The 137,202-nt window shown below is 51.0% G+C and overlaps 9 protein-coding genes and 1 pseudogene across 18 annotated transcripts in view; 3 read left to right on the top strand and 7 right to left on the bottom strand.

The window, feature by feature from the left end:
* Positions 1-12,841, bottom strand: part of PACS1 (phosphofurin acidic cluster sorting protein 1) — a 145,016-nt gene extending 132,175 nt beyond the window's left edge. For both annotated transcript variants that reach the window (XM_032357478.1, XM_032357479.1), the window contains exon 1: positions 12,271-12,841. In XM_032357478.1, coding sequence (XP_032213369.1) covers positions 12,271-12,620 — 350 coding nt within the window. In that variant the 5' untranslated portion in view covers positions 12,621-12,841. The remainder of the gene's footprint in view (positions 1-12,270) is intronic.
* A 1,442-nt stretch (positions 12,842-14,283) lies between these two features.
* Positions 14,284-28,713, bottom strand: SF3B2 (splicing factor 3b subunit 2). 4 transcript variants are annotated; one of them, XM_032357480.1, is made up of 22 exons: positions 28,542-28,713; positions 28,333-28,382; positions 27,956-28,033; positions 26,975-27,223; positions 26,504-26,554; positions 25,427-25,544; positions 25,033-25,133; positions 24,608-24,704; positions 24,317-24,408; positions 23,719-23,934; positions 23,428-23,565; positions 23,180-23,260; positions 22,735-22,962; positions 21,550-21,699; positions 20,783-20,872; positions 20,564-20,671; positions 19,707-19,814; positions 19,289-19,431; positions 19,104-19,205; positions 15,149-15,248; positions 14,873-15,058; positions 14,284-14,530 (listed from the first exon to the last, which is right to left on the bottom strand). In XM_032357480.1, the coding sequence occupies exons 1-22, from the start codon at positions 28,672-28,674 to the stop codon at positions 14,459-14,461; spliced, it is 2,691 nt and encodes an 896-aa protein (XP_032213371.1). In that variant the 5' UTR covers positions 28,675-28,713; the 3' UTR covers positions 14,284-14,458. The 4 variants fall into 4 exon arrangements, with proteins under 4 accessions (XP_032213371.1, XP_032213374.1, XP_032213373.1 ...); XM_032357483.1 differs by having other exon boundaries at positions 26,504-26,551; XM_032357482.1 differs by having other exon boundaries at positions 28,333-28,379.
* Positions 28,714-31,581: 2,868 nt separating this feature from the next.
* Positions 31,582-39,531, top strand: GAL3ST3 (galactose-3-O-sulfotransferase 3). Its single transcript, XM_032359632.1, has 3 exons — positions 31,582-31,782; positions 35,265-35,501; positions 37,804-39,531. The coding sequence occupies exons 2-3, from the start codon at positions 35,377-35,379 to the stop codon at positions 38,972-38,974; spliced, it is 1,296 nt and encodes a 431-aa protein (XP_032215523.1). The 5' UTR covers positions 31,582-31,782; positions 35,265-35,376; the 3' UTR covers positions 38,975-39,531.
* Positions 39,532-61,634: 22,103 nt separating this feature from the next.
* On the top strand, positions 61,635-71,185 carry CATSPER1 (cation channel sperm associated 1). The gene is made up of 12 exons (XM_032358689.1): positions 61,635-63,100; positions 64,085-64,297; positions 65,727-65,840; positions 66,005-66,155; positions 66,445-66,536; positions 66,649-66,792; positions 66,958-67,021; positions 67,178-67,250; positions 67,416-67,476; positions 68,638-68,713; positions 70,754-70,868; positions 71,024-71,185. Exons 1-12 carry the CDS (start codon positions 61,690-61,692, stop codon positions 71,048-71,050), a joined length of 2,541 nt encoding a protein of 846 aa, XP_032214580.1. The 5' UTR covers positions 61,635-61,689; the 3' UTR covers positions 71,051-71,185.
* Positions 71,186-73,199: 2,014 nt separating this feature from the next.
* Positions 73,200-74,662, bottom strand: CST6 (cystatin E/M). The gene is made up of 3 exons (XM_032358230.1): positions 74,364-74,662; positions 73,727-73,852; positions 73,200-73,390 (listed from the first exon to the last, which is right to left on the bottom strand). The coding sequence occupies exons 1-3, from the start codon at positions 74,607-74,609 to the stop codon at positions 73,307-73,309; spliced, it is 456 nt and encodes a 151-aa protein (XP_032214121.1). The 5' UTR covers positions 74,610-74,662; the 3' UTR covers positions 73,200-73,306.
* A 5,912-nt stretch (positions 74,663-80,574) lies between these two features.
* BANF1 (BAF nuclear assembly factor 1) lies at positions 80,575-82,210 on the bottom strand. 2 transcript variants are annotated; one of them, XM_032358233.1, is made up of 3 exons: positions 81,793-81,896; positions 81,335-81,472; positions 80,575-81,086 (listed from the first exon to the last, which is right to left on the bottom strand). In XM_032358233.1, the coding sequence occupies exons 2-3, from the start codon at positions 81,455-81,457 to the stop codon at positions 80,940-80,942; spliced, it is 270 nt and encodes an 89-aa protein (XP_032214124.1). In that variant the 5' UTR covers positions 81,458-81,472; positions 81,793-81,896; the 3' UTR covers positions 80,575-80,939. The 2 variants fall into 2 exon arrangements, with proteins under 2 accessions (XP_032214124.1, XP_032214123.1); XM_032358232.1 differs by lacking the exon at positions 81,793-81,896 and adding an exon at positions 82,096-82,210 and having other exon boundaries at positions 80,577-81,086.
* A 154-nt stretch (positions 82,211-82,364) lies between these two features.
* On the top strand, positions 82,365-87,234 carry EIF1AD (eukaryotic translation initiation factor 1A domain containing). Of its 4 annotated transcripts, none has more exons than XM_032358228.1 (7): positions 82,365-82,763; positions 83,674-83,738; positions 83,910-84,004; positions 84,151-84,259; positions 84,360-84,468; positions 84,640-84,687; positions 85,192-87,234. In XM_032358228.1, the coding sequence occupies exons 3-7, from the start codon at positions 83,918-83,920 to the stop codon at positions 85,334-85,336; spliced, it is 498 nt and encodes a 165-aa protein (XP_032214119.1). In that variant the 5' UTR covers positions 82,365-82,763; positions 83,674-83,738; positions 83,910-83,917; the 3' UTR covers positions 85,337-87,234. The 4 variants fall into 4 exon arrangements, with proteins under 4 accessions (XP_032214119.1, XP_032214118.1, XP_032214120.1 ...); XM_032358227.1 differs by having other exon boundaries at positions 83,827-84,004; XM_032358229.1 differs by lacking the exon at positions 83,674-83,738.
* Positions 87,235-101,965: 14,731 nt separating this feature from the next.
* LOC116600436 lies at positions 101,966-102,083 on the bottom strand (annotated as a pseudogene).
* Positions 102,084-109,320: 7,237 nt separating this feature from the next.
* SART1 (spliceosome associated factor 1, recruiter of U4/U6.U5 tri-snRNP) lies at positions 109,321-124,820 on the bottom strand. Its single transcript, XM_032358332.1, has 20 exons — positions 124,428-124,820; positions 122,555-122,612; positions 122,110-122,165; positions 121,408-121,534; positions 121,183-121,288; positions 120,845-120,922; positions 120,636-120,735; positions 120,402-120,544; positions 120,115-120,321; positions 119,070-119,194; positions 118,855-118,988; positions 118,623-118,756; positions 111,779-111,952; positions 111,460-111,570; positions 111,091-111,178; positions 110,680-110,770; positions 110,422-110,557; positions 109,738-109,827; positions 109,509-109,630; positions 109,321-109,405 (listed from the first exon to the last, which is right to left on the bottom strand). The coding sequence occupies exons 1-20, from the start codon at positions 124,738-124,740 to the stop codon at positions 109,387-109,389; spliced, it is 2,412 nt and encodes an 803-aa protein (XP_032214223.1). The 5' UTR covers positions 124,741-124,820; the 3' UTR covers positions 109,321-109,386.
* Positions 124,821-125,923: 1,103 nt separating this feature from the next.
* On the bottom strand, positions 125,924-134,514 carry TSGA10IP (testis specific 10 interacting protein). Of its 2 annotated transcripts, XM_032358333.1 has the most exons (8): positions 134,338-134,514; positions 133,466-133,599; positions 132,644-133,365; positions 132,336-132,483; positions 129,756-129,926; positions 127,117-127,216; positions 126,782-126,906; positions 125,924-126,091 (listed from the first exon to the last, which is right to left on the bottom strand). In XM_032358333.1, exons 1-8 carry the CDS (start codon positions 134,464-134,466, stop codon positions 125,968-125,970), a joined length of 1,653 nt encoding a protein of 550 aa, XP_032214224.1. In that variant the 5' UTR covers positions 134,467-134,514; the 3' UTR covers positions 125,924-125,967. The 2 variants fall into 2 exon arrangements, with proteins under 2 accessions (XP_032214224.1, XP_032214225.1); XM_032358334.1 differs by lacking the exon at positions 129,756-129,926.
* Between the last annotated feature and the right edge of the window lie 2,688 nt (positions 134,515-137,202).

Below are 137,202 nucleotides of genomic sequence, written 5' to 3'. Positions count from 1 at the left end.
TTCTAAGGTCAAAACATTTTTGGCACATGGTTTTAAAGAGATTATAGCCATTTGCTGACTTTTTTCCTGCAGATATATTATAAGAATAGGAGGAAATACCTGAACAAGCATCAAACAAAACAAAGCAAAACAAAACAAAACCTAAATAGAGCCATCATTCCAAACAGTCATTTTTCTTAAAAAAAAATGTTCTCTTAAATGGACCCAAATAAGATGAAACTTCACCAACTGAGACATGGCATTCATTCATCAGTAAGGCTGCCTGAGAACCCGGCCCTTCCCAAACATAAGTAAACTTACCACTTGGTCTAAGCCCAAAGCATGCCAAACTAATTTTATGCCAAATCTTAGTTTAAGAAACCATATCCCGTTTCTAGCCCAAATTCATTTCCCAATGAAAGGATATTTTCCTTTTTCTCCATGGAGAGAAAAGCTGACTGAAAAGATTAAGGAGTAATATTTATATTATAGATATCCTCTTTTATGTTTTTTTTTAAGGAAAGATAAAGGGGATTATCTACAAGTAATAAAAACAAAGTGATAATGACATTACATATACTTAATGAAAAATTCTCCCAATTAAAGGCAAGGGTATAAACAATTTATTGCACATTTTGGTGGCAGAGAGGAAATACAATTAAATCCATTAATAGCTACAAGAGTTTTTATGTTCCCAGAGGACCTTGGTTTCCAGAGTTGCTTATTCATTTTTATCCACAGCAAAAAATGGTGCATGGCAGAGATGGCAAATGTTGTAGACTACTTTCCATGTATTTTAGTTTTGAGGAGACAGTTTTATTAAACAATAGACTTAAGATAGATTACACTGCCACATTCCATTGGATATGAGCTAAAAGTGCCAAACAAAAGCCTACTTGTGAAGACAATGTAAATGATGACTAATGTAAATCAGGTCTATCATGGGTCAACAAATATTATACCATCAAATTCACAGCTTCACTGACATTACCCAGAGATGTTATGGTAATGATTTCTATGAATATAGATGCTCAAACATTTTACATTGTTTCTCTCCATAACAAATCAGAAAGGCAAAAAAAAGGTGTACTCACTTAAAAAAAATTTTTTTTAATTTTTTTTTAAAGATTCTTATTTATTTATTTGACCGAGGAGAGAGATCACAAGCAGGCAGAGAGGCAGGCAGAAAGAGAGGGGTAAGCAGGCTCCCTGCAGCACAGAGCCCCCAGGGTGGGGCTCAATCTGAGGACCCTGAGATCATGACCTGAGCCGAAGGCAGAGGCTTAAACACTGAGACACCCAAAGTGCCCCTGTAGTCACTTTTTAAAAACAGGAAAATAGTGATTTGCCTACCGGTAATCAAAACAAATCTAACCAAACAGTAAATATAGGCTTTATTTACTGATCCACAATTCTCCAAACCAAATGCAAAATTTGACTTGTATCTCTAACTCCATCTTCAATAGGGTTTTTGACTCCCTAAGATTTTGGAAGATTAAACCCCTACCCAAACTCACCAACAATCCCAAGCAAACCAAGAAGTATGTAAAATGTTCCTTCCTAGTTCCAGAACACCACAGCTGTGAATTTTATGTATTCTGATGATACTATCCATTACTCACTCTCAGCCGTCATTTCCAGAGTCCATTCATTCTTACCATATTTGATTACCTGGGTTTTTTTAGCCCATGGTCTATTTAAAGCAATAAAGCAGAAAGAAGGCATATTGATAGCAATAGGGAGAAATAAAGACAAAAAAAAGCAAACACATGAATTTAAAGTATGTAACACATACCAGTCTATACTCTTCATTTTAAGCCCTGATGTTCACCATGAAGATACCACTCATCATGATAATCCACACTTGAGAAGTTAATCTGTGTTTTACATATTCTTAAAGAAGAACCGGAAACATTTAAACGTATTTGTAGATTTCCAACTAAAATGGGGCAGGGGCATCTGTGTGGCTCAGTCAGTTAAGCATCCAACTCTTGATTTCGGCTCACGTCATGATCTGAGAGTTGTGAAATTGAGCCCCACAGTGGGCTCTGTGCTCAGCTGAGAGTCTGCTTGGGATTCTCTCTCTCCCTCTCCCTCTGCCCCTATTCCCCACTTTCTCTCCCTCTCTAAAAATAATAATAATAAAATAAAATGGGACAGTGAAGTCTTGGTGTTAATTAAAGGAGAAAATTAACATACACACACACACACACACACACACACACACACACACACACACACACACATTCAAATGTTTCATGATAGGCCTTAAATGTATTATCAGGTTTCTCTTATAAAAATAAAATAGGATTTTTTCATGGTTCGAGACATAAAAAGGAAAGCTTAAGGAGAGAAGAGAAAAATATCAATTCCATTTAAACCCTCATTTTCTTAGGAGTCACTTAGCTTTTATTAGTAATAAATGGCTAGCTGTAAACCAGTTTAGTTGCTCTTCTGGCTGCCAAACCAGAGCTAAAGAAGTCAGCAGGTAGAATAGGGAAGCTGTCAAGTCAAATTGGCTCAAAACAAAGTTGTGGTTTGCAGGCGGAGCCTGACCCATGTCTTCCGTTCATATAAGCTGGCAGGATGTAGAAACAGGATCCCGATCCAGCCACTGCTTCAGAAAACCAAAATACTTTACTCTGACTTTAAGCTTGGCGTTTGGCAGGATCTGTGTCTAAAGTGAACCCAAGACCTTAGGAAGGTCCCACTGAGCAAATTATATATCAACCAAGTTGCCCTGACTCCAGAAAGCAAGCAGTGTTTAGAGGGGTGTCAGCGAGAGACAGAGAAGCTGGACTGGCAGTAAACACAGCAAAAGAACAGTAGTAACAACTATTATTTTGAAGTGTTTTCTGTGTACCACGTAAGCATTTACTTGTATTAGTCTCATTTAATCCTCATAATTAATGAGAGGTAGGGATAGTTAGGCCCGTTTTGCAGATGAGAAAATTAAAACATTAGAGAAGTTAAATAATTTGCCCAAATCACTAAATGGTAAACGACAGATTCGGGATTCAAATCCTGGCTAATGGGCTCCAGAACGGGCAGTTATAGCCATTCTGATGTTAAGTTTCTTGGTATCTATAATTTGGTAATAGAGCAGCATTCTATAATTCCAGTGTGACAAAGCATAAACATTAAAGATTATTTGTCAACTACGAGAACCAGCCAGGGCTTGAGGACCATCAAGTTTAAAGAGAGAAATCGTTCTGGTGTCAGAAAATCATGAGTCATGAGACAAATCCCAACTCTACCTACCTCTAAACACACAGTTTTTAAGGCTACATAGCCTTAAAAAAGTGCATTCATCTCACTCGGCCTTGATTTCCCTTTCTAGGAAAGGGGTCTCAGTACTTGCCTCTGAAGGTTACTGTGACACACAGTAAATGCTCAATTAGTCTGGCTCACTTCATTCAGGTATCAGCTCAAATGTCACTCCCCCAGAGACCTTCTCTGCCTCCCCCACCCCCCGTCCAGAAGAGCCCTTCCACCAACTTTCTCAGTTCCCTCATTACGCTTTATTTTTCATCATGGCATTCACTCATCACCCCTTTATTTATACTGTAAACATATAAAATAAATACCTATTTATTTATACTTATATTACCTAACTATAACTATTTGTTTATTATCTGTCTCCCTCTACCTGAACATACACTCTAGGAGAGAATGAATTTTGTCAACTTGTTTGCCACCGTTCCCCCAGCACCTACAGCAGTGCTTGGCACACAGAAATAGTCAATAAGTATTTGCTGAATGTAAGAACTGTGTATAACAAATACTCATTCAACAAGCATTATAAATAAAAAAGGTACTATTCCTTTAATAAACATATTCATTGAGTACCTGTAAGGTAACTAGTAAATGAACAGGACTATTTCAGATGACAGTAACAAATTGCGAAGATTTATAAACTCCTAGAATGTAATAGGCAGGGAAGGGTAGCTTTCCAAGGTGGTAGATTAACTGAGACCTGAATGATACTCACAAGCCAGCCACATGATGATGTGGGGGCAAAGCACCATTCCAGGTGCAAGTGCCAAAGCCCGAAGGCAGAGGTGACCACGTCTAGGCTCAGCTTCCCAGAACCAAGCAACCACCGTGGAGAATGACAGAAGATAAGGTCAAAGACAAAGGAAGGGGTCACATCTTGAAGTCTTTCCTAAAGCATGAAAGGGGTTTTATTTTATTCTATGTATGATGAAAAGTTATTTGACAGTGTCATTTATCTTCACCCATTAGAATATATACTTAGGAGTTCAAGGAGACCAGCTGGTCTACAAACATTTGCTAAATGAATGAACTGGGAAGATTATGAAGAAGGGAGTGAAATAATCTGATTTTCTTTTGAAACATCACCCTGACCTGCTACTAGTGGTTACACTCCAGGAGGAAACTAGGGTGGCAAAAGATGGGCAGAATTACAAACAGTAGAATGCAATGTGGTTTGAGAGGTACTGTAATACAAAGAAACGGAAGGATAAAGCTGCTCGGTAAACCTTGAAGCCGTTTGGTGATTTTAAACAGGAGACAGGAAAAGGTCAGTGAGGAGGAACAAATAAATGACAACTAATATCCTAAACCTTTTGTGTTTTCTATACTATTTTTGAAAAAAATTGGTACAAAGATTCTCTACCTCACCTATGAAAAAAGGAACAAAAGGAAAACTCGAGAGAGACACACATACATACGCAGAAACAAAATGTTTTGGAGAACAACTATAAGGAAAAAACACCTTTCTATGTCTAAGCACAACAATCAGTCTAAATTTCCCCAGGGACAATTCATAAGTCAGTTACATCCACAGTGTGACCTGGTGGAAATCTTGCTCACAGGAAGATTCTGAGAGGCAAGCTGTCATTTGGGAGAGTTACACAGTCCACAAAGAGAGGAACAGGGATATTCCTCTAGTAGGAATCAAGTTTTAAAACATTCCCTTCATATCTACCTTTATCTGTATTGAGTCACTAAAAAACACATAAATTACAGCATAATTTCTAAGATACTCATCACAGTTCTAAAATTTTTTTTTTGCAAAAATATACTACGGATATTACCTAGTGTCATGTTCACAGAACTAGAAGTACTGTAAATGCTGAACGGATTTATCTGGGAGTTGGCAAGGACCATTGACCCCAAAGAGAAAAAAGGAAGGCCAGTATTCAGGGTCAGAAAAATATGTGAAGCTACAGCTAAACTCAGAGATTCTTACCTTGAGTGTATCTTAAAACACTTTACTATCTAAAAGAATCTATGTAAATATTAAACAAATAAATAAATAAATATGCCATTTTCAATACTACTTTGTCACCCACCTACCACAAGGGAAACAGTGTCTAGAACATTCCCCACTCACCACATTTACTATCAATAAAAAGGAACAAGCAATTCTAGAACCAAGAAAGGAAAGTAATGAGTGGATTAAAACTTTAGTTCCCCCAGGTCTTCATCCATTCAATATGTACTTTTTTTTACAGCCTTATTGCAATATAAAAATTGTAAAGTTCACTCCTTCAAGTACAATTAAGTAGAGTAGATATGTGTTTTTAAATATATATATATATATTTTTTTAAGATTTTATTTATTTATTTGACAGAGATCACAAGTAGGCAGAGAGGCAGGCAGAGAGAGAGAGAGGGGGAAGCAGGCTCCCTGCTGAGCAGAGAGCCCAGATGCAGGGCTCGATCCCAGGACCCTGGGATCATGACCTGAGCTGAAGGCAGAGGCTGTAACCCACTGAGCCACCCAGGTGCCCCTTAAATATATATTTTTAAAACAACATTCACCGGTCTGTTCTGCAATGCATATTTATTATATAAAGTTGGAAATCATCACAAAAAAATAAGGACCAAAATTAATACCACATATAATCTAAACATCTAAAGTCATTTTGTTTTTTTTTAACATTTTTATTTATTTGAGAGTGAGAGTGACAGCAAGAGAGAGAGAGAGAACAAGTCAGAGGGAGGGGTAAAGGGAAAGGGAGAAGCAGACTCACCACTGAGCAGGAAGCCCGACAGGGGGCTGGATCCCAGGACCCCAGGATCATGACCTGAGCCAAAGGCAGACGCTTAAGCGACTGAGCCACCCAGGCGCCCCTAAAAGCCATTTTAGAATTAATGTCTCCAGACAGTTTTCTCAATAGGTATTGACTAAGACCTAAAACTGTGGGAAACAAATGGTAGGCAAGCACCAGGAAACAAATTCCCTACCTAAGAAGTAAGCAGATTAAAAGGTAAAAACATTTAAAGGGGAACAACTAACAGAAAAAAACTAAGAGGTCCTTGAAATAGTGAAAAAAGAGACATTTAAAAATAATCTGGGGGCGCCTGGGTGGCTCAGTGGGTTAAAGCCTCTGCCTTCAGATCGGGTCATGGTCCCAGGGTGCTGGGATTGAGCCCCGCATCGGGCTCTCTGCTTATCAGGGAGCATGCTTCCCCCTCTCTCTCTGCCTGCCTCTCTGTCTACTTGCGATCTCTGTCAAATAAATAAATAAAATCTTTAAAAAAAAATCTGGAAGTGGACAAAAGTATTCAACTTAATTAAATAAATAAAGAGAAACCACAGATATTAATACGAGAAATATCATGGTTAGGCAATTTTCTCTTTAGTGTTATCTAGGGATGCCTCAGTGGTTCAGTTGGTTAAGTGTCGGCCTTCAGCTCAGGTCACAATGCCGGGGTCCTGGAATCAAGTCCTGTATCGGGCTACCCACAGACCCTGCTTCTCCCTCTGCCTGCCACTCTCCTTGCTTGTGTGTTCTCTCTCTCTGACCAACAAACAAATAAATAAATAAATAATAGTGTTATCTAAAAGAACTTTCTGTGGTCCTGAATGTTCTAGATCTGCCTTGTCTAATACGGAAGCCACTAATCACACGAGACTAGTATGACACGAAATGTGGCTAATACAACTAAGAAAGAGAATTTTTAATTTTATTCAATTTTAATGAATCTTAAATAGCCACACACAACTAGTGGTTACTGTATTAGATAGCACAGCTTTAAAGATAAAACAGCTTACGATGTCAAGATTTAACTGGATGTCAAATGGAATGCTTTCACAAACTGTTTTCTGGAAGATATATAAGCTAAGTAACAATTTATCTTCATTTCCTGGCCTTCTCTACTGCTCTTCTACTCTATTTCTCTACCCAAGGTAGAGGTCACATACAGGTCTGTCTAAGCAGCTCCCTGAGCTGTGACTGTAGCTCTTCTCTGGTTTATAAGGTAAAAGAGAATGCATCAGGGTTTCTAACCAGACAACAGCCCTGTGAATGGCAGGAAGAGGAAAACACTCTAGAGTTGGTGTCTAGGCATTAACATCTTGATTCTCTAAAACCATCCGAAGCTATGCTGCTTACTCTTCCAACTAGGCCTGGAGAAGGGTGAATTCTGCCTGCACGTGCCAATCTAAAACCAAACCATCTCACTCAATCCAGCCCAAGGGGCCGCTGAAAGACATTCTAAGACCAACTTCAAACTCTTTTCTCAAGAGCCCTAATACCACTCTGAACCCACACTGGAAAAAGACCAATTCTTATGAGCACTGCCACAGCTACCTTGGACGCCTAAAGTACTCCCAGAATGTGATGCCACAGATGCAAGCCAAACCAATTTCAAATTTCAGAGGACGCACTAAACCCTCAAGTCCAGGCCAAAACAAAAGAAGCTTCCTGGGTTGAAGCAGGGAGAAGACACAGCCCATATTCTTACTTGTACCTCCCTCAGGCACACTGAGGCAAACACGCACAGTAACAGTAGCAGCTCATTGGCTCAGCTAAGAAATTGGAAAACTAGTTTAAAAAGAAATCACATAACCACTAAGGTACCCAAAAGATCTGTAAATCAATACATGTAAAACAGACTCTGTGAAAGTCATTCTCTTTCTGACTTAAGGAATCTGAGCTTCCGCAGGGACAATGGATAATATTACCCTGATAGAGAGGATATTCTATTACAACACTCACAATGTGAAACTCAAATCTTCTAAGATACGAATATGCTTTTAAGACTTTTAATGCTAGGATGGGGCGCCTGGGTGGCTCAGTGGGTTAAGCCTCTGCCTTCAGCTCAGGTCATGATCTCAGGGTCCTGGGATCGAGCCCCGCATCGGGCTTTCTGCTTGGCAGGAAGCCTGCTTCTGCCTCTCTCTCTCTCTGCCTGTCTCTCTGCCTATTTGTGATCTCTCTCTCTGCCAAATAAATAAAAAATAAATATTAAAAAAAAAAAAGACTTTTAATGCTAGGGAAATAGCAGAAATTTCACCATGTCTCTCGTATTTGATCAATTTCATTTACTTCCTATCTACATTTAAGAAGTACTTCCTCCCACAGACCTATATGTTCTATTTCGTATTTATTTCAGCCACATTTTAGAATGAATGGTAAGTAGAAGTATTCCCAATCAATGGATTAAAAAACCAAGGTCTGGAAGAGGTTGTCTTGGCATATAATAAGAATAGAAGGATAATATATCCTGGCTTGCCTACTGCTTTTGTGGTTAGAGGGGCAACTCTCCCTAAGTGTCCTGATGAAAGTAACACTTCTGCTGCAGACTAATCATGTCAACCTAGCCATGGCCACCTCCTTTGGTTCTAATAGTTTTATTGAATAAGGCTTAACTTTGGAATCCAATTAAAAAAAAAAATGTGATCTAAGGAGAAATGTGACTGACAACTCCTGAACTCCTTTCCTAAGTGCTCACACAGGTAAGGACATGCAAATGTACTTTGTACTCAAAGACAAATGTGATACGGTTTGTAAGTGATACAGCAGAACACATTTTATCTCCCAATAATTGGTTTTATGCTACTGAGGAAATTTTGTACACCTGTGAAATTTAATAATTTTTCTGCCTCCCCTACTGAAGTAGCTCAAAAAAAGAAAAGAACTCTCTTTTCTCAAAAAGAGAAAAGAACATCAGGGAAAACGTCACCATACAAGGACCAAAGAGAAGGGTTCAACAATCAAACTCTAAAGCTCTTCCCTTAACATCAAGCAACATGCCACCTGTTTATAATGTCACCACACCACTAGCCAATCCATGGGCCATAGTAGAGGAAGAACTACTTAGTATGGAGAGAAAACAATGCCAACTTCCAAAGCTGTGAATTTCATGAACAGTAATAGACCTATACCGGCTTGAAACAGAATCTTAAAAGCCAACTGTATTTCCCAGTGATTACCTCTGGAGAGCGAAAACAGAGACAAGGCTGGGGGCTTTTTCCTTTAAAATGTCCATCTTTTGGGTGCCTGGGTGGCTTAGTTGGTTAAGCAACTGCCTTCCATTCAGGTCATGATCCCAGAGTCCTGGGATCGAGTCCCGCATCAGGCTCTCAGCTCCATGGAGAGTCTGCTTCTCCTTCTGACCTTCTCCCCTCTCATGCTCTCTCTCACTCTCTCTCAAATAAATAAATAAAATCTTTAAAAAAAATAAAATGTCCATCTTTCTGTACTTCTTGAATTTCTAATCATGGACATGTATTAATCTTTTAATTTAAAAAAATGCTGGTAAAAATGTCAATGAATCAAACAATTTAGTTATTTTAAAGCCAACTGTAAGTTAAAAAAAAATATATATATATATAAAGCCTTAAATCCACAATCATGTTTACATTTCTTAAGTGCACATATGTTACATGCTTGTGTCTCATTTAAGTTACAAGAGACAAGAATGTTAATCCTAGGCTATATACTGAATGCTGCATACAGAGTACACATTGCCAATATATTCTAAACAACATGAACAAGCAAATAAGGAGATCTCAAATTAACCAGATGACTCTAGTAATTGGAAGGGCCAATAGCAGGATATTTTCTCCCCACAGGGTGTTATTTTCCATCCTGCAGATAAAACAGCATGCTCCAAAGAGCACAAGTGTTCCACAAGGGGCTGGGAGGCACAAGGGTGATAGCTGAAAAACAAAGTTAGCAGGACAGCTGACAATCTCAAGGATTGGTTAGTAGACATGACATAACCGCATGATCCCAGGAGGTCGAAAACAACAAGCAACCTAAAGCCTCTCACACCAAGTTAGTGTAATAATTACCCATTTACTCAGGATGGTAGGCTGTTTCTTGGGCTAGTAATTTATTACATGGACTTTTTAGTGACCAATAGGTGTGGGAAAAAAAAATCAATGTCAATCAGTGATTTTATTTATCTCCCTCTGTTGCACAGCAGCTTCTTCCCTGTTGGCTCAACGCCTTGTCAATCTAACAAGCTAGAAAAGGCAGTTGTCCAACTGTCACCAGTCAAACACAGCGACAGATATGAAGGAAGCATGTATTACTAACACTGAACCAATGCAGGAAGGGGTACAGTGTTTTTATGTTTGAAAGAGGTAGATTAAAATACTTGGACTATAGATGGACCTACCTAGAAAGAGAGAAGCCTGCTAAGGACCGTTACATACTAAACTCCCACTTGAGTTTGGTGTTGTGCTGGGCACTGGCCAAAGCAAACTAAGCTAATGTGGCTTCTGATTACCCTAAAGGAAAGACAAAAGAAAAAAAAAGTGTAAGTCAGTGAAGTGAATGCTGAAACAAAAAGTAAGAGGGGTAGAGCATGAATGGAAGACAATTAGCATTATCTTAAAATAGTTTCAGATGTATACTCTGCAAACAGCAATTCCATCCCTACATATAAAGAAACCAAAAGAAACTTTTGCAAGGCACCAGGAGTCCTGGACAAAAATATTTAAAGCATTACTATTCCCGTTAACAAACAAAAAAACAACATAAATATTCACCAAAAGGAGAATTATGATGTATTCATACAATGAAATTCTATCCATTAGTGAAAATATTTAAAGTAGAGCCACTATATTCCACAGACGAGTCTCACAAGCTGAATGCTGTCAAAACCCACGAACACAACTGAGTTAATCCACAGAACACACAGTGTGACGGCACTTACATAAACTTCAAAAACACTCAAAACTAAAACATACTGTTTAGAGGTGCAATCATGCATTAAAAATATTTTTAAAAGACAAGGGAAATAATAAACACACAATTCAGGATAGTGTTTGCCTAGGGGAAGTTGGGAGTATGGTCAGGACGGGGCACCCTGAGGCCTTCAACATAATTTATAATGCTCAATTTTTTAAGGTGAGTCAAGTAAAGACATGTACTTTTCATCATTTTTGTAAAATACCCTATCTAGGAGGGGTGTGTGTGTGTGTGTGTGTATGTAATTTTGTAAGCAAGAAATGATTCAAAATAAAGGGAGGGGGAGATAAACAGCCAAGCCTGGAACTAGACGTTAGTTCCTAACCCCCACTTAAACCTCCATCTACCCAAGCCTGGGCTAACAATAAGGAGCGAGTCCAAAACTCCAAGGCAACAGAATGGGTTCAGTTTAGAGGTGACAAAAAGATCACCTCCAGGCACTTTCCTGGGCTTACTAGGTGAAACCAGCTCCACAGTGTCTGTTCACGGGGTAAACTGTAAAACACTGCGCACTGTCCCCAAAGAGTTGGAAAAAGAAAGACTGCTTTCCCAATACAGAAAGAGAGAACATCACAAACTCACGCATATTTTACCAATGAAAGGAAAGTCCCCAGATGGTTCCAACAGACAGGGGAATGGACTGAATTTAAGTAACAAGGCAGTAATTATATGTAGTCCTCCAGGGCTAGGAGAATTTGTGACTAGCTACTGGGGAGGAAGGAGGGGATGAAAAATACACTTAAAGACACACTCAACAGGACTTTTACAAGAGCACAGAGGCCAGGACAGAATGTGTGTAATCTGAAGCCCAAATGAACGTGTGCGTATTGAAGACTAGAAGCCTCAAGGATTACTCTATGGGCTTTACCTGGCAGAAGGTGACAATGAGTCTGGCACACGCTTAGTATATTGGGAAATAATAATATCAAAAGACATCTATACCGCATCGATGTAACATATGTACAGCCCACGGGCACCAACGAGCCAGGGAAAAGAGTCTGTGACAATCGCAGGGAAACTGACCGTCAGGAAGGCAGGATTCGGTCAGATCGACGAAGAGAAGGCCCCGGGGCTGCGAGTCCAGAAGGCCCCAATCGGGGAGGGGAAAAGGGTGGTCCCGGGCCAAGGCAGAAGGTGGGGCTGCCAGGAGAGGGCGGGGTCCCCGCAGGAGGCGTCCCGGGAGGCCCGGCAGGAGCCAGGCCCGGCAGCCAGAGGGTATCCAGGGAGGGGGCGCTCCCTTAGGCGCTGGGACGGGGAGGAATGAGAAGCCGGGGGCCTGTCACAGACCCGGCCCTGCGGCCCCGAGGGCCCGGTCCCCCCGCCCGCCGCTCACCTGGGCACGCAGCTGGACGAGCTCCGGTCCACCTCCCAGGTGGCGTACAGGTTCATCTGCACTGGGGCGGGGGTGCGGCCTGGCCCCGGGCCGCCGGGAGGCGCGGAGCCCGAGGCCACCGCGACGGCCATGGAGGTGGAGGTGGACGAGGACGAGGAGGAGGCGGCCGCCGCCGAGGTGGACGAGGACGACGAGGTGGCCTGGGCCAGCTTGGGGGGCGTCGGCTGCTGAGGCGTCGGCTGCTGCGGCGGCTGCTGCTGTTGCGGGGACTGGGCGACCCCAGAGCCCCGCTGGCCGCTGCCGCCCCCGGCGCCTCCGGGACCACCGCCCGCCCCTCCGCGTTCAGCCATGGCCCGGCCGGAGGTGGGGGGCGCGGGGGTTACGGGGATCCGGGCGACGCCGAGAGGACGCCCAGCCTTCTCCTACCGCGGCGGCGAGGGATCCACTCGTCTCCTCAGCCCGCCCGCCCGAGCGCGCGAGCGAGCGAGCGAGCGAGAGGCTGCACGCACGCGCGGGGCCTCTCGGCGCGCGGTCCTCGCGCTCGCCCGCCGCTGCCTGTTGCGGCTCGCGCCGCCTAGACACTGGGTGGGCGTGTTCGGGGGGGCGGGGAGCTCGGGCTGGCGCCGGCCCCACCCAGCGCCGAGGGGCGGGGCCCGGGCTCGCGCTCGCGCCCCTGGCGAGCTTGTGGGCGCGCTCCCCTCGTTCCCCTCGCTCCGTAGCTGCCCCCGCTCCCCCCGCTCCCGAACCCGGCCAGACCTGCCCTCAAATCCGCGGCGCGGGCGGCAGTCAGCCGGCCCGGCACTCCCCTCCCCCTCTCGACTGCAACAGCCAGGCCAGCGGAAACTCCGCTTTTCCGGGGCGCGGCCCCGGCCAGAAGGGGGCTGCCGCGGGAGCGCGCCTTGGGCCCTTTGGATCCCCGGAGCCGAGGCAAAAGCGGCCGCCGGCCAAAGCCCGCGTCACGCCAGCCCACCTGGCCCCCACCCCGCTGTGCTGCCCCAGGGTTTCTTCACGACCTACGAAAGGGAGCCGTGGCGACCCCAGGGGACGGCCCGCTCGCCTGGGCCGTGAAGTTTCCTTCCCTGCCTTTCTCCACCATAGACGTATGGGCTCACGGACCTACAGTCCAAAAGGCCCTGGCAAGGGTGAGATCTAAAGCTAAGCCCTGGCCCATCCGGAGCCACCCTTCCTCCTTTTCTGACCTACAGCTCCCCTCCCCTAAAGCAGCATTCTGGAGTTCCAAGGCCCCCCATCCCTGCCCTCAATTTCTTTCACCTGTAATGTTTCCCCTGCTTCACTGTTTAATCTCTAACATCCTACTCCTCCCAAGACCTAGCTCAGTCAACGCCCTCCCACACTACCACCCCCCCCATCCATCACCTCCAAAAACCATCTTGAAGCCTCCTGACATCTGCACCTTGGTTGGTGCACTTAGGACAACAGCAGTAGGTCTTCTCAGCACCCAGCAAATGCCCGTTGGGCCCCTGAAGTCCAACCTTGTCTCACCTGTTGGGCCGACTTCTGGGGACCAGAGGACTTACACAGAGAAAGCAAGCCTACCTCCACACACCCACCCACACCTAGATACTGGGTGACTGAAAGCACTCAGTTCATGTGAGCGCAAAACAATCTCGATTTTGATTTGTGTTCTCTCCCAGGTATGGACTCAGGACTCTTCAGGCCACAGGTCTATTAGGAAGGCCTGACCTGGCCTACTTCCCAAGCCCACTGAACTTCCTCAGCCCAGCCAGGGTGTTAAGCTGGCTATTTTTAGTCCCCAAGGACAAAGTAGTAAGGTCAAACCAGACCTAAAGGTACTTCCCAGGGAGCCCTTTTACAAAAGCAAGCCGTGGTAACACACAATTTCAGCATGGCCTTGAATTTATCACCGGTCTCAACTGCTACGTCTGATCCAGGTGCATGCCCCAGGTCACTGAGGCAGCCCTGAAGTTGCAGAAAAAGCCTGTTTTAGTCCTTTTGACGAGGGGATTAAAAGACGAAGGAGGATCAGAAGTGTTACATATGCATCTCTTTCCTTGGGAAACAGCTTTATTTACAAAACAGGTCTAAAATAAGAACATGAAATGACAAGCCCTTGGGAATTGTGGGAGAGCTGGCTCTTGGGGACCATGTGTGAAGCCCAAACATCCAGACAGAGGGCCTAAAGGAGGACCAGGTGTGTGAGGGGGACCTAAAATTTGAACTCCTTGTATTTTTTACTTCCCCCGCGGCTATCCTGGGGCTGAGCTTTCCGTTTCTTTTGCTGAAGGAGAGAAAGAGAAACTGGTTACAACGGATGAAACAACCCACTAATCCCCAAGACAAGGGTGGGCAGCCTGACTCAGACACATAGGTCTGTGGAAAAAGTGCTAAAACTGGATTCTCTGACTTGGATGAGTTCCCCTCCTTGTGCCTTAGTTTCATCATCCTTAAAGAGGGCAGCCCACCGGAGGATTTCTAAGGTTTTCAGGACCGGGGACGCTCAGGGCAGCAGACCTGAGTGCACCCCCATTCTCATATTAGAGGACAACATGCCACTGAAAAAGGAGGCCCTGGTACCTCGTCCCTGGCTCACACCCGGCTGGGTTCCCCTGTGACCTCCTACCTTTTGTTTGGCAGCATGCTCGGCCACCATGTCACTGAAGTCTTCCTTCTCCACCTGTGCCTGCTGCTCCCGCACATGCTCCTCATACTTCTGGGTCATGGCCATGGGATCCAGCTCCAACTCTTCAGGTGCCAGGGCCACTTCCACACCCTGTAGCTCGGGAGCCGGGCCCTTCCGGCTCATCACCTGGAAAAGGGATCAGAGTCTTGTCATCTACAGAGAGGCTTACAAGACTTCGTTTCTGCCCCCTTTCCCAGCCCCCAAAAGAGTGCTCACTGTGGACATGTCATAGATGTGGGTTGATCCCATCATGGCTCCCCCAACAGTGGCCGTTCTCTTCTCTGGTAACACAGTGAACAGCTGAGGTGTCTCACTTCTGCAAAGGACAATGCAGTCAGGCCCAAAAAGGAAGGGACAAAAGGGTCTCCAGTAGGGGAAGAAAAGAGAACACAAGCAGCACCTCCGCCCAGCTCCCAAAGAGACTGCCAGTCACCCAGAGGAAAAACAATGCCTAGGCTGCCTCTGCAGGCAGTAGAGACCCAGAAGAGGAAACAACTTGGTTGGTGGGGAGTGGGGTGGAACAGTGCTGATTCTGGGAAAAATAGCCTTGAAGGAATATAGGGACTGAGTTAAAGGATCCCCTGAACCAAGTTTAGGGGATCAAAGACCAAGATTCCCACATGTGAAGAAGGGCTAAGGGTCGGGCTAAAAGTTCCCCAAGAACTCTGGTACAGAGAAGATGACAGGAGAAAAGAGACAACAGCTCCTGCTCAAAGCTGTACCTGGAGTTCTAACATAGAGAACTCAAACTTCCAGTACTTCCTATAGCACAAGAACTAGCCGAGCCAGTCTTGCCATGTACCTCAATGATTCCACTCAAAACACAAAAGCAAATCTAGCAATATCAACCTGGACCTCCCCTCACCTCTCCCTCTGGAGAAGTAACCATCTATTCTTTTTTTGTTTTTGTTTCTTCGCAATTTATTTGACAGACAGAGATCACATGTAGGAAGAGAGGCAGGCAGAGAGACAGGGGAAGAAGCAGGCTCCCCGCTGAGCAGAGAGCCCGATGCAGGGCTTGATCCCAGGACCCCGGGATCACGACCTGAGCTGAAGGCAAAAGCTTTATTAACCCACTGAGCCCCCCAGGCGCTCCAGTAACCATCTACTCTCACACAACAGCCAGTTACCACCTTAGAACAGTTTAGATCCGGTCATTCCTTTGCTCAAAAACCTCTGAGCCTTGCTTATTTGAATAAACCCAACCTCCCTACGTGATCTAAAGGGTTCATAATCTGGTCCCTGTTCACTATGCTCCAACCACAAGACCCTTCTTTCTTTTCTTCCTTGTGTATATATGCCAAGCTTGAGCCTTCTGCAGAAGGAGTAATGGACAAGATTTACCCTCCCACCTGAAACAATAAAAAAAATTAAAAAGTGGGCAAAACACATGAAGCAAAGATTTCAGGTCACTGGACAGGGGTAACAAAGCAGAATAACTTGTGAGACAGGAAACAAATGAGGCGTGTCCTTCAGTGACACTGCCTACTGCACTGAGACAGTCTGCAGGCCACACAAGGAGGGGGAAGCCATGTAGAGCCCAGAGGACTCTAGCTGACTGAGTTGAAGGGATGAAACTGAAAGGCCACAGAGATCAAGGCGGCTAGAGGTCACAGGGCAGAGTCCTAGAGAAGAGAGAGCAGCACAGAAACTTGAGAGCTCCAGAGACCGACAGAGGGTCCTCCTCAGTGTTGATGTGAGTGAACTGCCAGAGCCGGGGACAGAACCACCCAAAGGCACTGGTGGTAACCGTGTCTGCTTCCCACATGGGCCAGGGAATAGCACCTAACACACTAGCCTGATTAAAAATCCTCCTGATTCACAGGGCATTGGGTGAAATGTACAGAACGTCTGTGCCTGGTGGCAGAGAGGACCGCACACCGCTTCAGTCCTGCCTCAGGAGCCTGAAATGCAAGACCTGAGAATCAAACTGTTTCCAAGTACCTTAACTATGTGCCTAGACAAACCCGAGCAAGGCTTGCAGGAATACAAAGAACCCAGAACCCCGCACCCAATGAGGTAAATTTCACCAAGTCTGGCTTTCAGTCCAAAATTAACAAGCATGTGGGGTGCCTGGGTGGCACAGTCGGGTAAGTGTCCAACTCTTGTTTTTGGCTCAGGTCATGATCTCAGGGCTAGATCAAGGCCCCCATTAAGATCTGCGCTCAGCACGGAGTCTGCTTGGGATTCTCTCTCTCTGTCCCTCTGCTCCTCCTGCTTGTGCTCGCTCTCTCTCTCAAATAAATAAATAAATAAATCTTAAAAAAAAAAAAAAGGTAAATACAAAGAGAAAAGAGATTTTCAAAAGGAACAGAGCATCAGGGAGCAGGAGGGCAGCTTTGAGAGATCTAATACATACATAATTGGAGTTACAAAGGAGAAGAAGAGAAAGCAAAGGTACCAGAAGATGTATTTGGAGAGGGGCACCTGGGTGGCTCAGTTGGTTAAGCACCCAACTCTTGATTCTGGCTCAGAGTTTTGAGAGCAAGCCCCATGCTGGGCCTGGAGCCTCCCTCATGGACCCCGCTAGGGATTCTCTCCCTTTGCCTCACCCCCGCTCCAAAATAAAGTACTGAAAGTAAACTACTGCCAACCTAGAATCCTATCCCCGATCAAAATCAAAAATCTTTCAAAAGGACATTTAAATAAAACCAAAAAATTTTAAAATAAAATAAATCTTTCAAAAGGACAAACGAAGAAACTTTCAGGCTGCCAATACTGGAAGAATTTATGACCATAAGATCCACAACAAGAAATGCTGAAGGATGCCTTTCAGGTGGCAGGAAAATGCCACCAGATGGAAACCTGGATGTACATAAAGAAATGAAAGTTCACTGAGAATCGTATTTATATGAGTTAATATAGGACAAATTATTTAAATCACTCTAAAAGATTAAAAAAAAAAAAAAAAAAAAGGACAACTAATCATTTAAACAAAAATAACCACATAAGGGGCGCCTGGGTGGCTGAGTGGGTAAAGCCTCTGCCTTCGGCTCAGGTCATGATCTCAGAGTCCTGGGATCGAGCCCCGCATCGGGCTCTCTGCTCAGCACGGAGCCTGCTTCCTCCTCTCTCTCTGCCTGCCTCTCTGCCTGCTTGTGTTCTCACTCTGTCAAATAAATAAATAATATCTTTAAAAATAAATAAATAAATAAAATAACCACATAACGTAGGATTCACAAACGTAAAAGTAAAAAGCATGATGACCACACAAAGTCTGGGAAGAGGAAAACGGAGTACACTGCTGTTAGGTACTCACTTCCCTCTGCAAGCGGCATGATCACTTGGAAGGTAGATTGTGATAAAGACCCGTACTATAAACCCTACAGCAACCACTAAAAATAACAAAACAAGGGTGCCTGGGTGGCTCAGTCACTAAGCGTCTGCCTTTGGCTCAGGTCATGATCTCAGGGTCCTCAGGGACTGAGCTCCACATCGGGCTCCCTGCTTGGCAGTAAGCCTGCTTCTCCCTCTCCCACTCCCCATGCTTGGGTTCCCTCTCTTGCTGTCTCTCTCTGTCAAATAAATAAATTAAATCTTTAGGAAAATAAAGTAAAATAAAATTTTAAAAAAACAAAACAAAACAGAACTTTACAGTTAATAAGTCAACAAAGGAGATAAAATGGAATCATAAAAAAAAAGTTCAATTAATCTAAAATGTACCAAATAGGAAAACGGAACACAATCCAGAATGGGCAAAGAAATAGCCTCAGGACAAAGGAGTCAATTCATCAAGAAGCCTTAACAATCCTACACAGTTACATACCTAGTAAGGGAGTTTCCATTGCAAGACTTGGAGAAACCCCTTTCTGTCTTAGGCACTTCCGGTTCCTTCTGCCTCAGATTACCTTGCGGTTAGATCTTTCCTAACATTCAGCTCTCGGCTCCAATACCTCAGTGAGACCTTCCCAAAGACCTCCCCGCCACCCAGTTCCCTCCACATCCCATTACCTGGTTGAGTTTGCGTCACCTTCCTACCCCTATCTGAAATCACCTTGTTCTCTGAGGATCTGCTTACCTGGTGTTTTTCAGTGCCTAAAGCCGTGCCTAGCAGAGTCCATAACTGGTTCACAAGGTGGGGAAAGCGGGGCACAAGTCAGCTGGCCAACCCAGAGGCTGAAGGGAAGAAAAAGACCTTCCCTCTCAGCTGTGCTGTGCCTGGTTCTCTCACCCATCCATCGCTTCCTCAATCTTCTTCTTCCTCAGCTCAATGAGCTCAGGGGTCTCCATTCCAGCCGGCACCGACGAGAACCCTCCAGGAGTGATGAGGCCACTGCGAAGAGAGAAACAAGCTCTGGAGTCATGAGAAAGCCCCCAGCAACAGGCCACTTTAGCGGCAGACTCTGCTCGCCCCACCTGTCCGCAGGGGTAATAAAACCGGTCTCATCTGGTTTGTCCTCATCACTTTCTTCTTCTTCCTCTTCTTCTGAAGACTCTTCATCAGACGGCTCCAGCTCCCCCCAAGGGGTCCTATCAATCTCCTCTTCCTCAGTCTTGGTCTGAAAGAGATCATTCATTCATTCATTCAGCAAATGTTTACGATGTACCCACGATGCGTCAAGTTGTTGCGAACTGAAGGGATATAAAAGTAAACAGACAATAATCTCTGCCCAGAGAGAGCTCACATTCTACTGGGGAACTTACTGCAGTCACATCTAGGGAAAATGCATGCCCTTTTTCAGACTCTGAAACTTCCAAACACCTGGCTCCCTGACAATGACTATAAACTACCTCCACACTTCACAACCTGAAGTAAGACAGCCATGGCCTATACCTGAAATTCAGCAGCATTGGTTCCAAACACGTCCCCGTAGAGTGGTTTCCCGGTCTCATCTACTGGGGGTTTGCCCCAGCCACCAGCATGGTACCCAAAGGAACAGCTCTGCAAGAGACCGAACACAAGTCAGTTCCACTGCTAAGCGCCAGAGCAAACGCTGGAGCCCTGGAGAGATGTCACGCTACACAGTACAGAACTAGCGCTTGGTAACTCTGAAAATTATAATTTCAGGGAAGAATTAAATGTTATAAAGCATTACAGAACAAAAGTAGTAAGCGAGAAAAATCCAGAGGCAACAGGATGGGGAAATGGGAGGCAGAGAGTTGACTAATAAACCTCGGCCTTCACGGTAGATTCCACGTTGCCTGAAGGTCAAAAACACGACTCTTACCGATTTTTCCTAACTTTAAGAAGCTTTTAAAATCTATTTCTCTAAAGGGACAGAAATTTTTACCTGAAGTTTAACAATTACTTCTTTTTTACCGTAAAGACTTTGCTATCAAAGTTTTTTTTAAATCAATGCTTCATATTTCAAAATAAAAGCGTAATGCCATTCTTGAGATAAAATTATTTCTATCTGTCCAGCCGCGTATAAAGCAAAGAGATATCTGGAAACACATTCACCAAATTTTAAATCTGGTTATTTCTGAGTGGTGAAATGATAGGCCATTTGTTTTCATCTCTGGACTCATCAATTCTCATTGACTGTTTTATAACAAACAAAAACTTATTTTTTGGAAAAAAAAAAAAAAAGAGAGAGAGACATGGTAGGATGGGATAAGAGAAGGAGAAAAAAAAAAAATCATCCTCTAGTCAAAAAGCAGAGGCAACTAAGAATGAAAGCCAGTACTCACCTCGGGGATGGGCGAGTTCAGCCCAGGAATTTTCAGGTTGGGGTACGACGGGGGTGGTCCGTATCGCTGCATGGCAATCAGCCACGGGGGAGGGACCTTGTGAGCATTCTGCCGGAAAAAGAGAACAGGATACCATTTGCCTAACCTTGTCCTTTGTCTCTCTTCTGCCCCAATTCCCATTCTCTTCTTGGCCTCCCCAGTCAGGTAGCTGGCACTCACTGGTCCGACTGGCATCCCCAAAGAAATCCTTAGCTCATCAGACAGATCTCCTGGCTTCTTCTCCTTCAGTCGTGTCTCAAACTCCTTCCCCTGAGGAAAAAGCAGAGCACACTGTATTATGAATGCCAGACACACACTGGGAATTCAATGGCAAGAGGCTAGGCTTGGAACAAAGATGAGAAGTCTCAATCCACTCCAGACACAAAATCCCACTGAGAGCTGCCCTAGTGCCTGTTGATTCTCATCACTCCTTTCCCCGGCTGGAGTAGGAAAAGGAATAAAGGCCAGAAAGGAGGAGAGAAGCAGGACTCCCAGTGCCGACGTTAACCCACCAGAAGAACACGGCCAGATTCAGGACCTGCTTTCTCATCTGTGAAATGAGGACACTTGACAGGATGATCGCCAAGATCCTTCCACCCCCACAATTTCCTGATATTCCGGTGACGGCCATTTCAAGGATCAGGAGGAAAAAATAAAAACTTTTCTCCCACCCTCAGTATTAACTGTTTTCCTAAAAGCATCTACCACTTGGTGCCTCTGCCTCTTATCCAGTCATCCAGTCATCATTTTAAAGACACGGACTGAACTCCTCCTCAAAAAAAAACCTACCTCATTTTAGGATTTCAAATTCCACTCCCTCCAAGGAGAGTTAAGAGCTAAGGCTGAGGAGAGGAGCCACTGTACCATCTTGGAAAGCTTTTCCAACTAAGTGTTACACAGCTATGACTGAAGGCCCAGTCTCTCCTTCCCAGCCCGTACACCCAAACCTCATAGTACAGGTCCCCGTGGATGGTCAGCTTTGGCTTGGTCTGCCACTTGAAGAAAGCATCGTGCAGTTTCTGGTAGTCAATGTCGATCTTCCCCATCTTTGGCCGAACCTTCTCTCGCATTTTGGACTTCATGGTCTTCTGTTCTTCCTGTGAAAAATGCCAGAAGACAGATTATAAAAAATATTCACCAAGTTCGGCTCTTTAAAGATCTGGCTCCCTACTGCCAAAAGAAATACAGGAAGGGGCGCCTGAGTGGTTTAGTTAGTTAAGCACCTGCCTTCGGCTCACATCATGATCCCAGAGTCCTGGGATCAAGCCCCGCACTGGGCTCTGCTCAGCGGGGTGTCCGGTTCTCCCTCTCCCTCTAGCCCGTCCCCCTCCACACACGCTCTCTCTCATTTTCTCACTCCCAAATAAGTATTTAAAAAATAAAAAAAGGAAAGGGAAACCTCATTTATCTCATTCCAGAAGTCACCAAAATCCTTCCCGCTCAAACCCTTCAAAATTACATAATCCCAGTTGAACAAAATACATGTGTCATATAAAATCATCTTCAGCTACGGACACCGATGGTTTCTCAAACCATCTGATCAAGAGACTGACCTCATCAGCTGCCTCTGGACAGAACTGGGTGACTGGAGTCTAACTGAGAGACAGTTTTCATCATGTATTTTTGTACCTCCTGAATTTTCTGCAGTATACACAAGTATTCTCTACTCAAGGTATTTCACTTAAAAATTTAAATCTAAGAAGTTACACAACCACCCTGAATCTCCAGCCACAAAGTGCATCAGGCTCACATTGGGAACAGGGAACTGCACACACAGCTAAAAGCCACCTGCAGGAAAAGGAGTCACCGTGTGCAGTTCAAAGAATTGGCCTAGTGCAGGCAGAGGAAGGAGGAGGAGACGAGGGGGACACGGAGCCATGTGGAATCAGAAATCTCAGCATGGGGCAGGAGAGCCAGCTCTGAACACCGAGGGCGGGTCCGCCTTTCATGAGCTGCCGTCTTCCCCCCGCCCCTCCCGCTCTCCGTCACAGGCAGTGGTGACTTCTGGAGAGCGGATAATTAGACAATTAACAAGAATGTAGACTCTGGGAACCACATTCCCGATTTTGAAACAGACGACTATTAAAGCCGGGGAGCTGCCGGGCGGATCTGGGCCCTGGCTGGTCCCCTACCTTCTCCTGCAGGGCTTCCCGCATCTCCTGGATGCCTGTGCGTTTGATGAAGTCTGGCAGCTCAAACGGGGGCTTCTCGATGCCTCGTTTGCCCTGTAGGTACTTGCGCTTAAAACACCAGTGGCGTGGTACAGGCACAGAATTCCGAGTGGCCTTGAGGTGAACCAAGAGCTTGGGGTCCTGTGCAGTGACATCGTGCATCTCCACGACATCGGGCCGAGCCACCAGCTGGAAAACACAGCAACGTGCCACTAGAAAGCCCTAACCTCTCAGATCTGAGACTCTCTCTCTTTCATTCCTCAGAGAACATGTGCCTACGTCACCCAGGCCTCCTTCAAAGCCCTCCTCCCTACCCCACAAAACAAAACCCTTGTGCCTCTCTAGGAGCTTTTCATGCGGTCTCCCAGCCAGGCTCTAGGATCTGCTAGATCCATTCCAAGCTCACCTGCTTGAGTTCAGCCACAGTGAAACGATTCATTCGGCGCAACTTCTTCTTGGACAACTTGGGGGCCTCGGGCTTCTTTTCCTAGAACAAAACCATCATTTCTTTTCAGCAAGCCTATAAGGTGTGAATCACGCTGCCCGGCTCACCCCAAAGGCATTCTCCTCTGCAGGAGCTCACCACGGCCCCTTGCCCGCTGCACCTCAGCCACCCATCCCAAGCCCCTCCCCGCAGGAGCTTGCGGGCCTCACCTGTTCATCGTCACTGCTGTCGTCATCGCTGTCCTTGTGCTCCTCCTCAAAGCCCTTCTTCTTGGGGGCTGTGGAGTTCTCCAGTTTGTCGAGTTTCTCTGGCTCCTTCTCCTTCTCCTTCTTCACGTCGTCGGTGAGCTGGGAAGGCAGACGACGTGGAAACCCAAGCCCTGGGTCCCTCCCTAGTTCTGAACCCCGCACCAAAGGGACGCCCTCCCTTACTCTGTCTTTCCCCATCCCTGCCCGTTCCCTGCTCAGCTGTGCCCCTTCCCCATGTGCTGCTCCTTGTACCTTGAAAGCCTCAAAAATCCTCTTGAAGAAGATGAAGTTGGGCTCATAAATTTCCGGTTCTTCAGTCACATACTCAATTTCAACATCAGCTGCCGGGGAGTCAGAGCCGCGGGACCGGGTTGACTCTTTCTCTCGGTCCCCAGAGCTCTCAGAAGACGCCCCCCGAACCCGCTGGGGCTTTTTCTTCTTCTTTCGGTTCCGCCGCTTCCGGTTTTTCTTGCGAGAGAAGGAAAACCAACTGGGTCAGAGAATCCAAGCATCATGCCCGCCCCTAATCTCCTCATCCTGTTTCCCCAAGTGACAGAGGAAAGAGGCCTTGAAGTCAGACTCCAAAGTTCTGCTCCTCTCAAGCTGTGTGCCTATCAGTAAATTCCTGCACCTCTCAGAACCTAAATGTCTGCAGCTGTAAAACGCTGGCATACACAGTACTCTGAACTCCAAAGACTTATGATAATTAAACATGAAATATCTGTAAGATACTTGGGACAAGAACTGGCACAAATAGCAGCTATTACTTACTGAACACCTTGCGCTAGTATGACTTTAGTGCCCAAATACCGTGTCCTAACATTCCTTCCAGACTCTGCTCCATCCCTACCTCTTTCTTGGATACAGACACGGTGTCCTCCTCAGTCTCTGACGCTGACTGGCCCAGGGATGAGCGAGTGTCTGTTTCCATTTCCTCTTCCTCTGTAAGGGAGAAAGGTGGCCATCAGGCTCCTCACACTAGTACCACACCACTCGCCCGCAGGAACTCCTTTTTTTTTTTTATACCAAGGGCCAGTTTCCCTCTCAAAGGATGGGACAGAGGGAAGGCATGGAGGAGTGCAGACTCAGCCTCAGCCTCTCCAGGTTCTGCCCTGCAGCCCTCGGGCCCCAACACACTCACCGTGCTGAGAGTTCATCTCTTCCTGGCGGCTCTCCTTCAGCTGCAGGATCTTTTCCAAAGCCTGGGGGATCTTGGGTCCCACAGAGGGGTCATCCATCTGCCAGAGGCGACCCAGACAGAGAAGTTAATCTCAGATTTCAACCTCTTGTACAAGAAAGACTGCCAGGTAGGTGATGTAAACAGCAGAGAGCAACAGTACGAAAGGGACACAATCATCCCTCAGCCCCCTTCAGAGTGAACCTCAGAACCCTGCCCTGGAAACGTCTCCTAAACCCTACTTCCTGCTCTACCTAAATACGCTTTAACTAGATATGGCTCTCCCCTGCCCCCCATCCCTGGAAGTCCTCCTATCTTCTCTCAGAATCCTTCTCCAGAAAGTTCTTCTCCACACTCTCCAGTTCCTAGAAAGAAATCACCAATCTCACCTCTCTATTCTCATCTCCAGGGGGTGGTGGGGGACCACGAGGCCGGGGAACCGGGGCTCCCATGGGCAAAACAGTGGGAGTGGGGCCCACTGGAGCAGCAACTGTGAGAAGAAAGAAATTCAAAGTCAGAAGAGACAAAACACGCATCTTAAAAATTACCTTTCTTGCTAAAGATCACTGTGACGGTCACCCTTAGGGAGAGGGGGTGGCTAGAAGGGAGCCCGGGAGAGATTCTGAGGTACTAGTATCATTCTGGTTCTTGGTCCTCGTGCTGGTTGTATGAGTTACTCAGTTTACGACAGTTCACTGAACTTACGCACTCCACAGGACATGTACTTATGAGTAGGATTTTTCAAACAGTCTTTCCCCTTCCCTTCCATTTCTAGGGTCTTACCTCGAGGACCCAAAGGAGTGCGAACGCCAATCTGGCCCATGTCTTGTGGGGGCCGAGGGACTGGGGTGCCCATCTTGGCAATCTCCTGCTGCCGTTCCTGCTCCAGGAGCACGGCTGCCTGTAAGAGAGACGTGGGAGTGAAGACACAGCTTGGAAATCCACTGGGCAGGCAGCCTCTGGCAAACACAGGCTTTTAGCCAATAGGCCCAAGAAGAACAATCAGGTACCACCAGAGTTCGGACATCCTCATCAGCCCCCACCCTTTCAGGCTACTGATCCAAGCGCAGGAGGCCTCTCATCACAAAAGAAAACCCCTGGAAATAACACCAAAAAAATCCCAGGGAACTCCTGGTTTCTAACAGGGAATTTAACATTTAGCTACACAAAGCCTTCTATTTTTTTAACAAGAGTTTTCTTCCCCAAGAGATTAAGTTATTTCTAAGGAACAATGAATTCTTTTCTTATTCCTGCTCTTCAAGATCTAGCACAATCTAGGCAAAAACAGCACTTCATAAATAATTTCGTGTCTATTCCTGTTAATGTTTACTTTCTAATATTCCCAATAACACACTAGGGAACAACTGACAAAATGCCCCTCTGGGACTGAATGCCTTCTGTATCATTCTCTAACTACATCTACCATGTTTAGTCTAAATCCAATACAACAACTAAATAAATCCAGGCTCTCCTCGTGGGTACCTAAAACAATTATCAAGTAAGACTAACAGGAGTCACCAAACTTCTTCTGTAATGGGCTAAACAATAAACATCTTAAACTTTATGGGTCATTGCAAAGGCCATAGTATGTTCTGGTTTGCTTTTTTTTTTTTTTCCTTAACAATCCTTTAAAGATAGAAACACCATTCTTAACTTGCAGGCCATGCTAAATCAGGTCACAGTCTGTAGTTTACCAATCCCAGGGCTCCAGAGAAGATGGGATTATTTGGAAGATACTGGAACTTAAGGATGAGGTAACCTCCATGGAAAATTTGCAAGGCACATCTTGTTCTGGACACTAAGCACTAGGAATAAGAGTCCATGGACTGGACCATAAGGCCAAAGGCTAGGGGGCATTACCCGCTTCTGCTGCTCCAAGAGCTCGTGTTCCTTCAGTGAATGATCTCCCTGCTTAAAAAAGAAAACAAGTTCCCATCAGCACCACCACCCCTGAGGCCAGGCTGTCATAACTCTGCTTCCTGGGGTCCTCTCCCATTTGAGGGCCTATGTTCTAGTCTTGGGTCCAGACCTTCCCAGAAAGCTCGGCCCCAGGGTGCCTGGGTGGCTCAGTTGGTTAAGCGTCTGCCTTCGGCTCAGGTCATGATCCCAGGGTCCAGGGATCAAGTCCCACACCAGGCTCCCTGCTCAGCAGGGAGTCTGCTTCTCCTTCTCCCTCTGCCTCTGCCTTCCCCTCCTGCTCATGCTAATAAATAAAATATTAAAAAAAAAAAAAAAGAGGAAGAGGAGGAGCCTTAGCCTCAGCCTCTCTGAAGCTCCACTGCCCCTTTAGCACCCTGTTGAGACCCACACCGAAGCTGCCATCTGCCCCACCTGCTTAGCACGTTCCTCTTGCTGCATCAGCAAAGCCGCCTGCTGCTGCGCCAGCTTCAGCCGCTCCTCCTCTGACAAAGCCACAGGCTCACCCACCCGGAGAGGAGGTGGTGGCCCCAAGTTTGGTGGGCGGGGTCCAACTGCCATAGGAAAGCCAAGGCCAAGGCCTGGTGGAGGTGGTGGGGGCGGTGGAGGAGGTTGCAGCGGGGGGAGTCCCATGGGTGGTGGCGGCATGGGAATCCCAGAAAGCTGTGGAAAAAAAATGTGAACATAAACTAGGAAACGTTTACCTACTGCAGACATTTGCTGAAGATCAACTATGAGCCAGTCGCTAGGATTCAAAGTCAAATGACATATAATTCTCACATGTAAGAAAAAAATACTCTATAACAATACCGAAAGAAGAGGATGCTAATTTGGGGGAACCAACCAAGGAAACTATCGACTTTCTCCCCAGAAAAATGTGAACACAGATTTTGCATACAATTTCAGGAAATTCGAGGACACCTCTAAAGGCCACCTGGGAACTCCTCGTCCCACACAGAGAAGTCAATAGTTCCCAGGTCAGAGCCATTGTCTTAGAGAAAAATTCAAATCCTGGCTCAGAAAGGACACGAAAGTTGAAAAGACTTAAGTAAACTGGAGCCAGTGTGTCCGAATGACTCACTAAATGTAAAAGCTATGAAATCAAACCAGGGAATGAGCCTTAATGTCTAACTGAACAAAACGGGAACTGTGCCCTGGGAAGGCAAAAAAGAGTTCTTCCCAGCTGAAGGAGAATCAAGTCAGGCTTCCAGATTATGTAAGCTGCACCTTAAACGACAGGTAGAATTTGGAAAAGCAGACACTGGGAAACGTGATTAAGGACCAGGACCAAAGGAGAACTGAAGAGCTGCCATTTCTCCCTGTCCAATCTGTTAGTTGCATCTCCAATACACTGAAGGTGAGAGATCATCTTATAAAGTAGAACCACCCCCTTACCTGTGCAGACATGGGAGGGGGAGCAGCCTTGTCCCCATCTTCACCTCTCAGAACTGGCCGATTCAGCACGATGCCAGTCTGCAAAACAGAAAGGACTCCAGGTCAGTCCAAGAGGAGCTGTTCCACCAAACGACATTCACTCCCATTCATTCAACAAAATTTACCCAGTGCCTGTCTGCCAGAGCTTGAGCTACTGGAGAGGACCGACGCAGACAGAAACGATTACAACTGGTCAGATAATGACAAAAGCAAGCGGGAACAGCAAACCCCTGCTTGCTGCGTAGAGCTACATAAAGAACCAAGACCGAGCAGTGAGGGGCCATGAAGGCCGCCTCTAAAAACTCGGCCTACCCCGACGTCCCGCCACCAACACGTACCTGGCGGGTGTAGGTCTGCAGCCTCTCCACCAGCTCCTCGCGACTCCCTGCTGGGCAAAGCACAAGATCAACAGGGTCCGTCAGGATCAAGTCAGGCCTCAGCGATCCGCCTCCGCCCCTCCCCCCGCCGCCGGGTCTCCGGGGTAACCAGGCTCCGCTTCTCCCTCAGGCCTGCGCTGCCCCGGCTCTTCACCTCTCGAGGTTCTCACCTTGGATCGGAGCTCCGATCTCTGCCAATTTGGCTTGCAGCTCCTGGGCAGCCCAAGCGCCATAGTGCCCAGGGGGTGGCGGCGGCGGCAGCTGCAACTCTCCTTTGGGAGGCTCGGGATGCTCGGCCGCCATCTTAGCCGCAGGAAGGCGCGCGACCAACCCGGAAGTTCGAGCCAGACTTGGGGCCCACTTCCCGGAACTTCCGGCAGCGCAGCACGCCACGTCCGCTGGAGGATTGGCAGGCCATACACACTGAGGCCCAGCCCCTGCAGAGCTCCAAGGGTTCCCAGGGGACCTGGCCGCGAGGCCTTCTGGGACTTGTAGTACGCAGGTCCCCTGCTCTGGCGGTCCGACTCTGGGAGGACTGTACCGGGCTCAAGCACCGGGAACACTGGGGGCTGGAGCGGGGGCGGGGCTGCGGAGAACGATGGTCCCGCCCGAAAGGCGTGCTCTCCGCATCTGACCCGCCGGAGCGCAGAGCTCCAGCCTTCCGACCCGACTTCCAGCTCAGGCGTGAGAGGTCCGGGCGCTTACGTTCCTCAGGGAGTCCTGAAGGACTCATTCCGCCGGCGGCCGCGCGTTACGGGCGCCAAGCGGGAGGTTGCAGCCGATGCCTGTGATAAAACAGTATCTGATTGTCTGCGCGCCCACCCCCGGCCCACGCATGGATGAATGGGCTGAAAGAGGATCGGAGCCGAAGAGAAGCGGGCTGAGCTCCAGCTGCCGACCTGGGGGAAGGGCCACACTAAAGCCCCTTTTTCCACCTATCAGGCCGGCTCAAATGTCTCCGCTAGCCTTCTCCCGCTTTCCTTTCCTTCTTTGGAGCTCCCATAACACGTACAAACATCTACCGTTTGTTTTAAAGCCTTTCTTGCTCCTTTGCCCCCACCTCCTCCCCAAGAACGTGAGCAGAGACCTGGGCTTTTTACTGTCTGGCAGCACCTGGCTCTCAAGAGGAGCTCAGTAATGATTCATGGGGGCGGGGGAGGAGGGGACAAACGAAACGGCCATTCGGGCCACAGGCTTTGCATCCTTTTTAGTCCCGAAAATGAACTCAGGACCTTTTCTTCCCTTGTCCCCACCAGACTACTGGCGGCGTGGACGCTGCCTCCCTTGCCCCACCACTGCCGCCACCACTACCAGCAGCGGCCTGTGCGCCGAGGGAGGGATGAGAAGCCCCCCGTCTGTCCAGCTTCCACCTCGCCCTATCCTGACCCGTCAGTTCTGTTTCTCTCGGCACCTCTGCCACTAGCTCTGAGATCCCCCTCCCATTCTAGCCCTGTCCTTTGACTGACAGGCACACTGCCTGTGCGAGTGTGTGTGTGTGTGTGTGTGTGTTTGGGGTGAGAGAGCTGGGAAACTCAAGTAAAGCCTCATTTTCCCCCACACACCCACACCCTTCCTATCCTCTTTCTAGCATGCTCCATTTCACTGACTGCCCCCCCACCAAGAGAAGTAGCCAAGAGCAGGGAAAAAAGATGGGGTGCCAGGTCTACGATAGGTGGGTTTAGGAGAAACAGAGAAGGACTGTGCCAGGAAGGTTTGCTCACATCCTAGCCCTAGCTAGAAAATTTCCTTCCCTCCTGCCCAAGCCTCAATCCTTCCTCTTCCCCTCACCACCACCATCCCAGTCTCCAGATACTCCCAAAGGAGAAGCCAAACCCAGAGAGGACAGAAGAAATAGCAGTGCTGCCCTCCCCTCCAGCTTGTCGGCACGCTCAGAAAAAACCATTCCTGACCCAGAAGAAGCATCTTTCTGCTCTGTGTAACTGGAGAGCTGCTGGCAGGTCATCTGTCGATGCAGGGCCCTAGGCAGGTGTATACGCTGGGGAAGGTGATAGGGGTCGCTGAGGCAAGATAAACTAAAGTCTGATGGGTGAAGAGGTAATGTAGTTGCGGCCAGAAAGGGACAGTGGGGCCTTATCATAACAGCCCTGGGACGCAGGCAGGACAGGACCTCCCATTGTGCAGAGGGGAAAGAGGGGCAGAGAGAAGCTGACATTCCCAAGAGGCCAAACTGGGACCACAGGCATTTCTCCTGACTGCAAGAGCCCCCATTCCCTTCTACCTCTTAACAAGGACCCTCATACAATAGCTACCTGTGTGGGACTGGAATGGAATCCAATCCTTTCCAGTCCTGGTTTGGGCTGCTATCCCAGCTCCAGCATCCTTGCCATACTCAGCTAAGAGGGGAGGAGAACGTGAGAACCAATGAATTACATGTGGGGCCGCTGGTGTCTGGCATTATTTTGGGAGGTACTGCTGCCCATCTCCCAGGGGGTAGGAACTAAGGCCTAAGAAGGCAGAAAATTCAGGAGCACCCCCCCCCAAACACACACACACCCCCATGGGAATTTACACAGAACCTTCACATGTATCATCTCTGCAAATCCAAGAACACCTCTCTATTGGAGAGCTGAAAGTATTCAGGCCCAGGGACTGGCTCTTGACTCTGGGACTTAATTAAGTTCAACAAGGGCTGAACTTGGGTTCTTTAATTTCCCAAAACAAAGTGCTAAAGCTCTGGTCAGGAGTGAGTGGGTCCGGAGTCCTGCTGGAGAGAAGGAGTAGGTCAGCAGCAGGGGACTGCCTCAGGAGCTGGAAGGAAAGTGTCCCCAGGAATGCCAGGGCAGAATGGGACCAGCCCCCAGCTGGAGCTGTGCTTCTCTACTGGAGGTGGGCAGAGGAGAAGGAGGGAGGCAGGGAGCATGTGGGTGCTTGTAGAAGCACCTGTGTCTCTAACTCCCCCAGGACCCACCAGCCCAAGGTCAGCCTGTGCAGCCAGGAATGTCCATCAATGTCAGAGTATCCAGAGACCTTCTGGGCCTCAGTTTCCCCTTCTGTAGAGTGAGGGCAAGGAGCTGACCACATGGGTGTCCAGTCTCTGTAAGGTTGCCAGCTGATACCCGCATCCAAAAAGGTCACACGGAGATTGTTCCTGGGCAGTCCACGAGTCAGAGCTGCCCCCTCCCCTTCCCGCTTCCCTTCCCTTCCCCCTCCGCTCTCGGCTGCCGGGCCCCCGCCCCCGCCCCGCCTCCGGTGTGCGATGGGGGGCGGGCGGCGGGCAGAGCGGAGAAGAGCGGAGCCGCCACCTGATCCCATCCAGGCGCGGAGAGGCGAGCGAACCGGCACTCGGTGCTCAGGGCCCCCGGCGCGCTCCGATTCGCATTGGATTTCGGGACAAGGTTTGGGAGATAGCGGCGACCACCCCCCACCCGGGTCGGAGGCAGAGCCCGCGGCGTGAGTACTGCAGTGGCCTGCGTGGGGCTGGGGGACGGAGGTGGACCGGATCAGGACAGAGATCGGAGCTCGAGGGTGGGCGGGAGAGTGTCGTGGGGGCCTAGTGCCCGGAGTGCATGGGGGGGGGCGGGGGCGCGTGCTCTGCCCCCTGGAGAGCGAGGGAGGCCCCGGGGTGAGAGGGGGAATCTGGCCTATCCCCTATGGTGACCAGATCCTGGTGACGGGATCTCTGGAGTAGGTGGGGGATGAAATTGAGGGGAGGGGGGCTGGAGGGGCCATAGTGATGGAGAGAGGGGGATGAGGGGAATTCGGAGACAGGGATGACGTGGGAGTGGGCGGCAGGGAGAGGGGGCTAGGGGGACCTGGCAGCGGGCTGGGAGGAAAAAGGAAGGAAAAGAGAGAGAGGTGGAAAGATAATATGATCTCCTGGGCCACTTACATGCAACCCCCTGAGTCCTTGGCCCCTTCCTTTCTAGTGCCCTGGACTGTTTCCCTCCCTACTCACTGGGCTGTGCCATCCTTAAGGAAGGATGGAGTCTCCAGGTCATCCAACGGTCAGGTCTGGTGGTCCAGGCCAGGACACCCTCCTCCTCTAAAAGCACCCATATTGGCCCTAGGGCTGGGATGGAGAGAGAAAAGGGCTCATTTGGGAGTGGGTGGGTGTCCAGGCCAGTTTTCAAAGCTCTGGCTAGCTAGACCATTTTTTCCCCCTTTGGTTCCCTGGAGAAAGGAAAGCAATTTGCAAAACCAGGCAGCAGCCTGAGGTAAATTTTTCTGACTAAAATTAGCACTGATATTCTGATGAGGCTGGGCATCCTGACCTGTCTGGGACGGCTGGGGAAAACTCTGCATGGAGAAGACACAGGGGATGCAGAGGGAGTCGTTTGAAGCATGCAATGGGCTGGAGCCAGGACCGCAGGAGACCACCACCCACCCCGTGCCAGCCTGGAGATTACAGAGGTTAAATCCAGCCCCAACCAGTCCCCTTCCCTGGATGCCAGTGCTCAGACTCCAGCTCCATAGGCGGCATCATGGAGAGAACTTGCCAAGGGAAGGGAGGCCTCCTCCAGTGTCCAAGCAGCACCCTCTCTCAGGACCTGGAATGTTTAGCCTGGCCGAGTGCCCACCCAGAGGAGACAAGGTTACTGCTTTCAAATACCTGAAGGTCTGTCATGGAGAAAAATGACCCGTGTGGTCTAGGAGGGCAGCACTAGCAATTGTGAGGAGTGAAAGGCAGAAGAGGCAAGCTGAGGAGGGCATTAACGGTGGTGGGCTGACCTCGCTGTCCCAGAAGCAACTTTGGGACAGCCGAGGCTGCTCAGAAACGGACCAGGCTGTATCTGAAGGTGGTGAGCATCCTGTCCCTGATGGTGGCCAAGCAGAAACTGGTGCCTACCCTGGGGGGCTGGTGTCCAGGGAGTGCTGATGATTCCCTATTCCAAGCGGGACCTCAGCCTGGAGTCTGGCTGGCTGGGTCCCCAGGGCTAAGCCATGGATGGGAGTGGGATGGAGAGGACCACCTGGCACTCTGTCCTCCTCCTCTGTGTGGCCTGGTTGAAGCATTCCCCAGGGAAAGTCCCAATGTAGCTCCCTCCAGGCTTGACCTCCTTGGGTGACCCAGTGAGTCCACTGAAAACAGGGTAGTTTTAGTGAGTGTAGCACAGATGAGAATAGGTTGACACCCCCCCCCCAACTCTGCCTCCTCGAGAAACTCCCACCTTGTCACCAAATCCTCAAGGCAGGATGAGTGGCAGAGGCTATCGGCTCTGACTTGCTCTTGCGGGCTTCCTTACTCAGGCAAAGCCAGCCCTCCTCTGCCCCCAGCAATCCTTGAAAACACAGCAGGCCGTGAGGCTTTCTCTGCTCTGCCCTTGATTGGCCCTCTGTGGCTGTACCCTTCACCTCCCTTGGCTCCAGGCAGATTAAGTCTGTCTGCAGGCTGGTGGAGCAAACAAGGTGATGGGGCCTGGAAAAAAAAGAAAGGCATAACCAGGACATCTTTCTACCCAAACAGGTTTAAATGTAATCCAGGATTAATGAGGGGCCGGGGGGAGGTAGCGGTAAAGAAGAGGGACTGGAAACCAAGCTCCAAGCCCCAGGGGAAAGTGATGGTCAAAAGTTTTTACATTACCTCATCCCTCCTGGGACCCAGGTGTCCTAGTTCCATATACGTGCAAATGCCCGTAGAGTTCCCGGCTCATTCTCCCCTTTCAAGAGGTGTGTATGTGAGGCTGAACCTGAACCCAGACCTGGAGACCAAGGCCCCTGAGATAGAGACCCTACCCTAGTGGGGGGGACAGGCATTGTTGCCGAAGCTGACTTTCCACTAGCGCTGCCAAGGCATTCATGTGGGGACAGGTGCCTGGCGGGAAACCAGGCCCTCACTCTCACTTCTGCCTCTCACTCCTGCCACTCACCTGGGATAAGCCCACCTTCTCCTGGAGAGTCTCTGCAGGACAACAAGCAGGACTGCCTCTGTATTCCCCACACTCCCACCCCTCTCCTAGGCTGCCATGTCATGGCCTTGGCCAGGCACCTCTCCCTGCAGAGTCAGCGGATGGGTGGCCAGGGTTTCGGGTGTCTGGGGATGAAATCCAGATAAGGTTCTGGGATTTCAAGTCCTTCCTTTCTCTCCCTCATGGATTTATTGGTCTTGGGTCCTCAGGACAGGTGCCCAGCGAGGAAGGCTCAGGGCTCAAAAGCAGGCAGAACTGCCAGAGTCTAGAACAGGGATGAGGAAATCAGTTCTCTGTGGAAGCAGCACACATAACACCAAGGGGGATGGGCTTTGAAACCAGAAAGAGCAGGTCTGAATCCTGATTCTGCCAACACCTGTGTAACCATGGGACAAGTAGCACCATCACTTAGAGACTCAGTTTCCTTGTCTGCAAAATGGGGAATCACACCTATGTTAGAGGGTGGTGGGGATTAAATGGAAGTAGGTATGTAAGAGTGTAGTACATGTTGTAAGCCCGCAGTAGTAATCCCTTGCCCGTGTCAAGAGACTCAAGAAACTACAGGTCTAGTCAGTGTCTTCTGAGTTCAGGCTCTGGGGAGTCAAGACGAGCTCTTGGCTGAAGCAGTCAGGCAAGGAGCCCTGGAGGAGGGAAACCTTGAATCGAGACTTCTGTGCTTTAACCCAAGCCCTGGTGCTAAGGTAAGCCTACTAGGGAGATAGATACAAATGACCACAAGACAAAGACGAATTAGGGCCCAGGCAGGGAAGCCAAGCCCGGGCTCAAGGGAGGAGGGGCTACAGCTTGAAGGGCTGGCCACACCCCCGAGCCTGTAATTCCACCCAAGACTCAGTTATCTGGAGCAGGGTGGAGATAGGGTCTTGGTAATGGGAGGTAGGAATCCGATCTTCTCCGGCTTCTCCGTTCACCCCACCCTCTGGAGCTCTTCTTTGCAGCAGTCCTGCTGGGGCGCACAGCCCATCTCCTCTGCCTGCCGCAAACCTGTTTGCCTCCTTCTTCTGCCAGGCCTCTCAGGAATACTGGCCCTGCTACCAGAGCCCCAGGAGCCCCCATGAGTGCCGGCGAAGGGAGTCCTGGATAGCGAGGCCCTGGCTGGTCCAGGGGTGGGTACCCCATCATGCCCCCCATCCTCCAGCACGTGCAGCAGGCCACCAAGATGATGAGCCGAAGGAAAATCCTGCTGCTGGTGCTAGGGTGCAGCACCGTAAGCCTCCTCATCCACCAGGGGGCACAGCTCAGCTGGTAAGGGGGTGGGGCCTGGGCATGCAGGCGGGACCCAGGCAAGTTGCATTCTCGCCTGGTTGGCAACAGAATTGGGACCTTTCCTTCCCATTCCTTCTATCTGCCAAAAGAGTCTGTCTTCTGCTGGACTTTGCTCCTTCACTCTATTCTAAAAGTGCTTTCTATACATTCTCTTTATTTTTATTTGTTTTAAAGATTTTATTTATTTATTTGACAGAGAGAGAGAGAGATCATAAGTAGGCAGAGGCAGGCAGAAAGAGAGGAGGAAGCAGGCTCCTTGCTGAGCAGAGAGCCTGATGCGGTGCTCGTTCCCAGAACCCTGGGATCATGACCTGAGCCGAAGGCAGAGGCTTTAACCCACTGAGCCACCCAGGCACCCTCTATACGTTCTCTTTAGATCCACACAACCTCCCTGGGCAGGCACTGGTCTTCACTGAAAGGTTGCTTGAAAGCACAGAGTTAGTCAGTGACTAAACTGGGATTCTGATCCAGTCCAAGTCCTTCCCACGGCATCATAGTCTGAGTGCCTCCCCCAAAGGACTGCAGACAAGTTCTCATTGTTTCTGCTGTGCTGGGCAAATCCCCTTGTTTCTCTGAGCCTGTTTCCTCGTCTATAGAATGGGAATGAAGACATGGGCGACCCAGTCAGCCATCCTGATACAGGATACCATGTGACAACGAATAGGACCCCTTGCCCTACTCCTGGCTCTGTGAACCCGGCAAATCCCTGCACTCTTCAGGGCCTCAACTTTCCCATTTCCTACATGATCTGCCCTTGAGAAAGGTGTGATTGGGCTCAGTTCTCCTTGTTGGAGGATTTGCTGGTCTTCAAGTGGGGCATCTGGGTAGATATTACCCTGAGCCCAAACCGACCACAGATAGGAAATCTCAGTGGTGTTCTCAAGGGTGCTTAGAGTAGTCCTCATTACACGATGGCGAGGCTAGAAAAGAAATGAGAGTAACTCAGAGTCTGAAGGGAACTTACAGGCCATCTGTAATCCCCAACACCTTTGTTGCAGGAATAAGGAAATAGAAATGAAAGCTTCATGAAGGCTAAGAGTATTCTCCGTTTTTCATACTAGCAAAATTCCTGAGCCTAGAATAGTGCCTGGCACATAACAGATGCTCAAAAGAAAATTTGTTGGCTGAATGAACGAGGCTCCAGGGAACACAACAGAATCATATAGCAAATAGGTTGTCTCAAAGCCCATGCTGTGGGGACTCTTCCTCCATGAGGAGCCAGAGAAAGAGTAAAAGTGAAAAAGAAGACAGAGAACAAGAGAATATAGTGACTTTATCTGAGTTGCCAGAAAACGTAAATGAATTTTCTTCTGGTCCTCAGTTTCTTCGTGTGTAGAGTAGACTTTCTCAAGGATCTCCAGGGGCCTCTGTCCTTATATTCGTTATCTTATTTCTGTGTAGCCAAATTACCTCAAAACTTAGGTTTTCAACACATCAAACATTTACTATCTTGCTCCTATGGGTCAGGCATCCACGTGTGGCTTAGCTGGGGATCTCTGGCTCAGGGTCACCGGGAGTTGCAATCAAGCTGGCTGCTGAGGATGCAGTCTCATCTGAAGGTCTGACCGGAAGTGCTCCCCTTCCCATCGCCCTCATGTGGTTGCTGGCAGCATTGAGTTCTTCAAGCAGGCTGACAGACTGAGGGCCCAGTACCTCCTGGACTGTTGCCACCTGGTACCTCCACACAGGGCTGCTCACAGAACGGCAGCTTGCTTCTCCCTGCCTGAGTTATCCCAGAGAGAGAGGAGAGACACCAAGATAGAAGCCATAGTCTTTATTATTTTTTAAAGATTTTATTTATTTATTTGACAGAGATCAAAGTAGGCAGAGAAGCAGGCAGAAAAGGGAGACGGGGAAGCGGACTCCCTGCTGAGCAGAGAGCCCAATGCGGGGCTCGATCCCAGGACCCTGGCTGGGATCATGACCTCTGCCGAATGCAGAAGTTTAATCCACTGAGCCACCCAGGCGCCCCATAGAAGCCATAGTCTTTCTAATGTAACCTCACGAGTGACATTTCTACCTTCATTTCTACCTATTCTGTTCCCTAGTGGCAACAGTAAATCCTGCTCACACTCAGGGGGAGGGAAATGCACAAGAGAGTGAATACCAGAGGCCAGCAGGGATCACTGGGAGTCATCTTAGAGGCTGCCTGCCACACCCTCTACTGGTCCGTGCATGTGGCCCATCTTACCGTCCTGGGGGAGGGGCAGGGGTCGAGACGCGCCCCTCACACACTTCCTCCCCCCCTCCCCGCACACTTCCCCCACCCCGGACTTGACAGGTACCCCAAGCTGTTTCCTCTGAGCTGCCCGCCTCTGCGGGAATCACCGCCCCGCCCCAAGCACATGACCGTGGCCTTCCTCAAGACGCACAAGACTGCAGGCACCACCGTCCAGAACATCCTGTTCCGCTTCGCCGAGCGCCACAACCTGACGGTGGCCCTGCCGCACCCGAGCTGCGAGCACCAGTTCTGCTACCCGCGCAACTTCTCGGCACACTTCGTGCACCCAGCCACGCGGCCACCGCACGTGCTAGCCAGCCACCTGCGCTTCGACCGCGCGGAGCTCGAGCGCCTCATGCCGCCCGGCACCGTCTACGTCACCATCCTGCGCGAGCCGGCCGCCATGTTCGAGTCGCTCTTCAGCTACTACAACCAGTACTGCCCGGCCTTCCGGCGCGTGCCCAACGCGTCGCTCGAGGCCTTCCTGCGCGCGCCCGAGGCCTACTACCGCGCGGGCGAGCACTTCGCCATGTTCGCGCACAACACGTTGGCCTACGACCTGGGCGGCGACAACGAGCGCAGCCCGCGCGACGACGCCGCCTACCTGGCGGGCCTCATCCGTCAGGTGGAAGAGGTCTTCTCGCTCGTCATGATCGCCGAGTACTTCGACGAGTCGCTGGTGCTGCTGCGGCGGCTCCTGGCCTGGGACCTGGACGACGTGCTCTACGCCAAGCTGAACGCGCGCGCCGCCAGCTCGCGCCTCGCCGCCATCCCCGCGGCGCTCGCGCGGGCCGCGCGCGCCTGGAACGCGCTCGACGCGGGCCTCTACGACCACTTCAACGCCACGTTCTGGCGCCGCGTGGCGAGCGCCGGCCGAGCCTGCGTGGAGCGCGAGGCGCGGGAGCTGCGCGAGGCCCGGGAGCGCCTGCTGCGGCGCTGCTTCGGCGAGGAGCCCGTGCTGCGGCCCGCCGCGCAGATCCGCACCAAGCAGCTGCAGCCGTGGCAGCCCAGCCGCAAGGTGGACATCATGGGCTACGACCTGCCCAGCGGCGGCGCCGGGCCGGCCACCGAGGCCTGCCTCAAGCTGGCCATGCCCGAGGTGCAGTACTCGAGCTACCTGCTGCGCAAGCAGAAGCGCCGGGGCGGCGTGCGGGCCCGGCCCGAACCGGTCCTGGACAATCCTCCGCCCCGGCCCATCCGGGCGCTACCCCGCGGCCCCCCTGGCCACTGAGCTCTCCAGTGTCTCCGTCCTACCCTGTCCACGGGGAGTCCTGCCTGGCACTGCCCGCAGCTCCTGCCTCGTCAGGGCCCCTACTGCTCAGTCCTTGAGGCAGCATCTCTCAATCTGAGCCTGCCTCCCCAGGGTGACTTGAACCCCGCCTTCGTGGAGGGTGCTGATAGGCCTGATCGAGCCCCGGGCCACCCTTTTCTCCTTCCTGACCGGCTGGTGACTTTAACCAGAGGTTTGGGACCTGTCCGGAACTGCCCACCCTGCCTTTTTCTGTGGGTTGAGCCCTCCGCCCCGACCAGTCTTTTCTAAGTGGGTGAGCCCAGGCCTCACGCAGAGGGGGGCTGAGCCCTGGGAAGGGCTGCTTGGCCTGTCAGCTTCCCGGGGCTCCTGCTCTTCCTCCCCGGGGATCAGAGACCCGCACACCATCTGTCTTCCAGGTTCCACCTTCCCCACAGACCTAAGCTGCTCCCAGACTCCAGAACCAAGAGTTCTTGGGTTGGGCTTTTTGTTTGGTTGATTTTCCTTTTTTTTTTTTTTTTTTAATAAAATATCTTTAAAAGGCACAGGTTGTATGTCAGTCATTGAAAGCCAGATATCCCACGTTTGAGAACGAGGCCGATGCCCCAAAATAGCTGCTGTGCCTGTCACCACGAGGAACAGGGCCCAGCCCCAATCAGCCTCCTCCACTGCCCTTCCCAGGGGCTCACAACTCTCTTAGCACCCCCTTGACTGACTGGGCTTCCCCACGCAGACTGGCCCCCTCAGCTCCACTCTTTCCCTTTGAGAAAATCTAAATCGTCCCTTTTCATTCAATTCAGCCCCATTTATGGAGCATTATCTCCAACATGGGTGAACAAGGCAGATAGGGTTCATGGAGCTCGTGGGGTGCACAGTGAGACGTTGGAATTGGAGCAGGACCTGAACACTGAAGGAAGGACCAGAGCTGGGGGGAGGGAAACCAGCTCCGGCTGAGCAGGGAGAGGCTGGATGGACAATCAAATCCGATAAGGAGGTGCTCAATTCCCCGGCCCCTTTCTGAGTCGCCAGCTTCACCTCTGGCCTTTCCCACAAGGAGAAGACACCCTGACTCCGATGAGGACCATTCCCTGACCCCCAGTTTTCTTGAGCACAGCAGGACACCCAGCACTTGCAAATGAAACTCTCAAAACTAGCAGAGAATCAGGACTGTTTGTTACTTTATTCAGAGCTATGTTGACATATCTGGAGAAGTAATAAAAATAACAACTAACAGAGTCTGCTGTGTACCAGCCACTGTTTAAGGGCTTTACATACATTAAATTAGGAGATGGGCACCATCTAGGGGTGATGGAACTGAAACTTGGACAGATGAAGTGACACTCGGGGTCACACAGCCAGGACTTTAATTCAGACTGTAGCTTCTGAGTCACACTGCTGTTTGAATAAAGAAGTTCCCATGCCTTAGGCTAGGCTGATTTCCAGGACCTTGCCCTAAAAGAATGTAAAGTGAAGAAACCACAGCATCACTGTCAGCTTCTCTTTATTTTATTTTTAACAGAAACCTGTTTCTACGATGAAGATTGCAATGGTTAGTTGACAGCTTGGATGACAGTCTCTGGGCTGGAAGAGAGGCTATTTTTATAGCACCCCACTTTTTACCAGTAGAGGTCTGGAAAAGGCAAAAGGCATAATTAGAGAACCACAGAGTCATAATTAGGTTTCTGGTGTTAAGCGGCAGTAAAGAATTGTACTAGACTCAAAGTCATCTATCCAAAGAAAAGCAAGTGCTGGCCCCCCTGGCCAAGATGTCTGTCTGCCACTGCCCTCCTCCAGGCCTAGCCTCTAGTCATACCTTGGCCAAGAACATCCTTCACCTTGTCCTGGGTCCTCCTGGAAACCTCAGACTTGCCTTTAAGTTCTGCCTTGATAGGGGTGACTGAGTGACTCAGTTGGTTAGGCGTCTGGCTTCGGCTCAGATCATGATCCCAGGGTCCTGAGATTGAGCCTCACATCAGGCTCCTTGCTCAGTGGGGAGCCTGCTGCTCCCTCTGCTTGTGCTCTCTCTCTCTGTTAAATAAATAAGTAGAATCTTTAAGGAAAAAAGATAGATCTGCCTTGATAGGCCTCTCCTGCTTTCCTAGCTCCCCCGGCTGGTAGGTCTTCTTTTATAAACTTTGCCCCACTTCAGCAGAGAGCACAATTCTGGACTCAGAAAAATCTGGATTCAAGAATTAACTGGAATCTTCTGGAATCATTAGGGCCTGGGACAGGGTTTCTCTGCAGAAGCAAAGACAGACCCTAAGTAGGCACCAAACCAAATATTAGCCTTCAGTGACTAAGAGGCAGGGGGGGGGGGGATGGGGAGTGGGCTCTGGGGCTCCTTGGTTCAAATACCTCCAGCTTCAGCTACAGGGAAACAGACTCCAGCTTCTGAGTCGCCAGTGCCTTGCAAAGAGGCTTCTTCCAACACGCATGTGTTGCTGTCCACTCTGTGCCCACTCTATACCTTTCCAGAGCTGGGCAGTGGGTGGAGTGTGGTCGCTGCCTCAAGGAGCTCACAATAAAGTCTGGGACAGATGTGGAAGCAGTTACCTGGGTGACAATGACTTAATGAAAGCAATTACTTGCTTCCATGCTTTGGAGTTCAAATCATGACTCTGCCACCTACTGGTTACATGACCTTGGTCTTAGCCTTTGAGTCTCACTTTTCTCACCTGTGAAAAAGAACCATTCAGGGGCACCTGGGTGGCTCAGTGGGTTAAGCCTCTGTCTTTGGCTCAGGTCATGATCTCAGGGTCCTGGGATTGAGCCCCGCATCAGGCTCTCTGGTCACTGGGGAGCCTGCTTCCCCCTCTCTCTCTGCCTGCTGCCCTGCCTGCTTGTGATCTCTCTCTCTCTGTCCAATAAATAAATAAAATCTTTAAAAAAAAAAAAAAGAAAAGAAAAGAAAATGAACCATTCCCAAAACAAACATAACAAAAAAGGAATCATTTCTGTCCTGAACTCTGTGACAGTATTGGAGATAAGGCACTGGGCACAGTGCCTAGTGTGTGGAAATGTTCCCAAAGTAGCAGGTCTGGTGTCATCAGGGCTCCACCAGGACAGACACCCTCCGTGTTGTAAGTGTTACAGGTCAGCACATCTATTCCAAAGGTTTACTGGCAGATAGAAGAAAACCATTTTGAGGTAAGGGTGCTTTTTCCTTCCTTGCCCAAAGGCACTGTATGGGCAAGCAGCAGCCTGGCTGGTTATGATTATAGAAAGATGGCCAAAATGACTCCGAGGGCATCTGGAGAGGCTCCCTGGGGAAGAGAGGTCCCAGCTGAGAACAGGTACAGGGGAGAGTGCTCCAGACGGACAGAACCACACATGCCTCCCAGGTGAGAAAGCTGGGGCCTCTGGCAGCCCCGGATTGCTGGGCTACCTGGATGAGAAAAGCACATCGGGGGCGCCAGCTGAGAAAGGCCCTGAATGTCCCGCTTGGAAGTTGAGATCATCCTGTGTGGGATGCTGGAGTGAACGGAAGGGCTGTGATGACTGTCAGGGGAGGCCGGGCTGTCCTCACAGCGGGTCTCTCACCGTCTGTAGCCCCTTCCTTGCCGGCGCGTCTGCACACCAGGTGGGGACTCTGTTGTAAATGAAGCGGAGTCACTGAGGCAGGCAGGGGAAAGGTCTCCAGTTGCAAAGGCTCCTGGGAGAAGCCACATGGATAAGAACAGGGACACCAGCTAACGTCTCCTGAGCACTTACGATGGGCTGGGGGGCCTTTCTCTGTGCCTGTGTATTTTCACTCACCTGACTCTTCCACTGCCCCTGTGAAGGAGGTATTACTCTTTAACTCCTTTCCACAGAAGAGGAAACTGAGATACAAAAAAGTGTGGTGCCCAGGCTCACCGGGCCAGGAGAGGCTGAATCAGGACAGAACCCAGAGCGCTCAGACTCCCAAGCCCCAGTCCCTGTCATTGGAATCCATTGTCCCACCCCATCAAACTCAGGAGTCTGAGTAGGGTCTGTTCAAGCACCTCCTTGTAGAAGCCTCCAGAGAGCAGGCTTGAGTGGGAGAGAGAGGTAGAGAGCCTGAGCACTTTGGGCGCCTGAGGTGAAGCTGGCGATCTGCCAACATGATTGGGCAGCTTCTCAGGCTGTGTCAGAGGAGCAGGGAGGGACTGGCAGGGCAGGAGCCCCTGAGGAGCGGGGGCAGCCCCTGGGGACATCCAGCTGAGGGGAAGTAAGGAACAAGGGGTGATAATGAGGGGAGGTGAGAATGGCAGCCCCTTTCTCAATCTCGGAGACCTGAGATTGGCTCCTCTGACCCAGAAGTGCTGCAGGAATCTGAGGACCCCCGCTGCCCATGCCCTCTCCCCTCCAACAGTTCCCCCTGCACCCTCCAGTGGGCAAAAGACAGGACAAAACCAGCCTCCTCGTCCTGCTCTCCCTCCCATAAAACCTCATAGGCTTTTCACAACACTCAGGCAAGAGGGGAAAAGGACTCAGAGTCTAGTACCCCTTTACAGATAGGAAGACTGAGTCCCAGAGAGGGGATGTGGCTTCCAGCGTGGCCTAGAGCCAGGGTGGAGACAGGAGTGGGTACTCTCCCATGAGCTGGAGCCACAAGAGGCAGGATCCTGGGTCCTCTATCCCAACTTTGTTTCCAGCCTAGACCTCCCCTCCTGGATGTTCCCCAAACTCATCAAACCCTTTAAGTTCAAAAACAGACATCTCACCTTTTTCTCAAACTAGCTTCTCCAATATTCTCAGTTTCAGGAACTGGCAGCCCATTCAAGCAGATGCTCAAGCATCTTGGTGTCTCCTTAAGGTCTCCCTCGCCCTTTCCCCAGCACCTCCTGTCACTATATCCTGTAGACTCTGACTTCTGACTAGTTGGCATCTACCCACATCTCCTTCCCTGCAACACCTGGGTCGGTCCAAGCTATCACATCAGTTTCTTTACATCAGTTTTTCTATGGTTACATCCATGACCATACTTAACTGATCTACTTGCCTTGGACTCTCCATGGCAAACACAGTCTCCTCTCTGTGTCCAGGGTATTCCTTCTTAAAGCAGCCTGATCTTATCATTCCCCCGTTTGAAACACCGCCCCCTCCTTACCAGCCCACAAGACCTGGCCTAATCTGATCCTCATCCCCCACCAAACAACTTTTCAGCTACATCTCCAATTGCTTCTCTACCCCCATCATGTTCCAGCCACACTAGATTTTATACACCATTCCCTGAATGCAATAGTATGGCAAGTTTGGCTCTTACTGGCTCTTGAACGGTGAATTTTGCCAGCCAGTTGTTGAACACAATACAATCATATTAAAAATTAAAATTAAAATTAAAATATTTATTCTGTAGACTTATCAAATATATTCTATTAAGAGCAAAGTTAATAAATACAACTCATTACTTTCCAATCAGTTTACGAGATTTTATCATAGTTTACGCTCTTAAGGTTATTTATGTCTCTTCTATCTGCCTGATGGAAATCCTGTAGAATGATGTGCTGCTTTACTGTACATTTCTTCCAAGTGTTACATTAGGAGCATGAAATCATCCATGGTGGGAATAATTGCACCACAAATCAACAAACCCTATACATCAAATCAATGTATTGTTTTTTTGATCGTCTAGACCAGGGTTCAACAAACTGCAAGCCAAATCTGGCCCACCACCTGATTTTGTAAACCGAGTCTTATTAGAACACAGCTGAATTCATTCATTCAGCTATTATTCTGTGGTTGATTCTGCACAATAGCAGAGTTGTGTAGTGCCTATAGAGACTGTATGGCCCCCAAAGGCTAAGATGCTTACTCCTTTGTCCTTCATGGAAAAAGTTTGTTACTCATTAACGAAGGCGAAAATATACAGCCAATGTTCACGTCAGAACTACTCATGAAGAGATGGTATTAAACATTTACCGCACGCTGCTGCCTAAAGCAGGGGCCATTCATACCTCCATTCTTTGCACATGATCTTCCCTTTGCCCACAATGCCTTTTCTCCTTTGATCCACATGGAAAGTTCCTACCCATTCTTTAATGTCCCTTTTCTGTGCTCCTGCATCAGTTAGCAATGTGCTCTGTAACAAACCACCCCCAAACATAAAGGCTTTAAAAAATGATTCTCATCAGATTATTGGTCCTCAGGGTGGTTCTGTGGATCTGGGCTGGGCTTGATTGTTCACTCACAGTCCACGGTCAGCTGGCAGGGTGGCTGGGATCTGGTTAGTCTAGGATGACCTCAACCAAGATGACTCAGCTGTGTCTTATTTGGTCTCTCTTATCTTTAGTAGATGAATTTGGGCTTGTTCTCACTGCCCATGTGTGAGTTCAAGAGTGCGAAGGAAAACAGCCAAACTCTCTTGAGGCTTTCAAGAGATGCTCCATCACTTCTGCCACATTTTATTGGCCAAAGGAAGTCACCAGACCCATCCAGATTCAAGAGGCAGGGGAATAGATGCTGCAGAGTCCCATTTCAAGGGGCATTATGGATAGAAGGAGGGGACTATTTTTACATTCAATCTATCACCACCTTCCCCTCTTTCCTCAAGCAAAGGAGCTGCTCTTGATTCTGTGTTCACACAGCACTGCTAGGAAGCAAAACAAAACAAAGCCTGTCATAAGCACTTTGTGAAGATAAGGTATCTACAGAGACATTGATTTATTTACCTTTGGTAACAAAAGGACAAGAGACATGGACTGAACTCTGAGTTTCTTCTAACAAAGAAAATGGCAGTTTGTGTATCTTTTGAAGTTACAGTTTAAAAGTTACTTCTGTGAAAGTGATACTTTTATTGAAGTATCAGCCAGGATTTTATCAGAGAAACAAAATTACCGGGAGTGGTTATATGCGATAAAGATGTGTGGTAGGGATAAGACTACATAATTGTGAGAGCTGATTATGGAAGACTGTTGTCTTTTTGTCTGGTGCTGGAGCCCGCCTGGACAGCAGGCAGGCAGTTGACATGACTGCAAAGTGGGGAAAGTGAGAACCAACTGGCATTTATGAAGGCAAGCTAGACCTTACAGGGTGGACCGGAACTCACATCTGTCCCCCTCTGCACGTAAGCTTCCAACTTCGATGATGCAGATCACCTACAGGAGAAGCTGGCACAGTGTCAGGAAGGCAAACATGCACCAGAACAGGAGTGATGGAAGTTGAAGAAGGATCTGGCATCAGCTGGAGGAGCTACAGACCCAGATGCTGTCCCAGGACAGCAAGGCGAGTCCCCAAACAACGGTCCCTGTGAATAAGTCACAGCTATGTCTGGTGCCCCCAGACCAACCTTCCTAATGGAACAAGGAGGGTTTTCCCACTCAGGTTGTAAGTCTTTCATAGGACTCCTGTTTCACGTCTGCGCTTTCCAAATCTTACACAAAATGTCACTGTGGCCCACAAGAAGTCAGGACTATGCAGGGAAGAGAGGTCTGAGAAATGCAGTTCCAGCTTCACTAAAATGACTCTGTACAAATGCATTGTCCTTTCAGATGTTAATTTGATTATTACGCATGGAGACCAATTAACACTGGTGGCCTTTAGAGATTCCAGGTCACATTCCTGAGGCCCTCTGATCTGTGCTGTTTATTGTGATATTAATATTCAGTAGTTGGCAGAATTTCTCATTGGTTTCCTGCTGCTCTACTGCAGGCTATAATGCTAAAAAAAAAAAAAAAAAAAAAAAAAAAAAAAAAAAAAAAGGCGGGGGGCAAGTAGAAACCCCTGGAGTTGTCTTCCCGGTTATAAGTTATAAACCAAAAATAATACCAAAACTCTGGAGAAAGTGCAGAGATTAATACCACCATTTGGGATTTCAGAAGGGCATATCCTCTTATGACTTAACCTGTTTGATAGCAGAAAAGCAAAGTAATGATGTGACAATGCCAATCACAGCTCCTAGTCTAGATTTGAGATCCTTGGTGCAGAAAATCAATATAAACACCAGCAACTGGCTATGGCTATTGAACTAGTAAGTGCTTTCTCTTACATTCCCAGGAGTATGGGAAATGACATTGTTTGAGTTTACATAGTAAGGATCACAGTATTTTGTTGTATAAGTATCTGTTGCAACAGTATCTTACTGTCTTGACCCTGGATTATGACATCCCCCTGCAAACCCCAAAGTCCAGAGGACTTTGACAGTCTCGACAACACAGAGAACACCATGCTGATACCCTCAGCAGAAGCCATTATGTTAACTGGGTGCTGTAAGTGGGGCAGAGCAAACACCTTGATGCCTTAGACATACCTGAAAGTGTGTAAGGGTCCAGAGGTCTGGGACATGTTGGGCATCTCTTCTAAAGTGAGAGACGAGGGGCTGTCCCTTCCACCATACACCAAGAAGAGAGTGGAGCGATGTCTGGTATGCCTTTTGAATTTTGGAGCCCACATATATCATATTTGGGCAAGCTGCTTTGACTCATTTACCGGGTAACCTATACGTCTGATGATGTTATGTTTGGCTTGAAGAAAGGCTCTTTGGTGTCAGCTAAAGATGCCACACAGAGCTTCTGGCAAGACCCAGGAGGGCATCACAGTGAAGACCCTTGGAATTTGGGCCATGCTATGCTCTGCTAATGACTATTCTACATTCTGAAAAGTAGCTTCTGGCTTGCTACTGGGACTTTGTAGAGTTTGAATGCCTGATTTATGGGACACCAAGTTATTATTGAACCCAGATGTTCCGCAGGTGTTATCTGACCCACAGAATCATGAAACTGTATTTTCACAGTTGTATCCTATTAGAAATTGAAGTGTTATATGGGGTGCCTGGGTGGTTCTGTCAGTTAAGCGCCTGCCTTCCGCTCAGACCATGATCTCCAGGTCTTGAGATCGGGCCCTGCATTGGACTCCCTGCTCCTGGAGCGACTCTGCTTCTCCCTCTTCTTCTGCCCCTACCCTTGCTTGTTTGTGCTCTCTCTCAAATAAATAAATAATTCTAAAAAATCTTTAAAAAGAAAAGTACAAACCTGGTTTACGGAAGACTCTGCACAGTAGGCCAGCAACAGCCAGATGAAGACAGCTGCTGCACGACACCACCATTCACAGGTGGCCCTGAAGGGCAGTGGTGAAGGAAAATCCCAATAGGCAGAACGTTGGGCAGCGCAGCTGTTATCCACTGTGTGTGAAAGGAAAAAGAGCCTAAGGTGCAGATATATATGAACTCATGGGTGATATCTGAGGGGCTGGTTGCTTGCAGAGACTTGGAGAGAACACAGCTAGGAACTTGATCACATTATGGGTCTAGGAGACAGGTCTACGGGTGGCTTCTTAAAATGCTTACAGATTGAGAAGATATTCGTGTCCCATGTCAATTCCTATCAGAAGGAGATCAGTGGAGGAGTCCTCACCAGTTAGATAAGATGACCCATCCTGTAGATTGGGTCAGCATCTTTCCCCAGCCCAACTGATGCTTTCCCAATGGACCATGTACAGAGTGTGAAGCCACCAGATACCTATACATGGCAGGAGATTTCTGTGCTCTTTGTCCCAGTTCTTGTAGGTTTTAAAATTTTTTTTACTGTGGTAAAATATACGTAACAAAATTTACCATTTAAACCATTTTTAAGGGGTATCTGGGTGGCTCAGTCATTTAGTGTCTTGCTTTGGCTCAGGTCATGATCCCAGGGTCCAGGGATCGAGCTCTGCATCAGCCTCCCTGCTCCGTGGGAAGCCTGCTTCTCCCTCTCCCACTCCCCCTACTTGTATTCCCTCACTTGCTGAATCTCTCTCTCTCTCTGTCAAATAAATAAAATCTTTTTTTAAGATTTTATTTATTCATTTGACAGACAGAGATCACAAGTAGGCAGAGAAGCAGGCAGAGAGAGGAGGAAGCAGGCTTCCTGCTGAGCAGAGAGCCCAATGTGAGGCTTGATCCCAGGACTCTGGGATCATGACCTGAGCCGAAGGCAAAGGCTTTAACCCACTGAGCCACCCAGGCACCCAAATAAATGAAATCTTTAAAAAAATATTTCTAGGTGCATGATTTAGGGACATCGAGTGCACTCACCATGTTGTGTAACCATCACCCCTATTCATCGGCAGAACCTTTTCATCTTCCTAAACTGAAACTCTCTCCATTTAACAACAGCTCCCCATTAGCCCCTCCCCATAGCTCCTGACAACCACTCTTCAAACTTCTGTCTCTGAATTTGCCTAATCTGGGTACCTCCTTTCAGTGGAAGTGTACAATACCCATTCTTTTGTGTCTGGCTTATTTCACTTAGCTCAGTGTCTTCTGGGTTCATCCAGATTTTAGCAGGTGTCCACATTTCCTTCCTCTTTAAGGCTGAGTACCATCCCATGCCATGTACGTATCATACTTTGTGTATCCACTCAGCTGTCCATGCACATTTGTGCTGTTTCCACCTTTGGCTGTCATGAATAATACTGCTGTGACCAGGGGTGTACGGGCATCTGTTCAAGTCCCTACTCTCAATTCTTTGGGTACACACACAGAAGTAGAATTCCAGATTGTAGCGCATAGTGTTTTTAAACACTCTCAAGTAAACCAGTCTTGGTTTAATAAAGTGAACCATTTTACAACATGATGGTTTCTTCATCTCCAAGAGTTTTTGACACTAGCACCTCTCTCTGAAGAAAGCAGCGTGTGTGACAACATCAAGGTTTTGCTTGTTGGGTTTTAGTTGTTTTCTGTTTTGTTTTGTTTTTTAGGATTTTGTTTTTTTTATTTGTCAGAGAGAGAGGGAGAGGGAGAGAGAGAGAGAGCGCACAAGCAGGAAGAGCAGCAGAGGGAGAGGGAGAAGCAGGCGCCCCACTGAGCAAGGAATCTGATGCCGGGCTCAGTCCCCTGACCCTGCGATCATGACCTGAGCGAAGGCAGCCGCTCAACCAACGAAGACACCCAGGTGCTCTCTTTGTTTATTTTAAACAAAAGCAGTGGAAAATCTTGTGGAGCAAACTCTTGATGGGAATACCATCAGTTCAAATGCCAAGGCAGTTCTTCCAAGAAAGACCTCTTGAGTGTAGAAGTGAAGAAACCACTAAATATAGTTTGGCTGTTTGTTTCTCTGTGTGTCAAAAGCTGTTTGCAGCAGAGAACATTTTCTTGCTTATCACCCTCACTTACACATCTTTCCACATGCGTGGCGTTTATAAATGAAATACATTTACTTTTCAGCCTGGACCAAAAATCTGCTGTTTTTTTGTTCTTTTTTTTTAAGTGTTATTTATTTACTTATTTATTTATTTGAGAGAGAGAGAGTGAGAGCACAAGCAGGGGGAGCAGCAGAGGGAGGGGTTGGCTCCCTGCTGAGCAGGGAGCCCTTTGTAGGACTCCATCCCAAAACCCTGAGATTATGACCAAGCTGAAGGCAGATGCTTAACCGACTGAGCCACCCAAGTGCCCCTAGAATCTGCTGCTTTTTTTTTGTTTATTAACAAACTGGCAGCTTCTCAGCCTCATGTGACCTCATCAATACATCAACTTACTGCTTTCTCTGAGAGTAGAACCTCTCCACTTCTTCATCTGGTATCACCCGCTACCATTTCACTCACTCTAATTTCACCTGCCAGGATTATTAGGATCTCTTGTCTAGACAGTGAGTTCTGCTGCCAAATCACTCACTCTTTGAGCCTTTTTGCCGAAGGGGACCTTTAAAATAAAAGCCTTAATCTGTTTGCTTCGAGATAACGGTTGATACCAATTAGCTCATCTACTTTTCAAACGGCTGTAATTTGTAGTTAAATTCTTTTCAATATTGCTGAAGCCATTGCTGCCTTTGTAAACTGTAATTCTTTACTACTGACCCTACCAGATCTGTCCACAGTCCTGCCTCTCTCTTTCTCGTTTCACACCTCATAATGAAAAATCACCGTACTGGGCCATTAGACGCATTTATAAAACACAAATGCTAGTAAGACATAAAATAGAAGGGCATAATAAATAACTAAACAAAAAAGTGCAAAAATATGAAATTCTAGACCAGCATTCACTTCTAACTGGCATAATTCGTGTTTTATAGTGTGTATGTCAACAGCAAAGCAGCAGGGAAGCCACTGAGTCATAATGTGTAAAAATTATTTATTTGGAAGGAAAATTGCATCTGATTTTCCATCACACCAGGAAGCTGGTCTGCTCCCATCAGACAGTCGTCAGGGCATAAGGGGATTTGGGGGAAGGTCATTCAGGAGGGGGAGGCTGATGTCATCAGTCTTCCCCTCCTCCTGTCCAGGCAACGCAGTACTCACAAATGATCAACCGACTTCCTGAGCTCACCTTGAAAACTGAGCTTTGGATGAACAGTTTCACTGTGGATGAACAGTGAACGGATGTTCATGGACGGGCAGATGAGCATGGATGAACACAGTTTCACTGCGCAGTGCCGGACAGGGCTGCATGACCTCTAGTGGTTTCTGAGGCTGCTTAAAGCCTGGGCATCACAGGGCACAATAACACTCCTTTTTCTTTTCTTTTTTTTCTTAATCACAGTACAGAACCCCTGGCCTGGAAACATCTCGAGGCCAATTCTATGGTTCTGCAGAACCTTGGTTGAAAACTCTGCTCTAGAATATCGATCCTAGGGGCGCCTGGGTGGCTCAGTGGGTTAAAGCCTCTGCCTTCGGCTTAGGTCGTGATCCCAGGGTCCTGGGATCGAGCCCCACATTGGGCTCTCTGCTCATTGGGGAGCCTGCTTCTGCACCCCCCACCCCGCCCCACCTGCCTCTCTGCCTACTTGTGATCTCTCCCTGTCAAGTAAATATATAAAATCTTAAAAAAAAAAATTAGAGTGATGCCTGGGTGACTCAGTTGGTTAAGTGGCTGCCTTCTGCTCAGGTCATGATCCCAGTGTCCTGGGATCGAGCCCCACATCAGGCTCCTTGCTCGGCAGGGAGCCTGCTTCTCCCTCTGCCTCTGCCTGCCACTCTGCCTGTGCTTGCTCACTCTCTCTCTCTGACAAATAAATAAAATCTTTTAAAAAATTAGAGGACCGATCCTCTTTGCCTCTTGTATCCACACTCTGGCCCACAGGAAGGAGGAAAACAGACGTCCCTATGCCCAGCCCTTTAAATCCAAGACTGGGATGTTCTCACATTGTCTCTGCCCTCTTTAGCCACCCCTAGATGCAAAGGTTACTAGGAAATGTAATCTCTAACTGGGAGGCCATATACGTAGGAAGAAGAGGAGAATGGAGTTGGGAGTACGGAAGCAGTCCTTCCACAAAGTCTTTTCCTTGTCTGCTGCTGGGAACAGACACTGAGCTCCTTTTGGGCAGGGACATGTCTCTTTCATTACTGGGAACCTGGCGTTCAATGCCACTGTGGACCTGGCTGTGTCCAAACACTCAGCAAGCAGCTATAGTCAAAGAAGTGACCTTGAGCTTCTAGAAGACCTGCTCTGGGGAGAATGAATTCAGGGCACGGGAACAGTTTTGCAGTGAATTTCAGCAGAAAGACAGGATAGCATGGTGGTAAGGGGAAAGACTTCGGAGTTAGTACTGACTTTGGGAACTCACTTATACTCTCTGAGTCACAGCACCTTCCTCTGTAAAATGTAATAATATCCATTGTGTGGGATGATTGTGAATATCAAATTAAGGGTACATAAAGTAGATCCTCAATAAATTAGGTCTGGTAATTTTATGTTAGTAATAATGTTAGGTGTTTGTTGGACAGTTAGGTAGTCAGGACCAGGGTCCCCAATAAGAAAATATGGAATTAGGACAGCGAAAGTAAAACCTTAGATAAGGACTTCACTAACATTCTGCTTTGCAGCCTTTGCAGAAATGACTTCTGCAAAATGTCCTAAAATAAGACAATTAACCACAAAGCACTTGTCAATATCATGGGCATGGGGCAGTTAAGACATAAGCCCCCAGGGGTCAGCAAAAAAAAAAACCACAAACCATCAGCATGGAGACATTAGCCTATTAGGTGGACAGATACGTGACCAAAGTCCTGACTGGCACCACTCAGCACATCACGAACGCTTAAGAAAGTTCTGCAGAAGCCCTCACAAAAGCCCCTAAACTTAGAAACTCCAGGGGCAACCCTCGTGGGCCCCCTCCCTCCCCAGGAGCTTTATACTATCGCTCAATAAACTTTGCTTTGCTGCCCACCAGTCTTCATCCAGTCTATCTCTTCATTCTTTGAAGCGGCGTGACCAAGATCCATGGGCACCAAAAACCGAGAAATCCTGCAACAATAATCCAAGAAGGAGGTTTCCATCATCGTTAATGATGGAGAGAGCGCTAATACCAATTAACATTTACTGTGCTTTATACAACTGCACTTTTTTGATCCAATGAGATGGGTGTTACTATCTCCATTTTACAGAAGAAACGGAGGCATAGAAATGTTAAGCAACTAGCGGCACCTGGGTGGCTCAGTGGGTTAAAGTCTCTGCCTTGGGCTCAGGTCATGATCTCAGGGTCCTGGGATCGAGCCCTGCATGGGGCTCTCTGCTCAGCAGGGAGCCTGCTTCCCTCTCTCTCTCTGCCTGCCTCTCTGCCTACTTGGGATCTCTTGTCTATCAAATACATAAATAAAATCTTTTTTAAAAAAAAGGAATATTAAGCAACTAGCCCAAGATCTCGTACCTACTTATGCTAAGCTAGGCAGTTTGAACCCCAGAGCCAGCTGGTATCTAGGTAGGACTGTGGACTGGACCGCATGGCCCCTTAAAGTTCTTTCCACCAAAAAGCTAAAGCGACTGCTGGGGCATGTGGTGTCACCCTGGACGTCTTTGTCCAGCTTTGCCAATCTGGGTCAACTTAGACCAACCCCTCCCCCACCACACTTTTTTTTACTTTAATTTTTTTTCTTCGTGATAAGTGCCCTCTTTAATCCCCATTACCAATTTCACCCATCCCCCACCCACATCGCCGCGGGTAACCATCAGTTTGTTCTCTACAGTTAAGAGTCTGTTTCCTGGTTTGTCTCTCTTTCTCTCTCTCTCTTTTTCTTTTGCTCATTTGTTTTGTTTCTTAAATTCTACATATGAGATCATATGGTATTTGTTTTACTCTGACGGACTTATTTCACTTAGCAGTATACTCTCTAGTTCTATCCATGTTCTTCCAAATGGCAAGGTTTCATTCTCTTTTATGAATGAATAATATTCTACTTCTATACATGCCATACACTGTGTATACACCACATCTTCTTTATCCATTAATCTATCAATGGACACTTGGGGTGCTTCCATAGTTTGGCTATTGTAAATGTTGTAAATAATGCCACAATAAACAATGCAGCATATATCCCTTTGAATTAGTGTTCTTGTATTTTGGGGGTAAATGCCCAGTCATGCAATTACTGGGTCTCAGGCTCGTTCTATTTTTAATTTCTGGAGCAACCTCCACACTGTTTTCCACAGTGGCTACACCAGTTTGCATTCCCACCAACAGTGCAAGAGGGTTCTGTTTTCTCCACATCCTTACCAACAGCTGTTATTATTTGCTTATTTGAGCCATTCCTCTAACCCAAGAGCATGGAATGTCTAACCCAAGAGCATGGAAGGTATAAGGTTTTGATTTGTATTTCCCTGATGATGAGTGATATTGAGCATCATTTCATCTGTCTGTTGGCTATCTGTAGGTCTTCTTTGAAGAAATGTCTGTGTCTTCTGTCCATTTTTAATTGGATTATTTGTTTTGGGGGTGTTGAGTTGTAACAGTTCTTTATATATTTTGGATACGAACACTTCATTGATGTAATTTGCAAATATCTTCTCCCCTGTAGTGGGTTGCTTTTTAGTTTTCTTATTTGTTTCCTTTACTATGCAGAAATTTTTTATTCTGATATAGTCCAAATAGGTTTTTTTTTTTAATTTATTTGACAAAGAGAGACACAGTGACAGAGGGAACACAGCAGGGGAAGTGGGAGTGGGAGGCAGAGAAGCAGGCTTCCCACTGAGCAGGGAGCCCGATGCAGGGCTTGATCCCAGGACCCCGGGATCATGACATGAGCTGAAGGCAGACGCTTAAGGACTGAGCCACCCAGGCAACCCCCAAAAGTTTATTTTTACTTTTATTTATTTCCCTTGCCTCAGGAGACATATCGAGAAAAATATTGCTATGGCCGATGGTTATGGTTACTGTCTGTGCTCTTTTCAAGGATTTTATGGTTTCAGGTGTTACATTTAGGTCCTTAATTCATTTTGAATTTATTTTTGTATATGGCGAAAGAAAGTGTTCCAGTTCCATTTTCTGAATGTTGTTGTTCACGTTTCCCAACACCATTTGTTGAAAAGATCGTCTTTTTCCATTGTATATTCATTCCTCCCTGGTCAAAGAATAATTGACCATATAACTGTGGGTTTATTTCTGGGTTTTCTATCCTATTCCATTCATCTATATCCATTTAATGCCAGTACCATAGTTTTAATAGTTTTAATTACTATGGCTTTGTAATACAACTTGAAATGTGGAGTGTGATACCTTCAGTTTTGTTTTTGTTTCTCAAGATTTCTTTGCCTATTTGGGTCTTTTATGGTTCTATACAAAATTTAGGATCATTTGTTCTAGTTCTGTGAAAAATGGTATTGACATTTTGATAGGGTTTGCATTAAATCTGTAGATTGCTGTGGGTAGTATAGACATTTTAACAATATTTTAACAGTATTTGTTCCTCTAACCCAAGAGCATGGAATGTCTTTCCATGAGTGGAAAGATCAACAAAATGTCTTTCCATGAGTGGAAAGACATTCTTTCATCAGCATTTTTCAGTCTTCAGAGTACATGTCTTTCACCTATTTGGTTAAGCTTAAGCCAAGATATTTTTTTGTCTTCAGTGCAATTATAAATGAGATTGTTTTCTTGATTTTATTTTCTGCTGCTTCACTATTAGTGTATAGGAATGCAACAAATTTCTGTACATTGATTTTGTAACCTGTGACTTTACTGAATTCATTTATTAGTTCTAGTAATTTTTTGATGGAGTCTTTAGGATTTCTATATGTAGTATCATGTCATCTGCAAATAGAGTATTCCTTCTTCCTTACCAACTTGGATGCCTTTTGTTTCTTTTTCTTGTCTTATTGCTGTGGCTAGGACTTCCAGTACTATGTTGAATAAAAATGGTGAGAGTGGGCATCCTTGTCTTGTTCCAGACCTTAGAGGAAAAGTTCTCAGTTTTTCACCATTGAGTATGATGTTGGCTGTGGGTTTTTCACGTAAGGCCTTGATTATGTTGAAGTATGTTCCCTCTAGATCTACTTTGCAGAAAGTATCATGAATGGGTGTTGTCCTTGTCAAATGCTTTTCCTGCATCTATTGAAATGATAACATGGTTTTTAATTCTCTTATTGATGTGACATGTCACATTGACCATTCTACAAATACTGAATTGAATCACCTTTGTATTCTGGGAATAAATCCCACTTGATTATTGTGTATGGTGTGTTTTTTTTTTTAAGATTTTTTTTAATTTGACAGACAGATATCACAAGTAGGCAGAGAGGCAGGCAGAGAGAGAGGGGGGAAGCAGGCTCCCCACAGAACAGAGAGCCCAATTCGGGGCTTGATCCCAACACCCTGACACCATGACCTGAGCAGAAGGCAGAAGCTCAACCTACTGAGCCACGCAGTATGGTTTTCTTAAATAAATTTTTGGATTTGGCTTACTAATATTGTGTTGAGGATATGTGCATCTATACTCATCAGAGATATTGGCCTGTGGTTCTTGTCTGTGTGTGTGCGTGTGCACACGCGCGCGTGTGTGTGTGTGTGTGTATGTGTGTGAGATATCTTTTTCTGGTTTTGGTATCAGGGTGATACCTCATAGAATGAATTTGAAAATTTTCCTTCTTACTCTATTTTTTGGAGTTTAAGAAGAATAGGTATTAATTCTTTTTTAAATCTTTGGTAGAATTCGCCTATGGAGCCACCTGATTCTGGATTTTTGTTTGTTGGGAGGTTTTTGATTAGATTCAATTTCATTGCTGGTAATTGGTCCATTCCAATTTTCTATTTGTTCCTGGTTCAGTTATTGGGAGGTTATATGTTTCTAGGAGTTTAACCATTTCTTCTCAGTTGTCCCGTTTGTTGGCATATAGGTTTTCATAATATTCGGTTATAATTGTATTTCTGTAGGTTGGTTTCTATTGCTCCTCTTCCATTAAAGATTTTGTTTATTTGGGTCCTCTCTCTCTCTTTAATGAGTCTGGTTAGAGGTTTATCAATTTTGTTGTTCTTTTCAAAGAACGAGTTTCTGGTTTCATTGATCTACTGTTTTTGTTTGTTTGTTTGTTTGTTTGTTTTTAAGTTTCTATATCATTTATTATTTCCTTCCTTATGCTGGGTTTGGGTTTTGTTTTTTCTTTTTTAAAAATATTTTATTTATTTATTTGACAGAGAGAGAGAGAGATCACAAGTAGGCAGAGAGGCAGGCAGAGAGAGAGGGGGAAGCAGGATCCCTGCTGAGCATAGAGCCTGATGCGGGGCTCCATCCAAGGACCCTGAGATCGTGACCTGAGCCCAAGGCAGAGGCTTAACCCACTGAGCCACCCAAATGCCCCAAGGGTTTTGTTTTTTCTTCTTTATCTAGCTCCTTTAGATACAAGGTTGGATTGTTTGAGTTTTTTCTTGCTTCTTGAAGTAAGCCTGTGTTGCTATAAACTTCTCTCTTACAAGTACTTTTGCCATATCCCAAAGATTTTGGACCAGTCTGTTTTCATTTTCATTTGTTTCCATGTAATATATTAAGTGCCCTTTTTTCTTAGTAATCTCTACACCCAAAGTGTGGCTTGAACTCATGACTCCAAGATCAAGAGTCTCATAGTCTTCCAACTGAACAAATCAGGCACGCTTCTGTGTAATTTTTTTATTTCCTTTTTCATTTCTTGGTTGATACATTTGTTGTTTAGTAGCATGTTATTTAACCTCCATGTATTTGTACTTTTTCCAGATTTTTTCTTGTTGATTTCTAGTTTTAGAGTGTTGTGGTCAGAAAAGATGCATGCTATGTCTTCAATTTTTTGAATTTGTTGAGACTTGTTTGTGCCCTAATATGTGATCTATTCTGGGAAATGTTCCATGTGCACTTGAAAAGAATGGGTATTCTGCTGTTTTAGGAAGAAATGTTCTGAATATGGCTATGAAATCCATCTGGTCCAGTGTGTCATTCAAAGCCACTCTTTCCTTGTTGATTTTCTGTTTGAATGATCTTCCCATCAACATAAATGTGGTGTTATGGTCCCCTACCATTATTGTATTATTATCTATTATTTCCTTTATGTTTGTTATTAACTGTTTATGTATTTAGGTGCTCCCATGTTGAGCACACAAACATTTACAATTGTTATATCCTCTTGTTGGATTGTCCCCTTTATTATTATATAATGTCCTTCTTTGTCTCTTGTCATAGTCTTTACTTTAAAGGCTATTTTTTCCAATATAAGTATTGCTACCCCAGCTCTCTGTTGATATCCATTTACATGATAAATGTTTCTCCACTCCCTTATTTTCTTTCTTTTATTTTTAAAGATTTTCTTTTATTTTAATTTTTTAAAATATCCTACAACCAACATCATTCTTAAAAGAAAAAAAAAAAGATTCATTTATTTTGGAGAGAGAGAGAGTGCACATGCAAGCTCACATGTGGGTGGAGGGGCAGAAGGAAAGGAGAAAGAGAATCCTAAGCAGCCTCCAGGCTGAGCATGGAGCCTGATGCAGGGCTTGATCCCACAACCCAGAGACCAGGACCTGATCTGAAACCATGAGTTGAATGCTTAACTGACTATGCCACACAGGCACCCTTTTAATTTTTTTTTTTAAGTGGTCTCCAGGCCCAGCATGGAACCCAATGCAGGGCTTGAACTCATAACCCTGAGATCAAGAGCCAGGTGCTTAACCAGCTGAGCTACCCAGGCGCCCCTAAAGATTTTATGAAGTAAGTAAGGCTCGAACTCACAACTCCAAGATCAAGAGTCGCATGCTCTTCCAACTGAGCCAGCCAGGCACTCCTCCATCCCCTCAATCAGCAAGTGTCTTTTGGTCTGAAATTAACCTCTTGTAGGCAGCACATAGATGGATCCTGTTTTTTATCCACACTATCACCCTATGTCTTCTGGTTGGAGTATTTAATCCACTTATATTCAAAGTTATTATTGATAGGCACATACTTTTTGTTACCTGTTTTATGGTTGTTTCTACAGATTTCTCTGATCCTTTCTTCTCTTGTTTTCTTTCACAGTTTATTGGCTTTCTTTAATGATATACTTGGATTCCTTTTTCTTCATCCTTTGCATATCTGTTACTGGGCTTTGATTTGTTGTTATCATTCAGCATATAACATTTTATATACATAGCAGTTTGTTTTAAGTTGATGGTCACTTAAGTTTGAACCCATCCTTTACTCTTCTACCTACCACATTTTAGGCATATAGTGTCATATTTTACATCCTCCCCCTTTTTATTTACTGAATCCTTTGACTAATTTTTACAGAAATACTTATTTTTACTGTTTATGTTTTTTACTTTTCTTACCTATTTATGGTCTTTCCTTTCCACTTAAAATGTTCCCTTTAATATTTCTTGTAGGGCTGGTTTAGTGGTCATGAATTCCTTTAGTTTTTGTCTGAGAAACTCTCCTTTTGTTCTGTTTGAGAGCCTTGCTGGATAGAGTATTCTTGGTTGCAGATTTTTCCCTTTCAGCACTTTTAACATATCATGCCACTTTCTTCTAGCCTGAAAAGTTTCTGCTGAAACATCCACTGTTAGCCTGATGAGGTTTCCCTTGTATATAACTGTCTTTTCTCTTGTTGCTTTTACGCTTTTTTTCTTTATCACTACTTTTACCATTTTAATTATTTTGTGCCTTGTTTGAATTTGGTGTGGACTGGGGGCGGGGCGATTTCTGTGCCTTCCAGATCTGAATATCTATTCCCTTCCCCAGATTAGGGAAAATTTCAGCTATTATTCCTTCAAATAAACTTTCTGCCCTCTTTCTTCTCTCTTCTTATGAGATCCCTATAAAGCAAATGCTGGAGTCACTGAGTTCTCTAAGGCTATTCTCAATTTGCATAATTTTTTTTCCTTTTCTCTCCTAAGCCTGATAGCTAGTGTAGTGCCCTGCAGTGCAGTGTCCCCTGGTCCCCAGGGCTTGGAAATTCAGGTAGTATTTCCTATGTGTGTTGTGTGTACTCTGCCATTGAGTTCTGACCTCCTTTTCCTTCAGTTCCATTGTATACAGAGGTTTTCTTTGCCTATTGTGGGGGTGTTTGGTCCCCAACAGGGGTGGAGCACATTTTATCAAGGTGTATGGTGGTCTGATTGCCAAATGAGACCTGCCCCTGCTGCCACCAGACCTGAGGTCCCACAGAATGCATAGGTAGGGAGATGAGGTGTTGGCAGGGTTTGCAATGGTCTCCTGGAGGAGGGGACATGCAGAAGTGAGATTGAAACCAGTGTGGCTGGGAAGGGCAGATGTGTCAAAGCATGAAGGGGAGGGTCTTCATGTAAGCAAGTTTAGTAAGTAGGGGTGCCTGGGTGGCTCAGTCATTAAGTGTCCGCCTTCGCCTTGGGTCATGATTTCAGGGTCCTGGGATTGACCCCTGCATTGGGCTCCCTGCTTGGTGGGAAGCCTGCTTCTCCCTCTGCTTGTGTTCCCTCTCTCACTGTATCTCTCTCTGTCAAATAAATAAATAAAATGTTTTTTAAAAAATGTTAAGTAGTAAGTACTGAGGGTTGGCTGCACTGGTTCTCACAGGTGTCTGTTGTTTATGCTAGGGAGGGGGAGAGGGAAATAGTACCTGCTAGCTTCTTTGTTCCTGGAGAGGCTTTCTCATGATTCCTGTCTCTCCAGGTCATTCTCTAAGATTAGGAAGTTGCTTTTCCTCCCATCCACCCCTGGCATTTTTCAAAACTTCTATATCTGAATGGCTGTGCTCTCTCTTTAAGTACAGAGAATCCACTTCCTAATGTCCTCCAGGCCCTCCCAGAGCAGAGACTGATGATTTTTTAAATTCCAGGCTTTAAGTCAGGCTGGTTGTAAGAACTTATGAAATTTGGCCCCTCTTACTTTCATAGGCAAATGTGTGGGGGGGATTCACCCTCCCTGTTCATGGGCTCCCTGGTGTGAAAGTCTCTTTTTTCACCCTTCTCTACACCACTGGCTCCCTTCCCACTGTGGACAGGTATGGTCTATTTTGCTCTTAAACCATGTCTCCATCCTCCCATACTTCTTTGATGTGGCCTCTTCTCTACCTTTAGCTGTGAGTTTGTTCTGCCAGTCTTCATATTGGGCTCACCACAGTGAGTCCCACCATCATGGCATATCCCACCATCATGGTATATTTCACCACCTTGGTGAATTCCAAGACTTTCATGACAATGCCTCCTCTCTCCATTCCCCTCACTCCCACCACCCTCACCATCATAGTAGAGCCCAGAACATCACATCCCTTGCCGTGGGTTATTTATACTGAAGTGTTATCTAGTTGTATCTATGGGATGAAGTGAGCTTAGGGTCCTCCTACTTTGCCTTCTTCCCAGCTGACCCTTGAGAAATAATCCCTTTTATTGACTTCAGTTTCCTTGTTTTACAATGGAGAGGTTAGACACAATGATCCTAGATTCTGAACTATACCCCAGAAGGAGGCATTTTGAAATCAGACCTGGGAAGGGGTCTCCTGGTGGCATCATAAAGGGAGAATTCCGTGAGAAGACTCAGGTTTTCCTAGAAGGGCTAGTGTCACAGGTTGGAAGGACAATTCACAAGGAGACTGTTGGGCCTGTATTTTGAGCTCTCCTCATTCCAGTGTTCCCAGCATAGTCATGGATCAACCTTCATTGGCTGAAAAGGCTCACAATGAGGCAGACACCAACAATTTGGATGTGTTATCTCACCCTGATTCACCAACCTCATATCACAGGCCAAGGCATAGCAGAGTCCACCACCATCACGGTGCGTCCCACCACCATGGTGGGTCCCACCATCACAGTGAGTCCCACCATCATGGTGGGTCCCACCATCATAGCACATCCCGTTACCACAGTGAGTCCGACCATCATGGCATATCCCACCATCATGGTAGATCTCACCACCCTGGTAAATTCCAAGACTTTCATGACAATACCCCCTCCCACCATTCCCCTCACTCCCACCATTCCCACCACTCCCATCACTCTCACCACCACGGTGAAGCCCACCATCATGGCAGAGCCTACCACCACACATCCCTTGCACTGACTCCTTCTCAAAGCACTATCTACTCCCATCATTCCCTCGGTGAGGGTCCCTTTGATGGTGAGTACCACCATGGTAGCAGAAGACATCATGGTAGGCCCCACCACCATGGTGAGCCCCACCACCATGGAGGGTCTTACCCCCACGGGGGGTCCCACCGCCACAGTGAGCCCCACCACCAAGGGGGGTCCCACTACCACAGGGGGTCCTACCACCATGGTGAGCCCTACTACCATGGAAGGTCCCACCACCGTGGTGAGCCCTACCACCATGGTGGCTCCCACCACCGTGGTGAGTCCTACCACCATGGTGGGTCTCACCACCATAGGGAACCACACCACCATGCTAGGCCCCACCACCACAGTGAGGTTTCTCACCATAGTGGACTCCATTACCAAGGTGAGCCTTACTACCATAAAGATTCCTACTTGTATGGTGGCTCTCACCGTCATGGTGAGTCCTATCACCATGACAGGCACCATCACCATGAAGCCCACCACCACAGAGGGCCTCTTCATCGTGGAGAGACCTTTTCCCACCATCCCTATGTGGACTCCTATCATGATCGGTTGATACCTCACTACTCTGACGAATACAGGCACCACCACCGTGGCCACCATGGTGAACGGCACCATGGCCACCATGGCCACCACGGTGAACATCATCAGAGGGAGTATCACCATAGTGTGCATCGTTATGATGATCTCCATGGAGATCACCGCTACAGGGAGTACTATCATGGAAGCTCCCACAGCTTGGGCCCATACAAGTCTCGCAGTGTGACCAGAGCTGTCCTTGGCCCTTCCCACTCTCATTCAATAACTCTCCGACCTAGCACGGCACGGATACAGCACTCAGCCTTTAGCTTGACTCGTTCTCACAGTGCTGTGCACTCACATGCATCCCAGACATCCAACAAAGTCCATCCTCAGGATTCCTCCAGTAAAACTTCCTCAGAAAGCTGGACAGAAGAAGATGAGCAATTTCAGAAGCGCAAAAGTGAGTCTCTGCTCCCCGGATTCCCAACTCCCAGTGCCTGGCCCAGACTCCAGGCCCAACCTTCCACCCATCATGAGGCATGGACCTTTTCTGCATGTATATTCTATCGCCTGTCCACTCACCTGACTGCTCATCATCCCGTCTTCTATTCCTTAAACAATACATGTCTTCAGTCCACTGGTTTTTTTGTTCATCCAGTCACTGCTGTATATATATGCATTCATTTCTCAAACATTTCTTCTTGTCTTCTATGGGTCCCTGGCCTGCCTGGGCCCTGGAAGCACAGAGAAAACAAATCCTGCCCTTGAGGGGCTCCAAGATGGGGGAGTGGTCACTTACCCAGTTCTAGACCACCCAGTGATAGTGGCCTATCCTCCATACTAGGACAGTTACCTCTGTCGATTGTGTTTGTCCACATTTCCCCCACTAAGCTGTGAGCATCTTGACAGACATCCAGGGTCTGAAAGAGGGTCTTGTTTAAGGGGAGGGAAGGACCTCTGCAATTAACGCACAATCCCCCAAGCTTGGCCCCAAGTGGTTCAGTAAACAGAGTAGCAGTCTCACAAACAAGCAGAGAGGGAAAGGTACCTAATTGGATGGGAGTAGGGAAGGCAGCCAAAAGGAGATGTTTCAGCAGAATTTCAGAGGGAGAGGGAGAGTTCACCAAGAGGATGGGGTAATGTGGAAAATGGGACTTCCCACGCATAAGTTATCACATGAGTAGAGAAAGGCCTTGAGGTGTAGAATCGTGAGCCCGAAAGATGCGCTTGAGCAGACCACAAATCCCAAACAAGCTGGCATCTGCCATGGAAGGGGTCAAGGCTGTGGCCCCAGGATTGACATAAGATTGCGTAGAGACACTTCGGTGAGTGAATGGTAGGCAAGCAGGCAGGCATGAAGATGAACCCCAACTTAGTCTGGGAGGATGCCTGGGATTCCCATGCTGCCTCTCACACAGGCTTGACCCTCTTTCCCCCCCTACAGCTGCCAGAGCTCAGCGGGCCCACAAGAGGCTGCACACCATGGACCTCTTCACCAGGTTGTGGGAAAATATAAGCTACCTCATTCAGGACTTCCGGAGAATGCTTAGGAACCTGACTCAGTCCCTGCCCTTTGAAGCCTTCATCTTCCTTGTTGTCTGCCTCAACACTATCATGCTTGTGGCCCAGACCTTTGCTGAAGTCGAGATCCGGGGCGGTAAGAGCTGGGGAGACCCTTTCTCCTCTTTCTTTTCTTTCTTTTTTTTTTTTTTTTAAAGTATTTTCTTTATTTATTCATGAGAAACAGAGAAAGAGGCAGAGGCAGAGAGAGGGGGAGAAGCAGGGAGCCTGTTTTGGGACTCCATCCTAGGATCCTGGGATCATGACCTGCGCCCAAGGCAGCTGCTCAACCCACTGAGTCACCTAGGCACCACTTTCACATGGGGAGCCACTTTCACATGGGGAAAGCCAAAGATCTTGCTTCAGGTCCCTTGTGGGCCTGATCCAGTGCCAGGTGGTTCATGTAACTTAGCTCATTTCATCCTTACCCCTGGGAAGTAGACAGCATTGACCAGGATTAAAGATGAGGCTCAGAGACCTTGTTGAGGTCGACCAGCCAGCCAGCCAGACACAAAGGCCTACCGAACTGGAGGATATGCTGTTTGTGATACAGCCACCAGGTGGCGCATCGACCCTAAACACGTCTCTGTGGGGTGGCCAGAGGAACACAGACCACCTAGAAAGGCCAGAAGGCCCTGAGAAGGTGGCTGTGGAGGGGTGAGAGTAGAAAACTGGGGAATGCAGCCCCTGAGACCCTTGGCAGCAGGGTGAAAGAGAGGCCTGCCGCCTCGTGAATAAACTAAGCAGAGAAGCAGAGAATACGGCATTCTTATTCGGTGTTAAGTGAAGCCCAAGTTCATGAAAACACTCTCAGGCTGACTGGTACGGTTCCCGGGCCAAAATGGGTCTGCTGTTTGGGGACTTCTGGCCAGACTACCCCCGGTGGAGTTGCCTCACAAGGCCATCTTTGTACAAATAAGGAGATGCAGGGGAGTAATTTCTAAAGCTGTGATCTCCTAACGCTGGAAAAGAGGCTCCTTCCAGCCCGGCTTGGGATGGATATTCAGTGCAGGGGTTTTTTGTTTTTGTTTTTAAGATTTTATTTATTTATTCGACAGAGGGAGATCACAGGTAGAGAGGCAGGCAGAGAGAGAGGAGGAAGCAGGCTCCCCGCTGAGCAGAGAGCCCAATACAGGATCCTGGGATCAAGACCTGAGCCAAAGGCAGAGGCTTTAACCCCCTCAGCTGCCCCTCAGAGCGCGGTTTTAAATGACAATGAGGCCAAGGCACTCTCCGATTTGAGCGGGTCCTCAAACGTTCCTTTTTCTGAAATGGTAAGATTGACAGGTAGGCAGAAGCTGCCGGGAGTTCCCTGAGGTCAGGAGGTCAGGCCAAGCGACAGGATGACAGGATGATCACCGTTTCACGGACAAGAAAACCGAGGCACGGAGCAGTTAAGACCCACAGCCATTTATAGGGCAGAGCCAGGCCCTCCCCAGAAGCGACTGTGTGTGAGGTCCAGGGGGAAGAAGAGATGGGCCAGGGCTACCGGGGAGGGCCCTGGGTGAGCCCCTTGTGTCCTGCAGAGTGGTACTTCATGGCCTTCGACTCCATCTTCCTCTGCGTCTACGTGGTGGAAGCTGCCCTCAAGATCGCTGCTCTGGGCTTCGAGTATTTTTCTGACCCCTGGAACAACCTGGGTGCGCATGCGCGTGTCTGTGTGCATGCGTGCGTGTGTGTGGACGGAGCCAGTGGGCTGCTAGTGGAGGCTGAGGACAAAAGGGGATTGGCAGGGCGGGACTGGGGGTCTGGGCGAGGCACTTGGACAGGAGCCCGTGACCCCCAGCGCCCCCTGTGCCCTCAGACTTCTTCATCATGATCATGGCCATGCTGGACTTCCTGCTCTTTCAGTACAACTCCTTCTCCTTCGTCTACCACCAAAGCGTCTTCCGGATCTTCAAGGTTTTCAAGAGCTTGCGAGCCCTGAGGGCCATCCGGGTCCTGCGGAGGCTCAGGTCAGCGGGACCAGGGCTGCCCACCCCTATGTGGGGACCCCGTGGGAAGGGGCACATGGGCCTGGGCTCCCAGGGAATCTGATGGGGGACGAAGAGGCTGTGGACACCAGCGCCCTTCCGAGAAGCCTCCTGCCATCTGCTGCGATCCGTCATCTTCCAAAGGGGGCCGAGCTCCCCCAGACCACTGGGAAAGCTGGGCCCGGCTGTCGGGGTGTCAGTTCCAGCTGCCGGGCACGGATTCCCACCCGCCCTGGTTCTTTTCAGCCTCCCTCTCGCCTTCTGCCCACAGCTTCTTGACCAGCCTCCAGGAAGTGACCGGGACTCTGGTGCGGTCCCTGCCATCCATCACGGCCATCCTGATCCTCATGTTCACCTGCCTCTGTATCCTGGGCCGTGGGGGCTGGGGTGGGAGCCTGAGGTGCTGCGACGGGCGGGTTTGTGGCAGCCGGAGCGGTTGGGACCCTGTGAGCCTGCTTTGGCCCTGAACAGCCAGTCCTCTTCTCTGTGGTCCTCCGGGCTCTGTTCCGTCACTCCGACCCCAAGCGCTTCCGGAGCATTCTCTCTACCATCTTCACGCTCTTCACCATGCTCACCCTGGACGACTGGTCCCTCATCTACCTGGACAGCCGCGCCCAGGGTGGGACAGACCCCGGGTGGGGTGGAGGGCGGGGTCTTGGCTGGGTAGGCAGACCCAGAGGGCTCAGTTACCCCATCTGCAAAGTGGGGTGTCTGATGCTTGCTGGCCGGGGTGTTGTGAGGGTGAGCAGGGAACTCAGAGCCCAGACGACCGCCTCTCTCCCAGGTGCCTGGTACATCATCCCCATTCTCATGATTTACATCATCATCCAGTACTTCATCTTCCTCAAGTGAGGACCCCACCCCCCACCTTGGCTCCCCAGCTTCACCGCCACCCCTGCCTAACCTTGGGGCACCCCTCTCCAGCTCTGTCCCCTGGGTCATGCAGGGCTGCTCCTACAGCCTCCTCCTGGAGAGTACTCCACTATCCATCCCCCCATCCCCAGCCTGGTGATTGCGGTCCTGGTGGATAACTTCCAGATGGCTCTGCTTCAGGGCCTGGAGAAACTGAAGCAGGAGGTATGGCGGGGGAGGGGGGTGGGCAGGTGGACCTGGGGGTGCGGTGGGGCGGGGGGGGGGGTGATGGGCAGGGACCCCATGAAGGGGTGGCCACAGAGGGTGGGGGAAAGGCAGGAGGGTCCTCCAGGAGTGGACTCGGGCAGGACAAAGGCCTCTTCTTCCCAGAGGGCTGCCTGGATCCGTGAGAAGATCCTGGACGACTCACTGACAGAACTCAGCAGATCAGGTGCCGGCCCTCCTTCCACAGTCACACACACCATTCCAGCTTCAGTGGCAGACTTTGAAAATCTAAGACTTAGGAGGACTTTCAGAGCTTAGAACTGAGGGTCCAAAAGAACTCCAAGACAATCTTCCAAAAAGCGATGAAACTGATCGCCAATTCTTGAAAGCCCCATTTGTGAAATGACTACCCAAATTATGATTCACTGAATACTCCTTTTTTCTAATAACTTATAAAGTTTATAGCACTCGGTTTTACCTGGGATGGTTTCGACTGCCATGGAGGGTTTTGTCAAGGTGTGCACATTGGTCCAGAGTCACACAAAGTGGTTGAGATTCATTAAAAATCAAGTTCCCTGGACACGTTCATTTTTATAAAGCCGACTTTCTGAGTGAATTGATTTTGAGACAGTTGATCTGCTTCCTGCTTTTAAAGATCCTCAGAACTTTAGATAATCTGAGCTCTCAGGATCCCACTCTTGGGCTCCTCACCAGGCCCCTCACCTGTCCCTTCCATCAGGGATAGATGCTCAGTGCAAAAAAGCTGAGGCAAAAAGAGGAATTAATTGGCAGAAATTACTTAGCAAATTGCAAGTGTGTAGGCTTTCAGGAACGGTTGGATCCAGGACTTGAATACTAGTCAGGATTTGGTCTCTCCTCTGTGGTCCTCTGCATGGTTTTGTGCTTAGGGTGGCTCGTCCCTTGCAGTAGGAATGGCCACCTGCCACTCTAGTCCCAAATCCTCACAGGTTAGCCATTCCTATCATGCCCTGCAGAGACTTCCTCTTCTTCCTGCAGTTACAGCAAAGTCCCGGAAATAAGACTTCTTTGCTTTGATCACCTGACTATTTGGAACCAATCACTCTAGCCAAAAGAATAGGCTGCTCTGATTGGCCAGGCCTGAGTCACATGTTGTTGGAGGTGGGAGGTGGGGGTCAATCCCTGCTAGACAAGGTGGACCCAAAAGGCCCAGTAGTGGGAAAATGGGGGGGGGGATTTTTACCACAAATCTGATACGCACTCCACACCCAGAGAACCCATCTCTTTGGGGGCATCTTGAGCAAAAAACGCTTTTAGCCCCATCTGAATACCTCTGTGACACCTGGAGTGTCTTCTACCTCCTCTCAATCCGGGCATCTTCTTGACTGTCCCCCTTTTTTACATCCAGACCCTGAAGAGGTGATTAGTGAACACACCAGACAGAAGCAGCTCATCGAGAAAAAATTTGGGACCATGACTGAGAAGTAAGGAGATGCCAAGGGAGGGGAGGCCCTTTGTCGAAGGGGAGAGGTCTGGTGTCTGGCCCAGTCTGGCAGGGCAAGGGACATTGCTCACCTCTCTGGGAGGCGGTGGGGCGCCAAGGCCCATGGAGAGCCTCTGGGTGGGACGTGGAGACCACGAGTGGCTTCTGTTCACCCAAAGCTATCTTGTGCCACCAAGAGAGTCCCCCCTGGCAGTGTCTACAGGGCCATGAGAGCCGCTGTGAGGCTGAGGGCAAAGGCAGGGCAGCAGCGAGTCTGCCTGTCTGTTTACGCAGGAAGCAGACCTGAGCCTTGCTCTGGGTCAGGCCCGGTAAGTTCTCTAGGACACAGACTAGCCCGTGCCCAGGAGAGCCTACTGCCAAGAACCAGTGCCGGGCCCTGAGGGTGCTAGACTTGGGCTAAGTGGAGGGGTGAAGAGGACGGGTCAAGGAGGGGTGAAGAGGACGGGTCAAGGAATAGCTTGCGTCAAGGCCTGGGAGGCAGATGGTCAACATCCCATTCCCATGGAATCAATTGGCCAGCTGGGGACTTACGGCTGTGCTTGTGGCTGGGGGACCTCGGCACAGACTCCTGCTTCCTGGCTCGCAGGCCTGGCTCCACAGAGACCCGTCCCTCTGAAAGCTGGGCCCCACTGCACCTCATCTGGACTGGCTCCAAGCCAGCCTGACTACTGGCAGCCTCCAGGCCCTCCTTACCCGACATCCAAGTTCAAGTCCCAAAGGCCTTCTGTGACCCAGCCTTTGCCAACCTCCCTCGGTTCCCTGGTTCCTTCCTTGCTGTCCCTGCACTGTCTCCCAAGCATAGCACATACTTCTCCACCTCCAGGCCTTTGTCCACCCTGTTTTCTCTGTCTGGAATATTCTCTGGCTGCCAGTGCTGGGCTCAAGTGAACAAGAGTTGGGAGAGTTGAGTTCCAATCCTGCTCGCTTCACCTCCTGGCCCTGCTCTCCTCCACTCCATGTTCCAGCAACTTGGCTACTGGCTCAGCGCACCCTTGGCACCTCTATAGCACTTTCTATGGGGGTTTCTGGGCCCCCAGACTCTTCCCACTGGCCCACCTCCTCTAAGCGTGCCCTTTGTTTTTGTTAGTTGTTTGTTTTAATCTTTCTTTTATTCTTTTTATTTATTTATAGTGCAGTCTTTGTTAAAAGCAGTTTAGGCTTTTCCTTCCTTGTCAGACTTTACATCTCCAACTCACCCACTCTCTACGGCCTCCTTCCCTGAAGCCTGCCCTGGCCCCCAGTATACTCCAGTCCTTCTGGGCTAGCAGACCAGGAACCTTGCTGAAGCCTGGCAGAGCCCCAGGTGTCTTTCAACCTCCATTCTCTGGCACTTGCTCTGGAAGCCTTCTCCGATCCCCAGCACTGGATGAGCTTTTCCTCCTCGGGGACCCTCAGCAGTCTGGTTTACTCATGCCAAGTGTAAACTCTTGGTTTGCTTTCCTGGCACTGCCACAGACTGAGCTTCTTAAGGGCGAGGAGTGTTTCTTCTTAACATCTGGGTCCTCCATTGATTTCACAATGGACCCTGCCAGGTGCTCCGAGGACCCAGACGATGGATTTATAAAATGGGCAGGTGAAAAGGGAGTTAATAGATGGTTGCGCGGGGCGGTTAGGCGGAGGACTGGCTGTACCACATGCTGGAGGGGTGGGTCCAGGGCAGAGCAGGTAGAGGGAGGTGTCGGGGCGGTCAGATGCGTGAGTGAAAGGCTAGGGAGGTGGGCCGATGCACGGGTAGGTGGCAAGTGGCTGCGCAGAGAGGTGTGGGGTAGCCGGAGGGGCCAGCGGTTTGGGGGACGGACGGAGGGAGGGCCTGCTAAAGGGGAGGGAAACCACTGGCACAAAAGGAGGCTCTTGGTTTGGGGGAAAAGGAAATTCGCCACGAAAGCTCTGACTCAGAAAAGCTGTAATGTGGGACTGGCGGGAGGCAGGCGAGAGGAGCTTTCCGGGGGGCTCTGGCAGCCCCGTAGACCCTGGCGCACAGGTCAACTCCGGCTTGTCCCCGTCCCCCGCCCCACCCCAGGCAGCAGGAGCTCCTGTTCCACTTCCTGCAGCTGGTGGCTGGGGTCGAGCATCATCAACAGAAATTCCGCTCCCAGGCGTCCGTTCTTGATGAGATCGTGGACACTGCGTTCGAGGTGCGCCAGGCAGGACCAGAGGAGGAGAGGGGCCCGAGTGGGAGGACCCCAGAGGGCCAGGCATGAGAGCCCAGAGGGCCCCGAATAGTCACACGGGCCTGTGGGAAGGCGGAGGCCAGCACAGGCCTAGTTACCCGCCCATCCCACCCCTGCAGGCTGGAGAAGAGGACTTCAGGAAGTGACTCCTGGACGGAGAGAGACACTGGATGTGGATTTTAGCCTCCAGCAAGCTGCCCACTGCCTTGGGTCCAGACAAGTCCCCTGCTCTGCTAGAATGATCGTCGGGCTTGCAGGGCTGGGTCCTAACAGAGTTTTTAAAACCCCGAGTGGCTCTATGTCCTCCCTGGCTAAGCCAAGGCACAGGGCAGAGGAACAGTGCACGTGCATGGGTGTGCAATGTGTGTGTGTGTGCGTGTGTGTGTGTGTGTGTGTTTTGGGGGGATGGATGAGTCTCTGTTAGAGGAAAGCAGGGAATAAGCCTAATGGTCGCTCCCCACCCTGCCTGGCCTAGGGCTTAGGTGAGTTCCCCTACTTTCAGCCTGAACCTGGGCGAAATGCCCAGAGCCCCTGGCCCCGCGGTGTAGGTGGAGGAGAGGCTACGGCTCGGATCCCCAAGTGCCTGGGCCCGGGCGGGGTGCTGGAGACCTGGGGCTCCAGACTGGAGTGGGGTGTCCCACTGCCTCCGGCAGCCACCTCCTCTCTGGCCAAGGGAAACCAGGCTACAGCAGAGGCCGGAGGGGGTCCGGAGCAGGACTCCAGAGTGGGGCCCGCGGGGCGGCAGTCGTGCCGGTCTTCCTTCCCTGCAGGCTGGACCAGGCAGGGGTGAAGACACCAGGCCCCAGCGCAGAAGGGGCACGTCCCTCCCTGGCCAGAACCTGGGGAGAGAAGGTGCTGGGGAAATGGCTTCTGGGATCAGGGCACAGATCTGGGGGTGGAGAAGCCACCTGGTGGGTATCTGCGGGTCACCACCGCAGGCATTCATTCACCAAGCATTTCCTGCCACTTCCCTGTGCTGTTCCAGGCTGGAAGCTCCTGCCTGGTGGCTCACAGGAGCCCTGGGCCAGCTGAGCTGCCGCCTCTGATGGGCTAGGGCAGAAGAGGGCTGTATCTTCCCCTGCGCCCCGAGCTCCTGTCCAACGCAGCCCACTCGCTCCCCTGACTTCCTCGTGCCCGTCGCATCTCTACTGTCCGCCCCTCCCCATCCCTACCCCAGTAGGCCTCTGAGAGCACAGGGCAGGGCCTGGACTGGGGGCTGTTCTCCAGTAGGTCACAGCATTGGGCAGGGGACTGAAGGCAGACACAGTGGGGGAGGTGAGGCCCGCCAGGAGGGGCGGGAGACAGAGGCTGGGCGCCTTCTCCACCCCCACACCACCGCACTTGACTGCCCGCACCTCCTGCTCCCAAGGGATCCGGTTCCTGACTTTCCTTCTCCAGGCATGGGTGTGCGGAGGTCTGGCCGCATCTCCGGGTTGTCTGGGGTGGAGGGTGTTGCCTTGGTGCTTCTGTGCTGTTCTGGATATGTATGTGGTGTCGGGGAGCCTCCAAGTGTGTGCTATGGTTTCAGTGTACATGTGTGGCGTTGAGTTCCGTGTGTGTGTGTGTGTGTGTGTGTATAGTGAGTAGGATCTGCAGCCACAAATGCAGCGGTACAAAAAATGCTGCAGTTCTGCTTTCTTTAAATGATGTCACATCACACCTGTCCCCTCATCCCTCCTGTGGCCAGTAGATTTGACCTTGGTCCCCTTTGGGTTTCCTGTCCAGCCCCTTCCAGGGGTCTTTCCTGGGGCAAAGCACTGGGGACGCCTCTGGCCTATGGCCCACAGCGTGTCCTTGAAAGCCACCGTCCCAACCCTCATGGCCTCTTGGCCGGTGGGGGCTCTGGTACCACTGGCCCGCAGGCAGGTAGGGGAACCTCGCAGGTGGGGAGCTCAGCGTCCTGGGGCCTGGCTGCCTGGACCCGGCCTGTGCTACCCTGAGTCATCCTGGGAACCGAGAGGGAGCAGAGCTCAGGCCTGCCTCAGACAATTCACAGACTCCGGCCCCTGTTGGCTCTTGGGGCGTCCTTCTCCTGAGACTTGGTCTCCCACCCCTTCACTCTGAGAATCCTGAGTGCTTAGAGGTCTGATTCTCTGGGTCTGCGATGCTGGGGTGCTTGGAGAACCACACATTTGGGGCCTGAACCCTGCGCCGTCAGCACTGTATGGGCTGAGACAACAGCTCAACAGAGGGTGGGAGGTGCTGTCTTTGGCCTGGGAAGGGGGTGCTGCCACGAGTGGGCTTGGGAGAAGGGGGGGCCGGGGGGGGAGGGGTGAAGCACTCCGGAGAGGCCAATGCAAGAAGCAGCGCCAGCAATTTATTGTGATAGGTACATCCCTGGACCTGAAGTGCCTTCCCGCCTCAGCCCCGCTGCCCCCGGCCCCCATGCCCTGAGGGGTCTACTATATGGTCACGCAGTTGTGCTTCAGAAGCTGGGAGGAATTCTGCCAGGGGACCACTAGGATCTCGAAGTCACAGCGCAGCTTCTGCAGGGAGAGAAGGAGGGGTGAGTCTGGGTCCCAGGTCCGACTGCCTGCAATTGCCACCCTCAGCCCGCGACGCTCCACTCTGCGACAGAAACAATCACTGAGCCAAACGGACAGTGAGTCAAATGGGCAGGACTAGATCCCAGATCCTTCTAGCCCAGTCCAGGGAGGGAGAAGTCCCAGTGTCCTCCTCTCCGCACCCCACCCTGGCCTGGGTGCTGAATCATCCAGGAGACAGGGACAGGTTCAGCCAGGTATCAGCCAGGCCAGCCAGACCGGTTCAGGCCGGACAACCCCTGGCTGTGGGTGCCGGGAAGTGGGGTGCAGGCCTATTACCTCCTCCTGCACTCCTGTGGCAAAGGGGCAGGTGGCGATATCCACGCCGTCTCCGGTGGCCATGTTCTTGCGACAGGCTGTGCTCCCCATCTCAACAGTCAGGTAGTACTTGATGCCGGCCACCAACTGGGGACGGAAGGGACGGAAGGCATGAGCTGGTTAGGAGTGCCTAGGAGTGCTGACAGACCACCCAGACTACCCTTGACGGAGACCTTGCACCTCTCTCCACGTTGCGCACGCTGGCCTGTGCCTCGGGATTCAGACCCTGGAGCAGTGAGTTCCGGTGTGGGTCCCCATGGAATGGAACAGAGGCCTGGGCCACACAGGACACTGAGAGCCGGGTGTGCACAGGCCCTGAAGCCCCATCCCTCACTCCCCTCTCCCCAATCCAACCCCCAGGGCGGTGGCTAGTGGGAGGCTAGAGAGTCCCTGCTTAATTAAGTCGGGGCTAGATCCAGTCTGTTGAAATCTAGAGAGGTTGTTCATAACAAATTTTTGGCATCATTCAATTTACAAAATACATTGTATTAAAATGTCCTGAATGCTCTCCTGGCATCCCCTTAACCTGGCGCCAGCTGGGACGCCTCCCTGGCCGGGTCCCAGCCTGGCCCCCAGCCGCCCCTCTGCCTGGCCGCACCTGGCTCTGTGCCTTGAGGATGTTGGTGTCCCGGAAGTAGTAGAGGCTGTTGCTGCCCATGTTGTAGCTGGCCACCGCCGCCTGGGCCGCCTTCTGCACCTGCGGGTCGCTGGGAGACAGGTCCCTGCGGCCACCTATGAGACCCTCCCCGGAGCGGGGGCGGGCACAGGCATTGTGGAGGAACGCCAGAAGGCAGAGCGCGAGCAGGCCCAGGCCCAGGGCCCGAGGGAGGCTCGGAGTTGCCATGGCCGGCAATGCCAGGTCCCCCTGCGCGCCCCGCTTTTTACCTGCGCAAATGCCCCGCCCACCCCGCGCCCCCGCGGCGGGGCAGGGGAGGGATCACAGAGCCTGGGCGGGTCTGAGAGGCCGCCTCCCTTCTGCCCAAGGGGGCAGTGGAGACCTCCCCCACCTGCGTCCAGCGATGCTGCCTTACCCTCCAGGGACTCGGCCGCCCCCCTGTGAGGAAAAGCACAGGGGCAGTCCCCAGCAGGTGCTCACCGTTCAGACGGTTCGTGGAAGGCCCACCCAGTAGGAAACATCAACAACTATAAGCGAACTGTAACTATTGCCACCATTTACTAGCTGTGTAACCTGGGAGAAACTACTTACCGGCTCGCTGCCTCCGTTTCCCTCTCTGCAAAATGGGTTGCTGTGAGGACCCAACAGGTCAAGTGCTTAGAGAAGGCTCGGTCCTGCAGGAAAGGAGACTAGTATGCTGAGCCGGGCAGTGTTTGACCCTCATAGCCAGGAATGGAAGTTAGTCACGTTTCCACTCCATGAAGAAAGAGGAAGAAAACAGGACACAGAACAGATTTACCCACGGATGCAGAGAGGAAATAGTAAATGATGCCACTGGCTTTTGAGCCCAAGCAGTCGAACCCAAATCTGTGCTCTCAAACCAGACTGAGCCCACAGGATGCGGGTGGCCAGAAAGAGGGGCGTGTGTGGAACCGGGCTCTGCCATTTACTGACCAGTGAATTGGACGCCTCCCTTGGCCTCCCAAGGTCTCACTGTCATCCCTCTGAGGAAAGGGGACAACCCCTACCTGCTAAGGTTATTCTGATGTTAATGCCTGGGGACTGTCCCCCCCCCACCCCTCCATAAACAGTGGAGGCAGGAGGTGGCAGGAACTAGGGCGCTGTGAGTTTTTTAGGAAAATCTGGTTTAATGAACAGCAAGGAAGTAACTCCCACAAGGAGTCTGAATCTTGATGGACTTCCTTATCCACGTTTTAGGGTTCAGGGTAGCTTGTACTTTTCATCACCTCTTACTGAGGGGAGGTGGGGCTTTCTGCCCTGGGGACCTTGGGGACACAGAGGTCCCGTCAGCGCTGAGGGCCTCCAAGGATCTCGCTTGGGGCTTGGAAGACGTGGTGCTTTACTGCACCTGACAGCCCGTTGGCAGCTGGTATGGTGACGAATATTCTAAGCAGGCAGAATTCTCGACCTCTCAGAACCCCAGGGCCGGGAAGGGCAGTGATTTCCTCTCAAGGAGACCCGGAGCAACTGCTCCCCACCCCCTCCGCCCAGCTGTGAAAGCCAATTTGGGATTCCGAGGAAGAGTCACAAGTTGCAGGCTCAGGTGTCGGTCTTAAAGGGACAGAACCCAGATGGCAGGAGAGCTGGCTCGAGTGTAGCTTCATGACGAGGCCAAGGCCAGGAAGCAACCCAACCTCAGAGACCCTGGGAGGAGGTCAAGAGGCTGTGCAGGGTAGAGGAGGGAGAGGCGGTCTCCTGGGGCAGCAGCGGTGGGGGGGGCCTCCGGGGGCTCCCAGGCCTGCTTTGCCATTACTTGGAGCTCAGCCATGGCCACACTTACCTCCAACAGCTCCCTGGAAAACTAGCCAAGGTCTGGTCTCTGATTCACTAAGGGCCAATGGGTCCCTAGCTCACTCGCCCCTCTGCGCCGTGCAGATGAGTACCACAGGCTGTACCACAACCTCACAGCCTCCGAAGACCTTTCTCCCACTGGTCTCTCATAAGCACTCTTCGGCAGGAAGCCTCCAGGACGTTAATCGGAAAGGTCATGTCACTTGTCTAAGGTCGCACAGCTCGTATGGGCAAAGAGGGCTGGGAAGGGAAATCACGCTTCCGCGTGCCAGGCCTTGCACCAGGGCCTCCACACGCTTGCTCATCCTCGTAACTGCTCAGCAGAAGCTGTTTTACTAGGGGGCTGGGGGGGGCCAAAGCGAAAGTGTCAGTGGTGGGCCTGGTGGCACCCATGTTTCAGCCTCCCAGTGTGCGAGTCCTGGACCTCTCTGTGGGGATACGGGGTAGACTGTGGGGGGAGGCTCCCTGGGCGCAGGAGTGCCCTAAGAGGATTTTCCCAGGGCTGTGGGTCTCATTCGGAGAAGAGTCCGGACTCCATGCTACCTGGACCCCTGTGACTTCCAGAAGGAGGCCTAGGCCAGGTATGAGCTCAGGGTTGGCCATCCCTACTGGCCATAGGGCGCAGTCTCCCATTTTTTTACTGTGGTCCGGGCATCCCGATCTAGGTTGCCCATGGCAGCCCTTTCTTGCCTCTGGCCGAAGAGTCTTGCCTGGGATGAGGCTCCTCAGGGCTGCTGTGCTGTCCCCAGACCCCTCCTCTCCGAACTTTCTGCTGGCTGTGGATATTCCCTCCCAGGCGCTCCGCTCCCCTTTCCCTAAGCATATCCTAGGAAGGAGATGTTAAGGCAAAGAAAACTGCAGTCAGATCCCATGGGATCATGACTAAAACTCCCATCTGTGGAGGGGCGCTCCTAAGTGCCAGGGGCTTTAGTTCATTAGCTGCTGGATTCTCTACAAAGCTGCACCAGGTGGCTGAGGAGATACGGCTCAGAGCACTGAGCGATGCGCTCTGGGTTGCACAGCAAGTCAAAGAGGAACTGAGATCAGAACCAGGTCTGGCGGGCTCCTTCAGGCTATTATCAGTCAAGGCCAGGGGTGACAGTAGAAAGAGCCCTGGGTCCCTGCAGGGAGGGGCCAACCAGGAAAAAGGTTGATAGTCATGAACACAGACTCTTGGCCTTTAACACCCTCTGAGCTGCTATGGGGCAAAGCGGGGAGGTGTGTCCTGGGCTTGTGTCCATCCTGTAGCTTCTCCTCACTTTCCTCCAGGGGCAGTGGGACCCCTGCAGTACCCCAGAGCATGGGAGCTGGGGTCACTCCAAGCTCTGGGCCACATCTGAGCACTCATGACTAGACTGGTTGAGGGGTCCAGTTCTGGCTGGGGACAAGGCACACTGGCCAATATTTGCTGACTTCCATGCCCCTGGCCAGGCACAGCCTGTTGAGCAGTTTGGGGGCTGACTTTTATTTATTTTCTTAAGATTTATTTGCTGGGGAAGGGGCAGAGAGAGAGAGAGAGGAAGAAACAGTTTTAAGCAGACTCTGGACCAAGCGCAGGGCGTGACATGAGACACAATGTGGGGCTTGATCTTATGACCCCGAGATCACAACCTGAGCTGAAACCAAGTCATGCTTAATGCACTGATCACCCAGACACCCCCTGGGCTGACATGTAACTAACCTCCTACCAGTCGCCACACGGGTCTGCTTTCTCCAACACTCTGGGCCTTGGTCCCTCTGTCCTGCAGGCTAAGTTGGGCCTGGATCTCTGAAGCCACGCTGTCCTATGGTATATTCTAGAAGCCCTTTGTCTCCTGCTGCTCTAGGACTGAACCAGGAACTTGTGTGGGATGCACTCAAGGGTGCAGATAAAGGGTTTCAATCTACCAAAGTGTTAACAAACAGCCTGAGCCCCAAGCGAGGTGAGAACGCAGGCCCCAGCCCCCTCAGAGATAAAGCCTGTGGGCGAGGCAGGGAAGAGCTCTCGGGAAGCAGCAGAGGCAGCACAGCCCACAGGCTTCGGCTGGATGGATCCCAGTACCAGAACCACAAGAGGTAAAACCTGACAATGAGCACGGGCAGGAGCCACAGGCAGGCTGCTGTGGAGGAGGGGGGAGTCTGCTTCCCCCCCACCCCACCCTGAGCATCAGCGACAATCCGGCAGTATCAGCACTGAGAAAGGGGAAGGCCATGGCCCTGCCAAGCTGCTGCCGGAGTACACCAGGCCCATGCGACAGCGTCACAACACAAAGGGTGAGCAGACTCTGAGGCGACCCTGGTCCCATCCAGGAGAGCATCAGAAACACAGGCTGGAACTCTAGGGAGAGTCTCAATTACCAGCCCAGTCTGGGAGTCAGGCCGGCACTCTCTCAGGAAGTGGGGGCCCTCCCAGGAAGTGGTAACACAAACTGGGCCCTGCTTGGGCCACCTGGTGCTCGTTCAGACCCAGCCCTGCACTGAACCCTCATTCCTACCGTAACCATCAGGATCTCCAACTACTCACATAATTGTTCTCTTCCTGGGGCTTCACTTTTGGTTTCCTTTTTATCCTTCTACTAACCGGAGATGTAGCTAATATTCAGAAAAGCACACAGAATCTGTTTTGTTACCACCACACAGGTTAAGGCTTGGAAGCTGCCACCCCCACGCCCAAGCCGCCCCATGCCTCACACCTGCCACCTTCCCACAAAGGTCACCACACTTTTCTACTCCTGATTTTTGCAATAAGCATTTCCTTGCTTTTTCTAGCTTTACCGCCGACAGAGATGACTGAGTAAGGATCTACTTGTTAACTTCACATGAATGGACTCACACTATTGAACATTTTGTTTGCTTGGCATTGAAATTCACCTGCCACTTGTTCATTTCCGATGGTATGGACAGCCATTGCGGGTTGTTCTGAACAAAGCCACTGTGAACACACATTGAGGGGCAGGTCTGCGGGTGTCCCTGGAAACAGTCCCAGGAGTGGAATTGCTGGGTCACAGGACAGGTCTTATCTTTAGCTTCACTGGAAAACGCCCGACTGTTTTCCCGAGGCTTCAGGCCAATCTACACTCCCACTAGCTGGGCGTCGGACACGGCTGCTCCGTTCCCTCAATAGCACTCAGGACTGTTTGACGTGAGCGTTTCTGCTAGCGATGATGGCATCTCACTTACGTTTTCGATTATTGCTGTGACTGACCAACTTTTCCCGAGCTCATGCCCGCATCTAGGTGTTCCTTTCGTGGCTGCCTTTCAGGTGTTTTACTCTTTTTTCTATTGTGTTGTCTGCCTTGTCTTCATCACAGTCACCTTCCTTGGATGCAGTCCCATGTTGCTTGTGTTTACTGCAAATCCCTCTCCCACCCCAGGGCCAGCACCGCCACCCTCTTTGTGGTTATCTTCAGACAAATAAAAGGTCTATTAACGGAGTTGAATTTATCAACTTTTCCTTAATTTTTCCATACCCTGAACACGAGAACCTTCTCGTGGTTTCCCAAGTTTTACATTGAATATCTGTCGTCCTCTCCTCACCAGACTGTGAGCCCCCTGAGAACTCTGGAAGCCAGCAGTTCCTTGACGATGCTCCGCAGAAGGAAGGAAATCCAGGCAGGGCTGGTCGTACACAAGCAGCATTTCAGCTGATCCTTACAACCTCATTTTCCAAGTGGGGAAACAGAGGCTCGGAGAGGCCAAGTGACATGACCAGGGAACAAAGGGCCCTCAGGTATATGGGTTTTAGAGTTACACTTTGAGAACCAAACTGGCTCCTTCCTAGCAGTAAATCCACAAATTACTCAGTCTTTCTGAGCCTCTGAATTCCTCACCTATAAAAGAGAAAACAATTATTTATTACTGTGGGAGAAAGAAATGTTTGCAAAGATCTCAGCCATGGGCCTGGTTCATATTGAGTGTTCAACAAAGACCAGGACAAAAATGTACCCAACATGTAACTCATTCGCAGCTGTGATGTCCATGTTCTTTCTGCCTCCTTAAGAGAGCCAAGGAGATGACCAGAGCCCTGCCCATTCCTCCCAAAGGCCAGGAGAGCCCATGATGATTGTCAGGTGAACTCTAACCCACATTTGATCCACCCTCTTCCTGGAATCCAACTCCCACTGACTTTTCCACCAGGTGCTGCCTAGCCCAGCTGTTGACTCAGCTGACATCTGGAACATCACAGCCCACCCAGATCCCAGAAGGGGACAACCCACGCTCTCTGCCAGATCACTAAGGGATACTCCAAGGCACCTGCCTGAGGCCCACGTGGCTAGGGTGGCTGCCCTCCAGAGCGGGAAGGAAGCTGCCAGTTTCGATCTGTGCTGATAAGGTGTGTGGCAGACCTGGTCAGTCCTGGGGCAAGTCCCAGCCCACCTGCTTTTCAACACCTAAAGCCCAGTCATGAAGGCCACTGACTTTATTGATTTAAAAAACTTTACAAGGACAGTGACTATTCCGCCAAAAAAGGAGCCAAATAGCGTAAAACAGACCAGTGGGGGTGGGGGTGAGGGAAGGGCCAGGAATCCACTCGGAAAAGCCAATAATTGTTGACATGAAACTAGCAGGGGAAGGAGAAGGGAGATGCATGCAAAAAAGTTGAAATGGTGGGGGAGAGAACTCCCCAAAGACCTTGAAGTACATCAAAAGTGAGTACGACAACAGCAATCTCTTCCTTTGTAGAGGACAGGGGAGGAGTCCCCACGCAGCTGCAAACTCTGGAGACTCGATGCTGGGGCTAGGGGCTGGGGGCTCCCCAAGTGAGCCTCACAAAAAGGCGTCGCACCACTCTCGAAGGCACCCAAAGCAGTCCCGGGACTGCTTGGCATTGGCACCACATGTGTCCTTCAGCCATTCCCGGAAGAGATCTTCATCTTTCTTTAGCACCAGAAACTGGCCAAGGACCACATAGGCCTGCAAAACAGGCAAAGTAAAGGGCATGCTGCTGAGTGCTCTGTGGGACTAAGAAAGAATGAGAAGGCCACTCTGTGGCATTCAAAGCACATGAGCCTAGAAGTAGGGGAGGCGGTGGCTGTCTCTTCACATCACACATCAACAGCCACCCCCAACAGCTACTCTCGCTTTCCTCACCCCCAAAGCACCAGAAAACACTGCAGTCCACCACCCCCAGCCCTTCCCAGGTGCATGCAGCCTGCCCACACCTTGTCAAAGCCCCTTTCCTCCAGCTTCTTGCCCAAGACTTCACCAATCCCGGCCAGGCTCCCCACTGGCTTTTCCCCCATGGGCTCTGCCACGAAGTCTCGGTGCTTTTGGGAGGTTGTCATCTTGATCAGCTGAATCTGGGAATCCCAAGAAAAGGGAGTTAGGGCTGAAAACCGGGAACTCCCAAGAGACCAGGGCAATGTTTTGTTATGAGAAAGCGGAACCAGCCATTATGGCTGCTAACTCAATTCTCATCAGTTCACGGATGTGAGAACTGAAGTCCAAGAAGAGCCCCCCCCCCCGCCCCGCTACGCAAAAGAATGGTTCTGAGTCCTCCCTGAAACTGTCACTCTCTCTGTGACCTTGGCTGGCTAAGGCGGCACTGAGCCCTCCTAGAGCGGCTCCCCGGCCTGAAAAGCAAACGATGGGTCTCTCGGCCCCGCTCGCCCGCACGCACCGCTCAGAAAGCGCGGGCCCCGGAGAGCGTAAACCTGCTCCTTCAGCCCCCCTCGGGGTCATCGCTCAGGCTCCCGCCCAGCCCCGCCCGCCGGCCCCGCCCACCTCCCCGCCCTCTCCACGCGCCGCCGCGCCCCGCCCTCTCCACGCGCCGCCGCGCCCCGCCCTCTCCCCGCACGGCGGCCCGGGCCCTCTCCGAAGGCGCATCTTCTGGCCCGCTACGGCGCCGAGGTCCCTCACCTCCCCCCCTCCCCGCGGCCCCTCCCGCCTCCAGCTCGGGGCCTGCTCCGCGGGGAGCGCTCACCAGCAGCTCCGGCTTCTGTAACGGCTCCTCCCGCCACCCGGCTGCTCCCAGCGATACCTCAACACACTAGAACTTTCTTCCACTTCCGCTTCCGGGTCGCCTCACGAGCGGCCTTTAAAAAAAATTCCGAGTCGGGCACTTCTAGCCGCACAGAGCCATAGAGATGAGGCGTCCCCGACCTCAACGGCGCCCTCAGTGAGCACCGCTTGCGGGAGGCCCGGCTGCCTTCTATGGTCTCGCTTCTCGGGCAGCATATCCGGTCTCAAGGAGCTGAAGCCTTCGAGAAAACTCCATTGCCCTCTGGGCGGCATCGGGAACTGAAGAACTTAGCCTTGGCCGACCGGGCGGGGGGAAGCGTTTGAGGGACGGACAAGGCAGGGGAGGGTGGCCGATAGGCTTCCGGTATAGCATCGGAAGTACGGTGCTCGGAAGGGTCCGACTCAGGAGGGCTCTTGTCGTCCTCATCGTCACCGGGCTTGGAGGAGTCAGGAAGGAGTCGGAGGCGCGGGGGACTTGAGTCTACGTCCACGCCAGTGTGGTGACCGCCGGCCCTTTTCTGTGCCCTCGTTGACTCAGCTGCGAAGTGAGTCGTGGGCGAGCTTCCCTCCGTGTCCAGCCTGGAGAACGAGGTCGTTCGGGCAGTGCCCGTGGGCGACGAGGGCGAGAGAGTAAGTGTGGGTCTCTCTCTCTCTTTCATTACTTGTTTGACAGAGACACAGTGAGAACGGGAACACAAGCTAGGGGAGAGGGCGAAGCAGGCTGCCCGCTGAGCAGGGAGCCCGACGCTGGGCTCGATCCCAGGACCCTGGAATCATGACCTGAGCGGAAGGCAGCCGCTTAACGACTGAGCCACCCAGGCGCCCCCGGGGGTCTCTCTCTGAGCGTCTCTCCTCCAGCATAGGGAGGAGGGCAGGGGACGGCAGCTAGAGCTGACGCTGGGGAGTTTGCTTTGGGAAGCTCTCCGCCTGGGTGGTGGTACCAGTCCTTGTCTCCTCAGTACCCGCGTCAGAAATCTGGCCGGCGCCGCAGACCAAGCCGGCTTACCAGACCTTTTGTTAACCCGTTTTAACTCGTTCTTGGCAGGGACCATCGCTCTGAGTCTCCTAAGTGGCTTCTGGCTGTAGTGTTTTAAAAAAACAAGACAAAACAAAACAAAAAAACAGCATCTGTGCTGTGTGGCTGTGAGACACGTGCGATGTACAAACGTGTGAGGAAGATACTGTTTATCGCACGTTCCTTCCCCAGCGGTAGCGGTAGTTCTTCTGTAGAATATGTATTTAGTTGCTGTGATTATGTCAATACTTACAACAGGAGGGTTTTGTTTTTTTTTTTAAGATTTTACTTATTTATTTGAGAGCGAGAGCACAAGCAGGGGGAGGGACAGAGAGAGGAGAAGCAGACTCCCCACTGAGCGGGGAGGCTGATGGGGGGCTCCATCCCAGGACCCTGGAATTATGACCTGAGCAGAATGCACAGGTTTAACCAGCTGAGCCACCCAGGCGCCCCTCACGGGAGTTGTTTTTATGTGCCATTTGCTGTATTAAGTGCTTAGTTTGCGTTATTTTATTCTGTTAACAGTGGTGGGAGTTAGCTGTTCTTTTTCTCTGAAGCTAGAGAAGTTGAACAACTAGGAAATAGCCAAGGTATTGAATCCTAGTAATTGGGTTTTCGAGCTCACATTCTTAACCAGGACACAGTCACTTCTCAGTAAAAGGTCTCTCCCATCTTCAGAACAGTCCTGGGTTTGAACTTGCCATCCACGAAACTCAGGAGGAGGAGCTGACAGTCTCTGCATCCCTCAACCCCTGCAACAGGACCCAGCATGTCTCAGGCCACCAAGAGGAAGCATGTGGTGAAAGAGGTGCTGGGGGAGCACATGGTCCCCTCTGACCAGCAGCAGATCGTGAGGGTGAGTGGCATGGGGCAAAAGCTGCCCTGCCTCCCCCTCCTTCTAGTCCCCTTGGGCCCCTAGGACGGGGGTAGGGTGCAGCACAGCTCACTGGATATTTGAGCTAAACGATGAGGCTCATTAGTTCTGGGTCTCTCTTGGAGCAGGTGCTCAGGACGCCTGGGAACAATCTGCATGAGGTGGAGACGGCCCAGGGGCAGCGCTTCCTGGTGAGCATGCCCTCCAAATACCGGAAGAACATCTGGATCAAGAGAGGTGAGAGAGGCAGCCCGTAGGAGACAGCTGCTTCCTGTCGGCTTGGCCTTCCCCACTGCAAGTGGGATCTGCTGTGTTTTTTCTTCTTTCTTACCTGCAGGGGACTTCCTCATTGTTGACCCTATTGAAGAGGGAGAAAAAGTGAAGGCTGAGATCTCCTTTGTGCTCTGCAAAGACCACGTGCGCTCTCTGCAGAAGGAAGGGCTCTGGTAGGGTAGTTACTTTGGTCATTGGCTGTCTCATTTCTGGGGAGACTGATTTCCTAGCTGTGAAATTGGAGGAGGGAAGGTCATGGCATTCTAGGCAGGGACAGCTCGAAACGGGTTTTGTGCTGGTCGAGTTTTGTCTCCTTTCTGACCCCGGCTCTTCTCTTGGTGCAGGCCTGAGGCCTTCTCAGAAGTGGCTGAGAAACACAACAACAGGAACAGGTGAGAAGGCTTAGGACAAAAAAATGGGGGTTCAGGCCTTGGCGCCTTGAGGAGGAAGTAGAAACATTCTTCCTATGTAGAGGCCCTGGTAGATGCTCCTAAGTATGTGGTTGGGAGTACGGCTTGGAAGTCCCATGTCCCGGGTTGAGGTCAGGGTGTTGCCTCTTGTAAATGAATGATTTTAAGTAGGTCACTTGATCTCTTAAGCCTGGATTTCCTCGTCTATAAAGTGGGAGCTTTGTGAGGATTAAAGGAGTTAATGCTTGTAAAATTGCTTAGTATAATACTTGGTATGTGGTATGAGTGCCCTGAGCGTTAGCTCGTGGTTGTAGAATCCTTATTATTAAAGCCAGTGGTTTTCGCAGACTTCGGAGGTGAGGTGGAAGGTGGTCTTTAGTCAGTCTTTCTTGACCATGTGGTCTTCCTTTTTGTGGGGCTCCTTGATTGCAGATCTAGTTTTTCTAGAAGGCATTGGGTTAACCCTGTCCCTTTTCCCCCGTGCAGACAGACCCAGCCAGAACTCCCAGCAGAGCCACAGTCCTCCGGAGAAGAGTCCAGCTCTGAAGACGATTCCGACCTCTTCGTTAACACCAACCGCAGACAGTATCATGAGAGCGAGGAGGAGAGCGAAGAGGAGGAGGCGGCCTGAGTCCCTGGATCCACTTCTCTTGCTCAGAGACTAGTTCTTGGCTCCTCTGAGCTTGGACATTCTCAGGGTGCTCTGCAGATCTTCCCCCCCGGGATGGGGGACAAGGCAGGACCCCTCTCTGAACTGACCTTTTGCTCAAGGAGAATTAAACCCCCGGTGGGTGATGACTTGTGCCGGTGTCTGAGTGGCTCTCTAGAGGGAGGAGGGACCCGTGGTGAAGTGAAAAACTGCTCCTTGGTGGGTCCCTCAGGTGCAGGTCCTAAACGAGCAGGAAATGGGAATGGCTGGAACTTTTCCTAGATTCTCTCTCTCATTGGGCCATCAGTGAGCACCAGGCCCTGTGCTGTGCCTTCTTGGATGTATTTAGTAGAAACTCGGAACAATCCATCTGTATTATTTGCTGGTAATTAATACTGACTCAGGCATTCAGGAACACAGCTCTAGGACCTAGTGCCCTACCTCTAAGAGACACTCAGGACAAATTTCATAGCACCTGGTAAGCTGCTTTTCCTGGCTTTCTGCTCACTGTCTGCGGGTGCACCGCCTCCATACTGCTGCGTACATCACTCTGCTCGGTGGCCTCTTTGAGGCTGCTCTGACTGTTAACTCCGCAGCTTTCCTGCAAACCACCTCATCCCACTTCCTTGAAGCTTTCACCCCTGGTTATATACACTCTCTTCGTTGTTGGCATTGATCTTCTAATCCCTGTTCACACCCTGAACAGTTTATCTCCTGGCTTCGAGTCTTCCAGCCCTGCTTCTGCTGGCATTTTCTCCATCCCATGGATGGGCCCGCTCAACGCCATGGCCCCCTAGTTCCTTGTCTTCCTGTCGAGGCTGCTGCCTACCTCATTAGTCACTCGCTGCCCTCCCGCCATTGATAGGAATTGCGGCCCCTTTTGAATTCAGGTATCTGCAGTCACCGCCTCCTGGCTTTCTGGCTTGCTTGCTCCACTACCTCCTCTGTGACTTCCTCCTCTGTATCTTCATCTGCTGCAACCCCCGCACCCCCGCCACCCACCGCACACATTCTTCCCATTACTGTCCTGTCTTCGCTTCCCTCCTTGTGCAACAGGGATTCCATCCACACCCTCCACTTCCTCATTTCACTCCCCCGTGCTTATCCAGTAAGACCAACCCTGGCCAACGCAGCTGTCCACGTCTGGGCCTGTGCTCAAGTAACTGCTAGAGAAAACAGCTAACCTAAATTCATAATTCTAAACCTCAGGTGGACACTGAGCGCTGCCTGTAGATCTCTGGGATGTCCTGTTTCACAGCTTGTATGTTGTCTACCAATTCTGCCTTCCCCTGTAAGGTGTTGACCACACACTTTGTTAAGAAACTGTAGCCATTGGAGGGAACTCTCACCTGCTCATTACCAAGCCTACAGATGTGCTTCTGGGTTGTCTTGTCTTCAACTTCCCTGTGTAACCCAGTGGGACTTAAACCTTTCCTCTTGTGCTTTGGAGCATGTCTGTCTTCTTGCTTAAGGAGTTCATGCACGTTTTGTTTTTTCCCTTTCTCTCTACTGAATCTTTTAGCATCAGAGGTGCTGTGGACTCTCCCATCTAAAACACAATCTGAAGGACTTGTCACTGGTCGCACATCCTTTCCAGCTACGGCTTCGTGTTACCTGCTTCTTGGTCACTTTCCCTCCTATTAGCTTAGTATAGCTTTAAACGTATACATGTCTATGCATTTGTGTGTATGTGTATATATACAGAAAACTTCAGATGAGTTAAGGATGTGTACATGTATCTAACTTGCCTGAAATTTATTTTTTATGGGAGGCAAAATTTTTTTTTTCTAAAGGGGTAGTCACTTATCTTTATACCATCTATTGAATGAGTCTTTCTTTACAGATTTAAAACACCTTTTTAAAATAAACTAAATCCCTGCAAACTCTCTCTGGAGTTTCTCATCTGTTGATGTAAGTGCACATACCATGTTTTGTGGCAAGACTCGTGATCTCAGAGCTCTTTCACCCTGCCCCACCGTTACTTGAAAATTTTGTATTTTTCCTTACACAAGAAGTCCAGAAGGACCTTGTCCATTTCCATTTTAAAAGCCTGTTAAGATTTTCATTGGCAGGGTTTTAAATCTCAGAGCTTGATGTGGAGAAAAATACTATCTTAACAGTTTTGAATTTTCGTATCCGGAAACGGAGTGTGTATGTGCTTTTGTAAGGCTATTTTCATATGGTTCTTTCTGGTTCAATTTAGTACTAGGAGTTTTTAGAGTTATTTGTTGTTATGAATGGGATCTTTTGAAATTACATTTCTGACTGTTACTGGCATTTAGGAAAGCTGTCTTTTTTCACCCAAGTTAATGTAATAAATATTTTTTTTGTTTTTTAGATTTTATTTATTAGAGATCACAAGTAGGCAGAGAGGCAGGCAGAGAGAGAGGAAGGGAAGCAGGCTCCCTGCTGAGCAGAGAGCCTGATGTGGGGCTCTATCCCAGGACCCTGAGGTCATGACCTGAGCCGAAGGTAGAGGCTTTAACCCACTGAGCCACCCAGGCGCCCCAATCTAATCAAAAATTTAAAAATTTTAAAAAATGTTTTATCATATATTTGACAGCAAGAGAGCACAAAGCGGGGCTTGGGTCAGAGGAAGAGGGAGAAGCAGACCGACTGCTGAGCAGGGAGCCGGATGCATACCTTGGGATCATGGCCTGAGTGAGCCGAAGGCGCATACTCAACAGACTGAGCCACCAGGCGCCCTCTAATGGAATTCTTTTGTGCTCATAGTTTTTCAGTTGATTCTCTTGGCTTTCTGGGCCATCCAATCCTGTCCTACTGGTGGTAGTTTTAGCCTTTATCCTTGTTTCTTTTTAGGGATCATGGAGGCCAAGGCCTTCAGTATAATGTTGGGTGGCACCCTCATTTTTCTCCCTGTGGGAACTGTTCTCAGGAGTCATGTAACAAAACTCTTGCCTTAGGGGCCTAATAGATAACCTTCATTAGGGCTAAAAATGTTTCCTTCTGTTCTTAGTTTACTGAAGGATTTCCCCCTTTATTTACTAGTGATGGATTTTGAGGCTATAGAGATAACCGAAAGACTTCATTTTATTATTGTGGTTCTTTCTATGGACAGACTTCCTTGCATTGAGCCATCCTGGCAATCTCATATAAACCCCCCCCCTTAGAGTTTGTTTGTTTCTTTAGGATTTTTATATTTATTCCTGGGACTATTTCACTTCTTATTTTAATGATCTCCCTGTCCCAATTTGGTAACAGTCTTATGCTAGCCTTGTAGAATGGACTTGGAGACAGTTAATCTTTTTTCTTGGTCCTCAAATAATTTGCAGAACAGGAGTTATGTGTTGCTTCAAAGTTTGGTAGGCTTTACTTATAAAAACATCTGTGTTTGGTTCCTTTTTAAGGAGTAGAGACTTGCCTGCCTTTTAATTCCGTGGCCTTTCGTCTGTTCGGGTTCTCTATCCTTGAGCCCATTTTGGCACTTTATATTTTTCTGTAGATAGAGTTCATCTGCATTTAAGCGTCTTTAGGCAAAAGGGTATACACAGTATTTGTATTATTTGGGAATTTATTAACCGTAAGTGACAAAATCTAACTCTAAACTAGCAGAAGCAAACGAGGGCTCATTGACCAAAAGTCTTAAGAGAACAGCTGTGGGCAGAGCTGATCTAGGACCACCATGCTTTCACCCAGGCTCCCTCTCTGTTTCTTGGATGATCTCCACTTTGCTAGGTGGGCCAATCTCGGGCTCCCTGCCATCATCTGCTGCAGGAAGCTTCAGGTTGCCCTCAGTCCTTATAGGCAAAAAGTTCCTTTGTTAGCATCAGTGTATGTCATGGAAGACCATTGGGTCATCTTGGGTCACTGGCCCTCTCCTGAGCAAGCGCTGTGGGCAGAATAGGAGGATGGGGTGAGTGGCAGATGAGCCAAGCCTGATGCATATGTACAGCATGTGCTTCCTGGGGAATAGAGCAGTTCTCTTACCAGAATAAGGGGACAACAGGGGAGAGCAGATAAAACCAGCAAACGTTTGTCCTCCATTTTGTGTATTTTCTCTGCAAGATGTCCACTTACGTTACTAGCTGTTCCTTCTGTTTCTTTGGGTTTGTTTGCTCATTTCTACCTTATTGAGCTGCATGCTTCATTTCAGTCTTGTTTTCTTACACATTTATGGCTACAAATTTTCCTCTAAGTACTTCTTTGGCTGTTACCCGCTTGGTTATGTGGAGCTGTGGTTTTTTTGGCCTTACATCTGTAGCCCTGGCCTTAGGGTTTTGGTTTTCTCTAGCCCTCAGTGATTGTGTGATTTACCTAAGAGCCTCTATTTCCCCTCCCAAAACCTTTTCATCTCTACTTCTCCATCTCTTACCAGCCATTTAGCTCCTGTGGGTTGTAGCTAAGAATCCTGGAGGAGGTAGAGTACTTGTGTTCCCCAGCGTCCTCCTGTTGGTCATTCTCTGAAGCTGAATCCCACTTCTCTCCTCCCGGCTTAGTGGCAAATTCCAATCATGAGTGAACAGATGTCCCCAGGTGAGCTGAGCGTTCTTTTTTTTTAGAAAAAAATTTTTTAAAAAGATTTTATTTATTTATTTGACAGAGACACAGCGAGAGAGGTAACACAAGCAGGGGGAATGAGAGAGGGAACATAAGCAGGGTGAGTGGGACAGGAGAGGCAGGCTTCCTGCCAAGCGGGGAGCCCCATGTGGGGCTCGATACCAGAACGCTGGGATCGTGATCTGAGCTGAAGGCAGTCACTTAATGACCGAGCCACTTAGGTGCCCCAGCACTGAGTGTTCTAAGAGCCCTTTCCCCGTGTCATGGCCAGTCTGGATGATTGGTCACCTAACAGTACTGACAACTCCTGCAGTTAGGTTTGGGACTTGTGGCCCTTCAGGTTCTGCACGTGAATCTCCAACCTTACAGTAGGTCCTTTCATCAGAGCCTCCCCACCTGCTTCCTCCCTCATCATCCAACCACGCATATATATGGGCCAAGGAGCACACACGGCAGTCTGAGCTAGCCACGTGTTTTTTCTCCTTGGAACTGTAAATGCGGTAAGAGACCTTGACGGTTTCTCACCATAAAACATCCTTGCATTCCTGGAATAAGAGAGGCATGATCTATTTTTCAAAAGATTGCTGGGTATTTGGGAGCAATTTGGCATTCAGTCTCATAAGTGAGATGGTTTAAATTTTTTTTTCTTTCCCGTGCTGCCCTTCTTATATCAAGGTTATGCCGATCTTAAAACACGAGTTAGAGTGTCCTGTCTCTATTTTCATTACAAGTGTTTGTACCAGATTGGAATTTTGCATTTCCAAAATTTTTGGTGAAACTTGCTGTAAACCCAACTGTGCCTGGCATCTTTAGTGTGGGTGGGAAGGTTTTTTAAAAATATACTTTCTTTAGAGAGAGTGCACACTAGCAAGGGAGGGACAGAGAGAGAGAGAGAGAGAATCCTAAGCAGGCTCCACACTCAGAGCCGACGTGGGGCTCCATCTCCTGACCCTGAGATCAGGACCTGAGCTGAAATCAAGAGTCAGCTGCTCAAGCGAACAAGCCACCCAGGCACCCTGGGTGTAAAGACTTTTTAACTCTGGATTTTTGTTGATAATAGGTTGTTCAGGTTTCTGTTCTTGATACTAACAAGGAAAAGTATTTTCCTATTTCCTCATTTTATCTGTGTTTTGAAGTTTATTGCACGGAGTAATTTGCAGGATTGCCTTTTTTGTCATCTTGACTGTATCCACATTATGTCTTCTTTTTACATCTGGTATGATTACACTTTCTCCTTTGAGTCCTGTCAGTCTTCGTAGACACTTCTCCATTGGTCTTCAGAACACCAGCGTTTTGTTGTCATTCGTCCTCACTGTTTGCTTGTTTTTGTGTTGTAGATTTTTACATAGTTCCCCTGCCCTCTCGCTCGCTTGGGTTCATTCTGTGGCTCTTATTCTAAATACACCCTTGAGGCTGGACACTCTGGCTTTACCTCCTATCCCATGCCAGCCTGAAGAAAAGCTGAAAGAACTGTGTGCCTTTTTTTTTTTTTAAGATTTTTTCTTTATTTATTTGGAAGAGAGAGAGATCACAAGTAGGCAGAGAGGCAGGCAGGAGCGGGGGAGGCAGCCTCCCCCCTGAGCAGAGAGCCCGATGTGGGGCTCTATCCCAGGACCCTGAGATCATAACCTGAGCTGAAAGCAGAGGCTTAATGCACTGAGCCACCCAGGCGCCCAGAACTGTATGCCTTTTGGTGGTGCCACCGCTCTGTAACATATGCCACCTTGTGTCTCTCACTGTGCGCAACACATGTGGTTTGCACATGGAGTGGTCACGTCTCTTTAACCTTTTTTAATTTAGAACAGAAAACTTAATGGGTTTTTTTTTCCCTATTAAATGGGCTTTTTTAACAAGAGCAGGTGAGTTATCTCATAAAAATGTCCCTCATTTGGATTTGTGTGATCGTTTTTGCATACTTAGATTTGGGTCAAACAATTTTGGCAAAAATAGCCCAGAACAGATGTGTGCTTCTTTGCCTATCGTAAAGCACAGAAAGGAGAATGGCTAGTTATTGGTGATGCTAATTTTGATCGCCTGGTTAAAGAGATGGCTTCTAGATCATTTTTCTTTTTTAAAAGATTTTATTTATTCATTTATTTGTTTGTTTATTTATTTATCAGAGAGAGAGCAAGCACAAGTATGGGGAGCAGCAGGCAGAGGGAGAAGCAATCTCCCCGCTGAGCAAGGAGCCCAATGCGGGGCTCGATCCCAGGACTCTGGAATCATGACCCAAGCTGAAGGCAGCTGCTTAACGGACTGAGCCACGCAGGGGTCCCCTAGATCATTTTTCTCTGAAGGTACTATTTTTCCTTTGTGGGACAGTCTTACCTTTAAGGCCAAAATGTTCTTTGATGCAGCTCTATGTGTATTTGTATTTAGTTGCTATATTTTTTAAATTGAGTATTGTATTTAGTTATTTTTTAAAATTGATTTTTTTTTTTTTTTTAAAGATTTTATTTATTTGTCAGAGAGAGTGAGCGAGAGCGAGCACAGGCAGACAGAGTGGAAGGCAGAGTCAGAGGGAGAAGCAGGCTCCCTGCAGAGCAAGGAGCCCGATGTGGGACTCGATCCCAGGACGCTGGGATCATGACCTGAGCCGAAGGCAGCTGCTTAACCAACTGAGCCACCCAGGCGTCCCTAAAATTGATTTTTTTAATTGAGGGAAACAAGATTTCCCACCATAACCATTTTTTAGTGTATTTAGTGTTAACTACACTCACATTTATGTGCAAACAATCTCCCTTCGTGACCAGCTTATTTCACTCAGCATAATGCCTTCAGGGTTCATCCACGTTGCAGCACATGGTAGAGTTCACTTTCTTTTTAAGGCTGAGCCATATGCCATTTTACTATAGACGACATTTTGCTTATTCATTTCATCTATTGACGGACTCTTGGAGTCTCCTTCCGCCCTTTAGCTGTTGTGAATAATGCTGTTATGAACGTGAGTATATAAATATATCTCTTTGAGACCCTAATTTCAATTCTTTTGGAGATACACCCAAAAGTAGAATTGCTGGATGATAAGATAAATCTATTTTTAATTTTTTAAGGAAACACAGCCATACTGTTTTCCATGGCAATGGCGCCATTTTACATTCTCACTAACAGCACACAAGGGTTCCAATTTCTCCACATTTTTGCCAACAAAAATGGGGTTCTTTTTTATTTATTTTTTTTTTTTAGTAGTAGCTATCCTGATAGGTGTGAAGTATCTGGTGTGGTTTTTTTTTTTTTTTAAAGATTTTATTTATTTATTAGAGAGATCACAAGTAGGCAGAGAGGGGCAGAGAGAGGGGGAAGCAGGCTCCCCACTGAGCAGAGAGCACGATGCGGAGTTTGATCCCAGGACCCTGAGATCATGACCTGAGCCAAAGGCAGAGGCTTAATCCACTGAGCCACCCAGGCTCCCCTGGTGTTTTAATTATAGTTCAGTTTTGAGTGTTTTCTAATTACCATTACAATTCCATTTTTGGTCCATAAATTATTATTTTTAAATATTTAGTTGGTTATTTTTGATAATATAAGCACCTTCAAACCTCCCACTACGAAATGAAGTCTAGCACTGTGCAACAACCCAAGCAACCATTTGCCTCCACTCTCATCCAAACCCTGCCCATCCCACTCGTTCCCACACCCAAGGCAACTCGCTTGAACTCCCTCTGCCCTGGTCTTCTTTCCATGTGGTTTTCGTATCTACATGAGTTGTTTTTTTTTTTTTTTAATTTTGTTTTATCATATGAAAAGGATACCATGCTGAATGTCCTATGTGGGGGCGGACATTTCATTTCATATTACATTACAGTGATTCTCCTAATTGCCATATGTTGCTGTAGTTCATTTGTTTGACCACCATTATTTCCTTGTGGGACTATATCACAATTTATCCACTTGCTCTTCTGCTGATGGCCCTTGGGTTCTCCCCCCTTCTTGTAAACATTCTTGTAGATGTGTCTGTTCGGGTGTGAAAGCTCCTCCTGGGACAGTTCTTAGGCATGGAATTTCTCAGTCGGAATTTAGGTGATGCCACCAAATGTTTTCCAAAGTGGCTACGTCGATTGACATTTGCCAGCTGTGGGTCCCTGGGGTGGATTTAATGATTTCTTCCTATAGCCTCCTGATTTTTGCTTAATATATTTTGAGTTAATGTTATTAAGTACAACATATTTAAAATTGCTGTTTTTGTGACTCAAACCCTCCCGTATGGAGTGACGCTTTCCTTCCCTACAGATAGTTTCTATCTTATCTGATGGTAACATAGCTCCCCTAGATTTCTTCTGCTTAGTATTTTTATTTTTGCCTGAGAAGTTATCTTCCATCCTGTTACTTTCAATCTATACACATCCCCAGGCTTTACCAGTCTCTAGGACGTGTATCTGGATCCTTAAAACCTGAGTCACTCTTCTTTTAACCGCTACATTCAGCTCATTTAACTTATTACGATTGGTATATGGGGCCCATCTGTCATATTTGAATGACAATTTGGATGGCTATAAATTTCTAGATTCTAAATTCTTTTCCTTTAATACTTTGAAAATATTACTTCGTTGTCTTTATTCTCGTTGCCTCGCACATCATATGCTCTTTCCTCTCTCCGTAATCTCTGAGAGTCTTAAAATCCGAGATGGTGTATGTAGATGTGAGTTATTCCTTTTCTTTCTTTCTTTCTTTCTTTCTTTCTTTCTTTCTTTCTTCCTATCTTCCTATCTTTCTTTCTTCTTGAGCATGTGTGTGGGTGTGTGTGTGCACGTGTGTGCGTGTGTGTGTGTGCATGCACGTGTGTGTGTGTATGTGTTTTAAAGGCAGACGGCCACATGCAGCGCCTTGTTTGGCTGTGTCTGGACTCTTGGAAGCCTGGCTACCCCATACTCTCCTACATATGGGTCTTGAGAGCTCGTCTGGAGGTTCTACTGAGGACCACTCATTTACCCTTGACTGAAGACTGGTCCTTCTCTATCGGGGAAGCTTGTCCTCTTCAACCAAGCGTGCAGCTTTGGGAAGGATGTACACGGAGCAGTGAGGGAGGAAGGGGACGCGTACCTAGTCATTCAGATCAGCCAATTCAACCCCGGTGACCAATGGGGTGACAGACGTCACAACCAGATCGACCTCACACCCTCCTTTTTCTCCGTTAGGCACTCTTTGGGCTTTATTCTGTATGACTCCAGGAGATTTATCCCCATTATTTCTTCAAATATTTTCTCCCTCCATGTTTATGTTCCTCTCTAGAATCCCTGTTATTTATATTTTAGCACCTTTACTTCTACTTTCCATATCGCCTTGCTTTTCTTGTGTGGTTTTCTTTAGTCTTTCCTCTTAGAAGATTATTTTCAGTCTGGTCTTCCGATTTCCCTGTTTGTTTGTTTTTTTAAGAAGATTTTATTTACTTATTTATTTGAGAGAGAGCAAGCAAGAGAGAGCATGAGCAGGGGGAGGGGGAGGGAGAAGCAGACGCCCCTGCAGAGCTCGATCCCAGGACCCTGGGATCAGGACCTGCGCAGAGGGCAGACCCTTAACTGGCTGAGCCACCCACGCGCCCCATGATTTCCCTGTTTCATGCCTAAGACATATCCCTTCTGTTTGCTATCCCATCTGTTGTATTCGTTACTTCAACTCAGGCTGACTTCTCCAGAAGGCTGAAAGTGCAGCTGACCATACCAGAAACTTCCTTCACAAGGAAGCCAGTGGCTAACACTTCAGCAATAGCCCCCACGGGCCATGGCAGCGAGGCTATTTTCCGACCAGCGCACAGCTGTCGTTGTTGGAGGAGGCCGCTCCTGGGGGCGTTAGCTTCCCACCTGCCTGTGCGAGTGGGTAGAGCAGGCTTCGGTAGCCAGGTAAGGCAGAGAATTGCAGGTGGTGGCCACTGAAATCTGGCCAGCACGGATCTGTTGTGAGCCCAGGGGATATGTGTGGGGTTTGCAGAGCGCTTGTCTTGGCAACAGGAAGAAGACCATGAACGCAAAACCCTGAGTGCAGGTGGAAGATGCTTTCCGAAGCTGAGGCTAATTCCTTGGGATCTGAAGGAGAGACGGCCTAGTGGCCGCACTTGGTTCACAGCTTCCCAATCTCCCAAAGCCCCTTGTTGCACAGGCCCCTCAGGCGTGGCCTCTTGTCTGCCGGCCCCTTTACTAAAAGGCTTTAGTAAAATTTTTAAATATGACCTCTGCTGCCTTCAATATACGAAGAAGCTGAACTGGCATTGGGCTTCTTACTGTGTGTCTGGAGGCATCAGGCCAGCAACTGACCCTGAGTCGTTGCCCAGATGTCCCCCAGGGAAGTGACCTGCCTTGCAGGACCCTGGATTTTTCCTTCACTCAAAGTCCAACCACCTCCTCTGCCCCGTATTTGAAGAACATGCGAGGGAAGGCGGACATTGGCTCGGTGGGAGCCAGGGTCCGTATCAGCGATGTATCGGCTAGTCAGGCCAGCGGCCGTGGCTCACAGTTCGAGCCATGGTGGACACACCGCCAGAGTCCACTGTCCCCTCGGAAGGTGGGCTGCTGTGGAGGAGCAAAGCCGCTGTCCCAGGCTGTCCCTTGAGGGCCAGGAGTCGCGGCAGTTTTTTTCAGTTATTGCTGTGATGGAGTCTGAGGCTGCTAAAATGTGTCTGGTCTGCAACCCTTGCTGGCTCCCAGTGAGGGGCCAAGCATCAGCAACCTTTCCCTTACCAGTCCCGGGTGTTCCGCACGGACATAGTCCCAGCTCTCACTGTGTTCTCATTAATTCTTGCATGAGAACAGCACTCCCTTTCCTCCTGGGGGGGATGCACTGTGGTTCCAACTCTGCGACCTGGGCCCGGAGCCCACGCGAAGTGGCTGACTCCATATTCTGTCGACATTTCTAGAAGCTACCAGCAGAGGTCACAATCAGCACGCTCAATCGGCAAGTCAGCGCCTACCCCTGGCCTGCAGCACCCAAGCGATCCGCCCCAACTATGATCCACCAAGGGCAACAGCAGTGCAAGTCCCGCACCCCGCAGGGAGTCACCTACCAAGGCATTATCCGTCCCCTCCCCTCCAGCACATACAAAATGGAGGAGATGCTTGGAGAAAGGTGGGGAGCTGCTCTCGTCTTTGAGTTTTCAAGTACCCTATCAGGGTGCTGGGGGACTCAGAGCAGTATCTGTCCTGCCAGGAACCCTGTTTCAGAAAATGGCACGAGATTCAGGAGGCCACGGGACCACGTGGAACAGGTGGAGGGGCGCGGCCTCAGAACTCAAAGGCGTGTTCTCCCCAGCGGCCTCCTCTGCCTGCTCTTTCAAGTGTTTCCCTGCTAGATACTGCTGCAGCTTTCAGACACTTCCCTTGCCGCCCGCCCTTGGCTTGTCTCCTAAGCCTCCGAGTGCTTTCCTCTCCCATAATTAAGCATTTTGGTAATCAAGGTCTGCCTTATCAAACCATCTGTGGCCACGCGTAGCTTTGTGAGAGAGGGCCTGTGCAGAGAGGTCCTCTGCTTTCTTGGTTCTCTGTGTTCCAGACACTTTTGGGGAACCTCCCGCCCTACCCCCAGCTGTCTCCTCCCCAATCCCCAAAGCACAGCATGTGCTGGCTTGGAAGCAATTTTACTTTTCCTAGTGTCTTCCAGAGCAGAAGCACAGAGAAAGGAAAGGCCAGCGGTCTGAGGAAAGGGAGGTAATGCGGCGTGTCCATGCTGGACAGGGACACATTAGATATAGAAGGTACACGGCTTGGGATGCCAGCCTAAAGGATTTTGACAACACTCACTCTCTCTCTCTCTTCCTTCAAGATTTATTATATTTATTTGAGAAAGAGAGAGAGCACGAGTGGGAGGGGCAGAGGGACAGGGAGAAAGAATCTCAAGCAAACTACATGTTGAACACAGAGCCCCACGCAGGGCTCGATCCCAGGACCCTGAGATCATGACCCACGCCGAAGGCAGACGCTTAACCAATGGAGCCATCCAGGCTCCCCCCAAGGGAATCTCTTGGGATGGCAGAATTTGGTAATTCAGGTCTGAGAAGGGGAGACAGGTGTTGCAGGAAGGGTTGGGACCCAGCTTAGCCTGACGACAGGCCCTGAGCAAGGCCGACTGTCTTTCCAGGGTGTTGGGACTTCAGAGAAATGGCCATCGAGGATGGACTTGGACTCACCCCAGCCCCGTGAGTGAGGAAGGCCATCCTATCCTATGCCAGGACAAGGACATGTAGACCAAAAGAACATAAGAGTTTATCACCAACAGAAGGAAGGAATTTCCAGATGAACGTCAGGAAGAATGAAAGTGACTCCAGAGAAGAGAACTACAAGGCAAGAAGGAATGGTGGTGATGTGGGACTTAGGGAGAGGGGGGTGCGGGGGCTCTTAAAAAGTTAGAGTACTGGAGAACAGGACCCTTAAGAACAGAGAGGGGTAGTAATATGGTGTTCTAAAGGCTCTGTATAGTTTGAGGGGAGACAGATCCTCGAGTAAGCTTTGACTTTGTTAATGCACTTGTTGAAGTGTTAAGGGTAATCTCCAAAAAAAATAGAAAATGCGTGTATAGCTCCCAAGCCAGGAGAAAGAAAAGGCATTAAACGGCCAATCATGGAAAAGGAAAGCAAGGAAGGAGAAAAACAATGGGAAGCAGGACAAATAGAAGGTATTAGCTGTAGAGAATAGAAACTGCTCTGTTTTTTTGTTTGTTTGTTCGTTTTTTAAGGAAAAAAGGAATTTTGTAGACCATTTTAGGTGGCACATTTGGATGTTAATTGTACGTGTCAGCTTGACCGGGCTAAGGGATGCACAGAGAGGTTTTATGTCTGGGTGAGTCTTTTTCTGGAAGAGATTAGCATTTAGATCTGCAGACTGAGTAAAGAAGGTCCCGCTGCCCGAAGATATTTGCCAATGTCTTGTCAGATCAAGGGCTAGGATCCAAAATCTATAAAGAACTTACCAAACTAACATCCAAAAAACAAAAAATCCGGTCAAGAAATGGGCAGAAGACATGAACAGACACTTCTCCGAAGAAGACATACAAATGGCCATTAGACACGTGAAAAAATGCTCAACATCAGTGGGCATCAGGGAGACTCAAATCAAAACCACAGTGAGATACCAGCTCACACCATTCAGAATGGCTAAAATGAACAAGTCAGGAAACCACAGGTGCTGGTGAGGATGGGAAAGAAGGGGAGCCTCCTGCACTGTTGGCAGGAATGCAGCTGGTGCAGCCACTCTGGAAAACAGCATGGAGGTTCCTCAAAAAGTTGAAAATAGAGCTGCCCTATGACTCAGCAATCGCACTACTGGGTATTTACTCCAAAGAAACAAATGGAGTGATCCAAAGGGGCACATGCACCCCAGTGTTTATAGCAGCGATGGCCACAATAGCCAAACTATGGAAAGAGCCCAGATGTCCATCAGCAGACGAGTGGATAAAGAAGATGCGGTGTATGCATACAATGGAATATTACTCAGCCGTCAAAAAGAACGAAATCTTGCCATTTGCAGTGATGTGGGTGGAACTAGAAGGTATTATGCTGAGCAAAGTAAGTCTGTCAGAGAAAGACAGATATCACATGATTTCACTCATTTGTGGAATTTAAGAAACAAAATTAATGAAAAGGGAAGGAAAAATAAGATTAAAATTGGAGGTAGGCAAACTGTAAGAGATGCTGAGCTCTGGGAAACAAACTGAAGATTTCTGGAGGACCAGAGGGTGGGGGAAGGGATAACTGGGGGATGGGCATTAAGGAGGGCACGTGATGTAATGTGCACTACAAGCGACATGCAACTGATGAATCACTAAATTCTACCAATGAAATTAATTTTAAAAATTAAAAATTAAAAAAAAAATTTAAATTAAAAAAAGGAGGTTCCCCTCCCCAATGCTGATGGACATCAGCCAATCTGTTGAGGACCTGAAGAGAGAAGAAGGTGGAGGAAGGGTAAATTTGCTTCTGAGCTGGGACATCCGTCTTCTCCTGCCTTGGACATCGGCTCTCCTCAGGCCTTCAGACCTGGATTGGGACTTACACTCTCGGTTCCCCCTGTAAGGTTCTTGGGCTTCAGACTTAGACTGAGTCACACCATGGGCTCTGCTGGGTCTCCAACTCGCAGATGGCAGACTGGGGGACTTTTCAGCCTCCATAATCATGTACACCAGTTCCTATAACAAAACTCCTTTTACCTGTGTGTAGATGCTGTTGGTTCTGTTTCCCTGAAGAAGCCTGACTAATACGCTCATGGAATGGCAGGAGGGCCAGAGAACCAGTCTCCCAGGTGCCATAGCCAGGAGAAGCACCGGCTTGAAGCTTCCAAGTGGGCTCTGTTGGGGAAGCACTGCTCCGGGGGGTGTCTCACAGGGCTGGCCCAGGACCTCAGCATCCACACCCGACCTCTCTCTCTTCTGGAAGGTCACCAAATGTTAGCACTTGCATTCAACATCATTGCTTCTAGTTTCCTTAGAGCTTTTGTTTTCCTTTGAAATAGATGATCCATTTTTATCAGATATAATGGGTGTAATTACATGGTTTTCTTATTTCTTTGTGTTATGAATTATGTCAATAGGCTCTCCACCTGTATTATTCTTTTTTTTTTTTTAAAGATTTTATTTATTTATTTGACAGACAGAGATCACAAGTAGGCAGAGAGGCAGGCAGAGAGAGAGAGAGAGAGAGAGAGAGAGAGAGGGAAGCAGGCTTCCTGCGGAGCAGAGAGCCCGATGTGGGGCTCGATCCCAGGACCCTGAGATCATGACCTGAGCCGAAGGCAGCAGCCCAAACCACTGAGCCACCCAGGCGCCCCTGTATTATTCTTTTGATATGCTGCCAGATTTGATTTGATTTGTTTGTTTGTATTTTAAGTCATCTCCATGCCTAGCATGGAGCCCAACGAGGGGCTTGAACTCATGACCATGAAATCAAGACCTGAGCTGAGATCACAAGTCAGATGCTGAAACTGACTGAGCCACCCAAGCACCCTGATTTGGTACTTTATTTAGAGGGTCTGCAATTATATTATTTATAACTGAGATTCATTTTTGCAGCATCTTTATCGGATTTGGTCGTTACCATTTTATTAACATCATGTAACGTGTCGGAGTGCTTACCGTCTTTCCCTCTGATCTGGAAGAGTGAAAACAGTGTTCAAATGATCTGCTATTTAAAGGTGAGTTAGAACCATCTGGGTCTGGTGCCTTTTTTGATAGTTCAAAGAATAACCACAACAAAGATTTATATTGTGTTTATTTTTGTTAGAGATTTTATGTATTTTTTTGGTGAGAGAGAGAGTGAGAAAGAGAGAGCACGAGATGGGGAGAGGAACAGAGGGAGAGGGAGAAGCAGACTCCCCACTGAGCAGGGAGCCCAACATGGGGCTCAGTCCCAGGACATTGGGATCACGAGCAGAACAGAAAGCAGACGCTTAACCGACTGAGCCACCCGGGCGCCTCTACACTGTTGAGATTCGGAAAACTAAGAGTAGCTCTTCGAAGCAACTCTAAGAGGAAGACAGCGGTTACAGGCCTGGGAAACAGCAGACCCTTCAAGAAAACAGAAGAAAGTGAGCTTTTTACTAGTTCCTCAAGCGAGTGAAAGAGTTTCTAGACTTGCCTCAGTTCTCATGCTGGACATTTTGGTTGCTTGTGTAATCATCATACCCAATGCTTGACCTTTCTTAGCATGAACTTAGTGTGTATTTCATAAGAGAAGAAGATAAACTTCCTGGGATACAAGAACCAGCTTATAGGATAACATGGTGAGCAACAGGAATTTAAGTTTTAAGTTTAGTTAGTGAAGCAATTTACAATCTTATAAATGGAGCCAAAATTTCTTTGACTTTTTTTTTTTTTTGGCCTTCACCATCTTTGATCATCTTTCCAATCTCTTATTTGGTCGTGAATCTATTCACGAACTTAAATTGTTTCAAGGTCAATCTTGGTATTTCACACTATCCTAGGAAGCTATTAATTTCCTCTGGATTTTCCAGCTGGTTGTCCTACTTTTTCTGAAAACAGTCTCTAGTGATTACTTTGATTTCTTCCGGATCTGTGATAATGTACCCGTACCCATCCTCTTTCTCGAGCCCGTGTATCTTTAAGGGGTTTTGTTTTTGTTTTTTACTGTGAATGTTTTATTTAATCATTTTTGTTTACAAAAATATGGAACACTTCACCAATTTGCTGTGTCACCCTTGCGTGGGAGCCACGCTCGTCTTCTCTGTATCCTTCCAGTTTTAGTTCCAGTTCTAGTATATGCGCTGCTGGAGAGAACACTTTAACTTTTGGGTTTTTTTTTTTTTTAAAGATTGATTTGTTTATTTTGGGGGGGTAGGGCAGAGGGAGAGGGAGAGAGAGAACCTTTTATTTTTGAAAGATTTTATGTATTTATTTGACAGAGAGAGAAAGAGCGAGCACAAGCAGGCAGAGCAGCAGGTAGAGGGAGAGGGAGAAGCAGGCTCTCCGCTGAGCAGGGAGCCGGATGCGGGACTTGATCCCAGGGACCTGAGCCCAAAGCAACCGCTTTAACTGACTGAGCCACCCAGGTGCCCTGGAGAGAGGGAACTTAAGCAGACTCTGTGCCAAGTGTGGAGCCCAACATGAGGCTTGATCTCAGGACCCTGAGATCACCGCCCGAGCTAAAAGCAAGAGTCGGCGCTCAGCCAGCTGTCCCACCGAGGCGCCCAGCGCTCTAAGTTTCTTACTGAAGACGATTCATACAATGGAGCGCACAAGTAGTAAGTACACAGCTCAATATATTTTCACAATGTGAGCACACACTCCTGTATCCAGCACCCAAATGAAGGAATAAAACATTCCTGGGACGCCTGGGTGGCTCAGTTGGTTGGGCAGCTGCCTTCGGCTCAGGTCATGATCCCAGCGTCCTGGGATCGAGTCCCACATCGGGCTCCTTGCCCCGCAGGGAGCCTGCTTCTCCCTCTGACTCTGCTTTCCACTGTGTCTGCCTGTGCTCGCTCTCGCTCGCTCTCTCTCTGACAAATAAATAAATAAAATATTTAAAAAAAAAACAAAAAACAAAAAAAAAATTCCCAGCCCAGCTCCGCTCATTGCCCCGCCTTGATCCTCTTCAATCTCTACCTCCAGAAACACATTGATTTTGGATGGCATAAGTTACTTTTTTAAAAAAATATTTCATTTATTTATTTGACAGAGAGAGAGATCACAAGTAGGCAGAAGCAGGCAGAGAGAGAGAGGGAGAAGCAGGCTCCCCGCTGAGCAGAGAACCCGATGCGGGGCTCGATCCCAGGACCCTGAGATCATGACCTGAGCCAAAGGCAGAGGTTTAACCCACTGAGCCACCCAGGGGCCCTGGCATAAATTACTTTTGCCTGTTTTTGTAGTAAAGGAAGCAATGTGTGCGGTTTTACGTGTGACTTCTGTGCTGGGCCTCCAGGAGTCATCTGTGGTTTTCACTCCCTCCTGTGACTAGCCACCACTTTCCCATTCGGCTGTTGATGGACATTTGGATCCTTCCTGGTTTCGGACGGCTATAAATAGTGCTGCTCTGAACATTCTTGTTCAGGGTTTTGGCTGAACATACGTACATCTTTCTGTTGCTAAGCGGACATATTTTTGCTCTCTCTTTCTAAACAAAGTTTTACAATAGGCATTTTCAAACATCCTCAAGAGTAGACGGCATAGGGAGCTCCCTAGAACCCATCCCCCAACTTCGATAACCATCGCGCTGGGCGCCCTGCCTTGTAAGTCCCCACTCCCCACAGTTTTCTTTTCTCCTCTTTTTTTTTTTTTTAAAGATTTTATTTATTTATTTGACAGAGAGAGAGAGCACAAGCAGAAGGAGCAAAGGCAAAGAGAGAGGGAGAAGGAGACTCTTTGCTGAGCAGGGAGCAGGACACAGGGCTCGGTCCCAGGACCCTGGGATCGTGACCTGAGCCGAAGGCAGACGCTTCACTGACTGAGACCCCCCAGGTGCTCCTTTCTTTATTTTTCAGTGTTGGAGGAACTTACACCAAACCCCAGATCTCATCCCATCTTCCCGATTATACCCACCAGAATGCATACACCCTGTGCATAATGTATGTGCGTGCATACTGCCTGTTTCTCTAGCAGATAAGGGTACTTTTTTTCTTAATGTGACCATCATGCCCGTATCATTGTGTCTTGATTTTCTCATCCAATAGTCTGTGTTCAGATTGCTCTGATGCTCTTAAGTATGTTTTTCTAATCCTGCTTGCATGAGGGTCCGAACAGGATCTACACGGATTCCTGCGAACGTCTCTGTGTCTCATCCACCACAGCCCCTTCTCACCTCTTCTTATGCCTTTTATTTTTGGCCAACGGAGCTGGCCCGCCTGCGGACCGCCCACTCTGGATCTAGCCCATTGCGCCCTCGAGTCGAGGTCTAAGGTGGGCTGCGGCCGCCGGTTTCTCACAGAGGCTGCTAGGGACAGGCAGAAGCTATGCTTTTGGAAAGAACACCTCGCAGGTGATGCTTCGGCTTCACATCAGGGGGTGGTTCTGTGTTTCATGATGTGAAAACTGACCCCGTGGGTTCAGGAGATGTTGCAAGGTGCATGGGGGTAAGGTCCCCTACCGAGCTTCACGGGATGGTTTTAGCGCTGCTTGTGGACGGTGTTCGCCTACATCCTTCATGAACGAGGCATTGCACATGATGGTTTTTCAAATGAGATCATTCGTTCTGTATTCTTAGCTGGAATTTCTCTAAAATGAAAAGCTTTTCATTATCTGCTATTTGAGTACCTGAAATAGAAGTACAGGAGTGGCAAGAAAAATCTTGATTTTTTTCTACTTTCTTTTCTTTTCTCTTCTTCTTCTTCCTTTTGCACTAATTTTGGCATAAATATTTGGTGCCCGTGCCAGCCAGATCCCTGTCAGGAGAGGGAAACTGTCCCAGCGACTTTAACAGTGAGAATATCATCTGAAGAAACGTTAAACAAGGTCTGTAAGAGTCGAGAAGGCAAAAGAGTGAACACTGAGCTATCACAGGGCAGCTGGGGAAGCAACTGGCACCCCCATAGCTGAGGAAACTAGGGGAAGAGTCTGAGATTATTAGACTTCAGAAGCGGGTGGGGGGGGCCCCAGGAGCGCTGCCCCCCTGAGCCCCCCTGAGCCTCAAGTTTGGGGGAACCCCCCAGCAGCCTCTCAAGGCAGAGACTAGAGGCTGGCATCCCGACCCTGCATTGCCAGCGCCGGGCCCAGGCAACTTACTCTGATGTGATCAAGTTTTAAAAGTATTATTATGGACTCATGATTTTTTAAAAATGTATTTGAACCCATGGACATTTTGATGCTAAAATCCGTCCTGTCTCTGGCTGGGGGCAGTCCCTTAAAGGTGGCTCCTCTGTCAATCTGACAAGACCCCACAGTGTTTCATTCTCTGCTACCAAGTCTGATAAGAGATTTCAGGCTTATTTTGCATATTTCCTGTCCCAGACCTAGAGTTAGCCTTTCTCCAAAGAACCCTGGTTCCTTTTAGCAGTGAGTGTCCTCTTAAGACTGTAGTCTGAGTGTCGCTCATTTCTATTGGGTTGTCTCAGCTTCGAGGTCTTTGCAGTGGACAGAACTAAGAAGAATGTATTTCTTTCAAAATAAAAAATGGATTATGGGGGTGCCTAGCTAGCAAGCCTATAGAGAGTGCCACTCTTGATCTCGGGATCATGAGTTCAAGCCCCACATAGGGCATAGAGCCTACTTAAACAAATATACAAAATTATGACTTCATACTGATATTTGTAATTCAAAAGTAAGATTACAGGATTGCACATAATTTTAAGATTTATATCTGTTATGCAAAAAAATTTTGGCTTCAGATAACATTAACATAATTACTTATTAGCAACGTAAACATATATGTTAAAGTAGCTACACCACTCTCAGTGCTAACAATAAGACTATTGAATGCTAAGACTATTGAACGCATTTAAGATTTCTTAAATTTAGTTAATTTCTTTTTTTTCCCTAAGATTTCATCTATCTATTAGAGAGAGAGACAAAGCAGGGGGAGCAGCAGGCAGAAGGAGAGGGGAAAACAGGCTGCCCATCGTGCAGGGAGCCCGATGCGGGGCTCGATCCCAGGATCCCAGCATCATGACCTGAGCCAAAGGAAGATGATTAACCGGCTGAGCCACCCAGGTGCCCCAGATTTAATTAATTTCTTAATGGTTATCTTTATTCTCAGTAGATACCCCAGTAGGAGTGCAAGGTCAAAATGATGTATCGATGAAGGAATCTAGATGGGAACGGGAGCTGCTCGTTTCCTAGCTCTGAGAGGGCTGGAGAGCAGGGACACCCCCAGAGCCGAGTGCACAGCACGCGGAGCTCGGGTTTTAATATTGCCTTCGCCCAAAGGAGCCGTTGCTTTGGGGAAATGACTGATCCCAGGACTAGGGCAGAGCACGTGCGGCCGGGCCTGGAGGACTTGCCATACCAGAGTAAGGACAGGCTTAAGGAAGGATGGACACGTGAAAAGGACGCCAAAGCCAGCTTCCAGGGGCTCCTGCTGGCAAAACCTGGGAAATCTGAGGTGGGAGCTTTTCTCCCCAGCTGGGAGCCAGGGAGGTGGGCTTGGTGGGGGGTTCGGGAACACACCCAGGAGCAGTAGACAAGCTGGGGGAGACCTGGCCCAGTGACGCAGGAGAGAAAGGGAATGTGATGTTCCTCCTGCTGCCACACACCCCACCCTCCTCTGGGAAACAGTCCCCTCTGGGCCCTTGACTCTGATACCCCAGAGGCTTGACAGCTCAGAGCCAGCCCCTCGCCCTGCTCTGCCAGCTCCTTCTGCCACTGGAGCCGAGCCCTTCCTGAGGATGCCCGCTGGGACGGGTGGGAGCCTCGCTCCTTGGCACAGTGGTGGGCTTGGCACTGAGGGACACCAGCATGGTATCTCGGGGGCAGACAGGTAAGAACTCTGCCCCCCCAGGCTGCGCTCGGAGGGCAGTCCGGAGGGGCACGTTTTCCCATTGCGCTGGGATCCCTGGTTAGCAAGGACCTGCCTGAGCCCCCAGGATATGAAGTGCGGTAAAGGTTTCTGAGTTCAGCAAGTCCCCTTCCGAAGGGGGCAAGTCCTGATCCTGTGGGCGTGGCAGACGTTCACCCAAAAGTGGGGAAACACAGAAACAGGCCATTAACTGCCAGGGGGAGCCACAGGCTGGGTATGGCTGCTGGGACTTGACAGGGTTGGGAGGACCTGGGAAGAGTGTGGGCCCAACCCAGAGTGAGAGCACTAGAGCAAGGGCAGCCAGCCTGCCCCAGCCAGTGCCCAGCTCAAGCCTGCTCGGCACCATGCCCAGAAGGGCCACCCCAAGAGCTGAGCTGGGCAGGGAGTGGAGAAGGGGTCCTGGGCGGCCCCTGGGACTTCTTAGTGAGGGTGCTGTGTGCACCGGTGGCAGAGAGGGAGTTGCTGGCAAGCGGCTGAACGGGCTTCTGTGAATGAAGGCTGGGGTCTCTGAAGCCCTTGAGGGGCCAGGCGCCACGTGGACGGGCACTGGCTAGTCCCCCCTCCCCAGTCCTGCTCATGTTGGATGTTGCCGTAGCTACAAGGCTGCCCAACCCATCAGACGCCCAGGAGCCCAGGCCAGCTGTCCGCTCTGCTCCTTATCCTGGGGCCCGCCACCAGCTGATGCTCAGTAAATTCGTGTCGAAGTAACAGAAGGGTGAATGTCAAGTGTGCTTTACACCAGTCCTGGAAGCCTGAGATCATGTCCCGTTTTGCAAAGAACGCGGAGACTCCGTGGGAAGTTGCCCGAGGTCAGACAGTTCGTCAGTGGAAAAGCAGCCCTGATGGTTCCTGCCCAGCTGGCTGGCTCCCCGGCCTGGCTAAGAGCTCACCGACCCTCACCCCAGCCTGCACGGCCAAAGTGCTGCCCCAGCTGGGCAGGGTCTGGGCAAGTATTGCTGGTGGGGCCCCATGATGAGCCACAGAGCCCCTTTCCTAGGTTCTGCCCACCTCCCGGCTCCTTAAAGGACTCGGTGGTCCCCAGCCTCTACCTCCTGGGGGCCAAGCTGACTCCTTGCTGCCTTCCGGCCCCAGCCAGGTGGGCGGACAGCCTGGGAGGGGGCTGGTGAACATCAGGGCTGGAAGGGGCCAGCAGCCGGGACGAGGAGGAGAGGCAGACAGCACCAACCTGGGGGGCTTCCTGGAGGGGCCCCGGAGCGCCACTAGAAGCCTTTCCCGTTCCCTGGTTCACCACTTACGAAGTCAGTTACTGGGGTCAGAGTTAGAAGACATCGTGGGCTAAACCTGATCAGTGTGACCCTGGTCCACTGTGCTCCACGCAAGGCCTCGTTTCTGGGTCTGACGGTGGCGATGACCTCCCCAGGGACGTCTGCCCGCAGAGGGTGAGGCTGAGCTCTGACAGTCCAGCTGGGGCTGGAGCCGCACCAGCCAGACCACGCACCCCACCAGCCGGGCCTCATAGACTTCTGGGAGGATGGGGGGGCAGGTGGGAGGGGTCCGGAATGCTGCCCCCTGCGCGGTGCTCCAAGTCTGTGGGCACCTCCGAGGGACCAGAGGAGCAGCCAAGCCGAAGGTTAAATCAGAGTGAGACCTCACGAGGGAGACGACGAGCTCAAGGAAGCATGGTGTGACCACTTGTTGGCCTGTCGTAAACCTGTCACCAATAGCTATCCGCTAAGGCAACTGTTGGCCTTTTCCAAGACGACCTAAACCATCCTTCTCTTGCACTTACTCTTTGCTTCCGTTAAACACAAACCCACGAACCACCTGAGCCTGGCGTGCACCTGAGCCTCAGTGGGGGCAGGACACCGGGTCTGACTCCATGGGAGCCACCGGTCGCCCTGCCCTCGATTCGGGGCTCCAGCACGTCCCGGCATCCTTCGGAGCTCACCTCCCTGGGAAACGGTACACGGGACAAGTCTCCCTGCAGACCGGGCGCAGGGCGGCAGCCCCACGCAGTCCTGGGCCCAGGGCCGTGATTTGTGTAGCAACGGAGGCTGGGAGAGAGCAGGGCGACCGGGGCACTAACAACACCTCCACTTCTCACCTGAAAGCCAGCCATGCGGGAGACAAGGCGTGACCGACCTCGGACAACCCACCAGGACCCATATGACAAAGCCAGGGGTGGTGAGGAGAGGGGGCGGGGAAAAGAAACCGACTGGCTTCTTTGGCTGGCTGGGGCCTGGGGCGGGTGGAGGGCTGTCCTAGAGGATCTGGAGGGTTCTCTCCCTCTTTTAGTTATCCGTGTCCTCAGATGGCCAGGTCGTACTGAGCAGATGCCAGACTCAAAGCCACATCGAGGGGTCTGGCTCGCCTCTGAATGACAGGAAAATGAACGAATAAACGAATTCATTTAATCTTCACGGGACTTTCTAGGAAACAGACATGTTTTGACTATACGAACACAGAATTAAGGCTCAGAGAGGTTCGGTGACTTGCTTGAGGTCACACAGCAAGCAGGGCCCACCTGAGGGCGGTGTGTGGGTGCTCCTCCCGGCACCGCCTGCCCCTCCCTCCTGGGTCTAACCCTGGAATCTGCACCAGGACGAAGGAGGAAAAAATAAGGAGGGAACTTTATTTAATATTAAAGTCAGGGAGGGGAACAGAAGGAAGATCAGCTTCACTTGGTGATGGTGTTCCTGCAGAGAGAAGAGCGGCATGAGGCTGGAAACCGTGCAGGCCTTCCCACCCGTCAGGGCCAGCGCTGTCCCCCGTCCCCGCCCGCTGCGCCTCGCCACTCACGCGTTCATGCTCTTGCCGCTGCCACTGAGCACGATATACGGCGTCTTCTGGGCCTTCTGCTTCTCCTGGAGCAAAGCCACCGTGCCCAGCGGGGTGTCGCTGGAGCTCATCTTCTTCAGGAGCTGCAGGAGGAGGGCCGGTCAGCGCAGGGCGGGAGCAGGCCCCAGGCCATCAGCCACCCCAGTGCCAGCAGGTGCAGAAGCCGCCCCCCGTGTCCCTGGGCACCCACCGCCTCCTCGTCCAGCTTCTTCATCCGCCGCTCTGTCTTCATCTTGCCTGAGCCTTTCCCGTGGAAACGGTGGGACAGCTGCCGGAAAGCCTGGGGACACGGGCGGGACCAGTGTTACTACAGCCACCTGTGTCCGGGGGGCAGTGAAGGGGAAGGGACTCACCGACCCGTGCTGAGCCGAGGGGTGGTGGGAAGGAGCTGGGGGAAGGATCATGACCTTGGCACCTTTGAGGGGCTCCCCAGAGTCAGGGAGACAGGTTCTGGGGCTGGATGTGCTGTGACAGGGGCACTTGGGATCCTGAGTGGGACCCGCACACGGACAGAGGCAGCCAGTGGGCTGGGGCTGGGGGGAGGGCACACCCAGTGGGGGACAGTGCCAGAAGCACGTGGGGCAGGGATGCGGGACAGTGAGCATGGCTCAGCCCATGGCCTGGACGTCACCCCCAGAAAGGCAGCCCCCAGGGTAGGTCAGGCCGTAGGGGGTCAGGTGGGCAAAGGAACCGGGCCTGTGACGGGGCCGGCTGGGCCCAGTAGAGACGGAACCCGGGCACCGAGGTGCTGACTCCTCGGCGGCCCCGCCGGCCAGCGGTGGGTGGAACCAAGGACCCAGGGCGCAGCTCTGCGTCACCTGGGAAGGCTGAGGCCCCGCGTCTCTGTGACTCAGTCACCCCCAGCCCCGCTCACCTCCTTGGGTGTGAGCTTCCGGCCTGTCTCGTCCACGTACTCGATCTTCACGTCGGGCTTGTAGCCGTCTTTCTCCTTGAAGTCCTGCGTGAAGCCGCGGTACTCCTCCCGCCGGCTGTACTTGTCGTCGATGGCCCTGGGCCCAGAGATGGGGCACTCAGGGCCCGCAGCTGCCAGCGCTGCCCCCGGGGACTCCCCCGGCGGCCCCTCCCGCCACCTGCAGCCCCCCACCCCCCCGCCCCGGCCCGCCACACTCACATCTTGTCCTCGATGCAGTACACGGCCGACGGCAGGGACTTGTTGGGGGCCTTGACCCGGGCCACCTTCTGCACCGTGGTCTCCAGCAGCCCTGGGGACAGGCGGCAGTCAGACTCCTGGCCGCTGCCCTCAGCGGGGGCTCTCGCCAGCCTCACTCCCAGCCTCACGGCCCCTCCCGCCTCCACGACCGGTTCCCACCCCCCTACCCCCCCAACCAGGCCACACCGCGACCTGAAGGGCAAAGCCGTCACCAATGGGGTGACATGGAGCACAAAGGCCAGATGCGGCTATGACCACCGCAGGGCTGGGTGCACAGGCTCAGCTCCTGGGCCCCGGGGGAGCAGCCCACAGTCCTGGGGGAGCGGCGGGAGCGGCCTGGCCCCCGCCCCGCTGATGCCGGCAGCCCCTCACCTTTGTTCTGACACAGCAGCAGGGCGGCCGCCAACCCTCTGTTCACGATGGGCTCCTCGTCCAGGATGGTGGTGGACGAGGCAGAGAACTGGGGCGAGGCGCACGGGGAGGAAGGTCAGTGGCTGCGTGGGCTCGTCTCGCCCCCTCCGCCCCCTCGTGCCCGGCACACACAGCCGCGGGCCTTCCCGGGACCGGGCACTAAGCCAGACTCCTCGCCGCCCCACCGAGCTCTGCAGACCCCCACCCGGCGTGCGACAGCCAGCCCCGCGGTCACGGCCCCCCAGCAAGGAAGGGGCAGGGCCGGGCGGGAGCGCGGTGGGCAGCCGAGCTGTCCTGCCCCCCGCCCGCCCCCGCCGCCGCGCCCCTCACGTCCTGCTGCTGCTTCTCCTCATCTAGGTTGACGGTGCTCCAGCCGATGTTCTCCTCCCCGTCCGACTCCGAGCCCCCGTTGGCCGAGCGCTCCTCGTCCCGTTCAAAGTCCTGGGGGTCAGGGACCAGGGTCAGCCCAGGGAGCCTCCGCGCCCGCCGCAGCTGGCCTGACCTGCCGGGGCACCGAGGCTTGAGACCAGTTATGGAGAAGCTGACCAGGACCTGACTGGCAGGGGGGACCCCAAGCACGAGCAGAGGGGAGCTACAGAGGAGGGGAAGGTGGGGGGGGCGGGGAGAGGCAGGCTGTCCGAGGACCCACCATGAGCTCCTCCTGCTCCTCCCGGTTGCCCGCCAGCCCGTAGGTGGGGATCTCGCCCAAGGTGCGGCAGAACTCCGACGTGGCATTGAACACGATGGCCCCCTTCCGCTCCGGGTCCTCGTCCTCCTCCCAGCCCCGCTGGCGGGACTCCAGCTTCTTCACAATCTCCACCACCTGGGGGAGGGAGCAGCTGTGGGCAAACCCAGAAGTTTCTGGCGAGGTGCCATCGAGACCCAGAAACCCCAAGTCCTCCCCCGACGGCAGGAAGACCAGCCCTCCGACGGCCGCCCGCTTCCCGACGCCCAGCGGCGCTCACTCTGCAGCTACACCCACCGCAGGCCTCGGCTCCAAAGCCGTCAGTGGCTTCCTGCCGCCCTTTAATCTCCGAACTCCACCTGGCCCTTCTCCAAAGCCCCACAGCCTCACGTCTTCCCCCGGGGCCGGAGCACGCTGCGGCCTCTTGTGGGCCCGCGGCCACCCTCCCTTCACCGCCACCAACACCCGTTTCAGGACTCAAGGTAAGCTGCTTCCAGAACCCTGCCCTGAGGCCACAGGGCGGGCAGAATCTGCCTGTGCAGCTCCCACAGGCTTCCAGCACCCGCCACACCTCTGCCCTGCTCCTCCTGCCCGGCGGCGTGGCCCCCCACGACTGTCCCCGCTGTACCCTCGACTGCACCGTTCCCTGGGCGCGCGGGACTGCCCAGGCTCGCCGCTCCCTCCGCCCCGCTGTCTCACTGCCGTCCGACAGCAAGCTCCTCAGAGAAGTTTCCAGTGACCACAGCCGCTCGGCGCCCCCTCCTTCCATGTTATTACGTTACGTGTATGTTTTTAGCGAGCGGTATCGTAAACATAAAAGGGTTCTAGTAGCGCACGTGTGTTATTAAAGACGGTGACAGCCACACACACCCGGGCACGCACCGCCCAGCCCGAGGAACGCGGCCCGCACTCCTTCAAGCCTCACGGTCTCCTCGTCCCTTATCCGTGGTCATGACTCACTGACTTCTCCTCTGTTTTTTCCACATAAAGTCCTATCCAGCAACAGGGTATTATTTTGTTGTGCATTTTAAAAACATTATATATCTGAATCTGAACCCCCTACGATGTGATGTAAATATAAACATATACGTATATGTGTATGCATAAAACAGATACACACACACACACACACACACGTGCGGCTGGGTGGCTCGGTTGGTGAAGCGTCTGCCTTCAGCTCAGGTCGTGATCCCTGCGTCCTAGGGTCGAGTCCCATATGGTGGCGGGGCGGGGGTGGGGGTCCACTGCTCAGCAGGGAGCCTGCTTCTCCCTCTCCCTCTGCCTCTCCCCCAGGCTCATGCTCGCTCTCTAGCTGGCGTGCTCCCTCAAATAAATTACATCTTTCAAAAAGAAGAAAAATCTATTTTCTAAAATCCATCTTGACCCGAGTGGCTGCACTTCTTAGCTTTTCACTACAGAACAACATTCCATGACAAGAACGTGTCCTCACCTAGTTCCCCCCGCACGCCGCGGACGGGCCTTCCCGCCATCACAGCCACGGCGAACACAAGCCATCGGATGCCTGTGTCCCCCAGCCCGCGGGCAGGTGTGTGTCCGCAGTACCCACGTGGGAGTGGGCGTGCTGGGCCGGAGGGCACACGCACTTGCTGCTCCAAGAATACTTCCGACGCCTTCCCGAGCTCATCAGACCCCTCCGTGCTGCAAAGTGCACGTGAGAATTCTGGCCACTCCAAATCCTGACACTTGTTATCGCCAGACTTTGACGTTCTTGTCCAGTGACGTGGGTATGACCTGGTCCGTCACTGACCTGCTGGCTCTTCCCTGACCATTCACGAAGCCGGGCCTCACTGGGGGGTGGTCTGTTCTATTTTGTTGGTTGTTTGTTTTAAAGATTTATTTATTTATTTGACAGAGATCACAAGTAGGCAGAGAGGCAGGCAGAGAGAGAGGAAGGGAAGCAGGCTCCCTGCTGAGCGGAGAACCCGATGCGGGGCTCGATCCCAGGACCCTGAGACCATGACCTGAGCTGAAAGCAGAGGCTCAACCCACTGAGCCATCCAGGTGCCCCTGTTTTGCTTTTGTAAAGAGTGCGTGTGCACGAGAGGGGCTGGGGGGTAGGTGGGGGAGGGTAAAGCAGAGGCAGAGAGGATCTCGAGCAGATTCCACGCCCGACTTGGGGCTCCACCTCACAGCACTGAAATCACGACCTGAGCTGAAATCAAGAGTCAGACACAACCACTGAGCCACCCCGGTGCCCCCTCATGGGCTATTTTATGGACCATCTACCCTGCCACTTCTGTGAACGGCCCATTGAGGTCTACTGCCCCTTTTTCTGTTTTGCCAATTTTGGTTGTTCGGATATTCTTGGCACCAACCCACTGATAATTCTATACATGTGGGCAAATGTCTTCTTATGGTGACTTTTTAAAAAAACTGAAGCTCTTGGGGCGCCTGGGTGGCTCGGTGGGTTAAAGCCTCTGCCTTCGGCTCAGGTCATGATCCCAGGGTCCTGGGATCGAGCCCCATATCGGGCTCTCTGCTTGGCAGGGAGCCTGCTTCCTCCCCCCTCTCTCTCTGCCTGCCTCTCTGCCTACTTGTGATCTCTGTCAAATAAATAAATAAAATCTTTAAAAAATAAAATTAAAAAACAAAAAAACAAAAACTAAAGTTCTTAATTTCTCAGTAGTTATTGGTTTTCTTCCTCATGGTTTATGCTTTACTTTCAGAACTTAAAAAATTTTTCACTTGAAATAATCCAGTCACAAAAAAACCTTCTGTGATTGCCCTTATAGGCTGTCCCTAGAGGGGACTTTCTGTCCCAGGGACAGAAGTAGGACAGTGGTGGCCGGGGGGGGGGGGGGGACTGGAGCCAGTGTTTAATGGGGACGGAGTTTCAGCAGTTTCAGCTTTTCGAGAGAAGAAGAGCTCTGGTGGTGGCTGTGGGGATGGGTGCACAGCAGCGGGGGCGCATTTAACCCTTCAGGGGAATCAGACATTTAAAAATAGTAAAGACGGTCAATTCTTTGTTCTGTGTATTGTAATAAAATTTGCAAAGAGAAAAAAATCTTTCTCTGCCACAAAGTCACAAACATCATTTCCTTAACCTTGTTCTGGAACATTAATTTGTGACTTTTCAGTTCTTAATCTATCTGTAAGTACATCTTGTGTGAAGTACAAACCCAATTTCACTTTTTTCCAAATGGGTAAGTGACTGTCCAGAAAGCACTTGCTGAACCGAGCGCCCATGCTGGCCGGCGCAGCAGCTCTCCTACTCAGGAGTCCGTGCCTGGGCCTTCTACTCGGTCTCGGCCCTGTCAGTCCACCCTTAGGCCACTATTTTACCACCTCAATTACCACAACGACCTCAAGTGAGATCTGTCCGAGCAAAGCCCACCACTTTGTTACTGAAAGCATCTTGGATGTTTTTGGCCCTTTGGTCTTCCAAGTAAATTCAAGAATTAGCTTTTCAAGTTCCACAAAAATCCTTTTGGGAATTTTCACTGGAATTTAATCTCTTTACTGAGTCCTAGCCGCAGACATGGACATTATGGACTGAACTGCGTCCTCCCAAAATCTGTATGTTGAAACGTTGCCTCCAGTGTGACTGTACTTGGAGACGAGCCTTTAAGAAGATGATTAAGATCGAAGGCGGTCATAAGGGCAGAGCCCTAATCCAGTAGGTTGGTGTCCTCATAAGAGAAAGGGACACTGAAGGCTGCAGGCACTCAAGGGAAAGGCCAAGAGAGAACAGAGCAAGAAGACGGCCACCCGTAAGCCTCAGGAGAAACCAAACCTACCAACGCCTTGATCTTGAACTTCCCGACTCCAGAACTTTGAGAACTAAACTTCTGTTGCTTAAGCCACCCAGTCTGTGGCATTGTGTCACGGCGGCCTTAGCTGCCTAACACGACAGTCTGTTTCTTTATGTCTTCTTCATGGTCTTTGAAAGATGGACTGCAATTCTCCCCATACGGATCTCGCACGTCACATACTCCTTTTAATTTTGTTGCAATCCTTAATTTAATCCTTTAATTTTGTAGCAAGCTTATCTCCTTCCTGTTTTGCTTTGATAGCTTTACCTATAAGACTTCCGCGTCCCTACTGCTTTCGTGAACATGATCTTTTTCAAAATTATACTTTCTACCTCTTCCTGGTGTACAGAAACACCACCAGTTCCCGCCTGGTAATCTTGTCCCCAGCGGCCCTGCTAGAGCCGGCGTGGTCTGACCGTCACTTCCCACCACGCCCCGGAGGCCACTTCAGATGAGGGCATCAGAGACGGCCATGCTGCCTGATCCAAATTCTCTGCGACACGTGTCACAGATGCTTCCTCACAAGAGCCTCTTGTCATGGGACTCCCAGGGTGACACCCTGTCCTCTGCTGTCCTCACACGCTCTCCGTCTCCAGCTCTTTCCCTTTGTCCACACTCACTGTCCCGGTGACTCCAGCCCATCCTGTGGCTTTAACTCCGGTCGACGCGCTTACTGACATCCGCCAATACCTCTAGTCTCAGCCTCTCCCTTAAAGTTCAAACTCACGCATCCAACTGCCTGTTCTGTATTATCACTGCTACTAGGAAAGCATCTTAAGGGGCACCTGGGTGGCTCAGTGGGTTAAAGCCTCTGCCTTGGGCTCAGGTCATAATCCCAGGGTCCTGGGATCAAGCCCTGCATCAGGCTCTCTGCTTAGCAGGGAGCCTGCTTCTTCTTCTCTCTCTGCCAGCTTCTCTGTCTACTTGTAATCTCTGTCACATAAACAAAATCTTAAAAAAAAAAAAGCACCTTGAACTTAACCAAAACCGAACGCTTGGTTAGTTCCCCCAACCTGCTCCTCCCCGAGCTTGTCCATCTCAGGAGCAGACCAGCCTGTTCCTCACCTCAGCAAACGGACCGCTGTTTAAGTCGGAACTTTCGGGAATCATCCCGAACTTCTCGTACCCACGCACAACCTCACACACGACGCACTGACACACACTGCTGGTTCTACACTCAAAATGCATTCCAGACCCGGCCACTTCCCGTCTCGACGCCTATCCCCACAGTTGACCGTCACTCCAACTGGAGGGCGACAACAGCCTTCCCTGGCCTTCCTCAGAGACCGAACTCCGCCTGCCAAGCCCACTGCAACGGTAAGCGTCGGCCCGACGTGGCCTGTGACCGGCTCCTTCCCCGTCACTGTCCCCGCGGCCGCGTCAGCCATGCAGGCCTCCTCCACCTTCCTGAGCCAGCACGGTGGCTCCCGCCTCGGGGCCTCAGGGGCCAGGTGCTCCCTCATCTCGGAACTGGGCCCTTCCATGGCTCTGAGGCTCACTTCATCTGATCTCAACTGTCACCTCCTCGGGGAGGCCCACCCTGACCAGCTGACTTAAAGCGAGCGCACGCCTTCGCTCCTCCTCTCCGCACTACCCTCCTCCTGTTCCTGCTCCCGCTGGTTCTCCCACCGGACCTCGTCTTTGTCTTTCACGTCCCCTCAGGAGAACGAAAGTTCCATGAGGAAGGACTTCTGCGCTCTCGGCTACGGCCGCCCGTCTCTGACCCGCTTTACGGCCGGGGCAGACGGCGCGTGGCCCAGCACCAGCTGTCCTGGCTCGCAGCCGGGCCCGCTCACCGAGTGACCCCACTGCTGCTGCTGCTGCTGTGACGGCAGAGCGGCCAAGACCCAGGGGGGCCGACTCCTCTGACGGCCCGTCATCTGCCCGCGCCCGCCCCAAGGGACCGTCCCAAGTGGCTGCCCCAGTGTCCTCCTGGCCTCGGTCTTGCGTACTCCACCGTGCCAAATCGGGCCCGCCTCTCAGGAGGTAGAGGACTCCCTACCCCCATCCTTACAAGCCCTTCTCGGCTTCTGCGCCACCTTGACCTCGGGGACTGCTGCTTCTCCACCACCTCTGCAGAAGCCCCCACCACTCGACCCCACGGCTGCCCCCGGGGCTCCCTGCTCCCACGTCTCGCTCTCCCAGTGTTGGGGGGGTGGGATGACAAGCACGGACCGTGGAGTCAGGCTGTTCAAACCCCAGCTCTGCCCCTTCCCAGCCACGTAACCCTGGTCCCACTTGCCTAAGGCCTCTGTGCCTCAGTTTCCTCCTCTGTAAAATGGAGGAAGCAGAACCTTCCTCCCAGGTGCTGCCCTAAGCATGAACGAGGTGGCCCACAAGGCACGCAGGCAGGGCCCGGCTCCGGGGGGCGCCCGCCGCAAGAATCATGACCACAAGACCCCACTGGCCTCTGCTTCCCTCACGCCACCAGGCCACCCCTCCCAGGACACCTGCCATCTCCGCTGCCCACGTGCCTGGGCTGCCTGCCCACCTGCACCCCGAATCTCTGCGAGGTCGGCTCCTCAGTGTTCTTTAAGTCTCAGCTCAAAGGTCGTCCGCCGCAAGGTCTCCCTGGGATGGCGGACGCAGGCCAGCCCTCCAGCCACCTGCTCGGCCTTCCCACGGCCGGGCTGCAGGCTCCAGGCGCCATCGGGAGTGCGGCGTGTGCATGTGTGCACCTGTCACCCACTGTCCAGCTGTCCTGCCGTCCTGCCCTCTGGCCGCAGCTAGAGAGGAGCACAGGGCCCCTCGCCGGCCGGCTCACCAGGGACTCCCCCGGCCCTGGGACAGGGCGCTCTCGCAGCAGGCGTGCCACACCCAGCCACGGAAAGGAAGAAGACAGCCAAGGCTCCAACTCTAAAATATCTTAGAGCAAAAGTACTGCTTGAACTTAAACAGATCCACTAACAGCACAGCATTAAACAAAAAAGATGATCCAGACGCCACGCTCGGGGGACAGGTCACCAGAGACGCGCCTGTCCCGAAGGCCCCGAGGAGGCCCTCAGGCACCCGCCCCGGCCCGCCGCGGCCCTCACCTTCTCACCGCTGTCTCGCAGCTGCTGCAGCTGCCGCAGGCGGCGCCCCTTCTCCAGCTGCTTCTGCAGCTCTAGCTCCGCCTCATCCTCCTCCAGCACCTCCGGGGACCCGGACTGCGGCGCTCCAGCCTCCTCTGGAGGAAACACAGGGGACCCCCGCTCGGATCGCCTCCTCGCCCCGGGGCGCTCGGCCCGGCCCCCGCTGCCCATCCTCGGCTGCCCAGGCCCTCACCGTCATCGCTGATGTCCATGTTCTCCACGCGGGTGTCATCGGACTGCGGGGGCTGAGGGGCCGGCTCCTTCTCTTCTTCCTCGGGGTTCTCCTCGTCTGCCTCGGGCACTCGACGCCGGCCTCGGCCCCGCAGTCTGCGGAAAGGGGCCTCTCCCGTGAGCGCGGGCCCCTAGGCCAGTCCATCCCCGGCACCGCAACCCCGTTTCCAAGCCCACCTGGAACCGAAGTCCCCATCCTGAGTCTGGTCTCCCAGAGGCAGCAAGTCATCGGCCCGCACGACCACCTCCTTCTCTTTTTTGCGGATCTTCTTCACCCTCCGTTTGGTCTTTTTAAAGGTCACCTGAGGGGAGGAAAGGAGAGATGAGACTTGAACCGGGCAAGTAGGCCCCGACGAGCCCCCAAGAATGAAGCCTTAAAAAATTTTTTTTTCACTAAAGGTGGGCGGGGGGAGGGAGGGACGGATGGAGTGGGGGACAGGAAGAGGGAAAGAGAGTCTCTTAGGCAGGCTCCGCGCCCAGCACGCAGCCCCACGCAGGTCCCCATCCCACAGCCTTGAGACCAAGACCTGAGCCGAAATTAAGAGCTGGACGCTTAACCAACTGAGCCACCCGGGGATGCGAAGAATGAACACTTCTCTAGCATTCCTCAAGGCCAGCCTTCAGCCACTTCGCACACATACACAACGTGTGCAACCGGCCTGATCTCATCCCACTTGTGAGATGAGAAAAGCCCCAGCACAGAGAGGCTAAGTTCCTTGCCTGAGGTCACCCAGCTCCTAAATGGGAGAGCTAGGATTGTGAACCTTCTCTTCGGGCTCCAAAGTCCTGCTCTTAATCACAAGGCCCAGCAATCTAGCCATGGGTCTACCTCTGTGCTCATAATCATCCCAGATACGAAATCCACACCCCACCGTAACATTACCAGCCTGCCACACTGTCACTAGTCCTCGCAGCGGCCCTCAAGAGACGGCTCCTGCCACCCCCATTCCAAATCAGGTGCCTCAGGCTCACAGGTAAGGAACTCCCCGGGGCACAAGTTGGCCATGTTGCAGAGCTCGACTCAAGCTCGGAACCATCCGTCCCAGCGTGTGGTCACTGTCCCCGCACAGCACCTCCCCACGGCTGCCACACACCGCTGACCACGAGGGCCAAGCCCCCACACTCGCCCATCCTCTGTAGCGTCCCTGAGCTGCACGTGACCCCAGAGAGGGAGGAATCCCCACCCCAATTACGAGGTGTGGGTGCAGGCCACGGGTCTCACCATCTCCTCGGGCGTGAGGTACTCGGAGGCCAGCCGGGGCCCCACGGTGCTCAGGGACTGGGCCTGCAGCCGCAGCTTCGCCCGGATCTCCTCCAGCTCCCGCTCCCGCAGGCCATCAGCAGTGCCGCCCTGCTCCAAGCGGAACGAGTGTGGCCGCTCGCCCTCGAGCTCCTCGTCATACTTGGACAGGATAGAGCGGGGTTTTTGCTGCAAAACAACAAGTACTGGTTGGGACCCAGCCTGGCTCCTGAAAAGCCACAGAGCCCCCATCCCGCTGCCCCGCCTGCCTGTGCCAGGTCATCCACGCTCTCGTCCTCTGCGTAGGGCAGGTAGTCGGGCTTCTTCTTCCGGAGCTCCACGTTCTTCTCTGCCCGCTCTTTGTCTAAGAGGTTCACGTTCACCAGCACATCCTCCTCCTCCTGCAGCACACCTGCGGACAGGGCAGGAGCGGCGGCCCTTCAAGCTTGCCCTTGACGCAGCAGCGCCCCCGTCCCCCAACTGGAACTCGCAGCTCAACCCACCTTTGTCCTTGAGGGTGAGGATCAGAGTCTCCCCTTCTCGGAAGGAATCGATAGCATGTTCCACGGTGAGGCCCTGTAGGTCCCGGGCACTGTACAGGTCCTACAGGGGAGGGGACCGTCCAGCCAAGTCAGGAGCCCTGACCCGCCCAGCCCCGGGATCCCAGCACCCAGGACAGCGCTCCCGGCCCCCGCCGCTGCTGCAGCCTCACCTGCCGCCTCTGCCCAAACTCCTCCTCCACCAGGGTGCTGACACCGAACTCCTGGTCCATCTCCTCCAGCAGTTTGGCCTGTGGGATGAGAAGGGGGTGACCTATGACCTCAGGCCATTCAGCATCACCGGAAGACACGTGGGGCTTTACCAAGTGGGAGCACAAAAAGGGAAGGAAGGCCCTACGGGCCAGCTGCTAAGAATCCAGAGCAGAAGCCAACGACCACAGACCTCCGACCTCTCTGGGCCCGGTCCCCTCCCAAGGACAGGTCTCCGGCCCCACCAGCCAGCCAGGTTACGAAGCACTAAGCGACCACCCCGAGCTGCCCAGGCGCTCACCCTCTTCTCTGCCAAGTCCTTCTCCTTCTGCAGCTGCCGGCTCCGCTCGATCCAGGCTGCGGTGTCATCCAGCCAGGGGTCGTCCTCCCCCAGCGTCTTTATCTTTCTGAAGAGAGGAGAAAGCGGTCTTCTGGGAGCCCCACTCCTGTTCCCTGCACCCGACTCCGGAGCTCCTGCGCGGCCTCCTCAGGGCCTTCCCTTGCCCGCCCTGCTGACGCCCCTCACCCCAGCTTTTGGTTCAGGAGACGCTTTTCTTTGGCAGCCGCCAGCTTCTCCCGTAGCTCTTCTCGCTGTCTCAAGGCCATGGGGTTGATGACATCGGCTGCCACGGGCTCCTCCTTGGTGCCCGCCTCTGGAAGGGGGGCCCAGACGTGAGGCTATGCCTGCCCATGGCTGGTGGGGAGAGGAGGGAGCCACTCACCCTGCCCCTTTCCAGCTCAGGGGGCCAGAAGGGGCCGGGTCGGGGGGGTGGGGGCGGGGGCGGGGTGAATCCTTCATGTCCCTCCTCCCACTTCAGCCCCCATTTCCATGTCACCCCACACCGCATGATGGGATCCTCTACGACTTACAAGCCCCCGCCCACCACAATCACGCTTTAAGAAAGAAACAAAACCCAACACCTGCACAGCCCAGATCGGTCTGCGGCACCTGTGCACGTGTCTTGGCCTGGCTAATGCGGAGCAAGCACATGGCACCAGCCATCTGAGCTTAAGAGAATCCCTATTCCCAGCCCCCCATCACGACTGCAAGGAAAGGCCTCCTGCCTACCAGCAAGTATACGTACGTGTACACACACACACACACACAGAGCGACTACATGGTGCTGAACCTGAGCCATAACCCCACCCTCCTCAAAGACCCCTTCAGATGGTCTTTCGCCTCCACCCAAAGGCCCTCCCTCAGCCCCATCCACCGCCCCACACTCACCCTTCTTGACGGCATTGACCTCCAAGGGTTTCAGCCCCAACTTTGCCCGGAGTTTACTGAGGACAAGAAATAAGAGCGTTAAGAGCTGTCAACGAAATTGGGACACCAAAGGCATTTCTGGACAGACACTGGGTGAAACCAGGATGGAAATGAGAGGTCCTGAGGGTCCCCAAAGCAGAGACTGACCCAGGCAGCCTAGGACGTTGGGATGGACACTGGCCTCCAAATCAGGGAACACGGGCGCCGGCCCGGCCGGCCCCTCACCATCAGAAGGCCAGATTTCTGCTGAGCTCTTGGCGTCCTCTTCTGTAACTCAAATGGTAACGCTCCAATTCCAATGAGAATGCTTTGGTGGGTGAAAAACACCCCCCGCCCCCGGGAAAGCTGCCCCAGAAGCCCTGTGTCTCAGAATATAAAAGCAGAACATGAGCGAGACCCAACTTACTTGGTCTCCTCGATGCTGAGTGACGAGGCATCTCCCGAGCTAGGTTTGGAGCTGGCGGCTGGAACAAGAGGCGGGACTCAGGAGCCGCACGGAGGGCCAGCGGGCGGCATCTCTGGCTCCGGCTGCAGGCACCCCCTCACCAGCTCCTGGGCCTTACTGGGACACCCGAACACAGCAGTCCTCCCCCACCCAAGCAGCTCCTCCTACCTCAGTCCTAGTCTCTTGAGACCCCAACTCTCTATGTAACCTTCCTCTCCTGAGCCAAAAGGTCCAACCTTGCTGCATCCTTCACCACGGCCTCCGCTCCACTTCCGTACACTCCATTTTCAGCCTGCACTGCCCTCCTTGGCCTAGCTCTGATTGACAAGCTGTCCAAACGCAGAGAACAAATGCCACCTCCTTCTTGAACTCCTGCTCAATTACTGATCAGAATGAACGGCTCTCCCCTGAGTGCCACAGCCCCATCACTCACTTCCGGGTCTGTTTCCCCCCACAGGTCGGCGACCGTGTTAGGAGCATGACTGTGTCCTCTGCGCAGTACATCCAGTCAAGAAATACATTTATTGGTCCCTGATTTGTGATGGATGTTGAGGATGCTGAGATAAAGCAGCATTTCAGACCTCCGCTACCCACATCACGATCAGTGAATACTTCACGAAATGGCACAGACAGAGGCAGAACACCATCAGGTGGGGTTCCCCCACCCAGCTGCCACCAGGGGTTCATCCTTCCTGCTTCCCCGCCCCACAACCTACCTCCTCCCCTACAGCTCATCTGGACGCTGTATCCCAACCTCTCCAGGCTCTCTCCAAGGTCACCAGCCTTATTTCTAAATCCAGTGGATTCTTTTCTGCCTGATTTTCCTTCATTTTCTGTGGCGTGTGACACCATGAATTACTCCTTCTTTATCTCTGTTCCGAAACACCCCATGATACAAGATTCTGCGATTCCCTGCCTTTCTGGATACTGAACCACCAAGCATTTTTGTAGCATCGTGCTCCAACTACTACTAAAATGTTCGCATTTCTTAGGTTCTACTGGCCACTCCTCACTCTCTCGGTGCACTTCATTTACAACCTAAACACCCACGACTTCCACACGGATCTATCCAGCCCCAACTCTGTGCCATCAAATGCAACATTCTCCAAAACTGAACTCTTTCCCCTCAAAAGTCCCCTTCTCTCCCAAAGTCCTCAAGGCCAACAGACAACACAACCACCCACCCAGTTGCTCAACCCAAAATTTAAGGAGTCATCCTCATGTCCTTCTTCCCACCCTCATCCAAGTGTTAAGCTCTCTAAATTCCCCCTTCAAAACAGTTCAGTCTGTTTAGGTCTCCCCACCCTACTGCTACTGCCTGGGTGCAAGCCGCTATCAGCCCTCATGAGACCTCCAGTCTTGACTCCTCTTGAGCTGATTCTCAATACAGTGATTTTTGCACAATACAATCAACTCATTCCTCAGTTCAAATCCATGGCTCCCTGCTACCCTCGAGACAAAATTCCAATGTCTATAGGTCCTTTGTGGTCCGAACTGTTTCATAACTCTCCTATGAAGCCTACACGATCTGCCCAATACCAGGTTTCTTTTTCGTTCTGCACATGCTAGTACAACTTCATTCATTCACTCAATATTTATTGAGGGCCGCGATGGGCCAATTTTGAGAAAACAGAAAATCTCTGCCCTCGCGGAGCTTAGTAGACGAAGACAACCTTTAATCCCCAATAACCGTAGGAACACTCTTTAACGAGGGCTGACGAAGACAGCCTGAGGGTGTCTCGGCGGGCTGAACACCCAGGCCAGCCCGCCCGCTCTGGGACCCCCCGGCGCCCCCGCTCGCAGCCCGCCCCGCCACCCAGGCCCCGCCCCTCACCGGCCTCGTAGCCGTCATCGCGCTTCTCTCTCTTCACGCGCCGCTCAGAAGGTTCTGCTTGGCTGCGCTCCCGCCCGTGCGCGCCGCTGCGGGCCTCAGCTTCGGCCCCCCGCCGCCCGCCCCCGCGCTCGCCCCCACGCTCCCGGCTCCGCTTTCGACGTTCGCCGCCGCTGCTGCCGCCGCCGCCGCTCCGGTGCTTGTGTTTTTTGTGCTCCCGGTGCCGCGGCGGCTGCTCGGTGGCGCCTCCAGTGCTGGCCGCCGCCGTCGTCCCGGACGCCTCCTTCTCCCCGCGGTGCTTCTTTGACGACCCCATGGTGGTACGTCCGCCCCGAGCCCGGCCGCCGCCGAGCCCCGACGACGCAAAATGAGAACACTTCCGGGTCGCCCGGCAGCGGCTGTCGTGTTGCCGGAAACCAAGAGTGGCGACTTCCGTCGTTCGCCTCGGAGCCTGCCCCAAAGGTTCATGGGAAGGCCGGGATCGGGGCCCAACTGCGCAGTTGCGGCCGTCTTGGTCTAGGCGGCGGTCTTTAAGCGGGCAGCGTGACTGCGCATGCGCCTCTGGGGGGCGCGTGGACGCCGCATCAGAGTTGCAGGTCTCTCAATTATAAGTCCTTAAAGCCAGCAAACTGGAAGCTGGAAGCACTTCCTGGCGGCGGGACGCTCCATACTCATGGTCTTTCTGTGGAAGGCACCTGCCGCTCCCGTAGGCGTCCTCCTAGTGGTCTCCCCTGGGTCGTGGCTCCATCGGGTGTGCGACATTTATGTTTTGAGACCCTCCCCCCAGACTGCCGCTCTACGGGCCCGCCTCCGAGCCCCTACAACCAGTACTGTCAGCAAATGCCTTCCCTCCTTTATTGGATTTTTTTTGGGGGGGGCTATTTATTTGAGAGCGTGCACGAGCCGGAGGGACAGGGAGAGGGAGAGAAGCCCGGAGCTGGACCCTGACATCACGACCGGAGCCAAAACCAAGAGTGGGATTTTTAACTGACTGCCACACCCAGGCACCCCCCGCCCTGCATTAGGTTTTTAAATCTGTACTCTGCACGTCCTGAAACTGAGTAGAAAATTCAGCACATCTGTGTATGTGAGCTGCCTATCCCCCTGGGGGGGGGGGGCGTCTAACATGAAGTTACTTAAAAGTTAAAATCCCAATTCACATAATCCCTCCTCATACCCCCACAGTTGCTAGGTCTGGAGGCCCCTGTGCAACCCATCTGTTACAGTGTGAGGTATGCACCCCTTTAAAGGTCCAAACTCCACCCCCAACCCGCCCCAGTTCTCAAAGACAGAGGCCATTAGGTCCTGTGTTCACTCTCCAATTCCTAGGACCCAGCTTATATGTTGGAAAAGGGGGTAGAGGAGTTGTGGCTGTTGCTGTGTGAGATGACCCCCTCAGGAGCAGCTCCGGAACCGCACTCCTGGGTGATGGGACAAGCTAAGCCCGCTGCCCACCTGCTACCTGCCGCTCCCAACCTGCAGCCTCTCCCAGCAGCACCAGAAATTACACGCGGTATTTTCCATAAAGCATTTAATTGTTTTCTTAGGGGCTGGACTCTTGGTTTGGGCTTGGAGTGGAGTGCCTGTCAGGCTGGCTTCCAGTGCGCTCTGTCTTTGGAGGACTCTCAAAAGAGTGCTCCATTCTCGCCCCCATTGACCTGTGGCTCCTTAAAGATGGAGACACAGATAGAGACCATGAGCTCTAGCTCCCCATGCCCATGCCCAAGGACATTGGGCTTTGGGAGAGGAAAGGCGGTTATTGCCCATGTGGGCTCAAATTTGCCTGCTATGCTGTGTGGACTCTGAGCAAACGATTTCCCCTCCTCAAGCCTCAGTGTCCTTATGCATGAGCCTCAAAATCCCTGCTGTGCACCAGGTTGTCCTAAAGCACAAGGGACACTATTTGCGGGGTGATTAGTTTGCCATCCCTAACAGGGCCTTGGTGTATGGTCACTCCGCTGGCCACTCTGTGGCTTACTTGCTCCTGTGTCTTCCAGGAAGCCCCTGCCCCTCGGGTCCTTAGTTTTTTTGTTAGGATCTGGAGAACATACCCTGATCCTGCCTTCCTGGGGGGACATGAAGGACAGGGCCTGGGGAAGGACTTGCTGGCTGCTAGAGCTAGGCAGAATCCTTCAGGCCGAGAGGGGCAGACCAGGCCAGGACTGAGGCTTTGATTTAAGGCAGATCAGCGTGGTTGCCCACGAGCTTTCTCAGCTTTTTGCTGGGTGTCCAGCCCAGGCTGGAGGTGGGTAGGGAGACAGCTCGGGGAGACCCTATAGGGCCCAGAGTACTGGCAATGGCACCCCTTCCCTTTGTAGTGGGCACAGCCGGCTCTTTGGCTAGGTAGGTGGCCTCACCTGGGTTTCCTGGAGGTGCCCTCTCTGTCCCCCTTTCCTGCCTCAGCCAGCAGCTGCTCCTCATCCAGTCCCAGTGCTGACAGCACCTGGGAGAAGCGCCGGGTGACCGAGAGCCGGGCGTTGACCTGAGTGGAGAGAAGGGTTCCTGCTCTGCACCAAGGCTGCTGAGGACAAATGGTGCTGGGATACTGAGAGGGTCTCGGGGTCTCTAGATGGACAGTGGCCTGGGGCCCCGTCGGAGAGGAGCCACTCTCATCTTATGTCCCTATCCGCTCATCCCAGGAGAAGCGCCGTTCCCAGGGAGGGAGCATGCTTGTCCGGGTGCTAGCCCTCACCTGCATGGCCTGCTGGAACAGGTAGGGCCGGGCCTGCACCCTGTGCTGGATGCCTCGCAGCTCTGCCTGATACTGAGCAAAGCGCTGTCGCTCCTGCCGCCTGTGGGAGGGAGACGGGCCTCTGGGCAACTAACCGTGAGCACAAGCCGTCCCCACCCTTAAGTGCTGCTGTCCTCACTGAGGACACCTCATGCTCCCCACCCTTACCTTGCAAAGCGATTTCACTCCCCTCCTTGCCCTGGATTCCTCCTGAGGTCGGTGGGGTGGAAATTATATGCTCCATTTTACCCATGATGAGCCTGAGGCCCAGCAGGGACTTGGCCAAGGTCACACAGCTGGGAACTGAGAGACTGAGCCCAAGTCCACAGGCCATCCGGCCAGGGCTCATCCAGGCTCCCAGCCACCCCCAAGGGAGAGGGGCCGGCACTGTCTTCGAAGCAAATGGGCATCTGCTTGCACAGCCCCTCCTCTGCCTGCGTTGACACCCCTGAACTCTCTCACACTGCGTCTGCGAGCGAGAAACGGGGGCTGGGGGCCGTGGCTTAGGGCAAGACCTTGCTCTGGGCTCTGGGGTCAGTTTTCTCTGCACTGTGGCAGGGTTTAGACAAGTTTGTCACCATTCTCTGTGGCTCTTGTAAACACACAGCTTCGAAAATGGGGTGGAGGAACAACAGAATTATGTTGCAAAGGACAGAACACTTCCTGAAAAGGTCAGGGTTCCCGGGAGGAGGCACACATCCATTTACAAAAACCCGATCTGTGTGCTTGTCTGATACACGTCTGCTCGTCAAGCCCAATATCGGGGCAGCAAGAGGGACCTTCTGGCCACACCACATGGGGCCAAGAATCCTGTGAAGCACAGGAGAGAGGTCTTGGGGTGTGGTGGTAGCACCCACACACAAGAGAGGGAGGGGAGAAGCAGACAAAGCTCCAAGATCTCAAGCAAACATGCAGGCACCCCTTGGAAAAACACTGCCTTACTGGGCCAGGACCCTTGGCTCTGTGCCAGGGAAGGAACTCTCCTCCACTTGCAAAAAATAGATGAACTTGAAAACCCATGGCCAGGAACAGAAGTTATTGCAAAACGGAGTCTTCAGCGTTCAAGAGGTAATTTCAGCAGTTACAAAAGGCGGCGGGGTGGGGGGAGCGAGCTGGCATTCAGCCTCCGTCTTGCCTATGATGTCATGCATATTTTTCCTTCTTCATTCTTGATGCTGTTTGTTAGAATTGAGAGGAAGTCCATGTCTTGGAGCCCCGAGCAGAAAGGAAGCCTGTGACTGGATTTCAGCCCTGTCCAACATCTGGGAGGAAGAGGAAGGCACACAGCTTCCCTACCACAGGGCAACCTCTCTTGAGCCCACCCCTGCTGGGCAGGGCAGAGCCTTTACAGCTCAGAGAGAGCAAAAGTCACAGGATGTTAGGCTGAGAGCCCCGTGGAAAACATCTGCTCTCAAATAGAAAATAAAAAAGGTGTGTGTGAAACACTCCGCCTACTGACATCTGTCTCTTGGAGTTCTGAACCTCAGGCTTCCTGCCTTATTGAAATAAACACACAAACCATGAACTTGAGGTCTGGCAAGGATTCCTTTAAAACACCCCTGACTTCTTAAGAGCCGTGGTTTTCTCATCTTCAAAATTGGAGACGGTAAGACTGAGCCTCAAAGAGGAGGTGATCAGAACCCTGTTGAGTCCTTGGTGGCCCGGCTGCAGGGCAGGGACCCTCTGGTCTCTTGCGGTGCTCCACTCAACCTTGACCTAGCCCTTCTCCCGGGATGAAAGGTGATGAGATGTGGAAAGGGCTACCCTGCTGCCAGCTGCCTCCAGTAGATACTTAATGTCTGTGGCACTGGTGATCGTATTTATTTGTGTTATCCGTCTCACTAGGTGGGGCTTTTGGACGAAGACGCTGGCACACTTTCTCTACAGTCCGGCCATTCGAGCACTTGGAGACAGGGTAGAGGGTGGCTAAGTGGCTGTCCAAATTGGAATCCTAGTTTTGCAGCTTATTTGTGAACTTTGGTAAATTATTTGAGCTTTCTGAGCTCCATTTCCTCCTCTGTCAAATTATGGGACTGATGGTAATGCCCACTTCGTGGGCCTGTTTTATGAGTCTAAAAAAGATTTGCTTTTAAATACAAATTTGCCTGGTTCTTTTTAATGGTCAACATATAGGAGGAGAATAAGAGAGGATCCCACCTGATGGCAAACCATGGCTATTGCCAAGAGTGAGATCAGAGGCACAGTTCCCGTGCTCCATGAATGATTTCAGTAATATCTGCATTTTTTTAAAGTAATATCTGCATTTTGATAATAAGCATGCCTGGCTTTTGAAATTGGAAGGACAGTATTTGAACACGTAGTAACACCTATAAGCCATTTTAACCGTGAGCTTCTAACAGCTGCAGGATTGGTACTGTTCATGGGATGAGTGACCTTGTCTCTGCCCCTTCTCCTCCCCTGCCTCAGGGTCTTCATCAGTGGCCCAGCCCGCCTGCCAGGGCTGGAGGATGGTTGTGGAGACTCAGCCCCAAGGAAAAGTGAGAGCTAGGTCTCTCCTTCGTCCTTTCTCCGGCATCTGATTTCTTGCAGTGCCTCCCTGCCCTCTCCCCACCAGGCCCTCCCAAGCCCCAGCTTCCTACCTCAGCTCCTCCAGCTTGCGCTGGGTGGCCCCCGGCCCCCGGCTCCCTCTGGGCGCATAGGCCGCCAGGCAGCGAGCCACCTGCTGCTGGACCCGCTGCTCCCGGGCCCTCCGCAGCTCGGCCTGCTGCCGCTCCTCCTGCTGCTGCCGCTCCCAGGCCTGCAGCAGGCTTCTTGGGTGGGGAGAGGGAAAGAAGAGGGTGGGAGAAATCTGGGGGGAGCAGTGGTCTCGTGGAGGCCAGGGGCAGGGAGAGGAGTATGGAGGCCTGAGGGAGGGATGGCAGGCCTGGGGCTTGGGGTTTGTTCTGGAAGTCTGACATGATGAGCTGCATCGGGGGCTCAACCCTCAGGCCCACCTCAAGACCTTTCCTTACTCTTCTGGAAGCCTCCCACTCCAGCCAGCTGTGTGCCCAAACTGGACATCCTCAGCCCCGTGGGGCTTGGTGCCCCTGTGTCCTCACCCGTACGGCTGACTTCTCCTGGCAAAACAACTCTCCTGAGGATGGGGCCAGATCGTGTTCTTTCCTCTGACCCCCAACTCTGGTAGGAACTAGGTTCATGAGTTTTGGTTTGAGGGACAGACAGATGAATGGGTGAGAAACAGAAACAAAGTCGTGATGGGTCAGGGGATGGATGAATGGTTGAGTAGACATGTGGCTCCACCTGGAACATTCTGCCCCTAGCTCTGGTGGCCAGTTCCTTGTCTATGAGGTCCTTGCCCAGATGTCAGAGAGAGACTCCCTGACCACCCTTTCTACCTTCCAGGTATTTTCCATTTCTAGCTATACATTTTGTTCATTTCTTTATTAATTACCCTTCATTGCAAAGTGTGTGTGAGAGCAGGGTTCCTTGCCCTGCTCTTTGCCACCAGTGTCTCCCCAGCCCCTAGGGCAGTGCTTCACATAAAGAGAAATTCAGTGTTGGTGAATTCATGCATCATCCAATCACGGTTGGACAAATGGGAGGGTAGACGCGCTCATTCACTTGGCACGTATTTCTTGAGCACCAACTAGGGGCCATGTCCCATGTAGAGTGCCAGGGAGGCTATAACCGATAAGATCTGACACCTATCCTCTCAGAGAGCTCGAAGCCTGCACACAAGGAGAGACAGGCGCCCTGGCACCCCAGTGCAAGGCTGTGTGGCAAGAGCTGTGGCAGAGGCGAGAACAGGGGAGAGCTTCCTGGAGGGCGCCTGACTTGGAAGTCGAAAGATGCATTGAGTTAGCTGGGTGAATGAGGAAGAGGGGCACTCCTGGGAGAGGAGGGAGGGAGGGAATGAGGCATTCTAGCCCTTCGGACTGGCCGGTGTGGGAGACAGGAGCCTCCTTACCGAGAACTCTGGGCTTTGTTCTGAGTGCACTGGGAAGCATGGGAAGCAAGCAGGGGTGACAGAGTAAGAAAGGAGGGGTGCTATAGAATGCGGCAGTGGATTCTCACCTGCCACTTCTAACCAGTCACCAAGACCTGCTGAGCCAGCCCCCAGATGTCTCGTACATGGATCCCCTCCCCATTCATGTGGCCAGTTGGTTCAGGCCCTTATCACCCCTCACCTAGACAACGCAACAGTGCCCCTTCTCAGGCTTCCCCCTCTGCTCTCATGGTCTTTTGTCCAAGCCCCAGGTACAGCCGTTGTCTAACTCTGCTGCCCTCATGGCTGTCTTGCCCATTTGTCTCTTTTTCCAGCAGGCTTTGACTTTCTTAGGGCTGAGGCCAAGTCTTTTTGTCTTTACCTCCTAAGCACCCATGAATAGATATTCAACATATGTTGCATTCATCATTTAGTGAATAGGCTAATGGATGGATAGAAGATGGGAAATGGATGAAAAGTGGTTTGTGTCAATAGACACGTGGCCAGGCAGACAGATGTAGATGATGCATGGATGGATGACGGATGGATGCATGGATGGGCAGGTAAATGGATGATGGGTAGGTAAATGGATGGACGGGTGGATGGATGGGTGAGTGGGTGGATGGGTGAATGGGTACAGGTGGGAGGGTGGATGGATGGTTGGATGGATGGATGGACAGAGGGATGGATGGATGGATGGATGGATGAAGGATGGATGGATGGATGGATGGATGGATAGGTAAATGGATGATGGGTAGGTAAATGGATGGACGGGTGAATGGATGGGTGAGTGGGTGAATGGGTACAGGTGGGAGGGTGGATGGATGGTTGGATGGATGGATGGACAGAGGGATGGATGGATGGATGGATGAAGGATGGATGGATGGATGGATGGATGGATAGGTAAATGGATGATGGGTAGGTAAATGGATGGACGGGTGAATGGATGGGTGAGTGGGTGGATGGATGAATGGGTAGATAGATGGGTGAATGGGTACAGGTGGGAGGGTGGATGGATGGTTGGATGAATGGATGGATAGATGGATGACGGATGGATAGGTGAATGGGTGAATGAATGAGTGGGTAGATGCATGGACATATCCACAGAAGATTGGATGACTAGAGGATTAGAGAATGGATGAATGAAGGAGTGAATGAGTCAGTGTCTCCGGAGAACTGGCTTCTCCACTACGCCCAGCCCTTTCTTTCCATCCTCCTTTTTCTTCCACCTTACCTTGTGGCCTCCTGTCGTTTGTGGAAGGTACGGTTGGGAAAGTTGGCAAACAGGAAAGTCTCTTCATCTTCCAAGGCATAGGTCTTCCCACTCCGATTGGAGGCCTGGACAGCAGTCCGCAGAGCCTTCCAGGGCTGCTTTTCAGGGCCTATCCTCAGTGGGACAAGGCAGAGAGTAGCCTCCCTCCCAGGCTACCAGGCAATCCCACCCAGCAGCTGGAGCACAGCACAACCCTCTCTTCCCAACTCAACCTCTCTTCCCAGCTGTGTGGTTTCCTGGGGACCCAGGCATTGAGAGCCCACACTCACCACAGTCCAAGTCTTGCTGTAACTGCCTCTGCAGCTTCTCCAGGTCCCACGGCCCCTCCAGGTCCTTGGCCCTTGATTTCCTCCTCTGTGATCCTCTGAGGTTGGAGCTCGAGCTGTTCCCCTTGCCCTGCAGGTCACCCTCACTGGAGGCCTCCTTGCAAATGTTGGGTCCCTTTCTCTGAGAACCAGCCCTCCTTCTATAGGGGGCCCTGTGCTCCCCCTCCTCGGCCTCCTCTGTCACCTCTGCAAGCCGCTCATCGTCTAAGATCGACCCTCTCCTGAGGAGGTAGGGCAGTTCCCCGAGGCTCAAGACCCTCTCTGCCTCCTCAGCACCCAGGGCTTCCGGCTCAATGCCTTCCTCAGACTCGGATCCTGACCCTGACCTCTTCCCAGGTGGCTGGAGGTCCCATTCACTGAGCCCTTCCAGTTCTTGGCTCTTCCCTTTGCCGGAGGAGATGGGGCTGCCACCGCGGGCCCTGAGCTGCTGGCTCCTCTCCAGGTTTGGCACTTCTGTCTTCCAGCAGAAGCCTTGGGCCTCTGGGAGGGTGGCCGTGGACTTGCACCTGGTCTTATACTTGAGAAGTGCTTGGGGCAAGGACGTAACTTGGTAGCCAGGGACTGAGAAGGGGCTAGGCTGATGCAGAGCCCGGCTGTCAGTGGCGAAGCTCTCCCAGGCCCATTGGAAGGGGAAGGAGGGTTTCCGAGGAGAAGAAGGGACGAGACTGAGGAAGGAGAGGACAGGGAGCAGGGGTCAAGGTCAAGGCACCGGCCCCCCATGGGGGATCCAGCAACCCACCCAGCCTGTTGCGTGCAGCTGCTTACTCTTCAGCCTCAGCAGAGCCATGCCCTTTCTTGTTCCGGGCCTGCGGCCTCCGGTCCTTCTTTGTCGTCCGCCCTGCGCTCCGAGACCTTGGCTGCTGGCCCCGAATCACACCATCACCACTCCCGGTCCTCCCCTAGGTGAAGACAGGAGAGGAGGCCCAGCTCCGAGCAGCCTCCTGGACGGCTTCACACCTTCCCCAGGGGACCCTCCTCACCTGTGCCCCCTGGCTGGCCCGCCGGGCTCTTGTTACCACTAAAACTGACTGATCATTACTACTTCCAATATGCAAAGATGCTACTTACTGAGTACCTGTTGGGTGCGCGGCATGTTCACGGATCACCTCACTTAACTTTCCCAAGGACCCTCTGTTCCACTGCTGTCCCCGTGAGATCTCATCTCATCCCAGCTGAGAACACTGAGGCTCAGAGAGGGGACATCACTTGACCAAGGTCACCTGGCCAGTAAGTGGAGTCAGATCGGAATGCGTTGAATCTGTCCCCAGAGCCCAGATATGTCACCATCGTACAATGCTGCCTCTGGGTCTGGGATGGCTCCTCCGAATGCCCCGTGGGGACATGTCCCCGTGGGACTGTCTAAGTCCAGGTGGCCGAAACACATTATCTTTCCCAAGACCCTCCCCCTCCTGCAGGGATCCCCACATCGCTCCACTGGGAGCCGGGGAGTCACCTCTGGGTGTCTTCCTCATCTTCACCCTGAAACTTTGAGGCGTCCCTGAGGTCCCTGCCTGCCTTGGGCCTGGCTGTCTCTCACCTGGCCTCAGCTCCAGTCTCCCTCAGCCCCGGCCTCCACGCCCCCAGGCAGCCAGCCTGCCTCCAGGCAGTTGGAAGTGCCCCCGTGGGGCCTCCCTCACCTGCTCAGCCTGGGGGGTGTCTGACAGAAACTTGAGCAGCCCTACGGTTGTCCCTGGAGCCTGGAGCCGCGCGTCCTGCCCTGGTCTCGCCGAAGTGGTCCTGCTCAGCGGCTGGTGGGTGTTTCGCATACTGGTGTCCTGCCCCGTCCCCCACCCGCACCCGCCAGCCTTGGAACTGCCCGCCCCACCATCTCTATGGCAACCAGTTCTCGGCCAGTCTCAAGGGCGCTGGCAAAAAGCAGGCCAGGGAGGGCCAGCCAGGGTAGGTGAGGCCAAAAATGTACGTGGGGCCAATCCTTCTGGGGTGGGGGAAAGTTCAGCAGGAGGCTAAGGAGTAGTCCAGGCTGGGAGTCCCGAGGCCTGGGGCCAAGCCCGGCCTCTACAGCACTCTTCATGCAGCTGGTGTGAGTCCCCTGTCCTCACTCAGCCTTTGTTTCTCCACCTCTCTGTGCAAGCCACCTCTAGACTTGACCATCCGGAAGGGTCCTCACACCCTAGGAAGGTGGCCAGGTGGTGCCGAGGTGGGCCCTCTCCCTCTACCTACCTCCTGGGCTGCCACCCACCCTCAGCCTTGATGGAGGCCTTACAGGAGCCAAGCCGAACCCTCGCTTGGCCTCCCAGGTCCTGATTGGGCAAAAAAGGCCACGCCCAGGGGGAAGCAGCAGGCAACCAGGGCCCAGAAAAGGCTCCGGAGGGAGTCAGAACTTTTTTAAAAAATTTTTTGAAGTTTGTATTTATTTATTTGAGAGAGAGAGCAACGGAGAGTGAGCATGAGCAGGGGAGAGGTAGAGGGAGAAGGAGAAGCAGACTCGCCGACGAGGAGCCCAACATGGGGTTGGATCCCAGGACCCCAGTCTCACAACCTGACTTCACTGACTGAGCCACCCAGGCGCCCCAAGGGAATCAGAGCATTTAAATCTTACCCCAAACTTCTAAGCATCACCAAAATGCCTTGACATGATAAATCCCCGCGGGACGCCTAGGTCTGACCCGTGTGACCAGCAGCTTAGCGATGGAGGGCCAAACTGAGGCCCTAGAGGCGGAGGAGCAGGTCTGGAGGCCTGGCTTGGCCACTCACCAGCTCTGTGACGTTGGGCAAGTCACCTCTCCCCTCTGCAAACCTGGCAATCGCAGGCCCATCCAGTAGAGTTGTTGCAAGGATGAAATGAAATCATCAAGGCAGTGCACTGGGCAAATGTTTGTTATGATTATTGTAATGATTACTTCTAACAATAACGGACCGTTACTGGGAGGCAGCAGCCCATGGTGGTTAAGAAAACAGAGGAGGCGCTGGTGTTCAGATCCCAGCCCAACTTGTGCCTCTGTGTCCTCTAGGACAGCGTGGGGCTGGGTATAATGGCGCCTACCTCCTGGGGTCACGGTCACAGATACATCGATAGACAGATGCACGTACATAGATTCATTCATTCATAGACGCAGATCCACAGAGAACATTCCCACAGCTCGTCCTAACTGCTGCGAAGAGCTGTTGCTTCTTAGGCAATGGTGCAGCCCCAGTGAGACCAGTAAAGGAAGGCAGATCCCACCAGATGCCCTACCTACAGGCGTGTTCTCCCCCGAGCTTTGTTTCTGTGGACGCTCCTCTGCTCTCAGACCCCAGCCCAGCTGACTTCTGGGCCACTCCTTCCCAGGCAGAGGGCAAGCATGGGACTGTAAGGTCAGTATTTTCATGAGATGTGTGCAGACCTCTTCCCTTCTCTAGACACTCCCACTTGTCAAGGGAGCTCCTCTGGTCGGACACAAGCCATCCTTCACCTCGCATCGGCCCCCAAGTTTATACATGTCCGCCCTGACTTGTCCCACAAGGTCCAGACGCCTGTCCACCAGCCGTTTGACACCCCACGTGGAAGATGAGTCAGCATCTTTTCTTGGCGTGTTGAAAGTAAGGCTTTCCCCATCTCGGCCAACGTCATATCCATCTTCCCTGTCACTTGGTCCAAAGCCCCAGTGGCATCCTGGATTCATCTCTCGCGCTCCACATGCCATGCGCTAGCAAACCCTGCGGGTACCGCCTTCAGAATTCATGCAGAATCCAACCATTTCTCCCCACCTCCTTGAGGAACACGCTCCCCCAGACCCCCACTGGCTCTCATCTGGATCACTACAATGGTCCCTTCACTTGGCTTCTCCTCTTGCCCGATTCTATTCTTTACTCAGCAGCCGGAATGATCCTGTTAAGACCAAAGCCTGTCATGCCTTTGCTCAAAACTTTCCAATGGATCCGGTCTCTGATAGAGTAAAAGCCAAAGTCCCATGGCCGCCTAGGTCCTGCTTGATCTGTCTGCCCCACTGCCTCCATCACTCGCTCTGGTCCAACCACACTGCTCCTTGAGCATACCAGCTGGTGCCGCCTCAGGGCCTTTGCACTTGCTGTTGCTGTTTCCTGAAATGCTCTCTCTCCAGAATCCCTGTGGCTCACTCTCCAACTTCCTTCAGGTTTCTGCTAATATGTCCCCTGCCAAAGACGGCCTAAGTGACACTCTGCCCTTACTCTCCTTCACTTCAAATACATTCATACATCGCCTTCATATACATTCACTTCCTGGCTGCCCAAGGATGGTTCCAGCAGCTGGCCCCCTCTCTCCGCGGCCACCTTCCACACTCTTCAGAATCACTTCTGTCAAAGCAAACGTGCTATATCACTTCTCTCTTGACCTCACTTCTCCTTCCCCAGCACTGCCCCCATTTCTCCGTTCCCCCTTTGCAGCAAAACCTCCCACAGGGTTGACCCAAGCCCTCTCCGTCTTAGCCAAGTGGTTATCTATCCTCCCAGTTCTCAAGCCAAACCCTGGACTCTTCTCTTCTCCATCCTATCTGGCAGTTAATCCTCCTCAAAGTGGATTC

The sequence above is a fragment of the Mustela erminea genome, chromosome 9, assembly GCF_009829155.1.
Source record: "Mustela erminea isolate mMusErm1 chromosome 9, mMusErm1.Pri, whole genome shotgun sequence".
NCBI lineage: Eukaryota > Metazoa > Chordata > Mammalia > Carnivora > Mustelidae > Mustela > Mustela erminea.
The sequence above is the reverse complement of the archived record's forward strand: the minus strand, read 5'-3'. Positions and strand labels throughout refer to the sequence as shown.

Bases quoted from the DNA above. Each gene is read 5' to 3' on its own strand.
- CST6 (XM_032358230.1), bottom strand. From the start codon at position 74,609: ATGGCAACTCCGAGCCTCCCTCGGGCCCTGGGCCTGGGCCTGCTCGCG. The intron at 73,853-74,363 runs GTGCGGCCAGGC...TTCCGTCCCCAG, and splicing joins TCCTCAAGGCACAGAGCCAG to TTGGTGGCCGGCATCAAGTA. The intron at 73,391-73,726 runs GTAATAGGCCTG...CTCTCCCTGCAG, and splicing joins CCACAGGAGTGCAGGAGGAG to AAGCTGCGCTGTGACTTCGA.
- GAL3ST3 (XM_032359632.1), top strand. From the start codon at position 35,377: ATGCCCCCCATCCTCCAGCACGTGCAGCAGGCCACCAAGATGATGAGC. The intron at 35,502-37,803 runs GTAAGGGGGTGG...CGGACTTGACAG, and splicing joins CAGGGGGCACAGCTCAGCTG to GTACCCCAAGCTGTTTCCTC.
- TSGA10IP (XM_032358333.1), bottom strand. From the start codon at position 134,466: ATGCGAAACACCCACCAGCCGCTGAGCAGGACCACTTCGGCGAGACCA. The intron at 133,600-134,337 runs GTGAGGGAGGCC...GTCTTCACCTAG, and splicing joins ACACCCCCCAGGCTGAGCAG to GGGAGGACCGGGAGTGGTGA. The intron at 126,092-126,781 runs GTGAGGCCACCT...TCCATCTTTAAG, and splicing joins GGCACCTCCAGGAAACCCAG to GAGCCACAGGTCAATGGGGG.
- SART1 (XM_032358332.1), bottom strand. From the start codon at position 124,740: ATGGGGTCGTCAAAGAAGCACCGCGGGGAGAAGGAGGCGTCCGGGACG. The intron at 120,545-120,635 runs GTGGGTTGAGCT...CCCTGTCCGCAG, and splicing joins CCTCACCCTCAAGGACAAAG to GTGTGCTGCAGGAGGAGGAG. The intron at 109,631-109,737 runs GTGGGTGCCCAG...CTCCTCCTGCAG, and splicing joins AGAAGCTGGACGAGGAGGCG to CTCCTGAAGAAGATGAGCTC.
- EIF1AD (XM_032358229.1), top strand. From the start codon at position 83,918: ATGTCTCAGGCCACCAAGAGGAAGCATGTGGTGAAAGAGGTGCTGGGG. The intron at 84,469-84,639 runs GTAGGGTAGTTA...CTCTTGGTGCAG, and splicing joins CTGCAGAAGGAAGGGCTCTG to GCCTGAGGCCTTCTCAGAAG. The intron at 84,688-85,191 runs GTGAGAAGGCTT...TCCCCCGTGCAG, and splicing joins AAACACAACAACAGGAACAG to ACAGACCCAGCCAGAACTCC.
- BANF1 (XM_032358232.1), bottom strand. From the start codon at position 81,457: ATGACAACCTCCCAAAAGCACCGAGACTTCGTGGCAGAGCCCATGGGG. The intron at 81,087-81,334 runs GTGTGGGCAGGC...CCTGTTTTGCAG, and splicing joins AGGAAAGGGGCTTTGACAAG to GCCTATGTGGTCCTTGGCCA.
- CATSPER1 (XM_032358689.1), top strand. From the start codon at position 61,690: ATGGATCAACCTTCATTGGCTGAAAAGGCTCACAATGAGGCAGACACC. The intron at 67,022-67,177 runs GTGAGGACCCCA...CCCCATCCCCAG, and splicing joins CAGTACTTCATCTTCCTCAA to CCTGGTGATTGCGGTCCTGG. The intron at 67,251-67,415 runs GTATGGCGGGGG...TCTTCTTCCCAG, and splicing joins TGGAGAAACTGAAGCAGGAG to AGGGCTGCCTGGATCCGTGA.
- SF3B2 (XM_032357480.1), bottom strand. From the start codon at position 28,674: ATGGCGGCCGAGCATCCCGAGCCTCCCAAAGGAGAGTTGCAGCTGCCG. The intron at 24,705-25,032 runs GTGAGATTGGTG...CGCCTCTGGCAG, and splicing joins CTGGAGATGAGAATAGAGAG to ATGGATGACCCCTCTGTGGG. The intron at 23,566-23,718 runs GTACAAGGAGCA...CTGCCTTCCCAG, and splicing joins GGATTTTTGAGGCTTTCAAG to CTCACCGACGACGTGAAGAA.